This window comes from Oncorhynchus tshawytscha, linkage group LG07 (genome assembly GCF_018296145.1).
Source record: "Oncorhynchus tshawytscha isolate Ot180627B linkage group LG07, Otsh_v2.0, whole genome shotgun sequence".
Taxonomy (NCBI): domain Eukaryota; kingdom Metazoa; phylum Chordata; class Actinopteri; order Salmoniformes; family Salmonidae; genus Oncorhynchus; species Oncorhynchus tshawytscha.
Window position 1 is genome coordinate 70,219,407 of NC_056435.1, and position 144,179 is coordinate 70,363,585.

Sequence of the window (144,179 nt, forward strand, 5' to 3'; positions counted from 1 at the left end):
ATGGGGATCCATATTAAATCCCAGGAAGAGTAGTTGCTGCCTTGGCAGGAACTAATGGGGAACCATATTAAACCCCAGGAAGAGTAGCTGCTGCCTTGGCAGGAACTAATGGGGATCCATAATAAACCCCAGGAAGAGTAGCTGCTGCCTTGGCAGGAACTAATGGGGATCCATAATAAACCCCAGGAAGAGTAGCTGCTGCCTTGACATGAACTAATGGGGATCCATAATAAACCCCCAGGAAGAGTAGCTGCTGCCTTGACAGGAACTAATGGGGAACCATAATAAACCCCAGGAAGAGTAGCTGCTGCCTTGGCAGGAACTAATGGGGATCCATAATAAACCCCAGGAAGAGTAGCTACTGCCTTGGCAGGAACTAATGGGGATCCATAATAAACCCCAGGAAGAGTAGCTTCTGCCTTGGCAGGAACTAATGGGGATCCATATTAAACCCCAGGAAGAGTAGCTGCTGCCTTGGCAGGAACTAATGGGGATCCATATTAAACACAACATACAAATATAAATACACGTAGAAGATGAGTAAAGCAAGATATAAAAACATTATTCAAGTGTCATTATTAAAGTGGCATTATTAAGGTGACTAGTGATCATTTATTATAGTGGCCAATGATTTCAAGTCTGTATGTATGCAGCTGCCTCTCTGTGTCAGTGATGGCCTTGAGATAGAAGCTGTTTTTCAGTCTCTCGGTCCCAGCTTTGATGCACCTGTACTGACCTCGCCTTCTGGATGATAGCGGGGTGAACAGGCAGTGGCTCGGGTGGTTGATGTCCTTGATGATCTTTATGGCCTTCCTGTGACATCGGGTGGTGTAGGTGTCCTGGAGGGCAGGTAGTTTGCCTCCGGTGATGTGTTGTGCAGACCTCACTACCCTCTGGAGAGCCTTGCGGTTGTGGGCAGTGCAGTTGTCGTACCAGGCGGTGATACAGCCTGACAGGATGCTCTCAATTGTGCATCTCTCATCCTTTGTGTTGGCATGTGTTGGCATCTCTCATCCTTTGTGTTGGCATCTCTCATCCTTTGTGTTGGCATCTCTCATCCTTTTGTGTTGGCATGTGTTGGCATCTCTCATCCTTTGTTGGTCTTGTCAGAGCCCAATCAGTCTGGTCTGACTGGTTGTCAGTTCTTAGAAGTGTCGTCTCCCTCAGGTTGCGTATCTCTCTGTCTCTATGTCACCCTACTCATTATATACTGCATTGCGTTTGACTAGACAGAGAGACAAAGAGACAGAGAGACAGAGAGACAGACATAAATAATGGTGTTCCACAAAAGGTCCAGTTGCCAGGACCACAAATACAAATGACATCTAGACACCATTTCCCTAGAGCACACACAAAAACTATACATACCTCGGCCTAAACATCAGCGCCACAGGTAACTTCCACAAGGTAAGAAGTGCCATCAAAAGGAACATAAAATTTGACGTACCAATTAGGATCTGGTTAAAAGTACTTGAATCAGTTATAGAACCCATATATAGCTATAGCTCCCACTTTGGAACGTTGACGTACCTGTAGAGTATATCATCTTCAACAATATATTGAAAAATTTGCCAAATCCCAAAATGTTGTTTTTTGAGCTGCAGACTTTCTAGGTTGGGATCTGACTATTTCCTCTGCATCCGTTGGTACCAACCATTAGTCTGTTTGATTAACAGGTGCTGAGCTAGAGCGGTGTTTGTGAGACAAAGGCTGAACCGAAAGGGGACGGATATTTCTTTTACAATAACTTCTTTAGAATCAGAATGGTTTGAGCTACAAACTATTTTAAAAGCTATCTATGAGAAGTGGAGACTCTCGTGAACACGCACATGACATGTTTTGCTCCATGACACTCACAAGCTACGCAAGAGTCCTTAGAAGGTAAGGAGTTCTTCTACATAGAAGATTATAGGAAATCCCAGGACATAGTGTCCATGGTACTGTAATAAGCTCACATAGTTACTGTCACAAACTCCAAACTCCACACAGTTATCACTGACTAGTATATACTTTTATATATTTTACAATGAGGAAAACATTTCTGTACACATCTTTTTTTAAATCAGGTTCTTGATTTTGCTGACCTTTTTTATTATTATTGATATTTGTAAATAAAACTCATGAATGCAACTGTTTATGTCAAATTGTTTTGTGATATACTTGCAGCCCTGGTTTTTCTAAAAAAATAAAAAGGTAAAACACTTCATTGAAAAAGGATGGACATGATGGATAGCAGACGTTTTAAGGACCAAGGTTTCGTAGGTTTTTACTATGCTGTTTTCAACTTTATATCCTACAATGCAAATTGGCTTCTGGAGAGCAGAACAGGGATCACTAACCTCCATTTGGATAAAGATTTCTACTTCAACGATTCTGCAGCTCTGGGCGTTCTGTTTACTCTGGGGCTAATCCCCGGGTCTCGAAAGAAGACGTTCAAATCAATGGGACCTGAAGAAATGTAGTATTCTATGTTTATCAGAGTCTTGAATGAACAAGGACATGGGATAATATACACTGTACAAAACACCTTCTCTTCCATGACACAGACTGACTAGGTGAATCCAGGTGAAAGCTATGATCCCTTATTGATATCAGTTGTTAATAGATGAAGGGGGGGGCAGGTTAACCTCTACAGGATTGGTAGAACAACAATCATTCCCTCAACGTCAGCAAGACAAAGGAGCTGATCGTGGACTACAGGCCCCAAGCCATAAGTCTGCAAAATAGTTAGTTAAATAGTTCATCAATTAGCTTCCTGAACTTTCTGCATTGACCCTTTTTTGCACTAACTCTTTGAAAATCATCACATACATTACTGCTACTGTTTATTATATATCCATGTGCCTAGTCACTTACCTATATGTATATATCCATAAAAATCCATGTGTATGTGTGTGTAGTGTGTATGTTATCATGTGTTTGTATGCATGTGACTATGTTTGTGTTGCTTCGCAGTCCACACTCTTCCATAAGGTGTATATTTATCTTCTAAATAAAGTCTAATGTTACTGCTGGCATCAGTTACCTGATGTGGAATATAGTTCCTTGTAAACATGGCTCTATGTGGTACTGTGCGCCTCCCGTAGTCTGTTATCTTTGTATAATTTTTAAAATATTTCTCTCCGCAATTATTTGATTTGATTTGCAGATAAATGAAAAGTCGTTTTTTTTCCTCGGGTCTCCGGACTAACAGGATTTTGCAAAGAGTATTGAGTGAAGGAATAGGGAGAGTTAAGTTAATGCCCTGGGTTCAATGTATTATACAAATGGCCCACAAACAAAAAACAGATTGGTTTTTAGGTGTAGAGACAAACTTCTGTATTGATTAGACTTGATGTCGTTCATCAGGCTCGCTTCATCACGAGGAAAGAAAACAGGAATCAATGGTTTAATCACAGACACAGCTAATGCTGTCTTATTATCCTGCATGTAAATGTATCATTTGGAGTTTAATGCAGAATTATACCGAATGTGTTTTATCACACTGTAAATCTAGCTAAATAATATTTGCTCATATTTGCGTTATTTTTTTATTTATTTTTATTTTACTGTTATTTTACCAGGTAAGTTGACTGAGAATACATTCTCATTTACAGCAACGACCTGGGGAATAGTTACAGGGGAGAGGAGGGGGATGAATGAGCCAATTGTAAACTAGGGATGATTAGGTGACCATGATGGTTTGAGGGCCAGCTTGGGAATTTAGCTTGGGAATTTAGCCAGGACACCCGGGGGTTAACACCCCTACTCTTACGATAAGTGCCATGGGATCTTTAATGACCTCAAAGAGTCAGGACACCCGTTTCACGTCCCTTCCGAAAGACGGCAGCCTACACAGGGCAGTGTCCCCAATCACTGCCCTAGGGCATTGGGATATTTTTTTTAGACCAGAGGAAAGAGTGCCTACTACTGGCCCTCTGTTATGAGAATTTTGTTGTCAATGTTCATAAACTGAACTTCACTTAAATTACTCTGTCTATTACTTAATAATGTGTAAGGTTCTTACTGAAATGAAGTTTACAGAGGCCAGTCTACCGTAGTCAGTAAGGTTTATTTACGAGAGAGCTGCTGTACATATACAAATACATTCCTTTTATAACTTTCTCTTACCCTACACACATACAGTACATACACAACAACATAGGGATTTTCTCATGAGTCTCACCACAGTTTATTCCCACTCAGCAGACAGTTCTAGTCTCCCCCAGATACGAGAGCTCTGGAGGGGCTCCCCCTGTCCTATCTTATCTCTCCAGAGTTACAGCCAGGTCGGTTCAAACATAGGTTAATGACCCTCTTCGTTCTCTTTCGACACACATACATTCCTTTCTTCCTAGGTCTATGCGACATAACCCCTTCCTAATGAACAAACATTATTTATCATTATAGAAAGACAGGGTAGAATTATATTAGTTATAATTCTACGTTAAATGTATACATCATTTCGTCATTATTCATAATAATCATAACACCCTCCAACACCACTTCCAGCAGCATCTGGTCTCCCACCCAGGGACCAACCAGGACTGAGTAACGATTGTTTTGGTTTTTAAGTCTTGGAATCACTTGATGGGAGGCCATAAAGAAGTTCAGCCCAACTGCAAATCAAGTCAAATCAAATTTTATTTGTCACATACACATGGTTAGCAGATGTTAATGCGAGTGTAGCGAAATGCTTGTGCTTCTAGTTCCGACAATGCAGTAATAACCAACAAGTAATCTAACTAACAATTCCAAAACTACTGTCTTATACACAGTGTAAGGGGATAAAGAATATGTACATAAGGATATATGAATGAGTGATGGTACAGAGCAGCATAGGCAAGATACAGTAGCTGATATTGAGTACAGTATATACATATGAGATGAGTATGTAAACAAAGTGGCATAGTTAAAGTGGCTAGTGATACATGTATTACATAAGGATGCAGTCGATGATATAGAGTACAGTATATACGTATGCATATGAGATGAATAATGTAGGGTAAGTAATATTATATAAGGTAGCATTGTTTAAAGTGGCTAGTGATATATTTACATTTCCCATCAATTCCCATTATTAAAGTGGCTGGAGTTGAGTCAGTGTAAGTGTCAGTGTGTTGGCAGCAGCCACTCAATGTTAGTGGTGGCTGTTTAACAGTCTGATGGCCTTGAGATAGAAGCTGTTTTTCAGTCTCTCGGTCCCAGCTTTGATGCACCTGTACTGACCTCGCCTTCTGGATGATAGCGGGGTGAACAGGCAGTGGCTCGGGTGGTTGATGTCCTTGATGATCTTTATGGCCTTCCTGTAACATCGGGTGGTGTAGGTGTCCTGGAGGGCAGGTAGTTTGCCCCGGTGATGCGTTGTGCAGACCTCACTACCCTCTGTAGAGCCTTACGGTTGTGGGCGGAGCAGTTGCCGTACCAGGCGGTGATACAGCCCGCCAGGATGCTCTCGATTGTGCATCTGTAGAAGTTTGTGAGTGCTTTTGGTGACAAGCCGAATTTCTTCAGCCTCCTGAGGTTGAAGAGGCGCTGCTGCGCCTTCTTCACGATGCTGTCTGTGTGAGTGGACCAATTCAGTTTGTCTGTGATGTGTACGCCGAGGAACTTAAAACTTGTTACCCTCTCCACTACTGTTCCATCGATGTGGATAGGGGGGTGTTCCCTCTGCTGTTTCCTGAAGTCCACAATCATCTCCTTAGTTTTGTTGACGTTGAGTGTGAGGTTATTTTCCTGACACCACACTCCGAGGGCCCTCACCTCCTCCCTGTAGGCCGTCTCGACTCCGAGGGCCCTCACCTCCTCCCTGTAGGCCGTCTCGACTCCGAGGGCACTCACCTCCTCCCTGTAGGCCGTCTCGACTCCGAGGGCACTCACCTCCTCCCTGTAGGCCGTCTCGACTCCGAGGGACCTCACCTCCTCCCTGTAGGCCGTCTCGACTCCGAGGGACCTCACCTCCTCCCTGTAGGCCGTCTCGCCGTCTCGACTCCGAGGGACCTCACCTCCTCCCTGTAGGCCGACCTCACCTCCTCTCGACTCCGAGGGAGGGACCTCACCTCCTCCCTGTAGGCCGTCTCGACTCCGAGGGACCTCACCTCCTCCCTGTAGGCCGTCTCGACTCCGAGGGACCTCACCTCCTCCCTGTAGGCCGTCTCGACTCCGAGGGACCTCACCTCCTCCCTGTAGGCCGCCTCGACAGATATTTAGTAGATGTCTCTTTGTATTTATTTATTTGTATTTATTTACATATAAGGCTGTCAATAAGTGTGCTTCACTACTTCAAAACCTGTAACACATTAGGAATATTTATTAGCACACAAATCTATTGATACAAACATTTGGCTAGGTTAGCCTACTAGTTTACAAGGTAGGCCTGTCTAGGTCATCCTATTGCACGTTGGTAGCAGTCAATGTCTGTCTTTGACCCAAAGACCTGATTTCTCCTGCCCCAGATCATGTGCCAGGGGGAGCAGAGGGGTTCAGAGGAGAGGCAGGATGGCCATGTAGTAGTAGGGGGTCAGGGGATCAGGGGAGAGGCAGGATGGCCATGTAGTAATAGGGGGTCAGGATATCAGGGGAGGGGCAGCATGGCCATGTAGTAGTAGGGGTCAGGGGAGAGGCAGGATGGCCATGTAGTAGTAGGGGATCAGGGGAGAGGCAGGATGGCCATGTAGTAGGGATCAGGGGATCAGGGGAGGGGCAGGATGGGCCATGTAGTAGTAGGGGATCAGGGATCAGGGAGAGGCAGGATGGCCATTTAGTAGTAGAGGGTCAGGGGATCAGGGGAGGGGCAGGATGGCCATGTAGTAGTAATAGGGGGTCAGGGGATCAGGGGAGGCAGGATGGCCATTTAGTAGTAGGGGTCAGGGGATCAGGGGAGGGGCAGGATGGGCCATGTAGTAATAGGGGGTCAGGGGATCAGGGGAGAGGCAGGATGGCCATGTAGTAGTAGGGGGTCAGGGGATCAGGGGAGAGGCAGGATGGCCATGTAGTAGTAGTGGATCAGGGGATCAGGGGGAGGCAGGATGGCCATGTAGTAGTAGGGGTCAGGGGATCAGGGGAGAGGCAGGATGGCCATGTAGTAGTAGGGGTCAGGGGAGGGGATCATGGGAGAGGCAGGATGGCCATGTAGTAGTAGGGGGTCAGGGGAGAGGCAGGATGGCCATGTAGTAGTAGGGGGATCAGGGGAGAGGCAGGATGGCCATGTAGTAGTAGGGGATCAGGGGATCAGGGGAGGGGCAGGATGGCCATGTAGTAGTAGGGGGTCAGGGGATCAAGGGAGAGGCAGGATGGCCATTTAGTAGTAGAGGGTCAGGGGATCAGGGGAGGGGCAGGATGGCCAAGCCATGTAGTAAAAGGGGGTCAGGGGATCAGGGGAGGTGCAGGATGGCCATGTAGTAGTAGGGGATCAGGGGATCAGGGGAGAGGCAGGATGGCCATGTAGTAGTAGGGGTCAGGGGATCAGGGGAGAGGCAGGATGGCCATGTAGTAGTAGAGGGTCAGGGGATGAGGGGAGGGGCAGGATGGCCATGTAGTAGTAGAGGGTCAGGGGATCAGAGGAGGGGCAGGATGGCCCATGTAGTAATAGGGGGTCAGGGGATCAGGGGAGGGGCAGGATGGCCCTGCCATGTAGTAGTAGAGGGTCAGGGATGAGGGGGGCAGGATGGCCATGTAGTAGTAGAGGGTCAGGGGATCAGGGGAGGGGCAGGATGGCCATGTAGTAGTAGGGGTCAGGGGTCAGGGAGAGGCAGGATGGCCATGTAGTAGTAGGGGGTCAGGGGATCAGGGGAGAGGCAGGATGGCCATTTAGTAGTAGAGGGTCTGGGGATCAGGGAGGGCAGGATGGCCATGTAGTAGTAGGGATCAGGGGATCAGGGGAGGGGCAGGATGGCCATGTAGTAGTAGGGGGTCAGGGGATCAGGGAGAGGCAGGATGGCCATGTAGTAGTAGGGGTCAGGGGATCAGGGGAGAGGCAGGATGGCCATGTAGTAGTAGAGGGTCAGGGGATCAGGGGAGAGGCAGGATGCCCATGTAGTAGTAGGGGTCAGGGGAGAGGCAGGATGGCCATGTAGTAGTAGGGGTCAGGGGGAGGCAGGGGATGTAGCAGGATGGGCAGGATGGCCATGTAGTAGTAGGGGATCAAGGGAGAGGCAGGATGGCCATGTAGTAGAAGGGGGTCAGGGGAGGGGCAGGATGGCCATTTAGTAGTAGGGGTCAGGGGATCAGTGGAGAGGCAGGATGGCCAAGCCATGTAGTAGTAGGGATCAGGGGATCAGGGGAGGGGCAGGATGGCCAAGCCATGTAGTAGTAGGGGATCAGGGGATCAGGGGAGGGGCAGGATGGCCATGTAGTAGTAGAGGGCAGGGGATTCAGAGGAGGGGCAGGATGGCCAAGCCATGTAGTAGTAGGGGGTCAGGGGATCAGGGGAGAGGCAGGATGGCCATTTAGTAGTAGAGGGTCAGGGGATCAGGGGAGGGGCAGGATGGCCAAGCCATGTAGTAAAAGGGGGTCAGGGGATCAGGGAGGTGCAGGATGGCCATGTAGTAGTAGGGGGCAGGGGATTCAGGGGAGGGGCAGGATGGCCATGCCATGTAGTAATAGGGGTCAGGGGATCAGGGGAGGGGCAGGATGGCCCTGCCATGTAGTAGTATGGGGTCAGGGATCGGGGGGTGGCCATGTAGGAGGGGGTCAGGGGATCAGGGGAGGGGCAGGATGGCCATGTAGTAGATTTCAGTGGATCAGGGGTCAGGGAGGGCAGGATGGCCATGTAGTAGTAGGGGTCAGGGGATCAGGGTAGGGCAGGATGGCCATGCCATGTAGTAGATTTCAGTGGATCAGGGGAGGGGCAGGATGGCCATGTAGTAGTAGGGGATCAGGGGTCAGGGGATGGGCAGGATGGCCATGCCATGTAGTAGGATTTCAGTGGATCAGGGGGTCAGCGTAGGGGCAGGATGGCCATGCCATGTAGTAACAGTCAGAGACCCTGGGTGGACCAGAGAATGTGAACATTATGTGCATTACAGTTAATCAGGAATAAAAGTGAGGGAGAGAGGGAGGAGAAGTGGAGGAGAGACAGAGAAAGAGCCTGTGAGAGAGAAGAGGAGAGAGTGACTGAGGGAGAGAAAGAGAGAGACAGAGAAAGAGAGAAAGAGAGACAGACAGAACGATACCTACCTCGGCCTAAACATCAGCCCCACAGGTAACTTTCACAAAGCTGTGAACGATCTGAGAGACCAGTCAAGAAGGGTCATATACGCTATCAAAAGGAATATCAAATTTGACATACCAATTAGGAATTGGCAAAAAATACTTGAATTAGTTCTAGAACCCATTTCCCTTTTTGGTTGTGAGGTCTGGGGTCCGCTTAATTGAGACTCTGCATGCAGAACTCTGGAACAATATCCTCTTTGAACAACGTAAACACCAAATAATGCATGAAGAGTAGAATCAGGCCAATACCCGCTCATTATCAAAACACAGAAAAGAGCCGTTAAATTCTACAACCACCTAAAAGGAAGCGATTACCAAACCTTCCATAACAAATCCATTATCTACAGAGCAATGAACCTGGAGAAGAGTCCCCTAAGCAAGCTGGTCTGTTCACAAACACAATAAGACCTCACAGAGCCCCGGGACAGCAATACAATTAGACCCAACCAAATCATGAGAAAACAAAAAGATAATTATTACACATTGGAAAGAATTTACAAAAAAACAGAGCAAACTAGAATGCATTTTGTCCCTAAACAGAGAGTACATAGTGGCAGAATACCTGACCACTGTGACTGCCCCAAAACTAAGGAAAGCTTTGATTATGTACAAACTCAGTGAGCATAGCCTTGCTATTGAGAAAGGCCGCCGTAGGCAGACATGGCTCTCAAGAGAAGACAGGCTATGTGCTCACTGCCCACAAAATGAGGTGGAAACTGAGCTGCACTTCCTAACCCAATCCAAATGCCATATACATGACCATGTTAGACACAGATTTCCCTCAGATTACACAGACACACAAAGAATTCGAAAATAAAAACCAATTTGAATAAACTCCCATATATTTTGGGTGAAATACCAGCTATCGCAGCAGCAATATTTGCGACCTGTTGCCACAAGAAAATGGCATTTTCCCTTTTGTACTTTAACTATTTTGTCACGTTCTGACCATAGTTCTTTTGTGTTTTCTTTGTTTTAGTGTTGGTCAGGACGTGAGCTGAGTGGGCATTCTATGTTGTGTGTCTAGTTTTCCCGTTTCTATGTTTGGCCTGATATGGTTCTCAATCAGAGGCAGGTGTTAGTCATTGTCTCTGATTGGGAACCATATTTAGGTAGCCTGTTTTTGTGTTGGGTTTTTTGTGGGTGGTTGTCTTCTGTCTTCGTGTGTCTGCACCAGACAGAACTGTTTCAGTTTTTTCACATTTGTTGTTTTGTGTTTTGTAGTGTTCACGTTTATGGTCTTTATTAAACATGATGAACACGAACCAAAGACGAAGGACGTGGACGAAGGACGCTTTGGTCCCTCGTCCACAGAAGAAAGCCGTTACATATTTCCACATCGTTACAACACTATAGCCATAATATGACATTTGAAATGTCTTTATTTTTTTCAAACTTTTGTGAGTGTCATGTTTACTGTTCATTTTTATTGTTTATTTCACTTCTGTTTATTATCTATGTCACTTGCTTTGATAATGTAAACATATGTTTACCATGCTAATAAATCCCCTTGAATTGAATTGAAATTGAATTGAGAGAATGAAAGAGAGAAAGAGGGGTAGAGAAGAGAACACCAAGCAAAACTTGGTGAGAACACCAAGCAAAACTGAGAGATGTGGTGAGAGACAGAGAGAAGGAGGGAGAGAGAGGAGAGAGCAGAGGAGAGAGACAGAGAGAGGAAGAGAGAGAAGGAGAGAGGAGGGAGAGAGACAGAGAGAGGGGAAGAGAGAGAAGGAGAGAGGAGAGAGCGAAGGAGAGAGACAGAGAAAGAGGATTTGGAGAGGACACCATGCAAAACTGAGAGGTGGTGAGAGAGAGAGAGAGAGAGAGGGAGAGAGACAGAGAGAGAGAGGAAGAGAGAGAAGGAGAGAGGAGAGAGCAAAGGAGAGAGACAGAGAAAGAGGAATTGGAGAGGACACCATGCAAAACTGAGATGTGGTGAGAGATAGAGGGAGGGAGAGACAGAGAGAGAGAGAGGAAGAGAGAGAAGGAGAGAGGAGAGAGCAAAGGAGAGAGACAGAGAAAGAGGAATTGGAGAGGACACCAAGCAAAACTGAGAGATGTGGTGAGAGAGAGAGGGAGGGAGAGACAGACAGAGAGAGAGAGGAAGAGAGAGACGAGAGAGCGAAAGAGAGAACAGAGAAAGAGGAATTGGAGAGGACACCAAGCAAAACTGAGAGATGTGGTGAGAGAGAGAGAGGGAGAGAGATAGAGAGAGAGAGAGAGAGAGGAAGAGAGAGAAGGAGGAGAGAGAGCGAAGGAGAGAGACAGAGAAAGAGGAATTGGAGAGGACACCAAGCAAAACTGAGAGATGTGGTGAGAGAGAGAGAGAGGGAGAGAGACAGAGACAGAGAGAGAGAGAGAGAGAGAGGAAGAGAGAGAAGGAGAGAGGAGAGAGCGAAGGAGAGAGACAGAGAAAGAGGATTTGGAGAGGACACCATGCAAAACTGAGAGATGTGGTGAGAGAGAGAGAGAGAGAGAGAGGGAGAGAGACAGAGAGAGAGGAAGAGAGAGAAGGAGAGAGGAGAGAGCAAAGGAGAGAGACAGAGAAAGAGGAATTGGAGAGGACACCATGCAAAACTGAGAGATGTGGTGAGAGATAGAGAGGGAGAGAGACAGAGACAGAGAGAGAGAGAAGAGAGAGAAGGAGAGAGGAGAGAGCAAAGGAGAGAGACAGAGAAAGAGGAATTGGAGAGGACACCAAGCAAAACTGAGAGATGTGGTGAGAGAGAGAGGGAGGGAGGGAGAGAGACAGAGACAGAGACAGAGAGAGAGGGGAAGAGAGAGAAGGAGAGAGGAGAGAGCAAAGGAGAGAGACAGAGAAAGAGGAATTGGAGAGGACACCAAGCAAAACTGAGAGATGTGGTGAGAGAGAGAGGGAGGGAGAGACAGAGACAGAGAGAGAGAGGAAGAGAGAGACGAGAGAGCGAAGGAGAGAGACAGAGAAAGAGGAATTGGAGAGGACACCAAGCAAAACTGAGAGATGTGGTGAGAGAGAGAGAGGGAGAGAGATAGAGAGAGAGAGAGAGAGAGAGAAGAGAGAGAAGGAGAGAGGAGAGAGCGAAGGAGAGAGACAGAGAAAGAGGAATTGGAGAGGACACCAAGCAAAACTGAGAGATGTGGTGAGAGAGAGAGAGGGAGAGGACAGAGAGAGAGAGAGAGAGAGAGAGGAAGAGAGAGAAGGAGAGAGGAGAGAGCGAAGGAGAGAGACAGAGACAGAGGAATTGGAGAGGACACCAAGCAAAACTGTCGGCCGTTGACATAAAAACAAAATTGGGTGGGTTATTTCACTGTACAGAAATGCAATCTTCTTCCAAGAAATTTGATATACATATCAAAATAATTTTAGTGAAATGTAGTGCACTACATAGGGAATATGAGGCTTTTTGGGACACAAGGGTTGGCATTGCAGTGAGAAAACCAATCAATGATAGAGAGAAATCATCCATCAAACCCAATGCTAGCACAGAACTCATCAGTGATATTATTGAACCATATTGCAGTTTTACCTTGTCAAGACGAGAAGGTGGCCCTGCTAGTTAAGTTTACGGTCCCAAATGGCACCCTATTCCTTATTTAGTGCACTACTGTCGACCAGGGCCCACAGGGCACTATTTGGGACGCAGACCTGCGTAACATCATTCAATCTGTTTGACCTACAGTATATCGTTCCCTGTGTTCAGAAAGAGGGAACATGTACAAGATTTTCACAGGATGTCTAGAATTTTAACTTGATTGTTAATGTTCACTCTGTCTCTGTTTCTCCCTGTTAATGTTCACTCTGTCTCTGTTTCTCTGATTCTCCCTGTTAATGTTCACTCTGTCTCTCTGTTTCTCCCTGTTAATGTTCACTCTGTCTCTGTCTCTGTTTCTCCCTGTTAATGTTCACTCTGTTTCTCTGTTTCTCCCTGTTAATGTTCACTCTGTCTCTCTGTTTCTCCCTGTTAATGTTCACTCTGTTTCTCTGTTTCTCCCTGTTAATGTTCACTCTGTCTCTGTTTCTCCCTGTTAATGTTCACTCTGTCTCTGTTTCTCTGTTTCTCCCTGTTAATGTTCACTCTGTCTCTGTTTCTCCCTGTTAATGTTCACTCTGTTTCTCTGTTTCTCCCTGTTAATGTTCACTCTGTCTCTGTTTCTCCCTGTTAATGTTCACTCTGTCTCTGTTTCTCTGTTTCTCCCTGTTAATGTTCACTCTGTCTCTGTTTCTCCCTGTTAATGTTCACTCTGTCTCTGTCTCTCTGTTAATGTTCACTCTGTCTCTGTCTCTCTGTCTCTGTTTCTCCCTGTTAATGTTCACTCTGTCTCTGTTTCTCCCTGTTAATGTTCACTCTGTCTCTGTTTCTCTGTTTCTCCCTGTTAATGTTCACTCTGTCTCTGTTTCTCCCTGTTAATGTTCACTCTGTCTCTGTTTCTCCCTGTTAATGTTCACTCTGTCTCTCTGTTTCTCCCTGTTAATGTTCACTCTGTCTCTGTTTCTCCCTGTTAATGTTCACTCTGTCTCTGTCTCTGTTTCTCCCTGTTAATGTTCACTCTGTCTCTGTTTCTCCCTGTTAATGTTCACTCTGTCTCTGTTTCTCTGTTTCTCCCTGTTAATGTTCACTCTGTCTCTGTCTCTCTGTTAATGTTCTGTCTCTGTCTCTCTGTTTCTCCCTGTTAATGTTCACTCTGTCTCTGTTTCTCCCTGTTAATGTTCACTCTGTCTCTGTTTCTCCCTGTTAATGTTCACTCTGTCTCTGTCTCTCTGTTAATGTTCACTCTGTCTCTGTCTCTCTGTTAATGTTCACTCTGTCTCTCTGTTTCTCCCTGTTAATGTTCACTCTGTCTCTGTTTCTCCCTGTTAATGTTCACTCTGTTTCTGTCTCTGTTTCTCCCTGTTAATGTTCTCTCTGTCTGTTTCTCCCTGTTAATGTTCACTCTGTCTCTGTTTCTCTCTGTTAATGTTCACTCTGTCTCTGTTTCTCCCTGTTAATGTTCACTCTGTCTCTCTGTTTCTCCCTGTTAATGTTCACTCTGTCTCTGTTTCTCCCTGTTAATGTTCACTCTGTTTCTGTCTCTGTTTCTCCCTGTTAATGTTCACTCTGTCTCTGTTTCTCCTGTTAATGTTCACTCTGTTTCTGTCTCTGTTTCTCCCTGTTAATGTTCACTCTGTCTGTTTCTCCCTGTTAATGTTCACTCTGTCTCTGTTTCTCCCTGTTAATGTTCACTCTGTCTCTGTCTCTGTTTCTCCCTGTTAATGTTCACTCTGTCTCTGTTTCTCCCTGTTAATGTTCACTCTGTCTCTGTTTCTCCCTGTTAATGTTCACTCTGTCTCTGTTTCTCCCTGTTAATGTTCACTCTGTCTCTGTTTCTCCCTGTTAATGTTCACTCTGTCTCTGTTTCTCCCTGTTAATGTTCACTCTGTCTCTGTCTCTCTCTGTTTCTCCCTGTTAATGTTCACTCTGTCTCTGTTTCTCCCTGTTAATGTTCTGTCTCTCTGTTAATGTTCACTCTGTCTCTGTTTCTCTCTGTTAATGTTCACTCTGTCTCTGTCTCTGTTTCTCCCTGTTAATGTTCACTCTGTCTCTGTTTCTCCCTGTTAATGTTCACTCTGTCTCTCTGTTTCTCCCTGTTAATGTTCACTCTGTCTCTGTTTCTCCCTGTTAATGTTCACTCTGTCTCTGTTTCTCCCTGTTAATGTTCACTCTGTCTCTGTTTCTCCCTGTTAATGTTCACTCTGTCTCTCTGTTTCTCCCTGTTAATGTTCACTCTGTCTCTGTCTCTGTTTCTCCCTGTTAATGTTCACTCTGTCTCTGTTTCTCCCTGTTAATGTTCACTCTGTCTCTGTTTCTCCCTGTTAATGTTCACTCTGTCTCTGTTTCTCCCTGTTAATGTTCACTCTGTCTCTGTTTCTCCCTGTTAATGTTCACTCTGTCTCTGTTTCTCCCTGTTAATGTTCACTCTGTCTCTGTCTCTCTGTTTCTCCCTGTTAATGTTCACTCTGTCTCTCTGTTTCTCCCTGTTAATGTTCACTCTGTCTCTGTTTCTCCCTGTTAATGTTCACTCTGTCTCTGTTTCTCCCTGTTAATGTTCACTCTGTCTCTGTCTCTGTTTCTCCCTGTTAATGTTCACTCTGTCTCTGTTTCTCTGTTTCTCCCTGTTAATGTTCACTCTGTCTCTGTTTCTCCCTGTTAATGTTCACTCTGTTTCTCTGTTTCTCTGTTTCTCTGTTTCTCCCTGTTAATGTTCACTCTGTCTCTGTTTCTCCCTGTTAATGTTCACTCTGTTTCTCTGTTTCTCCCTGTTAATGTTCACTCTGTCTCTGTTTCTCCCTGTTAATGTTCACTCTGTTTCTCTGTTTCTCCCTGTTAATGTTCACTCTGTCTCTGTCTCTCTGTTAATGTTCACTCTGTCTCTGTCTCTCTGTCTCTGTTTCTCCCTGTTAATGTTCACTCTGTCTCTGTTTCTCCCTGTTAATGTTCACTCTGTCTCTGTTTCTCTGTTTCTCCCTGTTAATGTTCACTCTGTCTCTCTGTTTCTCCCTGTTAATGTTCACTCTGTCTCTGTTTCTCTGTTTCTCCCTGTTAATGTTCACTCTGTCTCTGTTTCTCTGTTTCTCCCTGTTAATGTTCACTCTGTCTCTCTGTTTCTCCCTGTTAATGTTCACTCTGTCTCTGTTTCTCCCTGTTAATGTTCACTCTGTCTCTGTTTCTCCCTGTTAATGTTCACTCTGTCTCTGTTTCTCCCTGTTAATGTTCACTCTGTCTCTGTCTCTGTTTCTCCCTGTTAATGTTCACTCTGTCTCTGTTTCTCTGTTTCTCCCTGTTAATGTTCACTCTGTCTCTGTTTCTCCCTGTTAATGTTCACTCTGTCTCTGTTTCTCTGTTTCTCCCTGTTAATGTTCACTCTGTCTCTGTCTCTGTTTCTCCCTGTTAATGTTCACTCTGTCTCTGTCTCTGTTTCTCCCTGTTAATGTTCACTCTGTCTCTGTTTCTCTGTTTCTCCCTGTTAATGTTCACTCTGTCTCTGTTTCTCCCTGTTAATCTCTGTCTCTGTTAATGTTCACTCTGTCTCTGTTTCTCCCTGTTAATGTTCACTCTGTCTCTGTTTCTCCCTGTTAATGTTCACTCTGTCTCTGTTTCTTCTGTCTCTCCCTGTTAATGTTCACTCTGTCTCTGTTTCTCCCTGTTAATGTTCACTCTGTCTCTGTTTCTCCCTGTTAATGTTCACTCTGTCTCTGTTTCTCCCTGTTAATGTTCACTCTGTCTCTGTTTCTCTGTCTCTGTTTCTCCCTGTTAATGTTCACTCTGTCTGTTTCTCTGTCTCTCTGTTTCTCCCTGTTAATGTTCACTCTGTCTCTGTTTCTCCCTGTTAATGTTCACTCTGTCTCTGTAATTCTCTGTCTCTCTGTTTCTCCCTGTTAATGTTCACTCTGTCTCTGTTTCTCTGTCTCTCTGTTTCTCCCTGTTAATGTTCACTCTGTCTCTGTTTCTCCTGTTAATGTTCACTCTGTCTCTGTCTCTCTGTCTCTCTGTTTCTCCCTGTTAATGTTCACTCTGTCTCTGTTTCTCCCTGTTAATGTTCACTCTGTCTCTGTTTCTCCCTGTTAATGTTCACTCTGTCTCTGTTTCTCCCTGTTAATGTTCACTCTGTCTCTGTTTCTCCCTGTTAATGTTCACTCTGTCTCTGTTTCTCTCTGTTAATGTTCACTCTGTCTCTGTTTCTCCCTGTTAATGTTCACTCTGTCTCTGTTTCTCTCTGTTAATGTTCACTCTGTCTCTGTTTCTCTGTTTCTCCCTGTTAATGTTCACTCTGTCTCTGTTTCTCCCTGTTAATGTTCACTCTGTTTCTCTGTTTCTCCCTGTTAATGTTCACTCTGTCTCTGTCTCTGTTTCTCCCTGTTAATGTTCACTCTGTCTCTGTTTCTCCCTGTTAATGTTCACTCTGTCTCTCTGTTTCTCTCTGTTAATGTTCACTCTGTCTCTGTTTCTCCCTGTTAATGTTCACTCTGTCTCTGTTTCTCCCTGTTAATGTTCACTCTGTCTCTGTTTCTCTGTTTCTCCCTGTTAATGTTCACTCTGTCTCTGTTTCTCCCTGTTAATGTTCACTCTGTCTCTGTTTCTCCCTGTTAATGTTCACTCTGTCTCTGTTTCTCCCTGTTAATGTTCACTCTGTCTCTGTTTCTCCCTGTTAATGTTCACTCTGTCTCTGTCTCTGTTTCTCCCTGTTAATGTTCACTCTGTCTCTGTTTCTCTGTTTCTCCTGTTAATGTTCACTCTGTCTCTCTGTTTCTCCCTGTTAATGTTCACTCTGTCTCTGTCTCTCTGTTTCTCCCTGTTAATGTTCACTCTGTCTCTGTCTCTCTGTTTCTCCCTGTTAATGTTCACTCTGTCTCTGTCTCTCTGTTTCTCCCTGTTAATGTTCACTCTGTCTCTGTTTCTCTGTTTCTCCCTGTTAATGTTCACTCTGTCTCTGTTTCTCTCCTGTTAATGTTCACTCTGTCTCTGTTTCTCCCTGTTAATGTTCACTCTGTCTCTGTTTCTCCCTGTTAATGTTCACTCTGTCTCTGTTTCTCCCTGTTAATGTTCACTCTGTCTCTGTTTCTCTGTTTCTCCCTGTTAATGTTCACTCTGTCTCTGTTTCTCCCTGTTAATGTTCACTGTCTGTCTCTGTTTCTCCCTGTTAATGTTCACTCTGTCTCTGTTTCTCCCTGTTAATGTTCACTCTGTCTCTGTTTCTCCCTGTTAATGTTCACTCTGTCTCTGTTTCTCTGTCTCTCTGTTTCTCCCTGTTAATGTTCACTCTGTCTCTGTTTCTCTGTCTCTCTGTTTCTCCCTGTTAATGTTCACTCTGTCTCTGTTTCTCCTGTTAATGTTCACTCTGTCTCTGTTTCTCTGTCTCTGTTTCTCCCTGTTAATGTTCACTCTGTCTCTGTTTCTCTGTCTCTGTTTCTCCCTGTTAATGTTCACTCTGTCTCTGTTTCTCCCTGTTAATGTTCACTGTCTGTCTCTGTCTCTGTTTCTCCTGTTAATGTTCACTCTGTCTCTGTTTCTCCCTGTTAATGTTCACTCTGTCTCTGTTTCTCCCTGTTAATGTTCACTCTGTCTCTGTTTCTCCCTGTTAATGTTCACTCTGTCTCTGTTTCTACCTGTTAATGTTCACTCTGTCTCTGTTTCTCCCTGTTAATGTTCACTCTGTCTCTGTTTCTCTGTTAATGTTCACTCTGTCTCTGTTTCTCCCTGTTAATGTTCACTCTGTCTCTGTCTCTGTTTCTCCCTGTTAATGTTCACTCTGTTTCTCTGTTTCTCCCTGTTAATGTTCACTCTGTCTCTGTCTCTGTTTCTCCCTGTTAATGTTCACTCTGTCTCTGTTTCTCCCTGTTAATGTTCACTCTGTCTCTGTCTCTGTTTCTCCCTGTTAATGTTCACTCTGTCTCTCTGTTTCTCCCTGTTAATGTTCACTCTGTCTCTGTTTCTGTTTCTCCCTGTTAATGTTCACTCTGTCTCTGTTTCTCCCTGTTAATGTTCACTCTGTCTCTGTTTCTCCCTGTTAATGTTCACTCTGTCTCTCTGTTTCTCCCTGTTAATGTTCACTCTGTCTCTGTTTCTCCCTGTTAATGTTCACTCTGTCTCTCTGTTTCTCCCTGTTAATGTTCACTCTGTCTCTGTTTCTCCCTGTTAATGTTCACTCTGTCTCTGTTTCTCCCTGTTAATGTTCACTCTGTCTCTGTTTCTCCCTGTTAATGTTCACTCTGTCTCTCTGTTTCTCCCTGTTAATGTTCACTCTGTCTCTGTTTCTCCCTGTTAATGTTCACTCTGTCTCTGTTTCTCCCTGTTAATGTTCACTCTGTCTCTGTCTCTGTTTCTCCCTGTTAATGTTCACTCTGTCTCTGTTTCTCCCTGTTAATGTTCACTCTGTCTCTGTCTCTGTTTCTCCCTGTTAATGTTCACTCTGTCTCTGTCTCTCTGTTTCTCCCTGTTAATGTTCACTCTGTCTCTGTTTCTCCCTGTTAATGTTCACTCTGTCTCTGTTTCTCCCTGTTAATGTTCACTCTGTCTCTCTGTTTCTCCCTGTTAATGTTCACTCTGTCTCTGTTTCTCCCTGTTAATGTTCACTCTGTCTCTGTCTCTGTTTCTCCCTGTTAATGTTCACTCTGTCTCTGTTTCTCCCTGTTAATGTTCACTCTGTCTCTGTTTCTCCCTGTTAATGTTCACTCTGTCTCTGTTTCTCCCTGTTAATGTTCACTCTGTCTCTGTTTCTCTGTTTCTCCCTGTTAATGTTCACTCTGTCTCTCTGTTTCTCCCTGTTAATGTTCACTCTGTCTCTGTTTCTCCCTGTTAATGTTCACTCTGTCTCTGTTTCTCCCTGTTAATGTTCACTCTGTCTCTGTTTCTCCTGTTAATGTTCACTCTGTCTCTGTTTCTCTGTCTCTCTGTTTCTCCCTGTTAATGTTCACTCTGTCTGTGTTTCTCTGTCTCTCTGTTTCTCCCTGTTAATGTTCACTCTGTCTCTGTTTCTCCCTGTTAATGTTCACTCTGTCTCTGTTTCTCTGTCTCTCTGTTTCTCCCTGTTAATGTTCACTCTGTCTCTGTTTCTCTGTCTCTCTGTTTCTCCCTGTTAATGTTCACTCTGTCTCTGTTTCTCCCTGTTAATGTTCACTCTGTCTCTGTCTCTCTGTCTCTCTGTTTCTCCCTGTTAATGTTCACTCTGTCTCTGTCTCTGTTTCTCTGTTTCCTGTTAATGTTCACTCTGTCTCTGTTTCTCCCTGTTAATGTTCACTCTGTCTCTGTTTCTTCCCTGTTAATGTTCACTCTGTCTCTGTTTCTCCCTGTTAATGTTCACTCTGTCTCTGTTTCTCTGTTAATGTTCACTCTGTCTCTGTCTCTGTTTCTCCCTGTTAATGTTCACTCTGTCTCTGTCTCTGTTTCTCCCTGTTAATGTTCACTCTGTCTCTGTTTCTCCCTGTTAATGTTCACTCTGTCTCTGTCTCTGTTTCTCCCTGTTAATGTTCACTCTGTCTCTGTTTCTCCCTGTTAATGTTCACTCTGTCTCTCTCTGTTTCTCCCTGTTAATGTTCACTCTGTCTCTGTCTCTGTTTCTCCCTGTTAATGTTCACTCTGTCTCTGTCTCTGTTTCTCCCTGTTAATGTTCACTCTGTCTCTGTTTCTCCCTGTTAATGTTCACTCTGTCTCTGTTTCTCCCTGTTAATGTTCACTCTGTCTCTGTTTCTCCCTGTTAATGTTCACTCTGTCTCTGTTTCTCCCTGTTAATGTTCACTCTGTCTCTGTTTCTCCCTGTTAATGTTCACTCTGTCTCTGTTTCTCCTGTTAATGTTCACTCTGTCTCTGTTTGTCTGTTTCTCCTGTTAATGTTCACTCTGTCTCTGTTTCTCCCTGTTAATGTTCACTCTGTCTCTGTTTCTCCCTGTTAATGTTCACTCTGTCTCTCTGTTTCTCCCTGTTAATGTTCACTCTGTCTCTGTTTCTCCCTGTTAATGTTCACTCTGTCTCTGTCTCTGTTTCTCCCTGTTAATGTTCACTCTGTCTCTGTTTCTCTGTTTCTCCCTGTTAATGTTCACTCTGTCTCTGTTTCTCCCTGTTAATGTTCACTCTGTCTCTGTCTCTGTTTCTCCCTGTTAATGTTCACTCTGTCTCTGTTTCTCTGTTTCTCCCTGTTAATGTTCACTCTGTCTCTGTTTCTCCCTGTTAATGTTCACTCTGTCTCTGTTTCTCCCTGTTAATGTTCACTCTGTCTCTGTTTCTCCCTGTTAATGTTCACTCTGTCTCTCTGTTTCTCCCTGTTAATGTTCACTCTGTCTCTGTCTCTCTGTTTCTCTGTTCTCCCTGTTAATGTTCACTCTGTCTCTCTGTTTCTCCCTGTTAATGTTCACTCTGTCTCTGTTTCTCCCTGTTAATGTTCACTCTGTCTCTGTTTCTCCCTGTTAATGTTCACTCTGTCTCTGTTTCTCTGTCTCTGTTTCTCCCTGTTAATGTTCACTCTGTCTGTGTTTCTCTGTCTCTGTTTCTCCCTGTTAATGTTCACTCTGTCTCTGTTTCTCCCTGTTAATGTTCACTCTGTCTCTGTTTCTCTGTCTCTGTTTCTCCCTGTTAATGTTCACTCTGTCTCTGTTTCTCTGTCTCTCTGTTTCTCCCTGTTAATGTTCACTCTGTCTCTGTTTCTCCCTGTTAATGTTCACTCTGTCTCTGTCTCTCTGTCTCTCTGTTTCTCCCTGTTAATGTTCACTCTGTCTCTGTTTCTCCCTGTTAATGTTCACTCTGTCTCTGTTTCTCCCTGTTAATGTTCACTCTGTCTCTCTCTGTCTGTCTCTGTTTCTCCCTGTTAATGTTCACTCTGTCTCTGTTTCTCCCTGTTAATGTTCACTCTGTCTCTGTTTCTCCCTGTTAATGTTCACTCTGTCTCTGTTTCTCCTGTTAATGTTCACTCTGTCTCTGTTTCTCCTGTTAATGTTCACTCTGTCTCTGTTTCTCCTGTTAATGTTCACTCTGTCTCTGTTTCTCCCTGTTAATGTTCACTCTGTCTCTCTGTCTCTGTTTCTCCTGTTAATGTTCACTCTGTCTCTGTTTCTCCCTGTTAATGTTCACTCTGTCTCTGTTTCTCTGTTTCTCCCTGTTAATGTTCACTCTGTCTCTCTGTTTCTCCCTGTTAATGTTCACTCTGTCTCTCTGTTTCTCCTGTTAATGTTCACTCTGTCTCTCTGTTTCTCCCTGTTAATGTTCACTCTGTCTCTGTTTCTCCCTGTTAATGTTCACTCTGTCTCTGTCTCTGTTTCTCCCTGTTAATGTTCACTCTGTCTCTGTTTCTCTCTGTTAATGTTCACTCTGTCTCTGTTTCTCCCTGTTAATGTTCACTCTGTCTCTGTCTCTGTTTCTCCCTGTTAATGTTCACTCTGTCTCTGTTTCTCTGTTTCTCCCTGTTAATGTTCACTCTGTCTCTGTTTCTCCCTGTTAATGTTCACTCTGTCTCTGTTTCTCTGTTTCTCCCTGTTAATGTTCACTCTGTCTCTGTCTCTGTTTCTCCCTGTTAATGTTCACTCTGTCTCTGTCTCTGTTTCTCCCTGTTAATGTTCACTCTGTCTCTGTTTCTCTGTTTCTCCCTGTTAATGTTCACTCTGTCTCTGTTTCTCCCTGTTAATGTTCACTCTGTCTCTGTTTCTCTCTGTTAATGTTCACTCTGTCTCTGTTTCTCCCTGTTAATGTTCACTCTGTCTCTCTGTTTCTCCCTGTTAATGTTCACTCTGTCTCTGTTTCTCTGTCTCTGTTTCTCCCTGTTAATGTTCACTCTGTCTCTGTTTCTCCCTGTTAATGTTCACTCTGTCTCTGTTTCTCCCTGTTAATGTTCACTCTGTCTCTGTTTCTCCCTGTTAATGTTCACTCTGTCTCTGTTTCTCCCTGTTAATGTTCACTCTGTCTCTGTCTCTGTTTCTCCCTGTTAATGTTCACTCTGTCTCTGTCTCTCTGTTTCTCCCTGTTAATGTTCACTCTGTCTCTGTTTCTCCCTGTTAATGTTCACTCTGTCTCTGTTTCTCCCTGTTAATGTTCACTCTGTCTCTGTTTCTCCCTGTTAATGTTCACTCTGTCTCTCTGTTTCTCCCTGTTAATGTTCACTCTGTCTCTGTTTCTCCCTGTTAATGTTCACTCTGTCTCTGTTTCTCCCTGTTAATGTTCACTCTGTCTCTCTGTTTCTCCCTGTTAATGTTCACTCTGTCTCTGTTTCTCCCTGTTAATGTTCACTCTGTCTCTGTTCTCTGTTTCTCCCTGTTAATGTTCACTCTGTCTCTGTCTCTGTTTCTCCTGTTAATGTTCACTCTGTCTCTGTTTCTCTCCTGTTAATGTTCACTCTGTCTCTGTTTCTCCCTGTTAATGTTCACTCTGTCTCTCTGTTTCTCCCTGTTAATGTTCACTCTGTCTCTGTTTCTCCCTGTTAATGTTCACTCTGTCTCTGTCTCTGTTTCTCCCTGTTAATGTTCACTCTGTCTCTCTGTTTCTCCCTGTTAATGTTCACTCTGTCTCTGTTTCTCCTGTTAATGTTCACTCTGTCTCTGTTTCTCCCTGTTAATGTTCACTCTGTCTCTGTTTCTCTGTTTCTCTGTTTCTCCCTGTTAATGTTCACTCTGTCTCTGTTTCTCCCTGTTAATGTTCACTCTGTCTCTGTTTCTCCCTGTTAATGTTCACTCTGTCTCTGTTTCTCCCTGTTAATGTTCACTCTGTCTCTGTTTCTCCCTGTTAATGTTCTCTCTGTCTCTGTTTCTCTGTCTCTCTGTTTCTCCTGTTAATGTTCACTCTGTGTGTTTCTCTGTCTCTCTGTTTCTCCTGTTAATGTTCACTCTGTCTCTGTTTCTCCCTGTTGTGTTCACTCTGTCTCTGTTTCTCTGTCTCTCTGTTTCTCCCTGTTAATGTTCACTCTGTCTCTGTTTCTCTGTCTCTCTGTTTCTCCCTGTTAATGTTCACTCTGTCTCTGTTTCTCCCTGTTAATGTTCACTCTGTCTCTGTCTCTGTCTCTCTGTTTCTCCCTGTTAATGTTCACTCTGTCTCTGTTTCTCCTGTTAATGTTCACTCTGTCTCTGTTTCTCCTGTTAATGTTCACTCTGTCTCTGTTTCCCTGTTAATGTTCACTCTGTCTCTGTTTCTCTCCTGTTAATGTTCACTCTGTCTCTGTTTCTCCCTGTTAATGTTCACTCTGTCTCTGTTTCTCTGTTAATGTTCACTCTGTCTCTGTTTCTCCTGTTAATGTTCTGTCTCTGTCTCTGTTTCTCCCTGTTAATGTTCACTCTGTCTCTGTTTCTCCCTGTTAATGTTCACTCTGTCTCTGTCTCTGTTTCTCCCTGTTAATGTTCACTCTGTCTCTGTTTCTCCCTGTTAATGTTCACTCTGTCTCTGTCTCTGTTTCTCCCTGTTAATGTTCACTCTGTTTCTCTGTTTCTCCTGTTAATGTTCACTCTGTCTCTGTCTCTGTTTCTCCCTGTTAATGTTCACTCTGTCTCTGTTTCTCCCTGTTAATGTTCACTCTGTCTCTGTTTCTCCTGTTAATGTTCACTCTGTCTCTCTGTTTCTCCCTGTTAATGTTCACTCTGTCTCTGTTTCTCCCTGTTAATGTTCACTCTGTCTCTGTTTCTCCCTGTTAATGTTCACTCTGTCTCTGTTTCTCCCTGTTAATGTTCACTCTGTCTCTGTTTCTCCCTGTTAATGTTCACTCTGTCTCTGTTTCTCCCTGTTAATGTTCACTCTGTCTCTGTCTCTGTTTCTCCCTGTTAATGTTCACTCTGTCTCTGTTTCTCCCTGTTAATGTTCACTCTGTCTCTGTTTCTCCCTGTTAATGTTCACTCTGTCTCTGTCTCTGTTTCTCCCTGTTAATGTTCACTCTGTCTCTGTTTCTCCCTGTTAATGTTCACTCTGTCTCTGTTTCTCTGTTTCTCCCTGTTAATGTTCACTCTGTCTCTGTCTCTCTGTTTCTCCCTGTTAATGTTCACTCTGTCTCTGTTTCTCCCTGTTAATGTTCACTCTGTCTCTGTTTCTCCCTGTTAATGTTCACTCTGTCTCTCTGTTTCTCCCTGTTAATGTTCACTCTGTCTCTGTTTCTCCCTGTTAATGTTCACTCTGTCTCTGTCTCTGTTTCTCCCTGTTAATGTTCACTCTGTCTCTCTGTTTCTCCCTGTTAATGTTCACTCTGTCTCTGTTTCTCCCTGTTAATGTTCACTCTGTCTCTCTGTTTCTCCCTGTTAATGTTCACTCTGTCTCTGTTTCTCTGTTTCTCTGTCTCCTGTTAATGTTCACTCTGTCTCTGTTTCTCCTGTTAATGTTCACTCTGTCTCTGTTTCTCCCTGTTAATGTTCACTCTGTCTCTGTTTCTCCCTGTTAATGTTCACTCTGTCTCTGTTTCTCCCTGTTAATGTTCACTCTGTCTCTGTTTCTCTGTCTCTCTGTTTCTCCCTGTTAATGTTCACTCTGTCTCTGTTTCTCTGTCTCTCTGTTTCTCCCTGTTAATGTTCACTCTCTGTCTCTGTTTCTCCCTGTTAATGTTCACTCTGTCTCTGTTTCTCTGTCTCTCTGTTTCCCTGTTAATGTTCACTCTGTCTCTCTCTGTTCACTCTGTCTCTCTGTTTCTCCCTGTTAATGTTCACTCTGTCTCTGTTTCTCTCTGTTTCTCCCTGTTAATGTTCACTCTGTCTCTGTTTCTCTGTTTCTCCTGTTAATGTTCACTCTGTCTCTGTCTCTGTTTCTCTGTCTCTCTGTTTCTCCTGTTAATGTTCACTCTGTCTCTGTCTCTCTGTTTCTCCCTGTTAATGTTCACTCTGTCTCTGTTTCTCCCTGTTAATGTTCACTCTGTCTCTGTTTCTCCCTGTTAATGTTCACTCTGTCTCTGTTTCTCCCTGTTAATGTTCACTCTGTCTCTGTCTCTCTGTCTCTCTGTTTCTCCCTGTTAATGTTCACTCTGTCTCTGTTTTCCCTGTTAATGTTCACTCTGTCTCTGTTTCTCCTGTTAATGTTCACTCTGTCTCTGTTTCTACCTGTTAATGTTCACTCTGTCTCTGTTTCTCCCTGTTAATGTTCACTCTGTCTCTGTTTCTCCTGTTAATGTTCACTCTGTCTCTGTTTCTCCCTGTTAATGTTCACTCTGTCTCTGTCTCTGTTTCTCCCTGTTAATGTTCACTCTGTCTCTGTTTCTCCCTGTTAATGTTCACTCTGTCTCTCTGTTTCTCTCTGTTAATGTTCACTCTGTCTCTGTTTCTCCCTGTTAATGTTCACTCTGTCTCTGTTTCTGTTTCTCTCTGTTAATGTTCACTCTGTCTCTGTTTCTCTGTTTCTCCCTGTTAATGTTCACTCTGTCTCTGTTTCTCTCTGTTAATGTTCACTCTGTCTCTGTCTCTCTCTGTTAATGTTCACTCTGTCTCTGTTTCTCTGTTTCTGTCTCTGTTTCTCCTGTTAATGTTCACTCTGTCTCTGTCTCTGTTTCTCCCTGTTAATGTTCACTCTGTCTCTGTTTCTCCCTGTTAATGTTCACTCTGTCTCTGTCTCTGTTTCTCCCTGTTAATGTTCACTCTGTCTCTGTTTCTCCCTGTTAATGTTCACTCTGTCTCTGTCTCTGTTTCTCCCTGTTAATGTTCACTCTGTCTCTGTTTCTCCCTGTTAATGTTCACTCTGTCTCTGTCTCTGTTTCTCCCTGTTAATGTTCACTCTGTCTCTGTTTCTCCCTGTTAATGTTCACTCTGTCTCTGTTTCTCCCTGTTAATGTTCACTCTGTCTCTCTGTTTCTCCCTGTTAATGTTCACTCTGTCTCTGTTTCTCCCTGTTAATGTTCACTCTGTCTCTGTTTCTCCCTGTTAATGTTCACTCTGTCTCTGTTTCTCCCTGTTAATGTTCACTCTGTCTCTGTTTCTCCCTGTTAATGTTCACTCTGTCTCTGTTTCTCCCTGTTAATGTTCACTCTGTCTCTCTGTTTCTCCCTGTTAATGTTCACTCTGTCTCTGTTTCTCCCTGTTAATGTTCACTCTGTCTCTGTTTCTCCTGTTAATGTTCACTCTGTCTCTGTTTCTGTTTCTCCCTGTTAATGTTCACTCTGTCTCTGTTTCTCCCTGTTAATGTTCACTCTGTCTCTGTTTCTGTTTCTCCCTGTTAATGTTCACTCTGTCTCTGTCTCTGTTTCTCCTGTTAATGTTCACTCTGTCTCTGTTTCTCCCTGTTAATGTTCACTCTGTCTCTGTTTCTCCTGTTAATGTTCACTCTGTCTCTGTTTCTCCCTGTTAATGTTCACTCTGTCTCTGTTTCTCCCTGTTAATGTTCACTCTGTCTCTCTGTTTCTCTCTGTTAATGTTCACTCTGTCTCTGTTTCTCCCTGTTAATGTTCACTCTGTCTCTGTTTCTCCCTGTTAATGTTCACTCTGTCTCTGTTTCTGTTTCTCTCTGTTAATGTTCACTCTGTCTCTGTTTCTCTGTTTCTCCCTGTTAATGTTCACTCTGTCTCTCTGTTTCTCCCTGTTAATGTTCACTCTGTCTCTGTTTCTCCCTGTTAATGTTCACTCTGTCTCTGTTTCTCCCTGTTAATGTTCACTCTGTCTCTGTTTCTCCCTGTTAATGTTCACTCTGTCTCTGTTTCTCTGTCTCTCTGTTTCTCCCTGTTAATGTTCACTCTGTCTGTGTTTCTCTGTCTCTCTGTTTCTCCCTGTTAATGTTCACTCTGTCTCTGTTTCTCCCTGTTAATGTTCACTCTGTCTCTGTTTCTCTGTCTCTCTGTTTCTCCCTGTTAATGTTCACTCTGTTTCTCTCTGTTTCTCCTGTTAATGTTCACTCTGTCTCTGTTTCTCCCTGTTAATGTTCACTCTGTCTCTGTCTCTCTGTCTCTCTGTTTCTCCCTGTTAATGTTCACTCTGTCTCTGTTTCTCCCTGTTAATGTTCACTCTGTCTCTGTTTCTCCCTGTTAATGTTCACTCTGTCTCTGTTTCTACCTGTTAATGTTCACTCTGTCTCTGTTTCTCCCTGTTAATGTTCACTCTGTCTCTGTTTCTCCCTGTTAATGTTCACTCTGTCTCTGTTTCTCCCTGTTAATGTTCACTCTGTCTCTGTCTCTGTTTCTCCTGTTAATGTTCACTCTGTCTCTGTTTCTCCCTGTTAATGTTCACTCTGTTTCTCTGTTTCTGTTTCTCCCTGTTAATGTTCACTCTGTCTCTGTTTCTCCCTGTTAATGTTCACTCTGTCTCTGTCTCTGTTTCTCCCTGTTAATGTTCACTCTGTCTCTGTCTCTCTGTTTCTCCCTGTTAATGTTCACTCTGTCTCTGTTTCTCCCTGTTAATGTTCACTCTGTCTCTGTTTCTCCCTGTTAATGTTCACTCTGTCTCTGTTTCTCCCTGTTAATGTTCACTCTGTCTCTGTTTCTCCCTGTTAATGTTCACTCTGTCTCTGTTTCTCCCTGTTAATGTTCACTCTGTCTCTGTTTCTCCCTGTTAATGTTCACTCTGTCTCTCTGTTTCTCCCTGTTAATGTTCACTCTGTCTCTGTTTCTCCCTGTTAATGTTCACTCTGTCTCTGTTTCTCCCTGTTAATGTTCACTCTGTCTCTCTGTTTCTCCCTGTTAATGTTCACTCTGTCTCTCTGTCTCTGTTTCTCCTGTTAATGTTCACTCTGTCTCTGTTTCTCCCTGTTAATGTTCACTCTGTCTCTGTTTCTACCTGTTAATGTTCACTCTGTCTCTCTGTTTCTCCTGTTAATGTTCACTCTGTCTCTGTTTCTCCCTGTTAATGTTCACTCTGTCTCTCTGTTTCTCCCTGTTAATGTTCACTCTGTCTCTGTCTCTGTTTCTCCCTGTTAATGTTCACTCTGTCTCTGTTTCTCCCTGTTAATGTTCACTCTGTCTCTGTTTCTCCCTGTTAATGTTCACTCTGTCTCTGTCTCTCCCTGTTAATGTTCACTCTGTCTCTGTCTCTCCCTGTTAATGTTCACTCTGTCTCTGTTTCTCCCTGTTAATGTTCACTCTGTCTCTGTTTCTCCCTGTTAATGTTCACTCTGTCTCTCTGTTTCTCCCTGTTAATGTTCACTCTGTCTCTCTGTTTCTCCCTGTTAATGTTCACTCTGTCTCTGTTCTCCCTGTTAATGTTCACTCTGTCTCTGTCTCTCCCTGTTAATGTTCACTCTGTCTCTGTTTCTCCCTGTTAATGTTCACTCTGTCTCTGTTTCTCCCTGTTAATGTTCACTCTGTCTCTGTTTCTCCCTGTTAATGTTCACTCTGTCTCTGTCTCTGTCTCTGTTTCTCCCTGTTAATGTTCACTCTGTCTCTGTTTCTCCCTGTTAATGTTCACTCTGTCTCTGTTTCTCCTGTTAATGTTCACTCTGTCTCTCTGTTTCTCCCTGTTAATGTTCACTCTGTCTCTCTGTCTCTGTTTCTCCCTGTTAATGTTCACTCTGTCTCTGTTTCTCCCTGTTAATGTTCACTCTGTCTCTCTGTTTCTCCCTGTTAATGTTCACTCTGTCTCTGTTTCTCCCTGTTAATGTTCACTCTGTCTCTCTGTTTCTCCCTGTTAATGTTCACTCTGTCTCTGTTTCTCCTGTTAATGTTCACTCTGTCTCTCTGTCTCTGTTTCTCTGTCTCTCCCTGTTAATGTTCACTCTGTCTCTGTTTCTCCCTGTTAATGTTCACTCTGTCTCTGTTTCTCCCTGTTAATGTTCACTCTGTCTCTGTTTCTCCCTGTTAATGTTCACTCTGTCTCTGTTTCTCCCTGTTAATGTTCACTCTGTCTCTGTTTCTCCCTGTTAATGTTCACTCTGTCTCTGTTTCTCCCTGTTAATGTTCACTCTGTCTCTGTCTCTCCCTGTTAATGTTCACTTGTCTCTGTCTCTCCCTGTTAATGTTCACTCTGTCTCTGTCTCTGTTTCTCCCTGTTAATGTTCACTCTGTCTCTGTTTCTCCCTGTTAATGTTCACTCTGTCTCTGTTTCTCCCTGTTAATGTTCACTCTGTCTCTGTTCTCCCTGTTAATGTTCACTCTGTCTCTGTCTCTCCCTGTTAATGTTCACTCTGTCTCTGTTTCTCCCTGTTAATGTTCACTCTGTCTCTGTTTCTCCCTGTTAATGTTCACTCTGTCTCTGTTTCTCCCTGTTAATGTTCACTCTGTCTCTGTCTCTCTGTTTCTCCCTGTTAATGTTCACTCTGACTCTGTTTCTCCCTGTTAATGTTCACTCTGTCTCTGTTTCTCCCTGTTAATGTTCACTCTGTCTCTGTTTCTCCCTGTTAATGTTCACTCTGTTTCTCTGTTTCTGTTTCTCCCTGTTAATGTTCACTCTGTCTCTGTTTCTCCCTGTTAATGTTCACTCTGTCTCTCTGTTTCTCCCTGTTAATGTTCACTCTGTCTCTGTTTCTCCCTGTTAATGTTCACTCTGTCTCTGTTTCTCCCTGTTAATGTTCACTCTGTCTCTGTTTCTCCCTGTTAATGTTCACTCTGTTTCTCTGTTTCTCCCTGTTAATGTTCACTCTGTTTCTCTGTTTCTCTGTTTCTCTGTTTCTCCCTGTTAATGTTCACTCTGTCTCTGTTTCTCCCTGTTAATGTTCACTCTGTTTCTCTGTTTCTCCCTGTTAATGTTCACTCTGTCTCTGTTTCTCCCTGTTAATGTTCACTCTGTCTCTGTTTCTCCCTGTTAATGTTCACTCTGTCTCTGTTTCTCCTGTTAATGTTCACTCTGTCTCTGTTCTCCCTGTTAATGTTCACTCTGTCTCTGTCTCTCCCTGTTAATGTTCACTCTGTCTCTGTTTCTCCTGTTAATGTTCACTCTGTCTCTGTTTCTCCCTGTTAATGTTCACTCTGTCTCTGTTTCTCCCTGTTAATGTTCACTCTGTCTCTGTTTCTCCCTGTTAATGTTCACTCTGTCTCTGTTTCTCCCTGTTAATGTTCACTCTGTCTCTCTGTTTCTCTGTCTCTCTGTTTCTCCCTGTTAATGTTCACTCTGTCTCTCTGTTTCTCCCTGTTAATGTTCACTCTGTCTCTCTGTTTCTCCCTGTTAATGTTCACTCTGTCTCTGTCTCTGTTTCTCCCTGTTAATGTTCACTCTGTCTCTGTTTCTCCCTGTTAATGTTCACTCTGTCTCTGTTTCTCCCTGTTAATGTTCACTCTGTCTCTGTCTCTGTTTCTCCCTGTTAATGTTCACTCTGTCTCTGTTTCTCCCTGTTAATGTTCACTCTGTCTCTGTTTCTCCCTGTTAATGTTCACTCTGTCTCTGATTCTCCTGTTAATGTTCACTCTGTCTCTGTTTCTCCCTGTTAATGTTCACTCTGTCTCTGTTTCTCCCTGTTAATGTTCACTCTGTCTCTGTTTCTCCCTGTTAATGTTCACTCTGTCTCTCTGTTTCTCCCTGTTAATGTTCACTCTGTCTCTCTGTCTCTGTTTCTCCCTGTTAATGTTCACTCTGTCTCTGTTTCTCCCTGTTAATGTTCACTCTGTCTCTGTTTCTCCCTGTTAATGTTCACTCTGTCTCTGTTTCTCTCTGTTAATGTTCACTCTGTCTCTGTTTCTCCCTGTTAATGTTCACTCTGTCTCTCTGTTTCTCCCTGTTAATGTTCACTCTGTCTCTGTCTCTGTTTCTCTGTCTCTCCCTGTTAATGTTCACTCTGTCTCTGTTTCTCCCTGTTAATGTTCACTCTGTCTCTGTTTCTCCCTGTTAATGTTCACTCTGTCTCTGTTTCTCCCTGTTAATGTTCACTCTGTCTCTGTTTCTCCCTGTTAATGTTCACTCTGTCTCTGTTTCTCCCTGTTAATGTTCACTCTGTCTCTGTCTCTCCCTGTTAATGTTCACTCTGTCTCTGTTTCTCCCTGTTAATGTTCACTCTGTCTCTGTCTCTCCCTGTTAATGTTCACTCTGTCTCTGTTTCTCCCTGTTAATGTTCACTCTGTCTCTGTTTCTCCCTGTTAATGTTCACTCTGTCTCTCTGTTTCTCCCTGTTAATGTTCACTCTGTCTCTGTTTCTACCTGTTAATGTTCACTCTGTCTCTCTGTTTCTCCCTGTTAATGTTCACTCTGTCTCTCTGTTTCTCCCTGTTAATGTTCACTCTGTCTCTCTGTTTCTCCCTGTTAATGTTCACTCTCTGTCTCTGTTTCTCCCTGTTAATGTTCACTCTGTCTCTCTGTTTCTCCCTGTTAATGTTCACTCTGTCTCTGTTTCTCCCTGTTAATGTTCACTCTGTCTCTGTTTCTCCCTGTTAATGTTCACTCTGTCTCTGTCTCTGTCTCTCCCTGTTAATGTTCACTCTGTCTCTGTTTCTCCCTGTTAATGTTCACTCTGTCTCTGTTTCTCTCTGTTAATGTTCACTCTGTCTCTCTGTTTCTCCCTGTTAATGTTCACTCTGTCTCTGTTTCTCCCTGTTAATGTTCACTCTGTCTCTGTTTCTCCCTGTTAATGTTCACTCTGTCTCTGTTTCTCCCTGTTAATGTTCACTCTGTCTCTCTGTTTCTCCCTGTTAATGTTCACTCTGTCTCTGTCTCTGTTTCTCCCTGTTAATGTTCACTCTGTCTCTGTTTCTCCCTGTTAATGTTCACTCTGTCTCTGTTTCTACCTGTTAATGTTCACTCTGTCTCTCTGTTTCTCTCTGTTAATGTTCACTCTGTCTCTGTTTCTCCCTGTTAATGTTCACTCTGTCTCTCTGTTTCTCCCTGTTAATGTTCACTATGTCTCTCTGTCTCTGTTTCTCCCTGTTAATGTTCACTCTGTCTCTGTTTCTCCCTGTTAATGTTCACTCTGTCTCTGTTTCTCCCTGTTAATGTTCACTCTGTCTCTGTTTCTCCCTGTTAATGTTCACTCTGTCTCTGTCTCTCCCTGTTAATGTTCACTCTGTCTCTGTTTCTCCCTGTTAATGTTCACTCTGTCTCTGTTTCTCCCTGTTAATGTTCACTCTGTCTCTCTGTTTCTCCCTGTTAATGTTCACTCTGTCTCTGTTTCTCCCTGTTAATGTTCACTCTGTCTCTGTCTCTCCCTGTTAATGTTCACTCTGTCTCTGTTCTCCCTGTTAATGTTCACTCTGTCTCTGTTTCTCCCTGTTAATGTTCACTCTGTCTCTGTTTCTCCCTGTTAATGTTCACTCTGTCTCTGTTTCTCCCTGTTAATGTTCACTCTGTCTCTGTTTCTCTGTTTCTCCCTGTTAATGTTCACTCTGTCTCTGTTTCTCCCTGTTAATGTTCACTCTGTCTCTGTTTCTCCCTGTTAATGTTCACTCTGTCTCTCTGTTTCTCCCTGTTAATGTTCACTCTGTCTCTGTCTCTGTTTCTCCCTGTTAATGTTCACTCTGTCTCTGTTTCTCCCTGTTAATGTTCACTCTGTCTCTCTGTTTCTCCCTGTTAATGTTCACTCTGTCTCTGTTTCTCCCTGTTAATGTTCACTCTGTCTCTGTTTCTCCCTGTTAATGTTCACTCTGTCTCTGTTTCTCTCTGTTAATGTTCACTCTGTCTCTCTGTCTCTGTTTCTCTTCTCTCCCTGTTAATGTTCACTCTGTCTCTGTTTCTCCCTGTTAATGTTCACTCTGTCTCTGTTTCTCCCTGTTAATGTTCACTCTGTCTCTGTTTCTCCCTGTTAATGTTCACTCTGTCTCTGTTTCTCCCTGTTAATGTTCACTCTGTCTCTGTTTCTCCCTGTTAATGTTCACTCTGTCTCTGTCTCTCCCTGTTAATGTTCACTCTGTCTCTGTCTCTCCCTGTTAATGTTCACTCTGTCTCTGTCTCTCCCTGTTAATGTTCACTCTGTCTCTGTTTCTCCCTGTTAATGTTCACTCTGTCTCTGTTTCTCCCTGTTAATGTTCACTCTGTCTCTGTTTCTCCCTGTTAATGTTCACTCTGTCTCTCTGTCTCTCCCTGTTAATGTTCACTCTGTCTCTGTTTCTCCCTGATAATGTTCACTCTGTCTCTGTTTCTCCCTGTTAATGTTCACTCTGTCTCTGTTTCTCCCTGTTAATGTTCACTCTGTCTCTGTTTCTCCCTGTTAATGTTCACTCTGTCTCTGTGTCTCTGTTTCTCCCTGTTAATGTTCACTCTGTCTCTGTTTCTCCCTGTTAATGTTCACTCTGTCTCTGTTTCTCCCTGTTAATGTTCACTCTGTCTCTCTGTTTCTCCCTGTTAATGTTCACTCTGTCTCTGTTTCTCTGTTTCTCCCTGTTAATGTTCACTCTGTCTCTGTTTCTCCCTGTTAATGTTCACTCTGTCTCTCTGTTTCTCCCTGTTAATGTTCACTCTGTTTCTCTGTTTCTCCCTGTTAATGTTCACTCTGTCTCTCTGTTTCTCCCTGTTAATGTTCACTCTGTCTCTGTTTCTCCCTGTTAATGTTCACTCTGTCTCTGTTTCTCCCTGTTAATGTTCACTCTGTCTCTGTCTGTTTCTCTGTCTCTCCCTGTTAATGTTCACTCTGTCTCTGTTTCTCCCTGTTAATGTTCACTCTGTCTCTGTTTCTCCCTGTTAATGTTCACTCTGTCTCTGTTTCTCCCTGTTAATGTTCACTCTGTCTCTGTTTCTCCCTGTTAATGTTCACTCTGTCTCTGTTTCTCCCTGTTAATGTTCACTCTGTCTCTGTTTCTCCCTGTTAATGTTCACTCTGTCTCTGTCTCTCCCTGTTAATGTTCACTCTGTCTCTGTCTCTCCCTGTTAATGTTCACTCTGTCTCTGTTTCTCCCTGTTAATGTTCACTCTGTCTCTGTTTCTCCCTGTTAATGTTCACTCTGTCTCTCTGTTTCTCCTGTTAATGTTCACTCTGTCTCTGTTTCTCCCTGTTAATGTTCACTCTGTCTCTCTGTTTCTCCCTGTTAATGTTCACTCTGTCTCTCTGTTTCTCCCTGTTAATGTTCACTCTGTCTCTCTGTTTCTCCCTGTTAATGTTCACTCTGTCTCTCTGTTTCTCCCTGTTAATGTTCACTCTGTCTCTCTGTTTCTCCCTGTTAATGTTCACTCTGTCTCTCTGTTTCTCCCTGTTAATGTTCACTCTGTCTCTGTTTCTCCCTGTTAATGTTCACTCTGTCTCTGTCTCTGTTCTCCCTGTTAATGTTCACTCTGTCTCTGTTTCTCCCTGTTAATGTTCACTCTGTCTCTGTTTCTCCCTGTTAATGTTCACTCTGTCTCTCTGTTTCTCCCTGTTAATGTTCACTCTGTCTCTGTTTCTCCCTGTTAATGTTCACTCTGTCTCTGTTTCTCCCTGTTAATGTTCACTCTGTCTCTGTCTCTGTCTCTCCCTGTTAATGTTCACTCTGTCTCTGTTTCTCCCTGTTAATGTTCACTCTGTCTCTGTTTCTCCCTGTTAATGTTCACTCTGTCTCTGTCTCTGTTTCTCCCTGTTAATGTTCACTCTGTCTCTGTTTCTCCCTGTTAATGTTCACTCTGTCTCTGTTTCTCCCTGTTAATGTTCACTCTGTCTCTGTTTCTCCCTGTTAATGTTCTCTGTCTCTGTTTCTCCCTGTTAATGTTCACTCTGTCTCTGTCTCTGTTTCTCCCTGTTAATGTTCACTCTGTCTCTGTTTCTCCCTGTTAATGTTCACTCTGTCTCTGTTTCTACCTGTTAATGTTCACTCTGTCTCTGTTTCTCCCTGTTAATGTTCACTCTGTCTCTGTCTCTGTTTCTCCCTGTTAATGTTCACTCTGTCTCTGTTTCTCCCTGTTAATGTTCACTCTGTCTCTGTTTCTCCCTGTTAATGTTCACTCTGTCTCTGTTTCTCCCTGTTAATGTTCACTCTGTCTCTGTTTCTCTCTGTTAATGTTCACTCTGTCTCTGTTTCTCTGTTTCTCCCTGTTAATGTTCACTCTGTCTCTGTTTCTCTCTGTTAATGTTCACTCTGTCTCTGTTTCTCCCTGTTAATGTTCACTCTGTCTCTGTTTCTCCCTGTTAATGTTCACTCTGTCTCTGTTTCTCCCTGTTAATGTTCACTCTGTCTCTGTTTCTCCCTGTTAATGTTCACTCTGTCTCTGTTTCTCCCTGTTAATGTTCTCTGTCTCTTCTCCCTGTTAATGTTCACTCTGTCTCTGTCTCTCCCTGTTAATGTTCACTCTGTCTCTGTCTCTCCCTGTTAATGTTCACTCTGTCTCTGTTGTTTCTCCCTGTTAATGTTCACTCTGTCTCTGTTTCTCCCTGTTAATGTTCACTCTGTCTCTCTGTTTCTCCCTGTTAATGTTCACTCTGTCTCTGTTTCTCCCTGTTAATGTTCACTCTGTCTCTCTGTTTCTCCTGTTAATGTTCACTCTGTCTCTGTTTCTCCCTGTTAATGTTCACTCTGTCTCTGTCTCTGTCTCTCCCTGTTAATGTTCACTCTGTCTCTGTTTCTACCTGTTAATGTTCACTCTGTCTCTGTTTCTCCCTGTTAATGTTCACTCTGTCTCTCTGTTTCTCCCTGTTAATGTTCACTCTGTCTCTCTGTTTCTCCCTGTTAATGTTCACTCTGTCTCTGTTTCTCCCTGTTAATGTTCACTCTGTCTCTGTCTCTGTCTCTCCCTGTTAATGTTCTCTCTGTCTCTGTTTCTCCCTGTTAATGTTCACTCTGTCTCTGTTTCTCCCTGTTAATGTTCACTCTGTCTCTCTGTTTCTCCCTGTTAATGTTCACTCTGTCTCTGTTTCTCCCTGTTAATGTTCACTCTGTCTCTGTTTCTCCCTGTTAATGTTCACTCTGTCTCTGTTTCTCCCTGTTAATGTTCACTCTGTCTCTGTTTCTCCCTGTTAATGTTCACTCTGTCTCTGTCTCTGTTTCTCCCTGTTAATGTTCACTCTGTCTCTGTTTCTCCCTGTTAATGTTCACTCTGTCTCTGTTTCTCCCTGTTAATGTTCACTCTGTCTCTCTGTTTCTCCCTGTTAATGTTCACTCTGTCTCTGTTTCTGTTTCTCCCTGTTAATGTTCACTCTGTCTCTGTTTCTCCCTGTTAATGTTCACTCTGTCTCTGTTTCTCCCTGTTAATGTTCACTCTGTCTCTGTTTCTCTGTTTCTCTCTGTTAATGTTCACTCTGTCTCTGTTTCTCCCTGTTAATGTTCACTCTGTCTCTGTCTCTGTTTCTCCCTGTTAATGTTCACTCTGTCTCTGTTTCTCTCTGTTTCTCTGTTTCTCCCTGTTAATGTTCACTCTGTCTCTGTTTCTCCCTGTTAATGTTCACTCTGTCTCTGTTTCTCCCTGTTCTGTCTCTGTTTCTCCCTGTTAATGTTCACTCTGTCTCTGTTTCTCCCTGTTAATGTTCACTCTGTCTCTGTCTCTCCCTGTTAATGTTCACTCTGTTTCTCTGTTTCTCCCTGTTAATGTTCACTCTGTCTCTGTTTCTCCCTGTTAATGTTCACTCTGTCTCTGTTTCTCTGTTTCTCCCTGTTAATGTTCACTCTGTCTCTGTTTCTCCCTGTTAATGTTCACTCTGTCTCTCTGTTTCTCCCTGTTAATGTTCACTCTGTCTCTCTGTTTCTCCCTGTTAATGTTCACTCTGTCTCTGTTTCTCCCTGTTAATGTTCACTCTGTCTCTGTCTCTGTCTCTCTGTCTCTCTGTCTCTGTTTCTCCCTGTTAATGTTCACTCTGTCTCTGTCTCTGTCTCTCTGTCTCTCTGTCTCTGTTTCTCCCTGTTAATGTTCACTCTGTCTCTGTCTCTGTCTCTGTCTCTCTGTCTCTCTGTCTCTGTTTCTCCCTGTTAATGTTCACTCTGTCTCTGTTTCTCTCTGTTAATGTTCACTCTGTCTCTGTCTCTCTGTTTCTCCCTGTTAATGTTCACTCTGTCTCTGTTTCTCCCTGTTAATGTTCACTCTGTCTCTGTTTCTCCCTGTTAATGTTCACTCTGTCTCTCTGTTTCTCCCTGTTAATGTTCACTCTGTCTCTGTTTCTCCTGTTAATGTTCACTCTGTCTCTGTTTCTCCCTGTTAATGTTCACTCTGTCTCTGTTTCTCCTGTTAATGTTCACTCTGTCTCTCTGTCTCTGTTTCTCCCTGTTAATGTTCACTCTGTCTCTGTTTCTCCCTGTTAATGTTCACTCTGTCTCTGTTTCTCCCTGTTAATGTTCACTCTGTCTCTGTTTCTCCCTGTTAATGTTCACTCTGTCTCTGTTTCTCCCTGTTAATGTTCACTCTGTCTCTGTTTCTCCCTGTTAATGTTCACTCTGTCTCTGTCTCTCCCTGTTAATGTTCACTCTGTCTCTGTCTCTCCCTGTTAATGTTCACTCTGTCTCTGTTTCTCCCTGTTAATGTTCACTCTGTCTCTGTTTCTCCCTGTTAATGTTCACTCTGTCTCTGTTTCTCCCTGTTAATGTTCACTCTGTCTCTGTTTCTCCCTGTTAATGTTCACTCTGTCTCTGTTTCTCCCTGTTAATGTTCACTCTGTCTCTCTGTTTCTCCCTGTTAATGTTCACTCTGTCTCTGTCTCTCCGTTAATGTTCTCTGTCTTTCTCCCTGTTAATGTTCACTCTGTCTCTGTTTCTCCCTGTTAATGTTCACTCTGTCTCTGTTTCTCCCTGTTAATGTTCACTCTGTCTCTGTTTCTCCCTGTTAATGTTCACTCTGTCTCTGTCTCTGTCTCTGTTTCTACCTGTTAATGTTCACTCTGTCTCTGTTTCTCCCTGTTAATGTTCACTCTGTCTCTGTTTCTCCCTGTTAATGTTCACTCTGTCTCTCTGTTTCTCCCTGTTAATGTTCACTCTGTCTCTGTTTCTCCCTGTTAATGTTCACTCTGTCTCTGTTTCTCCCTGTTAATGTTCACTCTGTCTCTGTTTCTCCCTGTTAATGTTCACTCTGTCTCTGTTTCTCCCTGTTAATGTTCACTCTGTCTCTGTTTCTCCCTGTTAATGTTCACTCTGTCTCTGTTTCTCCCTGTTAATGTTCACTCTGTCTCTCTGTCTCTGTCTCTCTGTTTCTCCCTGTTAATGTTCACTCTGTCTCTGTTTCTCCCTGTTAATGTTCACTCTGTCTCTGTTTCTCCCTGTTAATGTTCACTCTGTCTCTGTTTCTCCCTGTTAATGTTCACTCTGTCTCTGTTTCTCCCTGTTAATGTTCACTCTGTCTCTGTTTCTCCCTGTTAATGTTCACTCTGTCTCTGTTCTCCCTGTTAATGTTCACTCTGTCACTGTCTCTCCCTGTTAATGTTCACTCTGTCTCTGTCTCTCCCTGTTAATGTTCACTCTGTCTCTGTTTCTCCCTGTTAATGTTCACTCTGTTTCTCTGTTTCTCCCTGTTAATGTTCACTCTGTCTCTCTGTTTCTCCCTGTTAATGTTCACTCTGTCTCTCTGTTTCTCCCTGTTAATGTTCACTCTGTCTCTCTGTTTCTCCCTGTTAATGTTCACTCTGTCTCTGTCTCTCTGTTTCTCCCTGTTAATGTTCACTCTGTCTCTCTGTTTCTCCCTGTTAATGTTCACTCTGTCTCTGTTTCTCCCTGTTAATGTTCACTCTGTCTCTGTTTCTCTGTTTCTCCCTGTTAATGTTCACTCTGTCTCTGTTTCTCCCTGTTAATGTTCACTCTGTTTCTCTGTTTCTCCCTGTTAATGTTCACTCTGTCTCTCTGTTTCTCCCTGTTAATGTTCACTCTGTTTCTCTGTTTCTCCCTGTTAATGTTCACTCTGTCTCTCTGTTTCTCCCTGTTAATGTTCACTCTGTCTCTCTGTTTCTCTGTTTCTCCCTGTTAATGTTCACTCTGTCTCTGTTTCTCCCTGTTAATGTTCACTCTGTCTCTGTTTCTCCCTGTTAATGTTCACTCTGTCTCTGTTTCTCCCTGTTAATGTTCACTCTGTCTCTCTGTTTCTCCCTGTTAATGTTCACTCTGTCTCTGTTTCTCTCTGTTAATGTTCACTCTGTCTCTGTCTCTGTTTCTCTCTGTTAATGTTCACTCTGTCTCTGTTTCTCCCTGTTAATGTTCACTCTGTCTCTCTGTTTCTCCCTGTTAATGTTCACTCTGTCTCTGTTTCTCCCTGTTAATGTTCACTCTGTCTCTGTTTCTCCCTGTTAATGTTCACTCTGTCTCTGTTTCTCCCTGTTAATGTTCACTCTGTCTCTGTTTCTCCCTGTTAATGTTCACTCTGTCTCTGTTTCTCCCTGTTAATGTTCACTCTGTCTCTGTCTCTCCCTGTTAATGTTCACTCTGTCTCTGTTTCTCCCTGTTAATGTTCACTCTGTCTCTGTTTCTCCCTGTTAATGTTCACTCTGTCTCTGTTTCTCCCTGTTAATGTTCACTCTGTCTCTGTTTCTCCCTGTTAATGTTCACTCTGTCTCTGTTTCTCCCTGTTAATGTTCACTCTGTCTCTGTTTCTCCCTGTTAATGTTCACTCTGTCTCTGTTTCTCTGTTTCTCCCTGTTAATGTTCACTCTGTCTCTGTCTCTGTTTCTCCCTGTTAATGTTCACTCTGTCTCTGTTTCTCCCTGTTAATGTTCACTCTGTCTCTGTTTCTCCCTGTTAATGTTCACTCTGTCTCTGTTTCTCCCTGTTAATGTTCACTCTGTCTCTGTTTCTCCCTGTTAATGTTCACTCTGTCTCTGTCTCTGTTTCTCCCTGTTAATGTTCACTCTGTCTCTGTTTCTCCCTGTTAATGTTCACTCTGTCTCTGTCTCTGTTTCTCCCTGTTAATGTTCACTCTGTCTCTGTTTCTCCCTGTTAATGTTCACTCTGTCTCTGTTTCTCCCTGTTAATGTTCACTCTGTCTCTGTCTCTGTTTCTCCCTGTTAATGTTCACTCTGTCTCTGTTTCTCCCTGTTAATGTTCACTCTGTCTCTGTTTCTCCCTGTTAATGTTCACTCTGTCTCTGTCTCTGTTTCTCCCTGTTAATGTTCACTCTGTCTCTGTTTCTCCCTGTTAATGTTCACTCTGTCTCTGTCTCTGTTTCTCCCTGTTAATGTTCACTCTGTCTCTGTCTCTGTTTCTCCCTGTTAATGTTCACTCTGTCTCTGTTTCTCCCTGTTAATGTTCACTCTGTCTCTGTCTCTGTTTCTCCCTGTTAATGTTCACTCTGTCTCTGTCTCTGTTTCTCCCTGTTAATGTTCACTCTGTCTCTGTCTCTGTTTCTCCCTGTTAATGTTCACTCTGTCTCTGTTTCTCCCTGTTAATGTTCACTCTGTCTCTGTTTCTCCCTGTTAATGTTCACTCTGTCTCTCTGTCTCTGTTTCTCTGTTTCTCCCTGTTAATGTTCACTCTGTCTCTGTTTCTCCCTGTTAATGTTCACTCTGTCTCTGTCTCTGTTTCTCCCTGTTAATGTTCACTCTGTCTCTGTCTCTGTTTCTCCCTGTTAATGTTCACTCTGTCTCTGTTTCTCCCTGTTAATGTTCACTCTGTCTCTGTCTCTGTTTCTCCCTGTTAATGTTCACTCTGTCTCTGTCTCTGTTTCTCCCTGTTAATGTTCACTCTGTCTCTGTTTCTCCCTGTTAATGTTCACTCTGTCTCTGTTTCTCCCTGTTAATGTTCACTCTGTCTCTGTCTCTCTGTTTCTCCCTGTTAATGTTCACTCTGTCTCTCTGTTTCTCCCTGTTAATGTTCACTCTGTCTCTGTCTCTGTTTCTCCCTGTTAATGTTCACTCTGTCTCTCTGTTTCTCCCTGTTAATGTTCACTCTGTCTCTGTTTCTCTGTTCACTCTGTCTCTGTTTCTCCCTGTTAATGTTCACTCTGTCTCTGTTTCTCCCTGTTAATGTTCACTCTGTCTCTGTCTCTGTTTCTCCCTGTTAATGTTCACTCTGTCTCTGTTTCTCCCTGTTAATGTTCACTCTGTCTCTGTTTCTCCCTGTTAATGTTCACTCTGTCTCTGTTTCTCCCTGTTAATGTTCACTCTGTCTCTGTTTCTCCCTGTTAATGTTCAGTCTCTGTCTCTGTTTCTCTGTCTCTGTCTCTGTTTCTCCCTGTTAATGTTCACTCTGTCTCTGTTTCTCCCTGTTAATGTTCACTCTGTCTCTGTTTCTCCCTGTTAATGTTCACTCTGTCTCTGTCTCTGTTTCTCCCTGTTAATGTTCACTCTGTCTCTGTTTCTCTGTTTCTCCCTGTTAATGTTCACTCTGTCTCTGTCTCTGTTTCTCCCTGTTAATGTTCACTCTGTCTCTGTTTCTCCCTGTTAATGTTCACTCTGTCTCACTTTGAGATATCAGCTGATGTACGAAAGGCTATATAAATAAATTTGATTTTATTTGATTTGATGCTATAAAGAGTAGAGAGACTATATACAGTAGAGGCGATAACAGTAGAGAGGCTATATACAGTAGAGAGGCTATATACAGAAGAGAGGCTATATACAGTAGAGAGGCTATATACAGTAGGGAGGCTATATAGAGTAGAGAGGCCATATACAGTAGATAGGTTATATACAGTAGAGGCTATATACAGTAGAGGGGCTATATACAGTAGAGGGGCTATATACAGTAGAGGGGCTATATACAGTAGAGGGGCTATATACAGTAGAGGGGCTATATAGAGTAGAGGGGCTATATAGAGTAGAGGGGCTATATAGAGTAGAGGGGCTATATAGAGTAGAGGGGCTATATAGAGTAGAGGGGCTATATAGAGTAGAGGGGCTATATACAGTAGAGGGGCTATATAGAGTAGAGGGGCTATATACAGTAGAGGGGCTATATAGAGTAGAGGGGCTATATAGAGTAGAGGGGCTATATAGAGTAGAGGGGCTATATAGAGTAGAGGGGCTATATAGAGTAGAGGGGCTATATAGAGTAGAGGGGCTACATACAGTAGAGAGGCTACATACAGTAGAGAGGCTATATACAGTAGCAAGGTTATATACAGTAGAGAGGCTATATTCAGTAGAGAGGCTATATACAGTAGAGAGGTTATATACAGTATCGAGGCTATATACAGTAGCGAGGTTATATACAGTAGAGAGGCTATATACAGTAGCGAGGTTATATACACTAGAGGCTATATACAGTAGAGAGGCTATATATATTAGAGAGGCTATATACAGTAGAGAGGCTATATACAGTAGAGAGGCTATATACAGTAGCAAGGCTTTATACAGTAGCGAGGCTATATACAGTAGCGAGACTATATACAGTAGCGTGGCTATATACAGTAGCGAGGCTATATACAGTAGAGAGGCTATATACAGTAGAGAGGCTATATACAGTAGAGAGGCTATATACAGTAGAGAGGCTATATACAGTAGCGAGGCTATATACAGTAGAGAGGCTATATACAGTAGAGAGGCTGTATACAGTAGAGAGGCTGTATACACTAGCGAGGCTATAGACAGTAGAGGGGCTATATACAGTAGAGAGGTTATATACAGTAGAGAGGCTATAACAGTAGCGAGGCTATATACAGTAGAGAGGCTATAACAGTAGCGAGGTTATATACAGTAGAGAGGCTATATACAGTAGCGATGCTATATACAGTAGCGAGGCTATATACAGTAGAGAGGCTATATACAGTAGAGAGGTTATATACAGTAGAGAGGTTAAATACAGTAGAGAGGTTATATACAGTAGAGAGGTTATATACAGTAGAGAGGCTATTTTTTTTTTTTTTTTCACCTTTATTTAACCAGGTAGGCTAGTTGAGAACAAGTTCTCATTTGCAACTGCGACCTGGCCAAGATAAAGCATAGCAGTGTGAGCAGACAACACAGAGTTACACATGGAATAAACAATTAACAAGTCAATAACACAGTAGAAAACAAAGGGGGGAGTCTATATACAATGTGTGCAAAAGGCATGAGGAGGTAGGCGAATAATTACAATTTTGCAGATTAACACTGGAGTGATAAATGATCAGATGGTCATGTACAGGTAGAGATATTGGTGTGCAAAAGAGCAGAAAAGTAAATAAATAAAAACAGTATGGGGATGAGGTAGGTGAAAATGGGTGGGCTATTTACCAATAGACTATGTACAGCAGCAGCGATCGGTTAGCTGCTCAGATAGCTGATGTTTGAAGTTGGTGAGGGAGATAAAAGTCTCCAACTTCAGCGATTTTTGCAATTCGTTCCAGTCACAGGCAGCAGAGTACTGGAACGAAAGGCGGCCAAATGAGGTGTTGGCTTTAGGGATGATCAGTGAGATACACCTGCTGGAGCGCGTGCTACGGATGGGTGTTGCCATCGTGACCAGTGAACTGAGATAAGGCAGAGCTTTACCTAGCATGGACTTGTAGATGACCTGGAGCCAGTGGGTCTGGCGACGAATATGTATACAGTAGAGAGGCTATATACAGTAGAGAGGCTATATACAGTAGAGAGGCTACATGCAGTAGAGAGGCTATATACAGTAGAGAGGTTATATACAGTAGAGAGGCTACATGCAGTAGAGAGGCTACATACAGACACTGGTTAGTCAGGCTGATTGAGGTAGTATGTACATGTAGATATGGTTAAAGTGACTATGCATATATGATGAACAGAGAGTAGCAGTAGTGTAAAAGAGGGGTATTACAATTCGTGGGGAGGCAGAGGCACAATGTGTGGGGAAACACAGAAACTCACATCCATACCTTTGTCAGATGACACTGTTAAACTCAGAATTTATGCTCAGACTAAATGACTCAAACTCCCCAGTTGATGCTCTCCAAATGGCTGTTAGCTCTGAGGGCCGAGTGCATTACATTTGTTCACTACACATGTCGGGGGATGCTATTCACAAGGACATATTGTTCTGTCTCACGATTCCTGAGCATGAAACGGAATAGGGAATGTTCAGTGTGCTATATTGACGAAAAACCGATTCTATGGGATCGAATGGTTGGCTTCTGCACAGATGGGGCTTCATCTATGTCGGGACGGCCTCTGCACTCCAGTTATGAAGGTCTCTCCCTCTAACATATCGGCATATTGTATGTTGCACGGGCGGAAAATAAGCTGAGCACAGATCTCAGAGACACACTGCAGCAGGTAAGTTCAATTGTTAACTCCATCAAACCACATCCACTGTGAGCACGCCTGTTCACAAAACCACGTGGAGATGTGGAATATATACGATGCTCGATTTCACACCGGTGCTTGGTGGGTACTGGAAAGATTTTTCGCATTGAGAGAGGAACGGTTGTCGTTCACAATCGATGTAAAAACATACAAATAAAAAAACAGACTTGGTTTACTTTCTGTGAAAAGAAAATAACAGAAAACTGCCTGGCCTTTACGACCAGGTCCAATTCCACCATGAAGAACGTCACCCTCATTCGCCCCCAGCCCTCACACAGGAGCAACAGAGCAACGGACACCCCACCTAGATCTGCGAGACACCCTCCCAGACCTGCAAGACCCCCCTCCTGAAGGACCTGCACCAAGAGAACCCACGCCAAGAGGACCTACACCCAGGCCAGTGAGACACCCTCCCAGACCTGCAAGACCCCCCTCCTGAAGGACCTGCACCAAGAAAACACACACCAAGAAGACTTACATTCAGAGCTTAGCATCGCCAGCCACACCCCAACCAGCTAAGACCGCCCTGAGCAAACACTGGCCACACCCTATATAGACCCCCCTATATCAATTGCTACGATTGTCAAATTGTAGGGTCTGTTGTCCGGGCCTCTGGCAGTTTCTATGGGGGTGCCACAGGGTTCAATTCTTGGACCGACTCCCTTCTCTGTATACATCAATGATGTCGCTCTTGCTGCTGGTGAGTCTCTGATCCACCTCTACGCAGACCACACCATTCTGTATACTTCTGGCCCTTCTTTGGACACTGTGTTAACAACCCTCCAGGCGAGCTTCAATGCCATACAACTCTCCTTCAGTGGCCTCCAATTGCTCTTAAATACAAGTAAAACTTAATGCAGGCTCTTCAACCGATCCAACCGCCCGTCCAACATCACTGCTCTGGACGGCTCTGACTTAGAATATGTGGACAACTACAAATACCTGGGTGTCTGGTTAGACTGTAAACTCTCCTTCCAGACTCACATTAAGCATCTCCAATCCAAAGTTAAATCTAGAATTGGCTTCCTATTTCGTAACAAAGCATCCTTCACTCGTGCTGCCAAACATACCCTTGTAAAACTGACCATCCTACCAATCCTCGACTTCGGCGATGTCATTTACAAAATAGCCTCCAATACCCTACTCAATAAATTGGATGCAGTCTATCACAGTGCCATCCATTTTGTCACCAAAGCCCCATATACTACCCACAACTGCGACCTGTACTCTCTCGTTGGCTGGCCCTCACTTCATATTCGTCGCCAAACCCACTGGCTCCAGGTCATCTACAAGACCCTGCTAGGTAAAGTTCCCCCTTATCTCAGCTCGCTGGTCACCATAGCAACACCCACCTGTAGCACGCGCTCCAGCAGGTATATCTGGATATATCTCTCTGTTCACCCCCAAAACCAATTCTTCCTTTGGCCGCCTCTCCTTCCAGTTCTCTGCTGCCAATGACTGGAACGAACTACAAAAATCTCTGAAACTGGAAACACTTATCTCCCTCACTAGCTTTAAGCACCAGCTGTCAGAGCAACTCACAGATTACTGCACCTGTACATAGCCCATCTATAATTTAGCCCAAACAACTACCTCTTTCCCTACTGTATTTATTTATTTTGCTCCTTTGTACCCCATTATTTCTATCTCTACTTTGTACATTCTTCCACTGCAAATCTACCATTCCAGTGTTTTACTTGCTATATTGTATTTACTTCGCCACCATGGCCTTTTTTTGCCTTTACCTCCCTTATCTCACCTCACTTGCTCACATTGTATAAAAACTTTTTTTTATTCTGTGTTATTGACTGTATGTTTGTTTTACTCCATGTGTAACTCTGTGTTTATGTGTAACTCTGTGTTGTTGTTTTTGTTGCACTGCTTTGCTTTATCTTGGCCAGGTCGCAATTGTAAATGAGAACTTGTTCTCAACTTGCCTACCTGGTTAAATAAAGGTGAAATAAAATATATCAGACCTATGGCCCTTCTGCCCACCCCATGACCCCCACCCCATGACCCCGACCTCAACATGACAGCAGGACATAATCCCAGGCTGTGAGCCTGGGATTCAACAGGCCTAAACCCCACTATTATACCAACCCAAGCCCCATCCTGCGACCTAAGAGGTATGTATGAGATACTCAAAATGCTCCACTCACACCTACTGTGATGGTCTGGGGCCTAAACCACACAGAAGACAACACTAGATACTATGGAACACAAATCTTGTACTATCTCATCCTGGAATATCCGAGGCCTGAGGTCATCTGCCTTTGGCCTATATGACAGGAACCTGGACTCAAAGAAATCGTAAATACAGACATTGATATCCTACAAGAAACATGGTATAGAGGAGACGGACCCACTGGTTGCCCTCTAGGTTACAGAGAGCTGGTAGTCCCATCTACCAAACTACCAGGTGTGAAACAGGGAAGGAACTCAGGGGGTATGCTAATTTGATATAGAGCAGACCTAACTCACTCCATTAAATTAATCAAAAGAGGAACATTTTACATTTGCAGAGGAAATGATCTTAACAGAGGAAAATGTCCTCCTGTGTGCTACCTATATCGCCCCACTAAAACCCCCATACTTTAATGAAGACAGCTTCTTCATCCTGGAGGGGGAAATCAATCATTTCCAGGCCCAGGGACATGTACTAGTTTGTGGCGACCTAAATGCCAGACCGGACAAGAACCTGACACTCTCAACACACAGGGGGACAAACACCTGCCTGGAGGTGACAGTATTCCCTCCCCCATATGCCCCCTTAGACACAACTACAGTATGACAACACAACCAACAAAAACAGGTCACAACTCCTGCAGCTCTGTCGCACGCTGGGTATGTACATAGTCAATGGTAGGCTTCGAGGGGACTCCTATGGTAGGTACACTTATAGCTTATCACTGATCTCAACCCAGTCTTTCAGAGCGTTCACAGTCAGCCCACTGACACTCTTATCAGATCACAGAAAAATCACAGTCTACTTGAACAGAGCAATACTCAATTGAGGCATCAAAGCCGAAGGAACTGAGTAACGTTAAGAAATGCTATAAATGGAAGGAATGTAACGTGGAAACCTACCAAAAAACAGTTAGGCAACAACAAATATCAATCCCTCTTAGACAACTTCCTGGACAAAACATTCCACTGCAATAGTAAAGGTGTAAACTTGACAGTAGAAAATCTTAACAGTATATTTGACCTCTCAGCTTCCCTATCAAATCTACAAATTTCAAACAGAAAACCGAAGAAAATGAAAAATAATGACAAATGGTTTGATAAAGAATGCAAAAACTTAAGAAAGAAGTTGAGAAACTTGTCCAACCAAAAACATAGAGACCCGGAAAACCTGAGTCTACGCCTTCACTATGGTGGATCACTAAAACAATACAGAAATACACTACGGAAAAAATTATGAACAGCACATCAGACATCAGCTTAATTTAATTGAAGAATCCATAGACTCTAACCACTTCCGGGAAAATTGGAAAACACTAAACAAACAACAACACAAATAATGATCTACCCAAATGGAGATGTATGGGTAAACCACTTCTCCAATCTTTTTGGCTCTATAACAAAGAACAAACAGCAAAAACATATACATGATCAAATACAAATCTTAGAATAAACTATGAAAGACTACCAGAACCCACTGGATTCTCCAATTACCTTGAATGAGTTACAGGACAAAATAAAAACCGTCTAACCCCAAAAGGCCTGTGGTGTTGATGATATCCTCAATGAAATTATAAAATATACAGACATCAAATTCCAATTGGCTATACTAAAACTTTTTAACATAATCCTTAGCTCTGGCATCTTCCCCAATATTTGGAACCAAGGACTGACCACCCCAATCCACAAAAGTGGAGACAAATTTGACCCCAATAACTACCATGGGATATGCGTCAACAGTGGGAAAAATCCTCTGCATTATCATTAACAGCAGACTTGTACATTTCCTCAGTGAAAACAATGTACTGAGCAAATGTCAAATTGTCTTTTTACCAAATTATCGTACGACAGACCACGTATTCACCCTGCGCACCCTAATTGACAAACAAACAAACCAAAACAAAGGCAAAGTCTTCTCATGCCTTGTTGATTTAAAAAAAGCCTTTGACTAAATTTGTCATGAGGGTCTGCTATACAAACTGATGGAAAGTGGTGTTGGGGGAAAAACACAAGACATTATAAAATCCATGTACACAAACAAAAAGTGGGCAGTTAAAATTGGCAAAAAAAACACACACATTTCTTCCCACAGGTCCGTGGGGTGAGACAGGGATGCAACTTAAGCCCCACCCTCTTCAACATATATACCAACAAATTGGTGAGAGCACTAGAACAGTCTGCAGCACCCGGCCTCACCCTACTAGAATCTGAAGTCAAATGTCTACTGTTTGCTGATGATCTGGTGCTTCTGTCCCCAACAAAGGAGGGCCTACAGCAGGACCTAGATCTTCTGCACAGATTCTGCCAGACTTGGGCCCTGACAGTAGATATCAGTAAGACAAAAATAATGGTGTTTCAAAAAAAGTTCCAGTCACCAGGACCACAAATACAAATTCCATCTAGACACGGTTGCCATAGAGCACACAAAAAACTATACATACCTTGGCCTAAACATCAGCGCCACAGGTAATTTCCACAAAGGTGTGAATGATCTAAGAGACAAGGCAATAAGGGCATTCTATGCCACCAAAAGGAACATAAAATTCAACATACCAATTAGGATCTGGCTAAAAATCCTTGAATCAGTTGCAGAATCCATAGCCCTTTATGGTTGTGAGGTCTGGGGTCCACTCACCAACCAAGAATTCAGAAAATAGGACAAACACCAAATTGAGACTGCATGCAAATTGAGAATATCCTCCATGTACAACGTCAAACACCAAATAATGCATGCAGAGCAGAATTAGGCTGATAACCGCTAATTATCAAAATACAGAGAAGAGCCATTAAATTCTACAGCCACCTAAAAGGAAGTGATTTCCAAACCTTCCATAACAAATCCATCAACTACAGAGAGATGAAACCCTTAAGCAAGCTGGTCCTGGGGCTCTGTTCACCATCACAAACAGACCCCACAGAGCCCCAGGACAGCAACACCTTTATTACAACAACACAATTAGACAAACCAAATCCTTCACTCTGCGGGCCAACTCATCCCAAACCATCTCAATTTGGTTGAGTTCGGGTGATTGTGGAGGGCAGATCATCTGATGCAGCACTCCATCACTCTCCTTATTGGTCAAATAGCCCTTACACAGCCTGGAGGTGTGTTTTGGGTCATTGTCCTCTTGAAAAACAAGTGATAGTCGCACTAAGCACAAACCAGATGGGATGGCGTTTCGCTGTAGAATACTGTGGTAGCCATGCTGGTTAAGTGTGCCTTGAACTATAAATAAATCACAGACAGTGTCACCGGCAAAGCACCCTCACACCATCACACCACCTCCTCCATGCTTCATGGTGGGAACCACACATGCAGAGATAATCTGTTCACCTACTCTGTTTCTCACAAAGACACGCCGGTTGGGACCAAATATCTCAGATTTGGACTCATCAACACAAAGGACAGATTTCCACCGGTCTAATGTCCATCGCTCGTGTTTCTTGGCCCAAGCAAGTCTCTTCTTCTTATTGATGTCCTTTAGTAGTGGTTTCTTTGCAGCAATTCGACCATGAAGTTCTGATTTACGCAGTCTGATATTGAGATGTGTCTGTTACTTGAACTCTGTGAAGCATTTATTTGGGCTGCAATTTGAGGTGCAGTTAAACTCTAATGAACTTATCCTCTGCAGCAGAGGTAACTCTGGGTCTTCCTTTCCTGTGGCAGGTCGTCATGAGAGCCAGTTTTATCATAGCGCTTGAATGTTTTTGCGACGGCACTTGAAGAAATATGTATTGAATGACCTTCATGTTTTAAAGGAATGATGGACCGTCGTTTCTCTTTGCTAATTTCAGCTGTTCCTGCATTAATATGTATTTTTCCAAATTGGGTTATCTACTGTATACCCCCCCACCTAGTCACAACACAACTGATTGGCTTAAAGACACAACTGTTTTATTGAAATGCATTCCAGGTGACTACCTCGTGAAGCTGGTTGAGAGAATGCCAAGAGTGTGCAAAGCTGTCATCAAGGCAAAGGGTGGCTACTTTGAAGAATCTCAAATATAAAATATATTTTGATTTGTTCAACACTTGTTTAGTTACTACTTGATTTCATGTGTTATTTCATAGTATTGATGTGTCCACTGTTATTCTAGAAAATAGTACAAAATAAAAGCTCTGGAATGAATAGGTTTGTCCAAACGTTTGACTGGTACATTATATGGGGTTCAGAGGGAGACCCTTTTTCTGTAATTACCAGGGGAAGGATCACCTGAGATGAGCAGATTGCAAAAACCAACTAATGTGTGTTTTATAGACAAAATCAAAACATCACAGCCAGGCTTCCTCCCATATGGCATCCTATTCCTTACAAGGGCACTTAGGTCTCTGGTCAAAAATAGTGCACTATGTAGGAAATATGGTGCCATTTGGGATGCAGGCCCAGCCAATACAATCATATCAACGGGTAATGGCTCTATCAAGAATCCGGAAACAGTTTTGTATGAGTCATAGATCACTGTAAAAAAACACTGTAAAAAAATGTATCAGCATAACAACATAACATACTGCTATCGAAAAGAAGAAACAAATCCAATGACAATCTCAAATCCTGTTACAGTAAAATGGTGGGGGTATTGGGGGGTTATTCCAGGTAATACCCTCATATCTAACACGTATAATATGGTGATGTTCCAGAACATCCCTCTGAAGCCAACAAAAGTTTAGAACGATTTCTGTAATCTATCCATAAAATGCACTTAACAGTCTTATACATGTTGCTAGCATACAACATACATAAAGTACAACGTTTAATACATTTTCCATAATATAATTCATATTAAGATGAATATTTATAGACTTTTAAACACAAGAATTCTGAGGCGATACATTCTAACTCATTCTTCCACTAATTAGTAAGAGTCACCACTTTAAAGCATTGGGGTGAGGCCATGACAACAGTATCTAATGAGACCATAAATAACAGGTAGGTTGTTATGACAACAGTATATAATGAGACCATAAATAACAGCTAGGTTGTTATAACAACAGTATATAATGAGACCATAAATAACAGGTAGGTTGTTATAACAACAGTATCTAATGAGACCATAAATAACAGGTAGGTTGCTATAACAACAGTATATAAAGACCATAAATAACAGGTAGGTTGTTATAACAACAGTATATAATGAGACCATAAATAACAGCTAGGTTGTTATAACAACAGTATCTAATGAGACCATAAATAACAGCTAGGTTGTTATAACAACAGTATCTAATGAGACCATAAATAACAGCTAGGTTGTTATAACAACAGTATCTAATGAGACCATAAATAACAGGTAGGTTGTTATAACAACAGTATCTAACGACACCATAAATAACTCACCAATGAAGCAACCAAACACATAATTTTTGCTTTTGGGGCAGAGCTGCTTCCAGAACAAGATCCATGACTAAAATCTCTTACATGCTCAGGCCTGCCTGCTACTGCCGAAGACATATTTACATGTCCCTTTCAACTTCAGTTTTGGATGTCTGCTGTTTTCCTTTGGATGTGGTAGAAGTAATTCATAATGGTTGACTCACCAAAAATGGAAAACATTTGTGTTCAATCTGAGGAAGAAGTATTGGAATGAATGAATAACCTTAGAGGGGGTAATGAATCAATCTGAGGAAGAAGTATTGGAATGAATGAATAACCTTAGAGGGGGTAATGAATCAATCTGAGGAAGAAGTATTGGAATGAATGAATAACCTTAGAGGGGGTAATGAATCAATCTGAGAAAGAAGTATTGGAATGAATGAATAACCTTAGAGGGGGTAATGAATCAATCTGAGGAATAAGTATTGGAATGAATGAATAACCTTAGAGGGGGTAATGAATCAATCTGAGGAAGAAGTATTGGAATGAATGAATAACCTTAGAGGGGGTAATGAATCAATCTGAGGAAGAAGTATTGGAATGAATGAATAACCTTAGAGGGGGTAATGAATCAATCTGAGGAAGAAGTATTGGAATGAATGAATAGTGTAATATGCCTGAAACTTAAAGACTCCTAAAATCAAAAGCTGTTGCCATCCTTTTTCCTCTCAAAATGCCACATAGAAAATGTCACCCAGAATAAAAACACAGAGTATAAGAATGAAATAGAAATGTCTGCTTCTAAAACAAGAGAAACTGTTCCCATTCAGTAGGGTCACTAGTTTTGTCTCTACACAGCAAAGTTTTTGAAAAATTTGGGGAATAACTTTAGAGGGGGTAATGAATCTTGAGAGATTCAGAGAATAACCTTAGAGGGGGTAATGAATCTTTGAGAGATTCAGGTAATAACCTTAGAGGGGGTTATGAATCTTTTAGAGATTCAGAGAATACCCTTAGAGGGGGTAAAGAATCTTTGAGAGATTCAGAGAATACCCTTAGAGGGGGTAAAGAATCTTTGAGAGATTCAGAGAATAACCTTAGAGGGGGTAATGAATCTTTGAGAGATTCAGAGAATAACCTTAGAGGGGGTAATGAATCTTGAGAGATTCAGAGAATAACCTTAGAGGGGGTAATGAATCTTTCAGAGATTCAGGGAATAACCTTAGAGGGGGTAATTAATCTTTCAGAGATTCAGAGAATAACCTTAGAGGGGGTAATGAATCTTGAGAGATTCAGAGAATAACCTTAGAGGTGGTAATGAATCTTTCAGAGATTCAGGGAATAACCTTAGAGGGGGTAATTAATCTTTCAGAGATTCAGAGAATAACCTTAGAGGGGGTAATGAATCTTTCAGAGATTCAGGGAATAACCTTAGAGCTGGTAATTTTACATCTCCGGCAACCTTTTTCACAGATGAAAAAGCTAGAAAACCCTTTAAACTCCTAGTCCAAAAATGGCACCCTATTCCTTACATAGTGAATTACTTTTAACAAGAGCCATGTGGGCCCTGGTCAAATGTTGTTCACTATATGGAGAATAAGGTGCCATTTGGGACGCAGACTCTACTGTGACATTACTAACTCAGTCTGGCTGCCCGGGAAGAAAGGAGACAAAGGACAGGGAGAGAGGAGATGAGTATCTCAGAGTATTGAACGAGTGAAATTCTTCAGCTTCTATTACACGGTCCAGAGATGAAGCTCCACCCCCACCCCCCTCCAACACCTTTTAAATAAAACCCTCAGAGATACAGGATCAATCAGGTTTTCAGTCCCCAGAAACACTGGATTGAATGCCTCCCAAATGGTAATCTATTCACTCTACAGTGCCCTACTTTGGACCAGAACCCTACGGGTTTCCTTTTGGGTTTCCCTATGGGCACTGGTCCGAAGTAGTTGGCTATAGAGGGAACAGGATGCTGTTTGAGACGCAGAAAGGATTGCCAATAGCGGCTTGGTAGCACAGAACTGATACCCTTTGTGGTCGGCTCTAAAGTTAAAGCCTGGAGATTGGCACTGTCATTAGAACTGAACTTAGATGTGGTAAACTTAGCTTTTTCCTTCCTTTTCCAGTGAGGTGTTTTTCTACGGTTGTCAAAAGAGAGGGGGATATACATTTCAAGAACATGGAAATTCTCAGGAAGAGAGTGATTCACAAGGCGAGAGTGTTTGAACTCTTAAAATGGAGAACACACACACACACAGTGAGTAAACCAAGGTGTTAAAAGTAGATAAGTGGTATATTTGTTTACCTATTTCTTGATGTCCTCAGAATCACCTACACACACACACACACACGTAAACACACACACACGTAAACAAACATGAAATACTCCTCTCCATCACCCTATATTAGTTCTCTCAGACAGAGTCCTGACATGGCAGTCATCCCCACCAATAACGACGTGTTTATAAAACATAGAGCAGGGGGTATTCTAATCAGGTCAGGAGCACCACTGTTTTTCTGTGTCAGGAGGCCCGGGTGTCATAGCGGGAGGGCCGAGTGTCTGGAGGGGGAGGGCCGAGTGTCATAGTGGGAGGGCCAAGTGTCTGGAGGGGGAGGGTCGAGTGTCATAGTGGGAGGGCCGAGTGTCTGGAGGGGGAGGGCCGAGTGTCATAGTGGGAGGGCCAAGTGTCTGGAGGGGGAGGGCCGAGTGTCATAGCGGGAGGGCCGAGTGTCTGCACGTGGAGGCCCGAGTGTCATAGCGGGAGGGCCGAGTGTCTGCATGTGGAGGGCCGAGTGTCACAGGTGGAGGGCCGAGTGTCATAGCGGGAGGGCTGAGTGTCATAGCAGGAGGGCCAAGTGTCATAGCGGGAGGGCCAAGTGTCTGCATGTGGAGGTCCGAGTGTCTGGAGGTGGAGGGCCATGTGTCTGCAGGTGGAGGGCCGATTGTCTGCAGGTGGAGGGCCGATTGTCTGGAGGTGGAGGGCTGATTGTCTGCAGGTGGAGGGCCGAGTGTCTGCAGGTGGAGGGCCGAGTGTCTGCAGGTGGAGGGTCGAGTGTCTGCATGTGGAGGGCCGATTGTCTGCATGTGGAGGGCCGAAGGCCTGGAGGTGGAGGGCCGATTGTCCGGAGGTGGGGGCGATTGTCTGGAGGTGGGGCCGATTGTCTGCGGGTTGCGGGCCGATTGTCTGCAGGTGGAGGGCCGATTGTCTGCAGGTGGAGGGCTGATTCTCTGCATGTAGAGGGCCGAGTATCACAGGTTGAGGGCCGAGTGTCTGCATGTGGAGGGCCGGAGGTGGGGGCCGATTGTCCGGAGGTGGAGGTCCGATTGTCTGGAGGTGGAGGTCCGATTGTCTGGAGGTGGAGGGCCGATTGTCTGGAGGTGGAGGTCCGATTGTCTGGAGGTGGAGGGCCGATTGTCTGGAGGTGGAGGTCCGATTGTCTGGAGGTGGAGGTCCGATTGTCTGGAGGTGGAGGGCCGATTGTCTGGAGGTGGAGGTCCGATTGTCTGGAGGTGGAGGGCCGATTGTCCGGAGGTGGAGGTCCGATTGTCTGGAGGTGGAGGTCCGATTGTCTGGAGGTGGAGGGACGATTGTCTGGAGGTGGAGGGCCGATTGTACTACTTGATTGATGAATTAATGCCACTGATCAGTTAGGAACTCCCCTCACCTAGTTGTCTAGTTTTTATTTGGACACAACTTCAAAGGAAATAACAATAGGCAGAAAAATCGTCCCTCCATGGAATGACTTTGAAACTCCTGTCCTCTGTCTTCTACATTGTAACTTGGCTTGTTGAATCTGGCATCTTCTTTGTGTTTTGAAAGCCTATCATAGTCTTTTGTGGCAATTGTGCCCTTTCGATTTTATAGTTATGTGTTAGCAAGGGCACTTCCCTTCCCTGATTTGAAAGGAAATTACTTTTATATGAAATATTAATGGTAGAATCTCCCGCTAGCCCAGGGTTCCCCAAACTCAGTCTTGGACATAGGACTACACAGCTGATTCAAATAACCAACTCATCATCAAGATTTGATTATTTAATAACTCTATGAAGTGCTAGGGTAAGAAACCAGACAGCCAGGGGGACTTTGTTAGGAAACCCTGCTCTACCCTCCAATGTTTTTAAGATTAGTTGGAAGTAGTGTGCAAGTGTACACTTCAAGGAAAAGGAGTGATAATTGGGATGCACCCAGGGTATCTTCTTCATTGTAGCCCGCATGTGTTAATGACTTTGCTCATGATCATGCACAATGCAAATGACAAGTATAAGTTCCTTGAATTTTATTTTGTCTGTGCCTTTTCATTATGTGGATAGACACTTGTGTTTTCTAGCTAAAGTTACATCAAAGTAGTAGAGCTTGTAGTGAAACTTTAGTGGTCAACACCATTCATCTTTGGGGCGACGGGGGGAGTGAGTTTGCAATGTTCTATCATGTCACGCAATTATACCATTTATAATATAAATATATATATATATACGGAGGGCTGAGTGTCTGTATATACATATACAGTATATATATATATATATATATATACTATAATAATAAATATAATAATAATAATAATAATAATAATAATAATAATATAATAATAAATATATATATATATATACAGACTATCTAGAAAATAAGTGAAAATTTACAAACAATCCAGTAGATTATGATGCTTTTCTGTCAAAAGTAAGTGGAGGTGTAAAAAGACCCCCCGTCTATTTGAATTAGCTCCATGGCTCAGGAGGCCAAGTGGACACAAGGCTGTTTGGCTCATCTCAGTCACAAAGAGGAAGAACATCGCAACCGTTTCTGAATCTTTTATATGTGCCTAAATGTAATTGACTTAATCCCCAAAAGTTTGTTTTTATCATGAGAGGACCATAAACAGTAACTAGTAATGCTGTATATTCCAAGAAAGGTTAAAATCTCACCATTTAGTTCATGTTTTTATCAATTGCTGAGGACAGAACACGGTGAAATATTTCATGTTTATTGTATTTATAAAAATTCTATTGAACCTTTAACTAGGCAAGTATGATGTATTTCCTACTCAAAAAACTGTATGAAAAAGGCTTGAACATTACATTACAAAACGACTATCTATAAGATTTCACCTTCCTTATTACTGTCAAATACATATTTGTATATTTAGTTTTAGAGACAATATGCATATTTTCTAAAGGTCTCTCTTGATCAAAACGTCAGCCCCCATCGCTATGAATGTCTCACAGAGCTCTAGCTTGGCTTCCTGAACTCATTAGGAACTCACCTTTCATCTCATGTTAATTGTGTCCAGCTAAGACAAACAGAAAGTGTTTTTGTAAAAAATCTATGAATACATTTTATATTTGTGGCTATAAACCGATCTCTGAATGTGCTACAGTGACGAAACCACTCTTTCAGCTACGGTGTAAGGATTCCAGGCATATGTGTTGGTAGTGGCTGTGTCATAGTTTTCAGCCTGGAGTTGATGGACAGTCGGAAGAGCGAATGAAATGGTAGGAGGGACATCCCAGCTTCAAGTGTCATAGTGTTCAGCCTGGAGTTGATGGACAGTCGGAAGAGCAAATTAAATGGTAGGAGGGACATCCCAGCTTCAAGTGTCATAGTGTTCAGCCTGGAGTTGATGGACAGTCGGAAGAGCAAATGAAATGGTAGGAGGGACATCCCAGCTTCAAGTGGTGTCGGACTTCACATCCTGCTTCCTGCTTCACACAGGCAAGCAAGACATACTCCTGTGTCCATGACGATCAGGGTTACTGCTCAATGCATTGAGCCTTTTCGATTTACGTTGTCCACAGATCGATTTATAGGCAACAATGTCGGTCGGAACTGGTACCAGAACTACGCAGGTCCCCTACCAATGCCATGCTGGTACATGTAGGTGGTAACACTCTTCTGCATTGTCGTTTTGTTGCTACTTGACTACCTGCCAAACGTTCTGTCCTTTTACTTTCAATAACTTTTTCAATAAAACTCTGTATTTATAAACAAGTTTACTATTGTCTTAGTTTCATAAAACTTTTTCACCCCATACGTTTTATCTGGCATGGATCTGCAGGACCTCCTGCAGCTGGAAAAGCGAAGTAACATAATGCCTTCTCTTGTCAGTCGCTGTACTCGTAATATACAGGAGAACTATTGCCTTAAGGTGAGGATAGCCGAGTTGCAAGCCCGGCTTCAGATGCAATCGTAAAGCAAGGTCAATGTAAGGAAAGGTTTAAAAAGTGGGTCACCAGTAAATACACATTTCTTATTAATTCCCCGGTGTTTTTTTTAAAAGTAATACATTGCTGTTGATTACAAGTAATGCATTGTTATTGATTACAAGTAATACATTGTTATTGATTACAAGTAATACATTGTTATTGATTACAAGTAATACATTGTTATTGATTACTGCTGTCACGCCCTGACCTTAGAGATCCTTTTTATGTCTCTAGTTGATTTGGTCAGGGTGTGATTTGGGTGGGCATTCTATGTGTTGTATTTCTTTGTGTTTGGCCGAGTGTGGTTCCCAATCAGAGGCAGCTGTCTATCGTTGTCTCTGATTGGGAATCATACTTAGGTAGCCTTTTTCCCCACCTAAGTTGTGAGATATTGTCCTTGTATTGTTGCTGTTGAGCCCTACAAGGCTGTACGTTTCGTTGGTTCTCGCGTTCTTGTTTTTCTAGTTTTCATTAAAGAATATGATTAACCTACCCCACGATGCATCTTGGTCTAATTCCACCAACGACGAATGTTACAGCTGCATTGTGGGGTTTTGAGTTTGCAAGAAAGGCATTTCACTGTACTTCACTGTACTGCATGTGACGTTAAAAATGTGAACTTGAAACCCGTAGTGTTAATCCCCCAGCAAGCTGGACAATTTTCTCATGGCTTCTGGGAAGAAACACAGTAGGCATATTCAACCGGTGTCGCTCAATCAGTCGGTAGAAACATTCAACTGGTTTTCTCCACTAAGTTGTAGTCATGTCTCAAGCCTGATTAATTTAATACTTTAAATGAGGCCTCTCCTGGTTACACTAGTGACCATATCCCCCAAGCATCACGTAAAGGTGGAGGTGTTACTAACATTTATGACAGCAAATTTTAATTCACGGAGGAGAAAAAAATGGACTGTTTTCCTCTTTTGAGGTTCTAGTCATGAAATCTATGCAGCCTAATCAATCACTTTTTACAGCTATTGTTTAGAGACAACCTGGGCCATGTACAGTGTTCCTCACTGAGATCCCTGAATTCCTATCGGACTCCAACCAAGGGTTATCAAGAGGTGCGTTATAAATTATTGGACAACGCAAAGATTCTAAGATGCCCTTCCAGACTCCTTCCAATTACCCAAGAAGTCGGAGTATCAGGGTCTAAACTTAACTTTGCGTAATACCCTAAATGCAGTCACACTGCTAAAAACATTTGTCACAAGAAACAAGATGCCAGCTATACAGAAAATATACAGCCCTGAAACAAGCCTAATACCAGAGCCCTGAAACAAGCCTACAGAAAATACCAGAGCCCTGAAACAAGCCTAATACCAGAGCCCTGAAACAAGCCTAATACCAGAGCCCTGAAACAAGCCTAATACCAGAGCCCTGAAACAAGCCTAATACCAGAGCCCTGAAACAAGCCTAATACCAGAGCCCTGAAACAAGCCTAATACCAGAGCCCTGAAACAAGCCTAATACCAGAGCCCTGAAACAAGCCTAATACCAGAGCCCTGAAACAAGCCTAATACCAGAGCCCTGAAACAAGCCTAATACCAGAGCCCTGAAACAAGCCTAATACCAGAGCCCTGAAACAAGCCTAATACCAGAGCCCTGAAACAAGCCTAATACCAGAGCCCTGAAACAACTAATACGAGAGCCCTGAAACAAGCCTACAGAAAATGCCAGAGCCCTGAAACAAGCCTAATACCAGAGCCCTGAAACAAGCCTAATACCAGAGCCCTGAAACAAGCCTAATACCAGAGCCCTGAAACAAGCCTACAGAAAATGCCAGAGCCCTGAAACAAGCCTAAGACCAGAGCCCTGAAACAAGCCTAATACCAGAGCCCTGAAACAAGCCTACAGAAAATGCCAGAGCCCTGAAACAAGCCTAATACCAGAGCCCTGAAACAAGCCTAATACCAGAGCCCTGAAACAAGCCTAATACCAGAGCCCTGAAACAAGCCTACAGAAAATGCCAGAGCCCTGAAACAAGCCTAATACCAGAGCCCTGAAACAAGCCTAATACCAGAGCCCTGAAACAAGCCTAATACCAGAGCCCTCCTACAGAAAATACCAGAGCCCTGAAACAAGCCTAATACCAGAGCCCTGAAACAAGCCTAATACCAGAGCCCTGAAACAAGCCTACAGAAAATACCAGAGCCCTGAAACAAGCCTACAGAAACCTGGAACAGAAACGGCGCTCCACCAAACTGGAAGTCTTCCCGACTAGCTTGGAAAGACAATAATGTGCAATATCGAAAAGCACTCATTGCTATTTGATCAGCCTACTTTTCCATTCTGATTGAGGAGAATAAAAATAATCCAAAATGCATTTTCGATACTGTCGCAAAGCTAAGTAAAAAGCAGCATTCCCCAAGTGAGGATGACCTTCACTTCAGCAGTGATGAATTCCATGAACTTCTTCGAAGATGAGATCATGATAATTAGAAAGCAGAATACACTCCTCTTTTGAACATGCGTACTTCTCCCAAACTCAGTTGTCCTGAGTTTTTTAACCCTGTATAATCACCCATTGGGCTCGTGTGGTGGTGGAGATCTTTGTGGGCTATACTCCGACGTTAGTGGTCTGTTGATATCCCTCTAGTGGTGGGATACCCCAGTCTGTGCTTTGGAAAAATGGATGGGGTTATGTCCTGCCTGGTTGGCTCAGTCCCCAGTATCTCTGCTGGAGTAGTCTATGTGCCGGGGGGCTAGGGTCAGTCTGTCATATCTGGTGTAATTCTCCTGTCTTATCTGGTGTCCTGTGTGATCGTAGTTATGCTCTCTCTCTCCAGTTTCTGCTGTTCTGCCTGCGGCCATGGAACTCTGACCTGTTCACCGGATGTGTTACCTTATCCCAGACCTGCTTTTTCGACACTCCCCCCTCTCTCTCCCTTCACCCCTCTCTCCTCTCTCTCTCTCTCTCTCACACACACAAACACACACACCACACCTGCTGTCTCGACCTCTGAATGCTCGGCTATGAACACCATCTGACATTCACTCGTGAGGTTTTGACCTGTTGCACCCTCTACAACCAAATGTGATTATTATTTGACCCTGCTGGTCATCTATCAACATTTGTAAGACTAATCTGGCCTTAATAACCTTAAGTACTCTTGTAATCTTTATCCATCACAGCCAGAAGAGGACATGCCACTCCTCAGAGCCTGGTTCATCTCTAGGTTTCTGAAATGAAATGTAGGCTGAAAATAATTTGTATGTCATATCATGGGAAAATAAAGCGCATTCACAATGGATTTGCTCAAAGTGGGCAGCTCAGATTTGTCACTTTGTCAGCCCAAATATATCGTACTTTGACTAAAACGATGACTTATTGACTTAAATCGTTTTGCAACATTGGGGATGAATCAAATGGCATATTCATCAAAAAATAATTTGATGTTGCCAACTATTTTAATGAGTACTTCATTGGCAAAATGGTCAAATTTAGGCAGGAAATGCCAACAACAAACAGTGAGACATCGAATGTATGCATAAAAAACACGAATGATGATTTTTTTTAAAAACATTTTGTAAAATCAGTGTGGGAGAGAATTATTGTTTTCGATCAATAATGACAAACCTCCTGGCATTGACAAGTTAGATGGAAAGCTACTGAGGGTGTTAGCTGACTCTATAGCCACTCCTGTCTGTCATATCTTTAATCTGAGCCTAGAGGAAAGTGTTTGTCCTCAGGCCTGGAGGGAAGCCAAAGTCATTCCACTACCCGATAGTGGTAAAGTGGCCTTTACTGGTTCTAACAGCAGACCTATCAGCTTGCTGCCAGCTCTTAGCAAACTGTTGGGAAAAATTGGTGTTTGACCAAATACAATGTGTTATTTCTCTGTAAACAAATTAACAACAGACTTTCAGCATGCATATAGAGATGGGCACTCAACATGTACTGCACTGACACAAATGACTGATGATTGGTTGAAAGAAATTGATAATATGAAGATTGTGGGAGCTGTACTGTTAGATTTCAGTGCAGCCTTTGATATTACTGACCATAGCCTGTTGTTTGAGGAAACATACAGAGACTGTGGTCTCAATAAATAAATAGGTCTGTATGGAGGAGTGGGCCAAGATCCCTGCTGCAGTGTGTGCAAACCTGGTCAAGAACTACAGGAAACGTATGATCTCTGTAATTGCAAACAAAGGTTTCTGTACCAAATATTAAGTTCTGCTTTTCTGATGTATCAAATACTTATGTCATGCAATAAAATGCTAATTAATTACTTAAGAATCATACAATGTGATTTTCTGGATTTTTGTTTTAGATTCCGTCTCTCGCAGTTGAAGTGTACCTATGATAAAAATTACAGACCTCTACATGCTTTGTAAGTAGGAAAACCTGCAAAATCGGCAGTGTATCAAATACTTGTTCTCCCCACTGTATGTATTATGGCTCTTCAACCTCTGCCATATCGTGGATTCAGAGATTCTATCTAAAGGATCTCAAAGGCTTTTCTTTAACGGAAGCTTCTCTATTGTCAAACATCTCTTCATTTTCTATTTTTACTAATGACCTTCCACTGGCATTAAACAAAGTGTCCATGTACGCTGATGATTCAATACGCAACCACAGCTAATGAAGTCTTAACAAAGACTTGCAGTCTGTTTTGGAATGGTTGGCCAGTAATAAACTGGTCCTGAACATCTCTAAAACTGAGAGCATTGAATTTGGTACCAGTCATTCTCTAAATTCTAGACGTCAGCTGAATCTGGTAATGAAGGGTTTGTCTGTTGAATAAGTTGAAGAGACTCAATGACTTGGTGTTACCTTACATGCTGACCACCATTGCAAGCATGTTGATTTTTGTCCACCCACACCAGACGCGATCAGGACACACAGGTTGAAATATCAAAGCAAACTCTGAACCAACTATATTCATTTTTGGACAAGTTGAAAAGCATTAAACATTTATGTCAATTTAGCTATATAGCTTGATGTTGCTAACTAATTTCTGCTGGGATAGAGCCTGGCTACGCAGACACTCGTTGACGTGCCTGAGCAGTGTTGGTGAAATGATTGAATAACGTGTGTGTACATTTATTTTTGCAACGCTCATGGCAGTGTGGTCAGCATGTCAGATTGTAAACTTTCATGGTCAAAACATATATGGGAGTCCTTTCCTCCCCCAGTCTCTTCCCTATGTGCTGTCCTTCTGGCAGCATTATGGGACTTGTACAGCTGGTGAGCAATCAGCCCTTGATTACTCCTCAATCCCCAATCAGCCCCAATTAGACCTGGCCCGGAGAGCCTGTCGAGACCTGGCACGTCCAGCAGATGGAGCCATCGCCTCGTGATGTTTACTCCGTCTGTCGCCAGGCCTCGACGAGTCTCCCCCTGGTGGCTGACCTGACAATGTACATACAAATATATATTAATCAAAGAAAATATTTCAAAAATCTCACAAATGAATACTATTCAACCATTGAAACAACTGCATTAGCTCGGATATAAAATAATATAACTATAAAGACTGGTATTTCACTTACCAGTCTAATGTAGTGTCCTCTCCTTTAGCTGTTGTCTATGACACTTTCCGGGTAGATTTCTGCTAGAATATCGTCCAAAATCTGTATACCTGGACTTTGATTTAGATTTTCCAGTATTAGTAGCTGTATTGTAAGTTCAAAATTTGCAAAACAGTTTTCGTAACTCACGGATATGCGTAACACGCTTCGACATGCGTAAATGTCAAAACGCTACTTGACTCATACGCGCAAGATTAGCTGAAAGAGTTGTCTTCCACCTACTCTCGTAAAGCACAGCTCATTGGTTATCTAGCTAGTTAGGTTTCAAAATGATAGGTGTTCATTTGACAAAGATACCGTCAATCAGGTGAACACCGCCCGTGTCATCGGCTCACAATGATGTCGTACCTTCCTGGCTAAAATGGGTTTTCCAGTGGATATACTAAATGCAGAATGACATAGCAAAGGCTGGATCATTTTTAGAGGGTCTGAGTAATAACTTCTAATGCATTTTGATTGGTTCAAACAACGTCAAACAAGTTGAACGAGTGGAAATACCAAATCGATCGTGCTTACTATATGTGTCACACCCTGATCTGTTTCACCTGTCTTTGTGATTGTCTCCACCTCCTTCCAGGTGTTGCCCATCTTCCCCATTATCCCCTGTGTATGTATACCTGTGTTCTCTGTTTGTCTGTTATCAGTTCGTCTTTTTTGTCAAGCCAACCAGCGTTTGTGTCTGTGAGTATAACAGAACTGATATTGCAGGTGAAACCCTGAGAAAAATCAAACCAGGAAGTGGCTTCTATTTTGAAAACTCCATGTTCCATAGCCTCCCATTGCTCCATTTAAAGGGATATCAACCAGATTCCTTTTCCTTTCACTTCATCAAGGTGTCAACAGTCTTCAGACATAGTTTCAGGCTTTTATTTTGAAAAATGAGCCAGAAAGATAACATCGTGTCAGGTGGTCCATGAGTTTTGCTCGCGCAACAGAATTTGGACAGCTATTGTTTTTCCCTCTCCTACTGATAAAGACATTTGTGGTTGATATACAGTGCCTTGCGAAAGTATTTCGGCCCCCTTGAACTTTGCGACCTTTTGCCACATTTCAGGCTTCAAATATAAAGATATAAAACTGTATTTTTTTGTGAAGAATCAACAACAAGTGGGACACAATCATGAAGTGGAACGACATTTATTGGATATTTCAAACTTTTTTAACAAATCAAAAACTGAAAAATTGGGCGTGCAAAATTATTCAGCCCCCTTAAGTTAATACTTTGTAGCGCCACCTTTTGCTGCGATTACAGCTGTAAGTCACTTGGGGTATGTCTCTATCAGTTTTGCACATCGAGAGACTGAAATTTTTTCCCATTCCTCCTTGCAAAACAGCTCGAGCTCAGTGAGGTTGGATGGAGAGCATTTGTGAACAGCAGTTTTCAGTTCTTTCCACAGATTCTCGATTGGATTCAGGTCTGGACTTTGACTTGGCCATTCTAACACCTGGATATGTTTATTTTTGAACCATTCCATTGTAGATTTTGCTTTATGTTTTGGATCATTGTCTTGTTGGAAGACACATCTCCGTCCCAGTCTCAGGTCTTTTGCAGACTCCATCAGGTTTTCTTCCAGAATGGTCCTGTATTTGGCTCCATCCATCTTCCCATCAATTTGAACCATCTTCCCTGTCCCTGCTGAAGAAAAGCAGGCCCAAACCATGATGCTGCCACCACCATGTTTGACAGTGGGGATGGTGTGTTCAGGGTGATGAGCTGTGTTGCTTTTACGCCAAACATAACGTTTTGCATTGTTGCCAAAAAGTTCAATTTTGGTTTCATCTGACCAGAGCACCTTCTTCCACATGTTTGGTGTGTCTCCCAGGTGGCTTGTGGCAAAAATATTCAGTTTTTGATTTGTTAATAAATGTCGTTCCACTTCATGATTGTGTTCCACTTGTTGTTGATTCTTCACAAAAAAATACAGTTTTATATCTTTATGTTTGAAGCCTGAAAAGCCTGAAATGTCGCAAAGTTCAAGGGGGCCGAATACTTTTGCAAGGCACTGTATTATCGATTATATATTTTAAAAACAACCTGAGGAATGATTATAAAAACGTTTGACATGTTTCTGTGGACATTACGGATATTATTTGGAATTTGTCTGCGTTGTCGTGAATGCTCTTTCCTGTGGATTTCTGAACATAATGCGCCAAACAAACGGAGGTATTTTGGATATAAAAATAATCTTTATGGAACAAAAGGAACATTTGTTGTGTAACTGGGAGTCTCGTGAGTGAAAACATCCGAAGATCATCAAAGGTAATTTCATTGCTTTTATGATTTTCGTGACCAAGCTACCTGATGCTAAGTGTACTTCATGTTTTGTCATGCGATCGATAAACTTACACAAACGCTTGGATTGCTTTCGCTGTAAAGCATCATTTCAAAATCTGAGTCAACAGGTGGATTAACAAAAGGCTAAACCGTGTTTTGCAATATTGCACTTGTGATTTCAATATTATTTGACTGAGGCGCTATGCTATTCAGCGGTTGCTGATGACAATTATCCCGCTTAAGGGATGGGTAGCGTCAAGATTAAAACCTTCCCTAAGCAGAAACCTGTGGATTGATGGCAGCATTCACACAAAACTGAAAGCACTCACCACCGTAATTAATCATGGCAAGGCGACTGGAAACATGACAGAAGACAAACAGTGTAATTATTCACTCCGTAAGGCAATCGAACAAGAAAAGCGTCAGTATAGAGACAAAGTGGAGTCACAATTCAACGGCTCAAACACGAGATGTATGTGGCAGGGTCTACAGACAATCACGGATTACAAAAATAAAACCAGCCCTTTCGCGGACATCGACATCCTTGCTTCCAGACCAATTAAACAACTTCTCTGTGCTCTTTGAGGACAATACAGTGCCACCGACACGTCTCGCTACCAAAGACTGTGAGCTCTCCATCGCCGTGGTTGATGTGAGTAAAACATTTAAACGTGTTAACCCTCGCAAGGCTGTCAGCCCAGACGGTATCCCTAGCTGCGACCTCAGAGCATACGCAGACCAGCTGGCTGAGGTGTCCCAGTCTGCTGTCCCCACAAGCTTCAAGAGGACTACTGTTGTTCCTGTTCCCAAGAAAGCTAAGATAACTGAAATAAATGTCTATAGCCCCATAATACTCTCTTCTATCATCATGAAGTACTTTGAGAGACTAGTCAAGGATCATACCACCTCCACACCACCTGATACTCTAGACCCCATTCCAATTTGCTTACCGCCCCAATAGGTCCACAGACGGTGCAATCGCCAACACACTACACACTGCCCTATCCCGTCTGGACAAGAGGAATACCTTTGTAAGAATGCTGTTCATTGACTACAGTCAGCATTTAACACCATAGTATCCTCCAAACTTATCAAACTCACCCTGGGTCTCGACCTCACCCCACCCTGTGCAACTGGGTCCTGGACTTTCTGAAGGGCCGCCCCCAGGTGGTGAAGGTAGGAAACAACATCTCCACCCCGCTGATCCTCTACACTGGTTCCCCACAAGGGTGCGTTCTCAGCCCCTCCTGTACTCCCTGTTCACCTATGACTGCGTGGCCACGCACGCCTCCAACTCAATCATCAGGTTTGCAGACGACACTACAGTGGTAGGCTTAATTACCAACAACGACGAGACAGCCTACGTAGAGGAGGTGAGGGACCTCAGAGTGTGGTGTCAGGAAAATAACCTCTCACTCAATGTCATCAGCAAAACAAAAGAGATGATTGTGGACTTCAGAAAACAGCAATGGGAGCACCCCCCCCCCTATCCACATCGATGGGACAGCAGTGGAGAAGGTGGAAAGTGTTAAGTTCCTCTGTGTTCATATCACCGACAAACTGAAATGGTCCACGCACACAGACAGTGTGGTGAAGAAGGCGCAACTGCGCCTCTTCAACCTCAGGTGGCTGAAAAAATGTGGCTTGTCACCAAAAAACCTCACTAACTTTTACAGATGCACAATTGAGAGCATCTTGTCGGGGTGTATCACCGCGTGGTATGGCAACCAGGACACCTACAACACCCGATGTTACAGGAAGGCAAAAAATACCCAATCCACTACCTGTTCATCCCGCTTCTATCCAGAAGGTGAGGACAAAAACAGCGTCTATCTGAAGGCCATCAGATTGTTAAACAGCCACCACTGGCACAGAGAGGTGGCTGCCTACCTACAGACTTGATATCAATGACCGCTTTAATAAATGGAACAAGAATGTTTACATATCTCGCATTACTCATCTCATATGTATATACTGTATACAGTATCCTTCACTATCTATTCTTTGCTATCTATTGCATCATAGCTTCTCTGTCACTGCTAATCCATATATTTCATACTTGGAAAGGGAAGAGAATTTATTTTACTAGATTGTGTATATTAGGTTTTGTTTTTGGAATTTGTTAGATATTACCTGTTGGATACTGCTGCACTGTCGGATCTAGAAGCATAAGCATTTCGCTACACATTGCAATAACATCTGCTAACCACGTGTACCAATAAAATTTGATTTGACATATCAATACATACACGCAATATCTAGGTAAAATATGTGAGAGGAGTTGGGCTGTGAGGTGTTGCTTTATCTGGGGTTTTTTAAACTAGGTTTGCTGTTATTTGAAACAATATGAGATGGAAGATAGGTCCATACAATAATGTCTCTGTATAATACTGTATGCTTTCTTGAATTTGTTCTGGATTTGGGGGGACAGTGAAAATACTTCTGGTGTCTGGTGGGGTAAGTGTGTGTGTCAAAGCTGTGTGTAAGTTGACGATGCAAACTATTTGGAATTTCCAACACATTAATGTGTCTTATAAGAAGAAGTGATGCAGTCAGTCTCTCCTCAGCTTTTATCCAAGAGAGACTGGTATGCATAGTATTTATATTATTCCTATTATTATTATTATTATATTATTACATTATATGATTACAATGAAGAGACAGACGCGCCGCTGCAGCTTAAAAACTTCTTATGGATCAGTGTCCCGTCAAATGTTAGTGCTCAATATGCAGAATGTGATCAAAATGTCGTTTTAAACAACAACAAATCAATCGGTACATGTAAGTGTCTTATATGTGCAGAAAGCTTAAATTCTTGTTAATCTAACCGCAGTGTCCAATTTACAGTAGCTATTACAGTGAAATAATACCATGCTATTGTTTGAGAATAGTGCACAACAACAAAACACTTTTTTCACCTTCGACAGGTTTGATACATTCACCTCTGAATGTGAATAACTTACTTACATTCTGAAATCGTGTTCTGATTTGTCATCCTAAGGGTCCCAGAGATAAAATGTAGCATAGTTTTGTTTGATAAAATCCTATAAAGGTCCGTATTATCAGGTACCAAGGCATTCAGCCAATGTTTGGACTCTCTATAACCAGGCCACGAAGCAATTCCTTGTGCAAACTGATGGTATCTCCCTGGGTGGAGATGGCGTTGCACAGCTGACCCGGCTCTGCTATCAGGTATCAAGGTAAGACCCAGATGCAGACCATGTCAAAGTAATAATGTTGATTACAGCAACAGGGGCGAAGGTACAGGACGGCAGGCAGGCTCAAGGTCAGGCAGAGGTCGATAATCCAGAGGTGGGGCAAAGGTACAGACAGCAGGTTCAGGGTCAGGACAGGCAAGGGTCAAAACCAGGAGGATGAGAAAAGAGAGACTGGGGAAGAGCAGGAGTTTAAAGTTTTGGAAACTTTAGAGTGTTTTCTATTCTAATCTGTCAATTATATGCATATTCTAGCATCTGGTCCTGAGAAATAGGCTGTTTACTTTGGGAACGTTATTTTTCCAAACATTAAAAATAGTGCCCCCCTAGCTTCAAGAGGTTAATAGTCACAGTGGGTACAACATCTCCTATACACTTCCATATAAACTCCCTGGAGTTCCATATAAACTCACTGGAGCCGCCAGAGCTGCCAGTCTGTAAGAAGCCGCCAGAGCTGTCAGCCTATATGGAGCAGCCAGAGCTGCCAGTCAGCGTGGAGCAGCCAGAGCCGCCAGTCAGCATGGAGCAGCCAGATCCGTCAGTCTACCAGGATCCGCCAGTCAGCCAGGCTCTTCCAGATCTGCCAGTCAGCCAGACTCTTCCAGATTTGCCAGTCATCCAGACTCTTCCAGATCTGCCAGTCAGCCAGACTCTTCCAGATCTGCCAGTCAACCAGACTCTTCCAGATCTGCTAGTCAACCAGACTCTTCCAGATCCGCCAGTCAACCAGACTCTTCCAGATCCGCCAGTCAACCAGACTCTTCCAGATCCGCCAGTCAACCAGACTCTTCCAGATCCGCCAGTCGGCCAGGATCTGCCAGTCGGCCAGGAACTGCCAGTCGGCCAGGATCCGCCAGTCAGCCAGGATCCGCCAGTCAGGATCTGGTAGATCCATCAACCTGCCTGAGCTTCCTCTCACTCCTGAGCTTCCTCTCACTCCTGAGCTTCCTCTCACTCCTGAGCTTCCTCTCACTCCTGAGCTTCCTCTCAGTCCCGAGCTTCCCCTCAGTCTCGAGCTTCCCCTCAGTCCCGAGCTGCCTCAGTCCCGAGCTGCCCCTCAGTCCCGATCTGCTCCTCAGTCCAGTGGGGTTCTGGGTGAGGACTACTAGGCCATGGTCGGCGGCGAGGGTGGACTATCCAGGGACGCGAGGGTGGGGGACTAAGACTACGGTGAAGTGGGGGCCACGTCCAGCACCAGAGCCGCCACCGCGGACAGATGCCCAACCAGACCCTCCCCTATAGGTTCAGGTTTTGCGGCCGGAGTCCGCACCTTTGGGGGGGTACTGTCACACCCTGACCATAGTTTGCTTTGTATGTTTCTATGTTTTGGTTGGTCAGGGTGTGAGCTGAGTGGGCATTCTATGTTGGAAGTCTTGTTTGTCTGTTTCTATGTCTGGCCTGATATGGTTCTCAATCAGAGGCAGGTGTTAGTCATTGTCTCTGATTGGGAACCATATTTAGGTAGCCTGGGTTTCACTGTGTTTGTTGGGTGATTGTTCCTGTCTTTGTGTTTTGCACCAGATAGGGCTGTTTTGAGTTCTCACGTTTATTGTTTTCGTTAGTTTATTCATGTATAGCGTCTTCATTAAAGAAACATGAATAACCACCACGCTGCGTTTTGGTCCTCCTCTCCTTCACCACAAGAGAACCGTTACATGTACGGACTTCGACAGCCTGTCCCAAGATATTCTGTTTCAAGGAAACATGGCTGTGTTACAATCCCGGATATTTCTTTGGAAAGTAAATCTTGCCCTAAGAAGCAGTGCATGGTGTGTGTGCCTCACTAGAAGACCGCTCCAGGACACCTCTCCTCGAAGATGTTGTTTTGGGTTGGCCTCTGGATCAGTTCAAATTCCCTGGGAGGTGCAGACAAAGAATCTGCTATGGGAAAGTTGGATTCCTGATCATAGTGCTGGTTGTGCTGATAAGTTGACATCTCTCTGATATCCAATAGTTCTTCCCGCCTGTATTTAATAACACTTAAGGTTTTCTGGGATAACAATGTAAGAAATAATACATTAAAAAAACTACACCGTTTCCTAAGGACTTGAATCGTCTCTATCGGCGCCATCTTGCTATGTGTACCATTTTTAAATGTAGTTGTTCTGTCCTTGAGCTGTTCTTGTCTATTAATGTTCTGTATTATGTCACGTTTTATGTTTTGTGTTGGACCCCAGGAAGAGTAAGCAGCTTCTTTTGCAACAGCTAATGAAGATCCTAATAAAATACCAAATGGGTTTTGGCCATCGTCTTTTAGCTCAAAAAAGTGGATTTTTACTTGTGTTGACGTTTAAGACCGTCTCGAAGGTACCACCAAGTATTTTACCTGCCAAGCTCTGACTGTCCCGCTGAGAAATGTAAGTTGCCCTTAACCACACAGACATTCTAGGGATATAAAGTGATGTAATGGTGGGGGTGGGGGGGCCTAGTGTAATTGGCCTAGTGTTGTCCAGGTTAGGGGAGGGTTTGGCCGGCCCGGGATGTCCTTGTCCTATCGCGCTCTAGCGACTCCTTTGGCAAGTCGGTCGCAATGCATGCTGACTTCGGTCACCAGTTGTACGGTGTTTCCTCAGACACATTGGTACGGCTGGCTTCCGGGTTAAGCGAGCAGTTTGTCAAGAAGCAGTGCGGCTTGGCAGAGCTGTGTTTCGGAAGATGCATGGCTCTCGATCTTCGCCTCTCCCGAGTCCGTACTGGAGTTGCAGCGACGGGACAAGACTGTAACTACCAATTGGATATCACAAAATTGGGGAGAAAAGTTAAGAATAAACTCTCATTTTCAATGATGGCCTAGGAATAGTGGGTTAACTGCCTTGTCAGGGGAAGAACAACAGATTGTTACCTAGTCAGCGCAGGGATTTTATCTAGCAAACTTTTGGTTACTGGCCAAAACCCTCTAACCACTAGGCTACCTGCCGCCCCAGGTAGCCTCCATCTTGTACACAGGTCACACAGTGTACTGTATAATCTTACAGGTTTCATAGAGGGGTTGGATTTATTCTGAGGCCAACAAAGACAGAAGAATCTATTCACTTTGAAGCTTTGAAGACACCACTGAACTTTATTGAATTGAACCATCCATTTTTAATAATAGAAAGAAGGAAGGGGAAGAGGAGAAGGGGAAGGAAGAAGAGAAGAGAAAGAAGAGGAGAAAGAGAAGGAAGAGGAGAAGAAGGAAGAAGAGAAGAAAAATATTTTTCGATATTTTTTAAAGATAGCCATATCAAATATGCTATATTTTCACTATTCATATTAATGTTTTTCAATATTTATAAATTAATGTAAACATATTTCAATTGGTCACTATCATTCCATGCCCCAGGATATGTTAACTGGTTGCTATCATTCCTTACCACATGATACTTTAGCTGGTGACTATCATTCCTTACCACATGATACTTTAGCTGGTGACTATCATTCCTTACCACATGATACTTCACCTGGTGACTATCATTCCTTACCACATGATACTTCAGCTGGTGACTATCATTCCTTACCACATGATACTTCAGCTGGTGACTATCATTCCTTACCACATGATACTTTAGCTGGTGACTATCATTCCTTACCACATGATACTTTAGCTGGTGACTATCATTCCTTACCACATGATACTTTAGCTGGTGACTATCATTCCTTACCACATGATACTTTAGCTGGTGACTATCATTCCTTACCACATGATACTTTAGCTGGTGACTATCATTCCTTACCACATGATACTTTAGCTGGTGACTATCATTCCTTACCACATGATACTTTAGCTGGTGACTATCATTCCTTACCATATGATACTTTAGCTGGTGACTATCATTCCTTACCACATGATACTTTAACAGGTGACTATCCGGGAGCACTCTGTTGCTGCATGAATCTGGGACAAGTAAACAATGATTCACCTTCAGAGGGTTTTGAAGTCAGCAGATTTCTATTGTATTCATTGTTTTTTTCAGTTTATCGAACAACATCACCAAATTGAAAGGAGCTTGAAGCGAGACATGCTGACTTAAATACAGAAATAATAACAGATGTTGGGTGCAGTTCTCTGAATACCTCAGGGAACGCACCCTCAGAGACTTCAGTATACGGCAAAAAAATTAAATACTGTCACTAAAATACGGAGACTAAAAAAATCAGAAAGGGAATTTTTGGAAATACTTGCAGACCCATTTTACAACTCACTAGACTCCTGTGTAACGGCTGTCGGTTGAAGAAGGTGCGTGGCTGAGCGTGGCTGCACCTATGAGGTGCACCTCGGAAACCAGATTGCATAGTGGAGAAGGTACGGTAGGATTCGAAGTGGTCAGTGATCTGTTTGTTAACTTGGCTTTTGAATATTTTAGAACGGCAGGGCAGGATTAATATAGGTCTATAACAGTGTGGGTCTAGAGTGTCTCCCCCTTGATGAGGGGGATGACCACAGCAGCTTTCCAATCTTTGGGGATCTCAGAGAGGTTGAACAGGCTAGTAATAGGGGTTGCAACAATTTCAGCGGATAATTTTAGAAAGAGAGGGTCCAGATTGTCTAGCCCAGCTGATTTGTAGGGATCCAGATTTTGCAGCTCTTTCAGAACATCAGCTGTCTGGATTTGGGTGAAGGAGAAGCCGGGGGGGGTGGCTTAGGCAAGTTGCTGCTGGGGGTGCAGAGCTGTTGACTGGGATAGGGGTAGCCAGGTGGAAAGCATGCCCAGCCGGGAAAAAAAAGCTTATTAAAGTGACCGATTATCGTAGATTTATCGGTGGTGACAGTGTTTCTTAGCCTCAGTGCAGTGGGCAGCTGGAAGGAGGTGCTCTTATTCTCCATGGACTTTACAGTGTCTTTTTGGAATTAGTGCTACAGGATGCAAATTTCTGTTTGAAAAGCTTGCAATATCCTTCCAGGATACCCAGGCCAGGTCAATTAGAAAGGCCTGCTCGCAGCATTGTTTTAGGGAGCGTTTGACAGTGATGAGGGGTGGTCGTTTGACGGCGGACCCATTCTGGCCGCAGGCAATGAGGCTGTGATCACTGAGATCCTGGTTGAAGACAGCAGATGTGTATTTAGAGGGCAAATTGGTCAGGATGATATCTTGGAGTGTGCCCATGGTTACGGATTTAGGGTTGTACCTGGTAGGTTCCTTGAAAATTTGTGTGAGATTGAGGGCATCTATCTTAGATTGTAGGACGGCTGGGGTGTTAAGCATATCCCAGTTTAGGTCACCTAACAGTATGAACTCTGAGGATAGATGGGGGCCAATCAATTCACATATGGTGTCCAGGGCACAGCTGGGGGCTGAGAGGGGTCTGTAACAAGCGGCAACGGTGGGAGACTTGTTTCTGGAAAGGTGGATTTTTAAAAGTAGAAGCTTGAATTGTTTGGGTACAGACCTGGATAGTATGACAGAACTCTGCAGGCTATCTCTGCAGTAGATTGCAACTCCGCCCCCTTTGGCAGTTCTATCTTGTTGGAAAATGTTGTAGTTGGGGATGGAAATTTCAGAATTTGTGGTGGCCTTCCTAAGCGGGGATTCAGACACGGCTAGGACATCAGGGTTGAGGGAGTGTGCTAAAGCATTGAATAAAACAAGCTTAGGAAGGAGGCTTCTGATGTGTTAACATGCATGAAACCAAGGCTTTTATGGTTACAGAAGTCAACAAATGAGAGCACCTGGGGAATAGGAGTGGTGCTGGGTGCTGCAGGGTTAACCTCTACATCAGCAGAGGAACAGAGGAGGAGTAGGATAAGGGTATGGCTAAAGGCTAAAGGCTATAAGAACTGGTTGTCTAGTGCGTTCGGAACAGAACGTAAAAGGAGCAGATTTCTTGGTGTGGAAGAATAAATTCAAGGCATAATGCATAGACAATGGTATGGTAAGTTGTGAGTACAGTGGCGGTAAACCTAGGCATCGAGTGACGATGAGAGAGGTTTTGTCTCTAGAGGCACCAGTTAAGCCAGGTGAAGTCAAAATGGCTATCTAAGGCATGTCGGGCAGGGCAGGAGAATCTACAGTGAAATAAGACAATAATAACTAATTAAAACAGCAATATACAAGGCATACTGACATTAGGGAGATGCAACAAGAGTGTGTTTGCTCACTGAGCTAAAGGCATACTGACATTAAAGGGCATCCTGATGACAGCAAGAGTGTGTTTGCTCACTGAGCTGGAAAGGCATACTGACAGCAGCACAGATGCAACAAGAGTGTGTTTGCCAGACCTGACAGCACAGAAAGGCATTTACTGAGCCAGGCAGCCAGACCTGCAGCACAGACTGGGTTTGCTCAGGCAGCCAGCTAAAGACACAGGGGTTTAAGTCAGGGCAGGCCTGGCCTGACAGCCCAGAGACCAGGTGAGCCAGAGCTGGAGCCAGACAGCCATACCTGACAGCACAGACACCAGGGGATTTAGAGTCAGAGCCAGGCAGCCAGACCTGACAGCACAGACACCAGGGGATTTACAGTCAGAGCCAGGCAGCCAGACCTGACAGCACAGACACCAGGGGATTTACAGTCAGAGCCAGGCAGCCAGACCTGACAGCACAGACACCAGGGGAGTTAGAGTCAGAGCCAGGCAGCCAAACCTGACAGCCCAGACACCAGGGGATTTAGAGTCAGAGCCAGGCAGCCATACCTGACAGCACAGACACCAGTGGATTTAGAGTTGGCTCCCAGCCTTCCCTCCCTTCTTCCCACCCTCCCGTCCTCCCTTTCTGCCACCCTCCGTCCCAATCTCCCTGTTTCACTCCCTCCCTGTTTCCCTCCCTCACACCCTCCCTTCCTCCCTCCCTGTTTCCCTCCCTCACACCCTCCCTTCCTCCCTCCCTGTTTCCCTCCCTCACACCCTCCCTTCCTCTCTCCCTGTTACCCTTCCTCCCTTCCCCCTCAGAAAGCCCCAGCCTCCCTCCCTAGGCCTGGTCAGAATGCCCCAGCCAAAGCCCTGGGCCTAGTCAGAAAGCCCCAGCCAAAGCTGAAAGCCTGGGTCAGACCCAGATTATGATTAGTAATACAGTATGAGTAGTATTTTTGATTTCACCCTCTGCTGGTAAAGGGGTGGCAGGTAGCCTAGTGGTTAGAGGGGAGGGGCGGCAGGTAGCCTAGTGGTTAGAGGGGAGGGGCGGCAGGTAGCCTAGTGGTTAGAGGAGGCAGGTAGCCTAGTGGTTAGAGGGGATGGCAGGTAGCCTAGTGGCGGCAGGTAGCCTAGTGGTTAGAGGGTTGGCAGGTAGCCTAGTGGTTAGAGGGGAGGCAGGTAGCCTAGTGGTTAGAGGGGTGGCAGGTAGCCTAGTGGTTAGAGGGGAGGCAGGTAGCCTAGTGGTTAGAGGGGATGGCAGGTAGCCTAGTGGTTAGAGAGGGTGGCAGGTAGCCTAGTGGTTAGAGGGGAGGCAGGTAGCCTAGTGGTTAGAGGGGATGGCAGGTAGCCTAGTGGTTAGAGGGAGGCAGGTAGCCTAGTGGTTAGAGGGGAGGCAGGTAGCCTAGTGGTTAGAGGGGAGGCAGGTAGCCTAGTGGTTAGAGGAGTGGCAGGTAGCCTAGTGGTTAGAGGGGAGGCAGGTAGCCTAGTGGTTAGAGGGGAGGCAGGTAGCCTAGTGGTTAGAGGGGAGGCAGGTAGCCTAGTGGTTAGAGGGGCGCCAGGTAGCCTAGTGGTTAGAGGGGAGGCAGGTAGCCTAGTGGTTAGAGGGGTTGGCAGGTAGCCTAGTGGTTAGAGGGGAGGCAGGTAGCCTAGTGGTTAGAGGGGAGGCAGGTAGCCTAGTGGTTAGAGGGGAGGCAGGTAGCCTAGTGGTTAGAGGGGATGGCAGGTAGCCTAGTGGTTAGAGGGGAGGCAGGTAGCCTAGTGGTTAGAGGGGAGGCAGGTAGCCTAGTGGTTAGGGGGGGGGGCAGGTAGCCTAGTGGTTAGAGGGGAGGCAGGTAGCCTAGTGGTTAGAGGGGAGGCAGGTAGCCTAGTGGTTAGAGGGGCACCAGGTAGCCTAGTGGTTAGAGGGGAGGCAGGTAGCCTAGTGGTTAGAGGGGCGCCAGGTAGCCTAGTGGTTAGAGGGGAGGCAGGTAGCCTAGTGGTTAGAGGGGAGGCAGGTAGCCTAGTGGTTACAGGAGGCAGGTAGCCTAGTGGTTAGAGGGGAGGCAGGTAGCCTAGTGGTTAGAGGAGTGGTTAGGGGAGGCAGGTAGCCTAGTGGTTAGAGGGGTGGCAGGTAGCCTAGTGGTTAGAGGGGAGGCAGGTAGCCTAGTGGTTAGAGGGGAGGCAGGTAGCCTAGTGGTTAGAGGGGAGGCAGGTAGCCTAGTGGTTAGAGGGCGGCAGGTAGCCTAGTGGTTAGAGGGGAGGCAGGTAGCCTAGTGGTTAGAGGGGAGGCAGGTAGCCTAGTGGTTAGAGGGGAGGCAGGTAGCCTAGTGGTTAGAGGGGAGGCAGGGGGCGCCAGGTAGCCTAGTGGTTAGAGGGGCACCAGGTAGCCTAGTGGTTAGAGGGGAGGCAGGTAGCCTAGTGGTTAGAGGGGAGGCAGGTAGCCTAGTGGTTAGAGGGGGGTGGCAGGTAGCCTAGTGGATTAGAGGGGAGGCAGGTAGCCTAGTGGTTAGAGGGGCGGCAGGTAGCCTAGTGGTTAGAGGGGAGGCAGGTAGCCTAGTGGTTAGAGGGGAGGCAGGTAGCCTAGTGGTTAGAGGGGAGGCAGGTAGCCTAGTGGTTAGAGGGTAGGGGCGGCAGGTAGCCTAGTGGTTAGAGGGGGCAGGTAACCTAGTGGTTAGAGTGTAGGGGCGGCAGGTAGCCTAGTGGTTAGAGGGGAGGCAGGTAGCCTAGTGGTTAGAGTGTAGGGGCGGCAGGTAGCCTAGTGGTTAGAGGGGAGGCAGGTAGCCTAGTGGTTAGAGGGGAGGCAGGTAGCCTAGTGGTTAGAGGGAGGCAGGTAGCCTAGTGGTTAGAGTGTAGGGGCGGCAGTTAGCCTAGTGGTTAGAGCAGGGGAGGCAGGTAGCCTAGTGGTTAGAGTGTAGGGGCGGCAGGTAGCCTAGTGGTTAGAGGGGAGGCAGGTAGCCTAGTGGTTAGAGGGGAGGCAGGTAGCCTAGTGGTTAGAGTGTAGGGGCGGCAGGTAGCCTAGTGGTTAGAGGGGAGGCAGGTAGCCTAGTGGTTAGAGTGTAGGGGAGGCAGGTAGTCTAGTGGTTAGAGTGTAGAGGCAGCAGGGTAGCCTAGTGGTTAGAGGGGAGGCAGGTAGCCTAGTAGTTAGAGGGGAGGCAGGTAGCCTAGTGGTTAGAGTGTAGAGGCAGCAGGGTAGCCTAGTGGTTAGAGGGGAGGCAGGTAGCCTAGTGGTTAGAGTGTAGGGGCAGCAGGGTAGCCTAGTGGTTAGAGTGTAGGGGCGGCAGGTAGCCTAGTGGTTAGAGGGGAGGCAGGTAGCCTAGTGGTTAGAGGGGTGGAATAGTAACCGAAAGGTTACAAGATCAAATCCCTGATGTTGAAAATTGTTTTAAATCAAAGATGGTATATTTTCAATATACATGTAAATGTTTTTCAATATTAATAAATGAATGTAAAAAAAAATAACATGTGTAATCGAATTCTAAATACTGTACGTTACAGAGCAAGTGGCTTCATTTGACACCAATGTTTGATTAGCAACACTTCCTGATGAAACATTATGACATCTTAAAGGGGGCTTGGGTAAGGCCAAAATGTCACAGATATGCTATTATTATTAACTATTAACATGAATAACTATCATTATTAATAACTATTGTTATTTCTTAATAATTTCTCAATTATGCTTTTAGATACAAAACTGCTCATTTTAGAGTGGCCTTTTTACTGTCCCCAGCACAAGTAGCTCCTGTGTAATGATTATGCTGTTTAATCAGCTTATTGATATGCCACACCTGTCAGGTGTCTTTCACACATACACACACACACACACACATACACACACACACATACACACACATGCAAACACGCAAACACACGCACACACACATGCAAACACGCAAACACACGCACACACACAAACCTACATACATACACACACAAACATACATACATACACACACACACAAACTCACACACACACACAAACACACGCTCACACACAAACATACATAAATACACACACACAAACACACACACATACACACACACATGCAAACACGCAAACACACGCACACAAACATACATACATACACACACACACAAACTCACACACACACACCCACAAAAAACACACACATACAGGTCTGGGACCAGACTATTGTAGAACCCCACAACCACTGACAGTGGCTCCCCACAGGCTTGAGTTAATGTCCTTAATGAGTTCTAACCAACCTGTTGTAACTTGGTATCACACGTTTGGAGCCCAGTGGAACAGCTTCACCAAAGGGAAGAACTAGAGGGAGCTGCTGAATTAGGAAATGAGACTGCAGGAACCCATGGAGAAGCAACACTAATTAAACATTAGGAAATGAGACTGCAGGAACCCATGGAGAAGCAACACTAATTAAACATTAGGAAATGAGACTGCAGGAACCCATGGAGAAGCAACACTAATTAAACATTAGGAAATGAGACTGCAGGAACCAACTGAGAAGCAACACTAATTAAACATTAGGAAATGAGACTGCAGGAACCCATGGAGAAGCAACACTAATTAAACATTCTTAGCCCTAACATACCATCATTAGAACATGCCCCCTTGCCTCTGTTAGCTGACTGTTTCGTTTAAACCGCCAATCAGCATTCAAATTGCCATCAATAAATACAATTGTGTTCATTGTCCGTAGTTGAAACAATAACCAAGTGTTTATCGCGCCCCTGTTTTGTTTAGCATCTGAGGAATGAGGCTGGAGACATTTTGACACTCTCAAATGTATAGACAGAGCTATGGATGCAAGGACTGACCGTCCATGATATCAACATTATGTAGGAACACAGTCTGATACACAGTCTGATACAACACTATGTAGGAACACAGTCTGATACACAGTCTGATACAACACCATGTAGGAACACAGTCTGATACACAGTCTGATACAACACCATGTAGGAACACAGTCTGATACACAGTCTGATACAACACTATGTAGGAACACAGTCTGATACACAGTCTGATACAACACTATGTAGGAACACAGTCTGATACACAGTCTGATACACAGTCTGATACAACATTATGTAGGAACACAGTCTGATACAACACCATGTAGGAACACAGTCAGATACACAGTCTGATACAACACTATGTAGGAACAGTCTGATACAACACCATGTAGGAACACAGTCAGATACACAGTCTGATACACAGTCTGATACAACACTATGTAGGAACACAGTCTGATACACAGTCTGATACACAGTCTGATACACAGTCTGATGCAACACCATGTGGGAACACAGTCTGATACACAGTCTGATGCAACACTATGTGGGAACACAGTCTGATACACAGTCTGATACAACACTATGTAGGAACACAGTCTGATACACAGTCTGATACACAGTCTGATACAACACCATGTAGGAACACAGTCTGATACACAGTCTGATACAACACTATGTAGGAACACAGTCTGATACACAGTCTGATACACAGTCTGATACAACACTATGTAGGAACACAGTCTGATACACAGTCTGATACAACACTATGTAGGAACACAGTCTGATACACAGTCTGATACACAGTCTGATACAACACCATGTGGGAACACAGTCTGATACAACACCATGTGGGAACACAGTCTGATACAACACCATGTGGGAACACAGTCTGATACAACACCATGTGGGAACACAGTCTGATACAACACCATGTAGGAACACAGTCTGATACACAGTCTGATGCAACACTATGTAGGAACACAGTCTGATACAACACCATGTAGGAACACAGTCTGATACACAGTCTGATACACAGTCTGATACAACACCATGTAGGAACACAGTCTGATACACAGTCTGATATAACACTATGTAGGAACACAGTCTGATACACAGTCTGATGCAACACCATGTAGGAACACAGTCTGATACACAGTCTGATGCAACACCATGTGGGAACACAGTCTGATACACAGTCTGATACAACACTATGTAGGAACACAGTCTGATACACAGTCTGATACAACACCATGTAGGAACACAGTCTGATACACAGTCTGATACACAGTCTGATACAACATTATGTGGGAACACAGTCTGATGCAACACTATGTGTCACGCGTACTCCCGCTCTTTCCCCCCCGGTTCTCGAGGGCGCCAGGCTTGCCTGCATTACGCACTCCTGCAACCATCATTTACGCACACCTGCATTTCCCTCGTCAAACGCTTCAGCGAAATTGGACTCACCTGTTCTCACTCAATCAGCTGTTTATTACTCCCTCTATATTTGTCAGTTCCCCAGTACTGTTCCCACTGCTGCAGTGATTGTTATTTGTCTGTGTTTTACCCGCATGTTGGCGCTGTTCCTGTCTCCTTCCGTGTTCGTTCCATATTACATGTTTGACTCCCTGTACCTGCTTCGCCTCTCCAGCGTCATCCCTGTGACAGAATGCAGAAGCCACCACACGAAGCATCGGGGAGTACTGGCGTTCCGGTTGGTGGTGACGTCGGTCCTGGGTTGCCGTCGATGGAAACGGGGGTACCACGCCCTAACTGGCTCGAGAGGTTTCCTTGCACCAGTTGGCTCGGAAGGCGCACATCCCACGTCGGGCCTCAGCCGGATCGTCAGGCCTTATTCGCCCAGCCAGCCCAGGAGTTTTTAGTTTTGGTGATGACATTTGGGTGAATTCTGCCGGGGGTGCCTAAGCCAGCCTGTCAGGTTTCCACGCCCTGGCTGGCTTGAGAGGTTTCCTTGCCTTGGTTGGCTCGGCAGGTTTCCATCATACGTCATGCTCCACCGGATCATCGGGCTCCCTCGCCACAGCGGGATCGACAGGCGTCCTTGCCTTAGCTGGGGTGTTTACCCCCAGCCAACACTATGTTTACCCCCAGCCAAGTTTACCCCCAGCCAACACTATAGGAACACAGTCTGATACACAGTCTGATGCAACACTATGTAGGAACACAGTCTGATACACAGTCTGATGCAACACTATTGTGTTGAGAGCTGGGAGCTGGGATGGATTTTTGGGCAGAAAACATAAAACACAATGTTGAAATTTAGAGTTTGACACCTCAGGGATCTTGGCAGATGCGGTGTTGTTTTTTTAAAGAGAGATCCCTTCATGGCATTGTGATGGGCTCTTATTGGTCTATGGACAAGGAATGGAAAGATGGGAAATGAACACTGAAAGCTGTCATATTAACCGTGAAAGCCCAGAGAGTGCTGAGACCTTCTGATCAACATAATAATATGTTCATTCAACCCTAATCTCGCTAGCTCGGCTGACACTGATGTACATGAGAAGTACCCCCACCCCCCCTTCTCCATTCAGATTAATTTCCTGAGTTTCAGCAGTCATAACAAATCAGATTCATTAACTTTCTCTCCTTATTATTTTTAAGTTGTCACCGAGACACGTTTGTATTGGCCGTAGACCTCAAACTTCAGAATTACTTTCAATAATTGAATCATTGATTTATAAAATGTCGCCGAACTAACTAGGTCTAATGAAGAGGTTTATGGGGACTTAAATATATGCCTTAATGATCATCATGTTTTTTTTGTTGTTCATACTTCCTATTTGCCTAAAGGCTGCATGATGTTGCAATGAAACCATACAGCACATTAACATTCACAGTAACTCCCCTAACACTGTTACATTCAAGATGATCTAATTAATAGTTTATTACAACAACAACAACAACAAAAAGCCTGAAAACTAAAGAAACTTCAGATTTCTATTGTGACAATGTAACGGTTTTCTAGTGGTGATGAAAGAGAGTCGGACCAAACTGCAGCGTGTCGATTGCGATCCATGTTTAATATAACAAAGAAAACACGAACTTACAAAAAACAATAAACGAAACCGAAACAGCCTATCTGGTGCAAACTAACAACGAGTACACATAGGACACTAAGGACAATCACCCACGACCAACTCAAAGAATATGGCTGCCTAAATATGGTTCCCAATCAGAGACAACGATAAGCACCTGCCTCTGATTGAGAACCACTCCAGACAGCCATAGACCTTGCTAGACAACCCACTAAGCTACAATCCCAATACCACCACCAAAACCCCAAGACAAACACACCACAATTACAAAAACCCCATGCCACACCCTGGCCTGACCAAATACATAAAGATAAACACAAAATACTTTGACCAGGGCGTGACAGAACCCCCTAAGGTGCGGACTCCCGAACGCACCTCAAAACAATAGGGAGGGTCCGGGTGGGCGTCTGTCCATGGTGGCGGCTCCGGCGCGGGACGTGGACCCCACTCCTTTAATGTCTTAGTCCCCTCTCCCTTCGTCCCTGGATAGTCCACCCTCGCCGCCGACCATGGCCTAGTAGTCCTCACCCAGAAACCCACTGGACTGAGGAACAGATCGGGACTGAAGGACAGCTCGGGACCGAGGCAGCTCGGGACTGAGGGGAAGCTCGGGAGTGAGAGAAAGCTCAGGAGTGAGAGAAAGCTCAGGAGCTGAGAGAAAGCTCAGGAGTGAGAGAAAGCTCAGGAGTGAGAGAAAGCTCAGGAGTGAGAGGAAGCTCAGGCAGGTAGATAGATCTACCAGCTCCTGGCTGGCTGGTGGTTTCAGCAGATCCTGGCTGACTGGCAGATCCTGGCTGACTGGCAGATCTGGAAGAGTCTGGTTGACTGGCAGATCTGGAAGAGTCTGGTTGACTGGCAGATCTGGAAGAGTCTGGTTGACTGGCAGATCTGGAAGAGTCTGGTTGACTGGCAGATCTGGAAGAGTCTGGTTGACTGGCAGATCTGGAAGAGTCTGGTTGACTGGCAGATCTGGAAGAGTCTGGCTGACTGGCAGATCTGGAAGAGTCTGGCAGACTGGCGATGCTGGGCAGACCGGCGGCGCCGGGCAGACTGGCGGCGCCGGGCAGACTGGCGGCGCCGGGCAGACTGGCGACGCTGGGCAGACTGGCGACGCTGGGCAGACTGGCGGTGCTGGGCAGACTGACGACGCTGGGCAGACTGACGACGCTGGGCAGACTGGCGGTGCTGGGCAGACTGGCGATGCTGGGCAGACTGGCGATGCTGGGCAGACTGGCGATGCTGGGCAGACTGGCGATGCTGGGCAGACTGATGGCGCTGGGCAGACTGGCGTGCTGGGCAGATGGGGGCACTGGCGGCGCTGGGCAGACTGGCGGCACTAGCTGCTCCATATAGGCTGACAGCTCTGGCGGCTTCTTACAGACTGACAGCTCCGTGCAGACTGACAGCTCCGTGCAGACTGACAGCTCCGTGCAGACTGGCTGCTCCATGCAGACAAACAGACTGACAGCTCTGGCTGCTTCATGCAGACTGACAGCTCTGGCTGCTCCAAAAACTGGCTGCTTCATGCAGACTGGCAAAACGGGCTTTCATGTAGACTGACAGCTCTGGCTGCTCCATGGTGACTGACAGCTCTGGCTGCTCCATGTAGACTGACTGCTTCATGCAGACTGGCAGCTCGGGCTGCTTCATGCAGACTGGCAGCTCGGGCTGCTTCATGTAGACTGACAGATGCGGACTGACAGCTCTGGCTGCTCCATGCGGACTGACAGCTCTGGCTGCTCCATGTAGACTGGCTGCTTCATGCAGTAATACACATAAATTTACTCAAGACTTTCAAATACAAGTCGATAATACCGAGCCCACAATACAGACCGTAAATACAACAAACAAACACGCACAAAAACCATGGGAAAACAGAGGGTTAAATAATGAACATGTAATTGGGGAAATGAAACCAGGTGTGGCATCCCAGGTCTCCTCTGAGCGCTTAAACCATTCGCCCACCACAGGAGCCTCGATCTGGCTCTGATGCCAAGGTGCCAGAACTGCGGCTGATACCCCAGTACACACTGGAAGGGAGAGAGGTTAGTGGAAGAGTGGCAGAGTGAGTTTTGGGCCATCTCTGCCCAGGGGAACGCCGCCCACTCCCCCGGCCGGTCCTGGCAATAAGACTGCAGAAACCTACCCACATCCTGGTTTACTCTCTCCACCTGCCCGTTATTCTTGGGGTGAAAACCCGAGGTGAGGCTGACAGAGATCCCTAGACGTTCCATGAACGCCCTCCAGACCCTTGACGTGAACTGGGGACCTCGATCAGACACTATATCCTCAGGCACCCCGTAGTGCTGGAAGACGTGTGTAAACAGGGCCTCCGCCGTCTGTAGGGCCGTAGGGAGACCGGGCAAAGGAAGAAGACGGCAGGACTTAGAGAACTGAGAACGACCAGGATCGTGGTGTTGCCCCGTGCGGGAGGAAGATCCGTGAGGAAATCCACCGATAGGTGTGACCGCGGCCGTTGTGGAACGGGTAAGGGCTGTAACTTCCCCCTGGGCAGGTGCCTAGGAGCCTTGCACTGGGCGCACACCGAGCAGGAGGAAGCATAAACCCTCACGTTCTTGGCCAAGGTGGACCACCAGTACTTCCCACTGAGACATCTCACTGTCCTACCGATGCCCGGATGACCAGAGGAGGGTGACATGTGGACCCAATAGATCAAACGGCCGCGGACAGCAACAGGAACGTACGTAATGCCCGCTCGATGTCTGCGTCCAGCTCCCACACCACCGGTGCCACCAGGCAAGAGGCCAGAAGTATGGGAGTGTGATCCATGGACCGCTCCTCTGTGTCATACATCCGGGACAGTGCATCTGCCTTAGCGTTCTGGGAACCTGGTCTGTAGGACAGAGTGAAAACAAAACGGGTAAAGAACACGGCCCACCTTGCCTGGCGAGGGTTCAGTCTCCTCGCCGCCCGGATGTCCTCCCGATTGCGGTGGTCAGTCCAGATGAGAAAAGGGTGTTTAGCCCCCTCAAGCCAATGTCTCCACGCCTTCAGAGCCTTGACAACAGCCAACAGCTCCCGGTCCCCCACATCATGGTTTCGCTCTGCCGGGCTGAGCTTCATTGAGAAGAAGCCACAGGGGCTTTGGTGGCGTACCCGAGCACTGAGAGAGCACGGCTCCTATCCCAGCCTCGGACGGATCCACCTCCACTATGAACGCCAAAGAGGAATCCGGATGGGCCAGCACGGGAGCCGAGGTAAACATAGGCTTCAGGTGACCAAAAGCCCCTGTCCACCTCAGCCGCCCACTGCAGTCGCACCGGTCCTCCCTTCAGCAGTGAGGTAATGGGAGCCGCTAGTTGACCAAAACCCCGGATAAACCTCCGGTAGTAGTTGACAAACCCTAGAAACCGCTGCACCTCCTTTACTATGGTGGGAGTCAGCCAATTACACACGGCTAAAATGCGGTCACTCTTCATCTCTACCCCTGAAGTGGAAATGCGGTACCCTGGAAGGAGACAGACTTTTGGAAGAACAAACATTTCTCAGCCAACAAACAAACACGCATAAAAACCATGGAGAAAACAGAGGGTTAAATAAAGAACATGTATTTGGGGAATTGAAACCAGGTGTGTAAAACAAAAACAAAACAAATTGAAAATGAATACTGGATCGTCGATGCCTAGAAGGCCGGTGACGTCAACCGCCAAACGCCGCCCGAACAAGGAGAGGGACCGACTTCGGTGGAATTCGTGACAAAGTTCACTACGTAATTACCTGCCCAAGTTCACTACTTAATTACCTGCCCAAGTTCACTACTTAATTACCTACCCAAGTTCACTACTTAACTACATGCCCAAGTTCCCTACTTAACTACCTGCCCTAGTTCACTACTTAACTACCTGCCCTAGTTCACTACTTAATTACCTGCCCAAGTTCACTACTTAATTAACTGCCCAAGTTCACTACTTAATTAACTGCCCAAGTTCACTACTTAATTAACTGCCCAAGTTCACTACTTAATTACCTGCCCAAGTTCACTACTTAATTACCTGCCCTAGTTCACTACTTAATTAACTGCCCAAGTTCACTACTTAATTACCTGCCCTAGTTCACTACTTAATTACCAAGCTGATCTTCACCTTCCCTTTACATTGCTCTCTCTTTTTCTCTCTCTCCCCCCCTCTCTCTCTCTCTCTCTCTCTCTCTGACTCTCTCTCTCTCTGCCTCTTTCTGTTTCTCTCTGCATCTCTCTCTCTTTCTCTCTCCTCCCCTCTCGCTCTCTCTGACTCTCTCTCTGCCTCTTTCTGTCTCTCTCTGCATCTCCCTCTCTCTCTGCCTCTCTCTGCATCTCTCTCTCCCTCTCCCTCTCCCTCTCTCTGCCTCTCTCTGCATCTCTCTCTCTCTTTCTCTCTCCCCCCCTCTTGCTCTCTCTCTCTCTGACTCTCTCTCTCTCTGCATCTCTCTCTCTTTCTCTCTCCTCCCCTCTCGCTCTCTCTCTCTGACTCTCTCTCTCTGCCTCTTTCTGTCTCTCTCTGCATCTCCCTCTCTCTCTGCCTCTCTCTGCATCTCTCTCTCCCTCTCCCTCTCTCTGCCTCTCTCTGCATCTCTCTCTCCCTCTCCCTCTCTCTGCCTCTCTCTGCATCTCTCTTTCTTTCTCTCTCTCCCCCTCTCGCTCTCTCTCTGACTCTCTCTCTCTCTGCATCTCTCTCTCCCTCTCTCCCTCTCTCTCTCTCTCTCTCTCCCCCCTCTCGCTCTCTCTCTGACTCTCTCTCTCTGCATCTCTCTCTCTCTCTCCCTCTCCCCTCTCTGCCTCTCTCTGCATCTCTCTTTCTTTCTCTCTCTCCCCCTCTCGCTCTCTCTCTCTGACTCTCTCTCTCTCTGCATCTCTCTCTCCCTCTCCCTCTCTCTGCCTCTCTCTTTCTCTCTCTCCCCCTCTCTCTCTTTCTCTCTCTGACTCTCTCTCTCTGCATCTCCCTCTCCCTCTCCTCCCCTCTCTCTCCCTCTCTCTCTCTGCCTCTTTCTGTCTCTCTCTCCCTCTCCCTCTCCCTCTCTCCATCTCTCTCTCTCTCTCTCTCCCTCTCCCTCCATGTCTCTCTCTCCCTCTCTCTCTCTCTCTCCCTCTCCCTCCCTCTCCCTCTCTCTTTCTCTCTCTCTCTCTCTTTCTTTTTCTCTCTCCCTCTCTCTCTCTCTCTCTCTCCCTCTCCCTCTCTCCCGTTCACATGTTGCTATGGCTAATTGGTTCTACAGCAAAGGTTTCTGTTCAGAAGACTGCCTTCCAAACAGCCAGCTGCCTGGCTAAATGAGCTGTGTCCACATAATGACGCCAATAAACTGCTGAACTAGGAACCGAAGCTGAAGCTACAAAACCAAACACATAAAATCACACAAATGGGGGGGTGAAAAGTCTACTGCAACTAACCTAAGATGCGTATTAGATTTTTATGTCATCTTTATTTAACGAGGTTGTTCCATTGAGGACAGAAAACCTCTCTCCCAAGGGAGAGCTGGGTGAGATGTTACGTGATCTCCACAGAAGAATATAAGTTGTATTTTAATTAATCGGCTGATGTTCCCATTGATTCTACCATTTTTTTTTGTATGTTTGGTGACGCATCATTCAACATTCTGCATCATTTAACAGGACTTCAAGACACAAATCCCCAATGCCTTATTTCTGTGTACCGGGGGGGGGAGGGGTTACGTATTAGCGCTGCACAGCATCCTTTGGCTCAATCAAGAGGAGTAGTCGGGTTTTGCCGCTTTCTTCACTATATGCCTATTGGGCCTACTTGCCTTAGCCAATCAGAGGTTGCTAGGCGACTGCTTGCGAGAGGAACTATTTTCCTGGGCCCGAAGGCGAGTCAACTGGTTGATTAAATTAGTCCCATTAGATGCAGTGGGCAGCGTAATGATCCACCTCACAGGCACCACATCGCCTCCCTCCATCCACATCACACAGTATTAAAGCCACAGTCCTGTGTTTGTCCTCCACATCACACAGTATTAAAGCCACAGTCCTGTGTTTTGTCCTCCACATCACACAGTATTAAAGCCACAGTCCTGTGTTTTGTCTGTGTGTCAACCCCACCACTTGGTTTGGTAGCGTAACGATCAGCCTCACCAGCTCCAGCTCACCCACCTCCTCACTGCCAGCACATCACATCACACTGTTATCTGCCTAGCAGTATTACCTACAGGCACAACCTTGTGTGTGTCTGTGTTTCAGCCCAAACGACAGCCCAGCCCTGCCATGCACTTGTCTTGATAATGATTACCCTGCATGACACGGACACCTGATACACCACCTCACTTACCTACCCATTCTGCAACACAGTGAGTCAGCCTACCCAGAGCTAACAACCTGCCTGACAAACAACTACCTGGCTGAAAAAATGAACTGCCTAAAACAATGACCTGCCTGGCACACAATGACCTGGCTGGACAGGCTGACTGACTGACTGACAACGACCTGCTTGGCACACAATGACCTGGCTGGCTTGGCTGACTGACTGACAACGACCTGCCTGGTGAACAATGATCTGGGCCTGACAAACAACAACCTGTCTGAAACAAGCCACTAATATGTACATGCCTCTCTGATGGTGTCAAAGATGCCATCTCACTTCTGACACCAATCAAAAGTTCCAGTTTAAATGGCAACCTATCACGGTGTAGATTAGTGTTGTACTCCACATCGATGCTATTGACCCCACTCACTCAGCCAGGCTCCTGTAAGGCACATTATTGTTCAGGCAGGTGGTTGTTTCAGACAGGTCGTTGTTTGTCAGACCCAGGTCGTTGTCAATCAGCATGGCCAGGCAGGCACATCATTGCTCGGGCAGGTGGTTATAAAGAAGTGTGGGGACGTGCTCTCCTGAAAGAATGGGGTCGTGTAACGACCTAAAACCAACACCTACAGATGACATATCTTAATTTGATCATCCTGTTGTTGCAGGAATTTTCCTGTATAGCTGGAAATGCTAACTTATCATTGTATCAACCCCACATAATAAAACAACATAATAACACATAATAATACAACATAATAATACATAATAATACAACATAATAATACAACATAATAATACATAATAATACAACATAATACAACATAATAATACAACATAATAATACAACATAATAATACATAATAATACAACATGATACAACATAATAATACAACATAATAATACAACATAATAATACAACATAATAATTCAACATAATACAACATAATAATACAACACAATAATACCACACAATAATTCAACATAATACAACATAATAATGCAACATAATAATACAACATAATAATACAACATAATACAACATGATACAACATAATAATACAACATAATAATACAACATAATAATACAACATAATAATTCAACATAATACAACATAATAATACAACACAATAATACCACACAATAATTCAACATAATACAACATAATAATGCAACATAATAATACAACATAATAATACAACATAATACAACATAATAATACAACATAATAATACAGCATAACACAGCACTCTAAGCATCTCAACCTTGGCCTCGACCGTCACATGGTTATTTGGCTGGGAGAGCGAGGCATGAGGTGGCACACAAACTGCTCAGTGTTCTGAGCCAGCAGAGGGCCTGCACTGATGCTCATCCACCTCAGTGGAAGTTACTTGGGAGCCATCTAATAAATTATACTAAGCACACACCGTGCGTGCATTTGTGTGCCGGTGTGTGTCCAGACTGGGAGGGAGTGTCAAAAATATGAATGGTCAATATTTCTAATCAAAGACACGAACCCACTATCTTCTGATTTCTGGGCGATAACGAAAAAACCAATACGCTACAATCTCTCCATACAGCTAATGTTACAGCCTCTCATTGGCTTGTAGCTAGCTATGTTAGCTGCTGGCTAATGTTGGCTAGTTGGCTAGATAACTGGCAGTAGCAGCCAATGACATTTGCTAGATTGTTTGTGCTTCTTTGTTTGTGCTCTGATTACAAGCAAGTGTCAAGGTCAACAGTTTTCACAGATGACATCAGCCATATGAAAAACCTTCCATAGCTTCCTTTGAATGTAGCTTGCCTCTCATCCAACTGGTGTTAGCAAATGTTAGCTACTAGCACTGTTGTTGCTGAGCAACTGAGTTGCTGGGCCAACTTTGAGATCGGCTGAAAAAATATGTTAGCATTGTCAGATATGGTATAAAAAGGTAGCACCTCATTTGGTTCTTATTTGCAAAAAAATAGGCACGTAAGAGTGATAAATTATACATTGTATAAAAACTGTTTTACCTACAAATGTAGTCAATCTGACGATTGTTAAGGTCAAAGGTCACCACATGGACGTCTTGTTTTAACCCGACGTCTAGAATTTGAGCTAATGTTAGGTTTGGGCAAGACTACCCTAACGCTAACAACCCTGTAAAAAAAAAAATCTGGTATAGTGGTCCTCGGTAACGGTCGGGCGGATCATGAGGAGAGGATTGGGAAGTGCCAAGTTGATTTGCGTATTTTCGTCGACATTGCTGTGATATTTTCGTAGATATGATAATAAGGAGATACATTTTACACTGAGCTTCAACCAAGGGCCATAATGTTGTCACACCGACGAATAATGCAACTTTCAACAATATTAAAACATTTTCAATATTTCAATATTTCAATAAAATAATGCATTAAAACTGTTAATGAAATCAAAATACTATATATTGCAGTGCAAGCGTTAAAGCTTTATGTGACACCAATGGTTTGCTTTGCAACATTTCTAGATTACAAATGATCGAGTCTTAAAGGAGGCCTGGGGGAAATCCAAAATATTGAAAAATATTTCTTAATAATGCTTTTTGGATACAAACGTCCATTATATGTCAACAATCCTTCCTCCAAATGATCATTTTCTGCGTTAAATTACATGAAAATCTAAATTTGTTGGTCTGGGGTTCATATGGAATAATTCTGAAATAACAACCTGTCTGACCCCAATAATCTGGCTGAAAGGCTCTTGGCTGAGTGAGTGGGGTCGATGTCATCGATGCAGAGAACAATATTAATCTACACCGTGAAAGGTTGCCATTTAGACTGGAAGACACTAGTCAAAAGCCTATAGCTGGTCAATTTATTATCAACCCTTCCTGTCTCTGGCTGGAGTCAAACACAATAATCACAATCAATCACCATCAATAATTCTACTGCCTGAGCTATTAACAATGACAGGTACTGTTTCCAAACAAAGAAAAGGAAGTCTGTGTGAGTTTAAAACTCCCAGAGAGATGCTGGTTCCCATGTATTTAAAGACTGAGGCAAGGAAAATAAATCTGTCCAATTTAAATTTGACTGTGAATAACATAGAGAAATGAATTTGAATATGATTGTTGCGTTTAAAAAATGTAAAAAAAACGTTTACTATGTTAGAAGCCGCAAACAGATGGTTGATTTATTAAAAAGAGGCTTCCTCTAACTAAATATGAATCTAATGGATACTGGATGCAGAGCAGAAGAGAAGTGTGCTTGGTCAATGTCAGAGCACCAAGATCTGCACTTAGAATTTACAAGTATGTCCCTTAGGAAACGATTGAGATAAGATCTCTAAGGCGGAGTACCAGAATTCCTCGAGCAACATTTCCCGAAACTGTTTTCATTCTACCCTCAGCTACCATTCTACTGTCATTCCACTCTCAATACTATCAAGACTGCACATTAACACAGCATGTAGAACCTTTGTTGAATGATATCTAATCAATGGGAGGACCACAAACTACATCATTTATGTTCCACTCCCAAAATTCATATTCTCTTATTGGTTTCTTAAAAAGTAATGTACTTACCTTGAAATTGTTTTATATGCATTTCATGTTTCTGATCGTGCCCAGTGGACAATGATATTGTATTTTAGCCTCTGTTGTGTTTGTTTACTCTGGCTATCCAAACTCCTTGACGGGGAACTTTGGGTGAAAGCAAAGGTCAGTCAAATATTTGCTTGTATAATACAGCAGCTCCTCCTCCCACTAGAGAGGGACTCAGCAGCTCCTCCTTCCACTAGAGAGGGACTCAGCAGCTCCCATCCCACTAGAGAGGGACTCAGCAGCTCTGCCTCCCACTAGAGAGGGACTCAGCAGCTCCTCCTCCCACTAGAGAAGGACTCAGCAGCTCCTCCTTCCACTAGAGAGGGACTCAGCAGCTCCTCATCCCACTAGAGAGGGACTCAGCAGCTCCCATCCCACTAGAGAGGGACTCAGCAGCTCTGCCTCCCACTAGAGAGGGACTCAGCAGCTCCTCCTCCCACTAGAGAAGGACTCAGCAGCTCCTCCTCCCACTAGAGAGGGACTCAGCAGCTCCTCATCCCACTAGAGAGGGACTCAGCAGCTCCTCCTCCCACTAGAGAGGGACTCAGCAGCTCCTCCTTCCACTAGAGAGGGACTCAGCAGCTCCTCATCCCACTAGAGAGGGACTCAGCAGCTCCCATCCCACTAGAGAGGGACTCAGCAGCTCTGCCTCCCACTAGAGAGGGACTCAGCAGCTCCTCCTCCCACTAGAGAAGGACTCAGCAGCTCCTCCTCCCACTAGAGAGGGACTCAGCAGCTCCTCATCCCACTAGAGAGGGACTCAGCAGCTCCTCCTCCCACTAGAGAGGGACTCAGCAGCTCCGCCTCCCACTAGAGAGGGACTCAGCAGCTCCTCCTCCCACTAGAGAAGGACTCAGCAGCTCCTCCTCCCACTAGAGAGGGACTCAGCAGCTCCTCCTCCCACTAGAGAGGGACTCAGCAGTTCCGCCTCCCACTAGGGAGGGACTCAGCAGCTCCGCCTCCCACTACAGAAGGCGTCAACAGCTCCTCCTCCCACTAGAGAGGGACTCAGCAGCTCCTCCTCCCACTAGAGAGGGACTCAGCAGCTCCTCCTCCCACTAGAGAGGGACTCAGCAGCTCCTCCTCCCACTAGAGAGGGACTCAGCAGCTCCTCATCCCACTACAGAAGGACTCAGCAGCTCCTCCTCCCACTAGAGAGGGACTCAGCAGCTCCTCCTCCCACTAGAGAGGGACTCAGCAGCTCCTCCTCCCACTAGAGAGGGACTCAGCAGCTCCTCCTCCCACTAGATAGGGACTCAGCAGCTTCTCCTCCCACTAGAGAGGGACTCAGCAGCTCCTCCTCCCACTAGAGAGGGACTCAGCAACCCCTTTCCATGGAGCCCTTGATCAATTCTTGGCTGCTGAGGCTGATCTGGCACACACACACACACACAGAGCCACACACACACACACACACACACACACAGAGCCACACACACAAACACACACACACAGAGCCACAAACACAAACACACAAAAGAGCACACATGCATGCACTCACACCTACACCACACACACATACACACACACACACACACACACACTGCAAGCCTACCCCAGACGAGAAAGCGGCCAGCTAAATGATTCACAGCCAACACAAAGCAACACCAAGGCCCTTCGTAAATAAAACTGCCATCATTTTACAACGATTTCTCACATTGTCTACCTGCTGAATGAGTACCAAGGAGGTACCCATGACAGATTTTTGGGCCAGAAAATCCCAGTGATGCAGCACTGACTGTATAAAAATGACACTTTGCACTCAGTAGAAATAATAACCTAATTGTTTCAGTGATGCATGAGGTGTCTGTGTGTGATTGATCGGTCCGTGTGGGTAACACTAGTTTTTATCAACATTATTTCTGAGGGTCACATTTAATTCAGTTTAGTTCTTGTGAATACACAACACTAAATGTACACAGGCTGGGACAGTAATTCCATTTTATGTTTTGTCATTCATCAACAAAAACAAAAAAAAGATTTCTGGAGTTCTATTTATTTATTTATTTTTATTTGCAAATCACCCTTGTTTTTCTTGTCATTAATCTGCCAATCATTGTTCCTCTGTATCTGTTCCTCTCTGTATCTGTTCCTCTGTATCTGTTCCTCTGTATCTGTTCCTCTGTGTATCTGTTCCTCTCTGTATCTGTTCCTCTCTGTATCTGTTCCTCTCTGTATCTGTTCTCTCTGTATCTGTTCCTCTCTGTATCTGTTCCTCTCTGTATCTGTTCCTCTCTGTATCTATTCCTCTCTGTGTCTATTCCTCTGTATCTATTCCTCTCTGTATCTGTTCCTCTCTGTATCTGTTCCTCTCTGTATCTGTTCCTCTCTGTATCTGTTCCTCTCTGTATCTGTTCCTCTCTGTGTCTATTCCTCTCTGTGTCTATTCCTCTCTGTATCTGTTCCTTTGTGTATCTGTTCCTCTGTGTACTTGTTCCTCTCTGTATCTGTTCCTCTCTGTATCTATTACTCTCTGTACCTATTACTCTCTGTATCTATTCCTCTCTGTGTCTATTCCTCTGTATCTGTTCCTCTGTATCTATTCCTCTCTGTATCTGTTCCTCTCTGTATCTGTTCCTCTGTATCTGTTCCTCTCTGTATCTATTCCTCTCTGTATCTGTTCCTCTCTGTATCTGTTCCTCTCTGTATCTGTTCCTCTCTGTATCTGTTCCTCTCTGTATCTGTTCCTCTGTATCTGTTCCTCTCTGTATCTATTCCTCTCTGTATCTGTTCCTCTCTGTATCTGTTCCTCTCTGTATCTGTTCCTCTCTGTATCTGTTCCTCTGTATCTGTTCTCTCTGTATCTGTTCCTCTGTATCTGTTCCTCTCTGTATCTGTTCCTCTCTGTATCTGTTCCTCTCTGTATCTGTTCCTCTCTGTATCTGTTCCTCTCTGTATCTGTTCCTCTCTGTATCTGTTCCTCTCTGTGTCTATTCCTCTGTATCTATTCCTCTCTGTGTCTATTCCTCTGTATCTATTCCTCTGTGTATCTGTTCCTCTCTGTATCTATTCCTCTCTGTGTCTATTCCTCTGTATCTATTCCTCTGTATCTATTCCTCTCTGTATCTATTCCTCTCTGTGTCTATTCCTCTGTATCTATTCCTCTGTATCTATTCCTCTCTGTACTCTGTTCTGTTCCTCTCTGTATCTGTTCCTCTCTGTATCTGTTCCTCTCTGTATCTGTTCCTCTCTGTATCTGTATCTGTTCCTCTCTGTATCTGTTCCTCTCTGTATCTATTCTCTCTGTATCTATTCCTCTGTATCTGTTCCTCTCTGTATCTGTTCCTCTCTGTATCTATTCCTCTCGGTATCTATTCCTCTCGGTATCTATTCCTCTCTGTATCTGTTCCTCTCTGTATCTGTTCCTCTCTGTATCTGTTCCTCTGTATCTGTTCCTCTGTATCTGTTCCTCTGTATCTGTTCCTCTCTGTATCTATTCCTCTCTGTGTCTATTCCTCTCTGTGTCTATTCCTCTCTGTATCTGTTCCTTTGTGTATCTGTTCCTCTGTGTACTTGTTCCTCTCTGTATCTGTTCCTCTCTGTATCTGTTCCTCTCTGTATCTATTCCTCTCTGTACCTATTACTCTCTGTATCTGTTCCTCTCTGCATCTGTTCCTCTCTGTATCTGTTCCTCTCTGTATCTGTTCCTCTGTATCTGTTCCTCTGTATCTATTCCTCTCTATATCTGTTCCTCTCTGTATCTGTTCCTCTGTATCTATTCCTCTCTGTATCTTTCCTCTCTGTATCTGTTCCTCTCTGTATCTGTTCCTCTCTGTATCTGTTCCTCTCTGTATCTGTTCCTCTCTGTATCTGTTTCCTCTGTATCTGTTCCTCTGTGTATCTGTTCCTCTCTGTATCTGTTCCCTCTGTATCTGTTCCTCTGTATCTGTTCCTCTCTGTATCTGTTCCTCTGTATCTGTTCCTCTCTGTATCTGTTCCTCTGTATCTGTTCCTCTCTGTATCTGTTCCTCTCTGTATCTGTTCCTCTCTGTATCTGTTCCTCTCTGTATCTGTTCCTCTGTATCTGTTCCTCTCTGTATCTGTTCCTCTGTATCTGTTCCTCTCTGTATCTGTTCCTCTCTGTATCTATTCCTCTCTGTATCTATTCCTCTGTATCTATTCCTCTCTGTATCTGTTCCTCTCTGTATCTGTTCCTCTCTGTATCTGTTCCTCTCTGTATCTGTTCCTCTCTGTATCTGTTCCTCTGTGTATCTGTTCCTCTCTGTATCTGTTCCTCTCTGTATCTATTCCTCTCTGTGTCTATTCCTCTGTATCTATTCCTCTCTGTATCTGTTCCTTTGTATCTGTGCTTTAATAAATAGAATGAAAGGCACTTATTGATTCAGTTTGTTTTGTTCCATACCAGCCACCACCACTACTCTTAACAGTGTTTCAGTATGACTGTAATTCTCTCAGTATGTCCTGTCACGGCAGTCATTTGGCATTGGAACCCACTGCTGCACATCTCACATGTAACTTTCTTAATGCGACGGGTACTGAATGATCTCTACACAGCCCTCACGGCACTCAGGGTCAGGGCAGGCAGAGTCACAGGCACTTGGGGCACGGCACTCACGGCACTCACGGCCCTCAGTGGGGCAAACTCGGGATGGCAGGCAGGCTCAGGGTCAGGGCACTCAGAGTATTGGGGCAAACAGGATGGGCACTCAGGGTCAGGGCACGGCACTCAGGGTCAGGGCAGGCTCCATTGGGGCACTCACGGCACTCACAGGGCACTCGGTGATCCAGGCATTGGGGCAAGGCAGGACTCACGGCAGGCTCAGGGTCAGGGCAGGCTCACAGGCACTCATGGGCACTCACAGGGCACTCGGTGACAGCACTCACAGCCCTCACAGCACTCACAGCACTCAGGATGGCAGCAGGCTCAGGGTCAGGGCAGCCTCAACTCTCTGTCATCCTCCAGCCTTCTCTCGGTATTATGTAGCTCTTCTGTCGTTATTTTACCACTTAAGATCCCTCCTGCCAGAAGCTTCTGTCTCGCTGAAGGATTTTTCTTTTTTATTGTAAACTCTTTAATTGATTCTTTCTTTTCGTATAAGTAGTGTCCGACTTATAACTTATAGCATGAGTATGAAAACGTATCACGTTTGAAGGTAAAAACCCAGGTGCAGACAGTGTCGAAGTAACAAAAGTTTATTAAATCGAACACGGGCAGGCAAAGGTACAGGATGGCAGGCAGGCTCAGGGTCAGGGCAGGCAGAGGTCGGTGATCCAGAGTATTGGGGCAAAGGTACAGGATGGCAGGCAGGCTCAGGGTCAGGGCAGGCAGAGGTCGGTGATCCAGAGTATTGGGGCAAAGGTACAGGATGGTAGGCAGGCTCAGGGTCAGGGCAGGCAGAGGTCGGTAATCCAGAGTAGTGGGGCAAAGGTACAGGATGGCAGGCAGGCTCAGGGTCAGGGCAGGCAGAGGTCGGTAATCCAGAGTAGTGGGGCAAAGGTACAGGATGGCAGGCATGCTCAGGGTCAGGGCAGGCAGAGGTCGGTAATCCAGAGTAGTGGGGCAAAGGTACAGGATGGCAGGCATGCTCAGGGTCAGGGCAGGCAAGAAGGAAGGACAAAACCGGGAAAACTAGAGAACAGGAATTTAGACAAGACAGGAGCAAGGAGGAAAAGGCTGGTAGGTTTGAGGAGCAAAACGAACTGGCAAAAGACAAACAGAGAACACAGGTATATAGTGTGGTACAATGCAGATATGCATGTATGTATGTATGTATGCACAGTTGAAGTCAGAAGTTTACATACACTTAGGTTGGAATTATTAAAACTCGTTTTCAAACACTCCACAAATTTCTTGTTAACAAACTAAAGATTTGGCAAGTCAGTTAGGACATCTACTTTGTGCATGACACAAGTAATTTTTCCAACAATTGTTTACAGACACCTTATTTAACTTATAATTCACTGTATCACAATTCCAGTGGGTCAGAAGTTTACATACACTAAGTTGACTGTGCCTTTTCACCGCTTGGAAAATTCCAGAAAATTATGTCATGCTTTAGAAGCTTCTTGACATAATTTGAGTCAATTGGAGGTGCACCTGTGGATGTATTTCAAGGCCTACCTTCAAAGTCAGTGCCTCTTTGATTGACATCATGGGAAAATCAAAAGAAATCAGCCAAGACCTCAGAAATACATTGTAGACCTCCACAAGTCTGGTTCATCCTTGGGAGCAATTTCCAAACGCCTGAAAGTACCATGTTCATCTGTACAAACAATAGTACGCAAGTATAAACACCATGGGACCATGCAGCGGTCATACCGCTCAGGAAGGAGACACGTTCTGTCTCCTAGAGATTAACGTACTTTGGTGTGAAAAATGAAAATCAATCACAGAACAACAGCAAAGGACCTTGTGAAGATGCTGGAGGAAACAGGTGCAAAAGTATCTATATCCACAGTAAAACGTGTCCTAAATCGTCATCACCTGAAAGACCGCGCTGCAAGGAAGAAGCCACTGCTCCAAAACCGCCATGAAAAAGCCAGACTACGGTTTGCAACTGCACATGGGGACAAAGATCATACTTTTTGGAGAAATGTCCACTGTTCTGTTGAAACTAAAATAGAACTGTTTGGCCATAATGACCATCATTATGTTTAGAGGAAAAAGGGGGACTCTTGCAAGCTGAAGAACACCATCCCAACCGTGAAGCATGGGGGTGGCAGCATCATGTTGTGGGGTTGCTTTGCTGCAGGAGGGACTGGTGCACTTCACAAAATAGATGGCATCATGTGGAGGTGAAATGATGTGGATATATTGAAGCAACATCTCAAGACATCAGTTAAAGCTTGGTCGCAAATGAGACTTCCAAATAGACAATGACCCCAAGCATACTTCCAAAGTTGTGGCAAAATGGCTTAAGGACAACAAAGTCAAGGTATTGGAGTGGCCATCGCAAAGCCCTGACCTCAATCCTACAGAAAATTTGTGGCCTGAACTGAAAAAGTGTGTGCGAGCAAGGAGGCCTACAAACCTAACTGAGTTACACCAGCTCTGTCAGGAGGAATGGGCCAAAATTCACCCCACTTATTGTGGGAAGCTTGAGGGAGGATACCAGAAACGTTTGACCCAAGTTAAACAATTTAAAGGCATTGCTATCAAATACTAGTTGAGTGTATGTAAACTTCTGACCCACTGGGAATGTGATGAAAGAAATAATAGCTGAAATAAATCATCCTCCCTACTATTATTCTGAAATGTCACATTCTTAAAATAAAGTGGTGATCCTAACTGACCTAAGACAGGGAATTTTTACTAGGATTAAATGTCAGGAAGATTGTGAAAAACTGAGTTTAAATGTATTTGGCTAAGGTGTATGTAAACTTCCGACTTCAACTGTATTTTTGTATGTGTGTGTGTATATATATATATGTATATGTATGATTATATATTTATATTTGTGTATGTATGTATGTATGTATGTATGTATGTATGTATGTATGTATGTATGTATGTATGTATGTATGTATGTATGTATGTATGTATGTATGTATGTATGTATGTACAGTGATTGAAACAAGTTTTTGATCCCCTGCTGATTTTGTACGTTTTTCCACTGACAAAGAAATGATCTGTCTATAATTTTCATGGTAGGTTTATTTGAACAGTGAGAGACAGAATAACATCAAAAAAATCCAGAAAAACTCATGTCAAAAATGTTATAAATTGATTTGCATTTTAATGAGGGAAATAAGTAGTTGACCCCTTTGCAAAACATGACTTAGTAAAAAATGAAAAACATAAAAAAATGACATAGTACTTGGTGGCAAAACCCTTGTTGGCAATCACAGATGTCAGACGTTTCTTGTAGTTGGCCACCAGGTTTGCACACATCTCAGGAGGGATTTTGTCCCACTCCTCTTTGCAGATCTTCTCCAAGTCATTAAGTTGTCGTGGCTGAATTTGAAGCAGACTTTGACAAGTTATTAACAGACCAGGTTACTGAACTGCTTCTCAAGTCTAGGAGCACTTTACGATGAACAAGGAGATGAATCCAGTAAATTATTAGCTCGCAAGTTCCGTCAACTATCATCATCACACCAGATTCCTAAAATTCGTACATGGTCTGGGATATCATTAGACCCTAGGGACATCAATGATGAGTTCAGGAGATTGTACCAGTCTCTATATACTTCTGAAAGTAAAGCGGAAGTGGAATTGGATGATTTCTTGCTGTGCCTTTTGTCAGCCAGGGTCTGTTTAAAAAATTAGAGCAGCCAATCACTGTTGAAGAACTGTCTAATGCTGTCAAATCCCTTCAATCTGGGAGAAGCTCAGGGCCTGACGGCTACTCGGCAGAGTTGTGTAAAAAGTTTCTCTCCAAAATAGCCCCTATTCTAATTGAAATGTACAATGAAGCATTTGTAAATGGTGCTCTCCCACAGACTCTCAGTCAGGCAACCATTTGTCTTATTCTTAAAAAACAAAACAAAGACCCTCTTAACTGTGTATCATACCGTCCAATTAGCCTGATAAATGTTGACTATAAAATTCTAGCCAAACTTCTGGCAACGCGTCTGGAAACAGTCCTCCCATTATTATTATTATTATCTCTCCGGATCAAACAGGTTTTATTAAAAATAGACACTCCTTCTTCAGTCTTCAACGATTATTTAATATTATATATAATCCCTCTGTCACCTTTGAAGCCATTATATCTCTGGATGCGGAGAAAGTGCTTGAACGGGTGGAATGGAAATACCTTTTTTACACTCTAAATCAATTCGGGCTTTAGCTCCAAATTCATGACTTGAATAAGACTTCTGTATTCCTCCACTCAAGCCTCTGTAAGGACTAATAACACTCAATCGGATTGCTTCCCTTTGCAACGATTGACACTCCAGGGTTGGCCTTTAAGTCCCTTACTGTTTGCCCTCGCCATAGAACCCCTTGCAATAGGACTTTGCTCCAACCCCCTCATCAAAGGTATAGTCAGATACGGACACGAACACAAACGGTCTTCATGTGCAGATGATGTATCACTATTAAACACATCCTTTCTGTTTCTGTTCCTGCTGCCAACTTTCACATCCTTCAGTCACTTATCAGGGTATGAACTGAATCTCAGTAAAAGTGAATTGATGCCTCTTAAACCACTCGAGTGTTGCTTTAGCAGTATGCTTAGGGTCATTGTCCTGCTGGAAGGTGAACCTCCGTGCCAGTCTCAAATCTCTTGAAGACTGAAACAGGTTTCCATCAAGATTTTCCCTGTATTTAGCGGTATCCATCATTCCTTCAATTCTGATCAATTTCTCAGTCCCTGCCCGATGAAAAATCCCCACAGCATAATGCTGCCACCACCATGTTTCACTGTGGGGAGGGTACTCACGGGGTGATGCAAAGTTTTGGGTTTGCACCAGACATAGTGTTTCCCTTGATGGCCAAAAAGCTCAATTTTAGTCTCATCTGACCAGAGTCCATTCTTCCATATGTTTGGGGAGTCTCCCAAATGCCTTTTGGTGAACAGCAAACTTGTTTGCTTATTTTTTTCTTTAAGCAATGGCTTTTATCTGGACACTCTTCAGTAAAGCCAAGCTCTGTGGAGTGTTACTTTTTTTCATTTCACTTCACCAATTTTGTGACTATTTTGTGTATGTCCATTACATGAAATCCAAATAAAAATCCCTTTAAATTACAGGTTGTAATGCAACAAAATAGGAAAAATGCTGTCACGTGTGCTCCCTCTCCGGCCTCTAGGTTACCAGGCTGATCATCATGGCGCACACCTGTCACCAGCGTTACGCGCATAATGACACTCACCTGGACTCCATAACCTCCTTGATTACCTGCCCTTTATAAGTCTCTCCCTTTGGTTTCTTCCCCAGTCGTCATTGTTGCTGTTTCACGTCGGTGCTCTGTTTGTATTTCTTGTTTTGTTCATTTTTCTTTTATGTATTCACCCCCTTCACTTCCTGTCTCTCAGCGTACATCTTACAGAATGATGATCACCCCCTTCACTTCCTGTCTCTCAGCGTACATCTTACAGAATGATGATCACCCCCTTCACTTCCCGACTCTCAGCGTACATCTTACAGAATGATGATCACCCCCTTCACTTCCTGTCTCTCAGCGTACATCTTACAGAATGATGATCACCCCCTTCACTTCCTGTCTCTCAGCGTACATCTTACAGAATGATGATCACCCCCTTCACTTCCCGACTCTCAGCGTACATCTTACAGAATGATGATCACCCCTTCACTTCCCGACTCTCAGCGTACATCTTACAGAATGATGATCACCCCTTCACTTCCCGACTCTCAGCGTACATCTTACAGAATGATGATCACCCCCTTCCCCCTTCACTTCCTGACTCTCAGCGTACATCTTACAGAATGATGATCACCCCTTCACTTCCCGACTCTCAGCGTACATCTTACAGAATGATGATCACCCCCTTCACTTCCTGACTCTCAGCGTACATCTTACAGAATGATGATCACCCCTTCCTTCCTGTCTCTCAGCGTACATCTTACAGAATGATGATCACCCCCTTCACTTCCCGACTCTCAGCGTACATCTTACAGAATGATGATCACCCCCTTCACTTCCTGACTCTCAGCGTACATCTTACAGAATGATGATCACCCCTTCCTTCCTGACTCTCAGCGTACATCTTACAGAATGATGATCACCCCTTCACTTCCTGACTCTCAGCGTACATCTTACAGAATGATGATCACCCCTTCACTTCCTGTCTCTCAGCGTACATCTTACAGAATGATGATCACCACCTTCACTTCCCGACTCTCAGCGTACATCTTACAGAATGATGATCACCCCTTCACTTCCCGACTCTCAGCGTACATCTTACAGAATGATGATCACCCCCTTCACTTCCCGACTCTCAGCGTACATCTTACAGAATGATGATCACCCCCTTCACTTCCCGACTCTCAGCGTACATCTTACAGAATGATGATCACCCCTTCACTTCCCGACTCTCAGCGTACATCTTACAGAATGATGATCACCCCTTCACTTCCCGACTCTCAGCGTACATCTTACAGAATGATGATCACCCCCTTCACTTCCCGACTCTCAGCGTACATCTTACAGAATGATGATCACCCCTTCACTTCCCGACTCTCAGCGTACATCTTACAGAATGATGATCACTCCCTTCACTTCCCGACTCTCAGCGTACATCTTACAGAATGATGATCACCCCCTTCACTTCCCGACTCTCAGCGTACATCTTACAGAATGATGATCACTCCCTTCACTTCCCGACTCTCAGCGTACATCTTACAGAATGATGATCACCCCTTCACTTCCCGACTCTCAGCGTACATCTTACAGAATGATGATCACCCCCTTCACTTCCCGACTCTCAGCGTACATCTTACAGAATGATGATCACCCCTTCACTTCCCGACTCTCAGCGTACATCTTACAGAATGATGATCACCCCCTTCACTTCCCGACTCTCAGCGTACATCTTACAGAATGATGATCACCCCTTCACTTCCCGACTCTCAGCGTACATCTTACAGAATGATGATCACCCCTTCACTTCCCGACTCTCAGCGTACATCTTACAGAATGATGATCACCCCTTCACTTCCCGACTCTCAGCGTACATCTTACAGAATGATGATCACCCCCTTCACTTCCCGACTCTCAGCGTACATCTTACAGAATGATGATCACCCCCTTCACTTCCCGACTCTCAGCGTACATCTTACAGAATGATGATCACCCCCTTCACTTCCCGACTCTCAGCGTACATCTTACAGAATGATGATCACCCCTTCACTTCCCGACTCTCAGCGTACATCTTACAGAATGATGATCACCCCTTCACTTCCCGACTCTCAGCGTACATCTTACAGAATGATGATCACCCCTTCACTTCCCGACTCTCAGCGTACATCTTACAGAATGATGATCACCCCCTTCACTTCCCGACTCTCAGCGTACATCTTACAGAATGATGATCACCCCTTCACTTCCCGACTCTCAGCGTACATCTTACAGAATGATGATCACCCCTTCACTTCCCGACTCTCAGCGTACATCTTACAGAATGATGATCACCCCTTCACTTCCCGACTCTCAGCGTACATCTTACAGAATGATGATCACCCCTTCACTTCCCGACTCTCAGCGTACATCTTACAGAATGATGATCACTCCCTTCCCTTCCTGACTCTCAGCGTACATCTTATAGAATGATGATCACTCCCTTCACTTCCTGACTCTCAGCGTACATCATTACAGAATGATGATCACTCCCTTCACTTCCCTGACTCTCAGCGTACATCTTACAGAATGATGATCACTTCCCGACTCTCCTTCACTTCACCCCCGACTCTCAGCGTACATCTTACAGAATGATGATCACCCCCTTCACTTCCCGACTCTCAGCGTACATCTTACAGAATGATGATCACCCCTTCACTTCCCGACTCTCAGCGTACATCTTACAGAATGATGATCACCCCCTTCACTTCCCGACTCTCAGCGTACATCTTACAGAATGATGATCACCCCTTCACTTCCCGACTCTCAGCGTACATCTTACAGAATGATGATCACTCCCTTCACTTCCCGACTCTCAGCGTACATCTTACAGAATGATGATCACTCCCTTCACTTCCCGACTCTCAGCGTACATCTTACAGAATGATGATCACTCCCTTCACTTCCTGACTCTCAGCGTACATCGTTACAGAATGATGATCACTCCCTTCACTTCCCGACTCTCAGCCTACATCTTACAGAATGATGATCACTCCCTTCCCTTCCTGACTCTCAGCGTAGATCGTTACAGAATGATGATCACTCCCTTCCCTTCACTTCCCGACTCTCAGCGTACATCGTTACAGAATGATGATCACTCCCTTCCCTTCCTGACTCTCAGCGTACATCGTTACAGAATGACGATCACTCCCTTCCCTTCCTGACTCTCAGCGTACATCGTTACAGAATGACGATCACTCCCTTCACTTCCCACTCTCAGCGTACATCGTTACAGAATGATGATCACTCCCTTCCCTTAATGACTCTCAGCGTACATCGTTACAGAATGACGATCACTCCCTTCACTTCCCGACTCTCAGCCTACATCGTTACAGAATGACGATCACTCCCTTCCCTTCCTGACTCTCAGCGTAGATCGTTACAGAATGACGATCACTCCCTTCACTTCCCGACTCTCAGCGTACATCGTTACAGAATGATGATCACTCCCTTCCCTTCCTGACTCTCAGCGTACATCGTTACAGAATGACGATCCTCCCTGTCACCACATCAGGCCTCTCCTTCCTGACTCTCAGCGTACATCGTTACAGAATGACGATCACTCCCTTCACTTCCCACTCTCAGCGTACATCGTTACAGAATGATGATCACTCCCTTCCCTTCCTGACTCTCAGCGTACATCGTTATAGAATGACGATCACTCACCCTTCACTTCCTGACTCTCAGCGTACATCATTACAGAATGACGATCACTCCCTTCACTTCCTGACTCTCAGCGTACATCGTTACAGAATGACGATCACTCCCTTCACTTCCCGACTCTCAGCGTACATCGTAACATCAGAATGACGATCACTTCCTTCCCTTCCTGTCTCTCAGCGTACATCGTTACAGAATAACGATCACTCCCTTCCCTTCCTGACTCTCAGCGTACATCGTTACAGAATGACGATCACTCCCTTCACTTCCCGACTCTCAGCGTACATCGTTACAGAATGACGATCACTCCCTTCACTTCCTGACTCTCAGCGCACATCGTTACAGAATGACGATCACTCCCTTCACTTCCTGACTCTCAGCGCACATCGTTACAGAATGACGATCACTCCCTTCACTTCCTGACTCTCAGCGGACATCGTTACTATGACGACTCCACAAAGGGAAGCATCAGGGTTTTTTGTTTTGGTGTTGGAGGTGAAGTCGGTCAGGCCGAGTGTCCGAACCAGAGCTTCCTGGGAGGCCTCAGCCGATTCGTCTGTTCCCCTGCCTCAGCTGGCCCCACAGGTTTCCATACCTCAGCGGGATCGATAGGCTCCCATGCCTAGGCTGGTGAACAGGTTCCCGTGCCTCATCCGAGGCAACCGGGGAGGTCTCAACCGGCTTATCAGGCTCTTACGCCTCAGCCAGTTCGTCAGGTTTTTGCGCCTCAGTCGTCGGGCATCCTGCGGCAGAAGCCGCACGTCGGGGAGGTACTGTCACGTGTGCTCCCTCTCGGGCCTCTAGGTCACCAGGCTGCTCGTTAGGGCGCACACCTGTCACCAGCATTACGAGCGTAATGACACTCACCTGGACTCCATCACCTCCTTGAGTTATTTGGTAGTAGTATAAAACAACACATCAAAGACAACAATACAGCAAAACAAAGAGAGAGAAATGGAACTGCAGGGTAACACAGTCCTTAACATCTGGGATGTCACGTATACACATACCAGGCCTCTGACATCACCAATATAAATATACATCACTCTGGAACTGCAGGGTAACACAGTCCTTAACATCTGGGATGTCACGTATACACATACCAGGCCTCTTACATCACCAATATAAATATACATCACTCTGGAACTGCAGGGTAACACAGTCCTTAACATCTGAGATGTCACGTATACACATACCAGGCCTCTTACATCACCAATATAAATATACATCACTCTGGAACTGCAGGGTAACACAGTCCTAACATCTGAGATGTCACGTATACACATACCAGGCCTCTGACATCACCAATATAAATATACATCACTCTGGAACTGCAGGGTAACACAGTCCTTAACATCTGAGATGTCACGTATACACATACCAGGCCTCTGACATCACCAATATAAATATACATCACTCTGGAACTGCAGGGTAACACAGTCCTTAACATCTGAGATGTCACGTATACACATACCAGGCCTCTTACATCACCAATATAAATATACATCACTCTGGAACTGCAGGGTAACACAGTCCTTAACATCTGAGATGTCACGTATACACATACCAGGCCTCTGACATCACCAATATAAATATACATCACTCTGGAACTGCAGGGTAACACAGTCCTTAACATCTGAGATGTCACGTATACACATACCAGGCCTCTTACATCACCAATATAAATATACATCACTCTGGAACTGCAGGGTAACACAGTCCTTAACATCTGAGATGTCACGTATACACATACCAGGCCTCTGACATCACCAATATAAATATACATCACTCTGGAACTGCAGGGTAACACAGTCCTTAACATCTGAGATGTCACGTATACACATACCAGGCCTCTGACATCACCAATATAAATATACATCACTCTGGAACTGCAGGGAAATGTAGACGTTTAACATAAAGAAGGAAAAAGGAGCCCACGTTGCGTAGAATTAGTCTACAGTTCTCATTGAGTGTGTGTTTCTTTATTTACAACTTTATGCAATTCAAAACAGCTTTAATCTAAAGAGCATGAGAAGGGGGTGCAAAGGATTTCCATCTAAGTTCATTTAATTGTCTTGCTAAAAAAGGGACAAAGGCAATTACATCCTTATTCATTTTGGTCAGCTGTATTGTGGGTAAGGAAACCCCAAATAGTGCAATAAAAGGGTCTGGTTCGATCTGTGTGCCCCTTAATTCTGAGAGTGTGTTAAAGATGTCTTTCCAGAAACCAACAAGAGATGGGCAACACTAAAACATGTGTACATGATTAGCAGGAGACGGGTTACATCGCACACAATTAGGGTTCACATCCTTGTACATTTTGCATTGAATGAGACCGCTTCGAGCGCAAAAAGAAGAGGTATGTACCCTTTTGAGAGACCCTTTCCGTTGTTCGTCAGATATATCCTCACCCAGTTCCTCCTCCCATGAGGATTTAATATTGTTTAATGAGGTGGTTTGTAGTGAGCAAATTTCAGTATAGATTATTGACAAGGTGCCTTTCAGAGTAGGTAGTGGGATAAGAAATGTGTCAAACTGTGTTTCACCAGGAAGGGTGGGGAATCGAGGATCTATGCTGTGGACGTAACTCCGGACTTATAAGAACCTAAAGAAATGAGACCAAATTTAGCTGATAATTGTTCAAACGTACTAAATGTATCGTTAATATAGAGACCTCTGAATCTTTTAATAGTGAGACTAGACCATGTTGAGAAAGCACTATCAACCATAGATGGTGGAAAAGCTGGGTTTGAGGCTACCAGACCCAAAGAATAGGTTGTCTGAAACCCAAAGTGGTGCCGAAATTGATTCCAGATCTTCAATGCTGTTTTGACACATATCTTTTTGGTGAAAGAGGAGTAAGGGCCTGTAAACAGAGGAGTGAGCGATGATGCCGGTATAGACGAGGCGGCCTCCATCTCCAGCCAAATTGGGGGTGGGAATATCTCTCTGCTCTGCAACCAGTACTGAATGATCCTAAGGTTAGTGGCCCAATAAAATTATCTGAAATTCAGTAGAGATAAACCACCGTCTGGTTTGGGACTCTGCAAAAGCTGTTTTCGTATCCCAGGGGGCTTTTTAATCCCATATAAAAGGTAGAATTAGGCCGTCGATCTTTTTGTAAAATGTATTGGGAAGAAAAATCTGTAGGCACTGAATAGAGATATAAGAATTTATTGAGAGTATTCATTTTAATAGAATTAATCATTGCGACTAGGGAGAGGCCAGCATTCCAAATTGTCCTTAGTACGGGTTAAAAGAGGAGCAAAGTTGTCTTGAAAAATGTTTTCAAATCTGATTGTGACACGTACCCCGAGATAAATAAACCTACTGTGAGCAATTTTAAATGGCAAGTTATGTAAGGGGGATTTTTGCGGCCATATTAAGGGGAAATATTTAAATGTCTTGGAATGGCCTAGTCAAAGCCCAGACTGCAATCCAATTGAGAATCTGTGGTGTGACTTAAAATTGCTGTACATCAGCGGAACCCATCCAACTTGAAGGAGCTGGAGCAGTTTAGCCTTGAAGAATGGGCAAAAGTCCCAGTGGCTAGATGTGCCAAGCTTATAGAGACATACCCCAAGAGACTTGCAGCTGTAATTGCAACAAAAGGTGGCTCCACAAAGTATTGACTTTGGGGGAGTGAATAGTTATACACGTTCAAGTTTTCTGTTTTTTTGTCTTATTTCTTGTTTGTTTCACAATAAAAAAATATATTTCGTATTTTCAACGTGGTATGTATGTTGTGTACATCAAATGATACAAACCCACAAATAATCATTTTTAAGTCCAGGTTGTAAGGCAACTAAATAGGAAAAATGCCAAGCGGAGTGAATACTTTGGCAAGCCACTCTACACAGAGGATAATGGGTAAGATGGGCGACTCCTGGAGGAGCGTGGAGACAATCACAAAGACAGGTGAAACAGATCAGGATGTGACAAAATACGGGATATTTTATTATATTTTATTTATAGCAAAGGGATATATTCATTAAATCTGTATTTAATGTAGCACGAAATCCAATTTGCTCTAGGACGGTCATCCTCTGCTCTGCCATTTAACAACATGGAAACAGCTAAAGACTGTTTTTTAAAATCTGGATGAAATGTGTACATCTATCAACAGATGCCACCCATATGGAACCATATTCCATATTTTATTTAACTAGGCAAGTCAGTTAAGAACAAATTCTTATTTTCAATGGCGGCCTAGGAACAGTGGGTTAACTGCCTGTTCAGGGGGCAGAACGACAGATTTGTTCCTTGTCAGCTCGGGGATTTGAACTTGCAACCTTCCGGTTAGGCTCTAACCACTAGGCTACCCTGCCACCCCATATACAGCACACTGCTTTGGACCAAGGCCCATAGGGAATTATAGAAGGCAATAGGGTGGTATTTTAGGATCTCATAGAATCCATCAGAGAGGGTTGTTGTTAGACTTTTATTAAAGAACACCACTGGACCGCATCCCAAATGGCACCCTGTTAACATAAGGCTCTGGTTAAAAGGAGTTCACTATATAGGGCATAGAGTGTGATTTGGAACACACAGGCTAACCATGTTCGCTGATTAAAGGAAGTCCCTGGTCTCTCGGCGGACACTGGCTGACACTCACGTTCCAAGTGGAACCCTATTCACAATATAAGGCACTAAAGACCTATGGGCCTTTGGTTCAAAAGTAGTGCACCAAATTACACCCTATTCCCTATATAGTGCACTACAGCCCTATGGGCCCTATGGACCTTGGTTCGAAAGTAGTGCAACAAATTAGGGAATAAGGTGCCCTTTTGGACTCATGTACCACAACACTGACTGACACTCACATTACAGTGTAATGAAGACTCCAGTCATAATTGAAAGTAGCCTACAGACAGACTGGGTCCCCTAATCCCACACCGTATTTCATTATAAACCAGAAGCTAAGGAGGTCAGTGGAGGTGAACAGAGTTTATTGCTGAAGCTTCGCACTGATGACACACAGACCTGGGTTCAAATACTATTTAAAACTTTTTTAAATGTTCTTTCGTCTGCCTGGACTGCCAGTGGACAAGGTGTGCAATTTGTGGGACTGGTTTAGTGGTTCCGGTTTTGTGGTTCCATGGCAACGGGAAAGCTCAATCAAGCATCGCTAAAGTATTTGAAATGGTTGGAATAGTATTTTAACCCCGGTGTGATGACTCAGCCTAAACTGCTCTGAAATGACAAGAGAGGCAGTCACCTCTAATAATGTCCTGGTACGGTGTTGGACAGACAGACACCTGCGTCAGACAAACGGTCACTCTTCTTTCTCTGACACCAGAACAACTGGTTCTCCATGGGAACAGTATTGTTAAACCCACTGGTTCTCCATGGGAACAGTATTGTTAAACCCACTGGTTCTCCATGGGAACAGTATTGTTAAACCCACTGGTTCTCCATGGGAACAGTATTGTGGTTCTCCATGGGAACAGTAATGTGGTTCTCCATGGGAACAGTAATGTTAAACCCACTGGTTCTCCATGGGAACAGTATTGTTAAACCCACTGGTTGGTTCTCCATGGGAACAGTAATGTTAAACCCACTGGTTCTCCATGGGAACAGTATTGTGGTTCTCCATGGGAACAGTAATGTGGTTCTCCATGGGAACAGTATTGTTAAACCCACTGGTTCTCCATGGGAACAGTAATGTGGTTCTCCATGGGAACAGTAATGTGGTTCTCCATGGGAACAGTATTGTGGTTCTCCATGGGAACAGTATTGTGGTTCTCCATGGGAACAGTAATGTTAGAATTTTCCAGACTCCTCATCTGAGTAAACATTGTGTTGTAAGTATTGGTCCTTTTTGCTTAAGTAATATAATTTATATATTTAATTTCAAACAATATCAACAAGCTGGCCCTTTGGCATTTTGTATTTTAACTCTCAGCCTGTAGAATGGCTGCTTACTAAATATAAGTGCATGTTTGATTGATCACACTATAAGCAGCCTTGCTCTTCCGTTATAGCAGGGGTGTCAAACTCATTCCATGGAGGGCCTAGTGTGTGCTGTATTTTATTTTTTACGTTTCAATTAAGACCTAGACAACCAGGTGAGGGTTAATTAGTGACCTTAATTCATCAATTAAATACAAGGGAAGAGTGAAAACCTGCTGACACTTGGTCCTCTGTGCAATGAGTTTGACACGTGCCCTATATCCTCCACGATGCATCAATGATTTATATATACACTAGATGACTCCTCAAGGGGGCACTTTTTTGAAGCCACCGTGCCTCCATCTTGGCTTTCCCATACATTTAAAAAAATATATTTAACCATAGAAATGAATGTATTAATGTCTACAGTTGGTTATGCCACATGTATTCTAATTCAGACACCTTAATGCACACTGTTAAATCATGTGAACTAAACATAAAATTAAACAAATATATAAAACGATTCTCCTATAATTTTTTGAAAGTATTAATGTTACTGTCCCCACTAAAACAAAATTCCATTTAGGCATTAAAACATTTCATTGAAATACTGTAGATTTCCATTCATTCCAATGGAGTGAATGAGGAGTGACAATATGGCCGACCGACCGGAAGCTTCAAAGTCTCTCCTTGGGGCAAAACATAGCATCAGCAATCCAGGGTTTATGGACATCGTTGTGCTGCATGTTGTGATGTTCTAATTAAAGACGACTGGTCTTCATGTTTATGCATGTGCACACCTACACATGCCCCCCCCTCCACACACACACTCCTGATTCAACCTCTCTCTCTCACCCACACACACACACACACTCCTGATTCACACACTCCTGATTTAACCTCTCTCTCTCTCTCTCTCTCTCTCACCCACACACACACACACGTCTTCCGGGGAGCCTTATGCATGTAACACATCAACAATGAAAGGCATTTTGTTTACGAATGTGTATGAATGCATTAAATCCAGGGAGAGGACAATGCAAATGATTTCTATTTTCCTTTATGGTACTCTGAAGGGCATACAAACCATCATCTCACTGTGGATGGGGTAGGAGCTGGAGGAGCTCCACACTTCTGAACACACCACACACAAGTTCACTGTGCTTTAATACCATCAAGTACTGCTTTGCTGAACACAAGAGGAAGTCTGTAGTTGCAGAAGAGGCTGTCACTTTAAATGTGTTTTTATCATTAGCTATTTTGTGTCCACTGCACCTTAAATTGGGGAGAACGGGCTCGTGGTAATGTCTGGAGTGGAATCAGTGGAACGGTATCAAATACATCAAACACATGGTTTCCAGGTGTTTACCCTGTGTCCACTGCACCTTAAATTGGGGAGAACAGGCTCGTGGTAATGTCTGGAGTGGAATCAGTGGAACGGTATCAGAAACATCAAACAAATGTTTTCCAGGTGTTCTCCCCTCACCTCCACTGGTCCAGTGGTATTCTGCTAAAGGATGTATTCTACAGGATGAGGTCAAACTGGAACAACAAGCAGCTGTAATTATTAATTTTAAAAAAAAATCTAAGCTGGCATATAGAATTGTTTTAAAATGGTCAACCTATTAGCTATTTTGAATTTAAGGACCCCCCTTTAGGTATTAAAACCATATAAAATATGAAATTTAGACTTTACTACTGTAGCCCAAAGAAACACATTGAATAACACATTCCTAACTGGCAACAAAAAAAGAAACAAGGTTTTGAAGTGTTCTATATCTAAGAAATATATGAAAGCCCAGGAAAAAAAATATATATATATATATAGTTTTTCTTACACACATATGTAACTCCTTTGAGTTGTCACAAAACTACCTTCGAACTTCCATATATATCTTTTTTAAACCGGTCCCGATTACCTTCAGACGGGGGTGCCTTTACACTTGATGAGGGTCATGGAAAAACATAGAACACCGTCGTGTTCATGGGAGTCTCCCCTTTCCAATGAGTGGTCACAATAGTTTCTAGTTTGAACTGTTTGGAAGCTACAGACGTTTTTATGAGAAGAAAATAGATATCTCTAGCTTAAACAGATGGATTGTGATGGGGATTTCTTTATTATGTTACATAGATACATCGACTCTAGTGGGTTATGAACTTCTAACAAAACAACCTCTGGAGAAGAGAAGATTCTCCCAGCAGATGTATCTAATAGGAAAACAGTATACACACATGTAGTCAAACGTTTGGACACACCTACTCATTAATTTTTTTTTTTACTATTTTCTACATTGTATCATAATAGTGAAGACACCAAAACTATGAAATGACACATATGGAATCAAGTAGTTACCAATAAAGTGTTAAACAAATCTAAATATATTTTGTATTTAAGATTCTTCAAATAAGCCACCCTTCGCCTTGATGACAGCTTTGCACACTCTTGGCATTCTCTCAACCAGCTTCATGAGGTAGTCACCTGGAATGCATTTCAATTAACATGTGTGCCTTGTTAAAAGTTCATTTGTGGAATGTATTTACTTCTTAATGCATTTGAACCAATCAGTTGTGTTGTGACAAGATAAGGTGGTATACAGAAGATAGCGCTATTTGGAAAAGTCCAAGTCCCCACACAGACAGACAGACAGACATCCATCCATCCAAGCTGTGTGGACTCTTCCCTCCTCAACTAGTAATCACATCCTAGTTAATCGAATATGCAAACACTTTCTGTTCTGCCTGTATTGAGCCAGCCTGCATTCCCAAATGGCACCCTGTTTCCTACATAGTGCCCTACTTTTTGACCAGAGAATTATGGGCCATTTGGGAATCATCCCCAGTCTGTTTTGCTGACTAATCTCCCAGAGGCAGCAGCTCTTGCTGTGAACGTCACAAGTGCTTGAAGTAATTATAGAAAGATAATCATCAACTAACTACGATGATAAGACGTTTAAACAACAACAACACTGTTTAACTTCAAAGCACTAAAGCACATTAAATGGAAGGATATTATGGACTGAACAGCAAAACACTGAATAATGGAAACCCCCCAAAAAAAAAAAAGTCCTTCATCTATGTGCTGAGTTCAGTTTCAGGTTTATGGAAATATCATAAAACTGTATCATTAGTCATTATACTGGTAGTATAGTTCAGTTTCTTAGAATAGAAACAATTTTAGTAAGACCTGAATATAAGAAGTAATGGATTTCGAGTTTGATAAGAGTCTATAAGCACGATTAGCTTCTTCTTACTGCAAAAGTGGCATCTCTGGAGAATGACCTCTGGAGAATGACCTCTGGAGAATGATTACAAAGGTTCCTTAGAAACAGAGAGCTAAAGAGACTATGTTGATCAAAAGGAGATATCTCTTGAAGACCATATGAAGGGTTGTCCTCAATGATCTTGAAAATGCTGCAGTAATTAGTTTCTTAAGCAGTGATGAGAAGTGGAAAGCTCAGATGAGTAAAATGCCAGAGTCACTATGTGGGCCAGCTGCTGTTTTAATATTTTATTTTAACTAGTGAGTTAAGAACAAATTACTATTTACAATGTCGGCCTACTCGGGTCAAACCCAGATGACGCTGGCCAATTTTGCAGCCCTATTGGACTCCCAATTACAGCCGGTTGTGAAATGGCCTGGAATTGAACCAGGTTCTGTAGTGACGCCTCTAGCACTGAGCTGCAGTGTCTTAGACCACTGTGCCAATCGGGAGCCCAGTGGCTCTTTAAGACTCTTCACGACTGTCTTGGTGTGTTTGGACTATGATAGTTTGTTGGTGATATGGACACCAAGGAACTTGAAGCTCTCGACCTACTCCACTACAGCCCTGTCGATCAGAATGGGGGTGTGTTCGGCCCTCATTTTCCCGTAGTCCCTGATCATCTTGATCACGTTGAGGGAGAGGTTGTTGTCCTGGCACCACACTGCCAGATCTCTGACCTCCTCCCTACAGGCTGTCTCATCATGGTCTGTGATCACGTCTATCACTGTTGTGTCATCAGCAAACTTAATGATGGTGTTGTAGTCGTGCTTGGCCACGCGGTCATGGGTGAACAGTGAGTACAGGAGGGGACGGAGCACGCACCCCTGAGGGGTCCCGTTTTGAGGATCAGGGTGGCATATGTGTTGTCGCCTACCCTTGCAACCTGGGGGCGGCCCGTCAGGAAGTCGAGGACCCAGGTGCAGCTTAGTGATGAGCTTTGAAGGTAATATGGTGTTGAACGCTGAGCTGTAGTCAATAAACAGCATTATCACGTAGGTGTTACTCTTATCCAAGTGGGGAGTGCAATAGAGTTTACGTCATCTGTGGATCTGCTTGGGCAGTATGCGAATTCTGGGATGATGGTGTAGATGTGAGCAATGAACAGCCTTTTTAACCAGTTGCGACGAGCAAACCCGTATCCGGGATCGTAAAATGTTTTCCTATTCATGAAAATCACTAATGAAATGAAATAAATATATTCAAACACAAGCTTAGCTTTTGTTAACAACACTGTCATCTCAGATTTTCAAAATATGCGTTACAGCCAACGCTAGACAAGCATTTGTGTAAGTTTATCATGGCATAATGCTATGCTAGGCTCTGCTGGCAGCAGGCAACATTTTCACAAAAATAAGAAAAGCAACCAAATTAAATAATTTACCTTTGAAGAACTTTGGATGCTTTCACTCAGGAGACTCCCAGTTAGATTTCAAATGTTCCTTTTTTCCAAAAATATTATTTTTGTAGGCGAAATAGCTCCCGTTTGTTCATCATGCTTGCCTGAGAAATCGACCGAAAAATGCTACAACTACAACGCCAAACGTTTTTCCAAATTAGCTACATAATATCGACAGAAACACGGCAAACATTGTTTAGGATGCATCCTCAAGGTGTTTTTAACAAATATATTCGATAATATATCCGTCGAGGCAGTTGGTTTCTCATAAGAAGTTATTGGTAAAATGGCTACCTCAGTATTTTACGCAAGGTTTTCTGCGGGATACACCATGTGACCACATGCCATATATGGTCCCTTACAGCCATTCTTCAACGGAAATGCCTGAAAAGACGTCACAATGCTGTAGACACCTTGGGGAAAATGTGGAAAATGTAAGCTCATTCATAGCTCATTCACAGCCATATAAGGAGTCATTGGCATGAGGCGGTTTCAAAAAATGTGGCACTTCCTGGTTGGATTTTTATCTGGGTTTCGCCTGTAACATCAGTTCTGTGGCACTCACAGACAATATCTTTGCAGTTTTGGAAACGTCAGAGTGTCGTCTTTCCAAAGCTGTCAATTATATGCATAGTCGAGCATCTTTTCGTGATAAAATATCTTGTTTAAAATGGGAACGTTTTTCATCCAAGAATTAAAATAGCGCCCCCTAAATCCAACTGGTTAAAGCACTTCATGGCTACAGACGTGAGTGCTATGTGTCGCTATGTGTCGGTAGTCATTTAGGCAAGTTACCTTTGTGTTCTTGGGCACACGGACTATGGTGGTCTGCTTGAAACCTGTTGGTATTACAGACTTACTCTAACTTCCGCGACGCATATAAGGCCCTGCCCCGCCCCCCTTTCGGAAAAGCTGACCACGACTCCATTTTGTTGATCCCTGCCTACAGACAGAAACTAAAACAAGAAGCTCCCACGCTGAGGTCTGTCCAACGCTGGTCTGACCAAGCTGACTCCACACTCCAAGACTGCTTCCATCACGTGGACTGGGAGATGTTTCGTATTGCGTCAGACAACAACATTGACGAATACGCTGATTCGGTGTGCGAGTTCATTAGAACGTGCGTTGAAGATGTCGTTCCCATAGCAACGATTAAAACATTCCCTAACCAGAAACCGTGGATTGATGGCAGCATTCGTGTGAAACTGAAGGCGCGAACCACTGCTTTTAATCAGGGCAAGGTGTCTGGTAACATGACTGAATACAAACAGTGCAGCTATTCCCTCCACAAGGCTATCAAACAAGCTAAGCGCCAGTACAGAGACAAAGTAGAATCTCAATTCAACGGCTCAGACACAAGAGGCATGTGGCAGGGTCTACAGTCAATCACGGACTACAGGAAGAAACCCAGCCCAGTCACGGACCAGGATGTCTTGCTCCCAGGCAGACTAAATAACTTTTTGCCCGCTTTGAGGACAATACAGTGCCACTGACACGGCCTGCAATGAAAACATGCGGTCTCTCCTTCACTGCAGCCGAAGTGAGTAAGACATTTAAACGTGTTAACCCTCGCAAGGCTGCAGGCCCAGACGGCATCCCCAGCCGCGCCCTCAGATCATGCGCAGACCAGCTGGCCGGTGTGTTTACGGACATATTCAATCAATCCCTATACCAGTCTGCTGCTCCCACATGCTTCAAGAGGGCCACCATTGTTCCTGTTCCCAAGAAAGCTAAGGTAACTGAGCTAAACAACTACCGCCCCGTAGCACTCACATCCGTCATCATGAAGTGCTTTGAGAGACTAGTCAAGGACCATATCACCTCCACCCTACCTGACACCCTAGACCCACTCCAATTTGCTTACCGCCCAAATAGGTCCACAGACGATGCAATCTCAACCACACTGCACACTGCCCTAACCCACCTGGACAAGAGGAATACCTATGTGAGAATGCTGTTCATCGACTACAGCTCGGCATTCAACACCATAGTACCCTCCAAGCTCGTCATCAAGCTCGAGACCCTGGGTCTCGACCCCGCCCTGTGCAACTGGGTACTGGACTTCCTGACGGGCCGCCCCCAGGTGGTGAGGGTAGGCAACAACATCTCCTCCCCGCTGATCCTCAACACTGGGGCCCCACAAGGGTGCGTTCTGAGCCCTCTCCTGTACTCCCTGTTCACCCACGACTGCGTGGCCACGCACGCCTCCAACTCAATCATCAAGTTTGCGGACGACACAACAGTGGTAGGCTTGATTACCAACAACGATGAGACGGCCTACAGGGAGGAGGTGAGGGCCCTCGGAGTGTGGTGTCAGGAAAATAACCTCACACTCAACGTCAACAAAACTAAGGAGATGATTGTGGACTTCAGGAAACAGCAGAGGGAACACCCCCATCCACATCGATGGAACAGTAGTGGAGAGGGTAGCAAGTTTTAAGTTCCTCGGCATACACATCACAGACAAACTGAATTGGTCCACTCACACAGACAGCATCGTGAGGAAGGCGCAGCAGCGCCTCTTCAACCTCAGGAGGCTGAAGAAATTCGGCTTGTCACCAAAAGCACTCAAACTTCTACAGATGCACAATCGAGAGCATCCTGGCAGGCTGTATCACCGCCTGGTATGGCAACTGCACCGCCCTCAACCGTAAGGCTCTCCAGAGGGTAGTGAGGTCTGCACAACGCATCACCGGGGGCAAACTACCTGCCCTCCAGGACACCTACACCACCCGATGCTACAGGAAGGCCATAAAGATCATCAAGGACATCAACCACCCGAGCCACTGCCTGTTCACCCTGCTGTCATCCAGAAGGCGAGGTCAGTACAGGTGCATCAAAGCTGGGACCGAGAGACTGAAAAACAGCTTCTATCTCAAGGCCATCAGACTGTTAAACAGCCACCACTAACATTGAGTGGCTACTGCCAACACACTGTCAATGACACTGACTCTACTCCAGCCACTTTAATAATGGGAATTGATGGGAAATGATGTAAATATATCACTAGCCACTTTAAACAATGCTACCTTATATAATGTTACTTACCCTACATTATTCATCTCATATGCATACGTAGATACTGTACTCTATATCATCGACTGCATCCTTATGTAATACATGTATCACTAGCCACTTTAACTATGCCACTTGGTTTACATACTCATCTCATGTGTATATACTGTACTCGATATCATCTACTGTATCTTGCCTATGCTGCTCTGTACCATCACTCATTCATATATCCTTATGTACATATTCTTTATCCCCTTACACTGTGTATAAGACAGTAGTTTTTTGGAATTGTTAGTTAGATTACTTGTTGGTTATTACTGCATTGTCGTAACTAGAAGCACAAGCATTTCACTACACTCGCATTAACATCTGCTAACCATGTGTATGTGACAAATAAATTTGATTTGATTTGATTTGATTTGATTTGACTTAAATCAGGACAGGTTGAACATTTCAGTGAAGATACTTGCCAGTTGGTCAGCGCATGCTCGGATTACACGTCCTGGTAATCCGTCTGGCCCCACAGCATTGTGAATGTTGACCTGTTTAAAGGTCACATCAAACATGGCATGCTTTTGCTGTAATAGCCACTGTAACTTGGACAGTGCAGTTAGATTAACAAGAATTTAAGATTTCAACCCATATAAGACACTTGTATGTACGTAAATGTTTAATATCCATAATTTTTATGATTATTTATTTGAATTGCGCGCCCTCCAGGATCACCGGAGGTTGTCCCGCTAGCGGGACGCCTAGCCCTAAGAGGTTCGATTTCGTGCAACAGCTGTCATTGACAAATATATACAGACCACCACCCCTTGCCTCATTTCCCCAAATGGATTTTGATGCCCTCTGCTGGCCAGACACTGATTTTATGGATCACTCACAGATCCAGGCCAAAAGCCAAGTTTCGAATTCAGTGGAAGCCACACCTACTGCTCAGAACAAACCATTAAACCGGGAAACAAGTATCTCTTTCTTGGTGGCTGTGCTGTCTTGCCGAATCCGTATATTATTCAGCCATGACTCTGTGGAATATTACAGTTTTTAAAGTCCCTTTGGTAGTCTCGAAAGGAGCTCATCCATTTTATTCTCCAATGATTGCACGTTGGCCAATAGGACGGATGGTAGAGGCGGGTTACCCGCTCGCCAAATAATTCTCACAAGGCACCCGAATCTGCTTCGCCTGTGTAGGCGGCTTTTCTTCATCAGAATGACGGGGATTTGGGCCTGGTCCGGTATCAGCAGTAAATCCTTCGCATAAAGAAAGAATCTTCATTCAGTTCGAGATGAATAATCGCTGTTCATATTTCCAGAAGCTCTTTTCGATTATAAAATAATAGCACAATTGGTCATGAGCCCCGTAAAACGGCAGCCATCCCCTCCGGCGCCATTCCTATTACCCATGTGGCCAAAGAGGACGCTTTTGGTAATTGACTGCAGGAAATTATTAATTATTCCCTGACAACCAAAAGTACTCGAATGCTTAGCAGGACATGTTTTTTTTCTTCCAATTCACGCACTTATCAAGAAAACATCCCTGGTCATCCATACTGCCTCTGATCTGGCGGACTAACTAAACAGAGAACATCCCTGGTCATCCATACTGCCTCTGATCTGGCGGACTAACTAAACAGAAAACATCCCTGGTCATCCATACTGCCTCTGATCTGGCGGACTAACTAAACAGAGAACATCCCTGGTCATCCATACTGCCTCTGATCTGGCGGACTAACTAAACAGAAAACATCCCTGGTCATCCATACTGCCTCTGATCTGGCGGACTAACTAAACAGAGAACATCCCTGGTCATCCATACTGCCTCTGATCTGGCGGACTAACTAAACAGAAAACATCCCTGGTCATCCATACTGCCTCTGATCTGGCGGACTAACTAAACAGAGAACATCCCTGGTCATCCATACTGCCTCTGATCTGGCGGACTAACTAAACAGAGAACATCCCTGGTCATCCATACTGCCTCTGATCTGGCGGACTAACTAAACAGAAAACATCCCTGGTCATCCATACTGCCTCTGATCTGGCGGACTAACTAAACAGAGAACATCCCTGGTCATCCATACTGCCTCTGATCTGGCAGACTAACTAAACAGAGAACATCCCTGGTCATCCATACTGCCTCTGATCTGGCGGACTAACTAAACAGAGAACATCCCTGGTCATCCATACTGCCTCTGATCTGGCGGACTAACTAAACAGAGAACATCCCTGGTCATCCATACTGCCTCTGATCTGGCGGACTAACTAAACAGAAAACATCCCTGGTCATCCATACTGCCTCTGATCTGGCGGACTAACTAAACAGAGAACATCCCTGGTCATCCATACTGCCTCTGATCTGGCGGACTAACTAAACAGAAAACATCCCTGGTCATCCATTCTGCCTCTGATCTGGCGGACTAACTAAACAGAAAACATCCCTGGTCATCCATACTGCCTCTGATCTGGCAGACTAACTAAACAGAAAACATCCCTGGTCATCCATACTGCCTCTGATCTGGCGGACTAACTAAACAGAGAACATCCCTGGTCATCCATACTGCCTCTGATCTGGCGGACTAACTAAACAGAAAACATCCCTGGTCATCCATACTGCCTCTGATCTGGCTGACTCACTAAACAGAAAACCTCCCTGGTCATCCATACTGCCTCTGATCTGGCGGACTAACTAAATACACATGCTTCATTTGTAGATGATGTCCGAATGTTGGGGTGTGCCCCTGGTCATCCATACTGCCTCTGATCTGGCGGACTAACTAAATACACATGCTTCATTTGTAGATGATGTCCGAATGTTGGGGTGTGCCCCTGGTCATCCATACTGCCTCTGATCTGGCCGACTAACTAAATACACATGCTTCATTTGTAGATGATGTCCGAATGTTGGGGTGTGCCCCTGGTCATCCATACTGCCTCTGATCTGGCCGACTAACTAAATACACATGCTTCATTTGTAGATGATGTCCGAATGTTGGGGTGTGCCCCTGGTCATCCATACTGCCTCTGATCTGGCGGACTAACTAAATACACATGCTTCATTTGTAGATGATGTCCGAATGTTGGGGTGTGCCCCTGGCTATCAGTACATTTAAAAAATAAACAATAAAATGGTGCCATCTGATTTGCTTAATGTAAGGAATTTGAAATGATGTATACTTTTACTGTTGATACTTACAGTAAGTATATTTTAGCAATTACATTTACTTTGGATAATTGAGTTTATTGAAAACCAAATACTTTTAGACTTTTACTCAAGTTGTATTTTACTGGGTGACTTGAACATATACTAGAGTCATTTTCCGATGAGGTATTTGTACCGTTTACTCTGTTTACTCCAGTATGACATTTGGGTACTGATTCCATCACTGCATAGTGCACCTTTATTTCTTGCAAGTCAACAAATCTTTATTTGGCGCCATTGTCACAGCCAAATTGGGGCGGCAGGGTACCCTAGTGGTTAGAGCGTTGGACTAGTAACCGGAAGGTTGCAGGTTCAAACCCCTGAGCTGACAAGGTACATATCTGTTGTTCTGCCCCTGAACAGACAGTTAACCCACTGTTCCTAAGGCGCCATTGAAAATAAGAATTTGTTCTTAACTGACTTGCCTAGTTAAATAAAGGTAAAATTTAAAAAATTCCAGTATACAGGAAGTATTCTAAAACTATGATCTTGATTGGATTGGATTGGATTAGATCATTAAAAGTTGTAGGCTGCTCCAGCGGGACAAAACATTACAGCCATACAAAATTATTGAGGATAAAAAAATAAAGTCTGAAAGCTTATTTCTGTTGTGGTCCTCTGACAGCTGGAAGGCAGGTGGGCAAGACTTACAGACTATACTCAATGCAATTAAAAACAACAACAGTATCATCAATTACAAACATACACATCTTGCCCTTTCATATCTGCTATGGCTGTTAGTGTAATTGGGAGGGACGGACACAGAGGGATGCTGAAACTTTTTTTTGCGAGTTTGAAGTTCCCTTTTGGCTAGAGAAAGATGATGAGTTGAATAGAATACAGAGCTCAGGGCACTGCCACTGCTCCTACTGAGACAAACCCATCCGAATAAAAGAAGACTGAGTCACTGCTTAGCGCTCAGGGCCCTTACTCTCCTGTTATCACTCTGCAGGGGCTAGAGAAATCTGCCATAGAATAAGGATGGAGGGACGGACACAGAGGGCCGATACTGAACCCAACTTATCAGATCACACGAAGACACAGTTACATCTCAAGGCCCCACTATCACCTGCTGGGCCAGAGAGAGGAAACTCACACAGAAGGACGAATCTCTCAGCTCCCAGACAGAGAAAAAGGCAATTGAGAGATGCGGGAAGGAGAGAGACAGAGAGAGGGGGGAGAGAAACAGAAAGAGGCAGAGAGAGGGGGGAGAGAAACAGAAAGAGGCAGGGAGAGGGGGAGACAAACAGAAAGAGGCAGAGAGAGAGAGAAAGAGAGAGAAGGGGAGAGAAACAGAAAGAGGCAGAGAGAGGGGGAGAGAAACAGAAAGTGGCAGGGAGAGGGGGAGAGAAACAGAAAGAGGCAGAGAGAGGGGGAGACAAACAGAAAGAGGCAGAGAGAGAGAGAAAGAGAGAGAAGGGGGAGAGAAACCGAAAGAGGCAGAGAGAGGGGGAGAGAAACAGAAAGAGGCAGAGAGAGGGGTAGAGAAACAGAAAGAGGCAGGGAGAGGGGGGAGAGAAACAGAAAGAGGCAGGGAGAGGGGGGAGAGAAACAGAAAGAGGCAGAGAGAGAGAAAGAGAGAGGGGAAGAGTGAGAGAGATGCTCCCTTATAATAAAATAAATACTTTTGTGAATTAACAGTGACCCTAGACTCTTTTCCCCTTACTAGCTCTGACTTTAATGAGAGAACAATTCCTTACTATGACTGTGATCTGTGGTTGTCCCACCTAAGTATCTTCAGATGAATGCACTAACTGTAAGTCACTCTGTTGATAAGAGCCTATGCTCAATGACTAAAATGTGTCAAATGTAAAGTCCCATCCGTTCCAGTGTCTCTGGACGAAAGTACCATCAAATCACCCGGTCATCCCATCATGCTCTAGGTCATTACTACAGGTCAACAAATTAAAAACCATATGTACACAGTCAGGGGGCTGGCGAGGGACTAGGTCAAATGAAAGAACGAATCCTGAGTGGAAGACATCGCCAAAAATGAGTCTCTATAATATGGTTATATGAGAGAGAGATTCCTTGTAAAGTTTATTATCCACATTTGTGCAGAAATTCCTTTTGGTATTTTGCTATGATAAGAGCACAAATGAAAGAGACATTGTCAACTGTCAAGAGAGCAGGAGTTAACAGAGGACTGCTATGGTAACAGTACTGCTACGGTAAACAGTGCTGCTACTACTGCTATGGTAACAGTACTACTACTACTACTACTACTACTGCTATGGTAACAGTACTACTACTACTACTACTACTGCTATGGTAACAGTACTGCTACTACGGTAACAGTACTACTACTACTGCTACGGTAACAGTACTCCTACGGTAACAGTACTACTACTACTACGCTAACAGTACTACTACTACTACTACTACTACTATGGTAACAGTACTACTACTACTATGGTACATGTTAACAAATTAATAAATCATCAAATCAAATTTTATTGTTCACATACAGATGGTTAACAGATGTTATTGTTAGTGTGTTGAAGTGCTTGTGCTTCTAGATCCGACAGTGCAGCGGTGTCTAACAGGTAATATCTAACAATTACACAACAACCTAATACACACAATCTAGTAAAGAAAACGGATGAGAATATACATATAAGTATAAAATACATGGATGAGCAGTGAGAGAGCGACTAAGATGCAATAGATAGCAAATAATAGATTGTGAAGGATACAGTATACACATATGAGATGTATAAAGTGGCATTATTAAAGTGACTAGTGTTCCATTTATTAAAGTGGTCAATGATATCAAGTCTGTAGGTAGGCAGCTGCCTCTCTGTGCCAGTGGTGGCTGTTAAACAATCTGATGGCTTTGAAATAGAAGCTGACGACGAGACGGCCTACAGGGAGGAGGTGAGGGCCCTCGGAGTGTGGTGTCAGGAAAACAACCTCACACTCAACGTCAACAAATCTAAGGAGATGATTGTGGACTTCAGGAAACAGCAGAGGGAACACCCCCCTATCCACATCGATGGAACAGTAGTGGAGAGGATAGTAAGTTAAGTTCCTCGGCGTACACATCACAGACAAACTGAATTGGTCCACCCACACAGACAGCATCGTGAAGAAGGCGCAGCAGCGCCTCTTCAACCTCAGGAGGCTGAAGAAATACGGCTTGTCACCAAAAACAGTCACAAACCTCTACAGATGCACAATCGAGAGCATCCTGGCGGGCTGCATCACCGCCTGGTACGGCAACTGCTCCGCCCACAACCGTAAAGCTCTCCAGAGGGTAGTGAGGTCTGCACAACGCATCACCGGGGGCAAACTACCTGCCCTCCAGGACACCTACACCACCCGATGTTACAGGAAGGCCATAAAGATCATCAAGGACAACAACCACCCGAGCCACTGCCTGTTCACCCCGCTATCATCCAGAAGGCGAGGTCAGTACAGGTGCATCAAAGCTGGGACCGAGAGACTGAAAAACAGCTTCTATCTCAAGGCCATCAGACTGTTAAACAGCCACCACTAACATTGAGTGGCTGCTGCCAACACAATGACTCAACTCCAGCCACTTTAATAATGGGAATGACCCAGCCTGGTGACCTAGTATCTGTAAAAGTCATTGAGGTTTTTTGGTGACAAGCCACATTTTTTCAGCCACCTGAGGTTGAAGAGGCGCAGTTGCGCCTTCTTCACCACACTGTCTGTGTGCGTGGACCATTTCAGTTTGTCGTTGCTATGATCACAGAGGAACTTAAAACGTTCTACCTTCTCCACTGCTGTCCCATCTATGTGGATAGGGGGGGTGCTCCCATTGCTGTTTTCTGAAGTCCACAATCGCTCACCGAGTCACTGTTATTGTCTGAAGCTACTCGGAACATATCCCAGTCCACGTGATCGAAGCAATCTTGAAGCGTGAGATCCGATTGGTCAGACCAGCATTGGATAGACCTAAGCACGGGCGCTTCCTATTTTAGTTTCTGCCTATAGGAGGGGAGAAACAAGATGGAGTCATGGTCAGATTTACCAAAAGGAGGGCGGGGGAGGGCCTTGTATGCATCGCGGAAGTTAGAGTAGCAGTGGTTGAGTTTGTCAAGTGTGTTACTTGCTCGTGTACTGCAGTCAATATGCTGATAGAATTTATGTAGCCTTGTTCTCAGATTAGCTTTGTTAAAATCCCCAGCTACAATAAATGCAGCCTCAGGATATATGGTTTCCAGTTCGCATAAAGTCCAGTGAAGTTCCTTGATGGCCATTTTGGTTTCCGCTTGCAGAGATATATACACGGCTGTGACGATAACCGAGGAGACTTCTCTTGGGAGATAATACGGTCGGCATTTGATTGTGAGGAATTCTAGGTCAGGTGAACAAAAGGACTTGAGTTCTTGTATGTTGTTACAATTACACCATGAGTCGTTACCAGAGAGATGTCTGTTCCTGCTGGCGCTATGCACTGAAACTAACGTTGGCTGTACGGACTCCGACAGCATGTTCCCAGCTAGCCATGTCTCCTTGAAACAGAGTATGTTACAAATCCAGGTATCTCTTTAGAAAGCAATTCTTGCCCTAATTTCGTTGACTTTGTTAACTAGGGGCTGGACATTAGCGAGTAATATACTCGGAAGCGATGGGTGGTGTGCGCGCATCCGAAGCCTCACTAGAAGACTGCTCCGGCACCCTCTCTTCCGGCAGCGTTGCTTTGGGTCGGCCTCTGGAGTCAGCTCAAATTGGAGCTGGGAAAGTCGTATTCCCGGTCTTAGTGCTGATAAGTTGCCGTCTTTTTTTAATGTTTTATTTTACCTTTATTTAACCAGGCAAGTCAGTTAAGAACAAATTCTTATTTTCAATGACGGTCTAGGAACAGTGGAACAGTGGGTTAACTGGTCTAGGAACAGTGGGTTAACTGGTCTAGGAACAGTGGGTTAACTGGTCTAGGAACAGTGGGTTAACTGGTCTAGGAACAGTGGGTTAACTGGTCTAGGAACAGTGGGTTAACTGCCTGTTCAGGGGCAGAACGACAGATGTGTACCGTGTCAGCTCAGGGGTTTGAACTCGCAACCTTCCGGTTACTAGTCCAACGCTCTAACCACTAGGCTACCCTGCCGCCCCGCTCTGATATCCAATCGTTCCTCCCGCCTGTATGTAACAACACTTAAGGTTTTCTGGGCTAACAATGTAAGAAGTAACAATACATTAAAAAACAAAACACTGCACAGTTTCCTAAGGACTTGAAGCGAAGCTGCCATCTCCATCGGCGCCATCTGCTACTACTGCTGTGGTAACAGTACTGCTATTACTGCTAAGAGGAATGGGCCTGATTTTTGTGCGTCCACCACACTGAGGTAGTGGCTACAGTGTATGTTCTGGAAGGAGCGTGGCGGATAGTTTGGGTGACCCTGAACCTTTAGCTCCTACTTCAGTATTGTGGGATGGTTGTTTGTATGGTATTGCATGAGGAAATAAATACCCCCCTCCCCCTTCGCTTAATACAAAAAAAATGAAGAAAAATCCCTGATTTCATGTAACATATTGTGGTTAATAGAAAATAAAATAAATGTGAGTCTTTGTGAGACTTTTTTTCCAAGTTTACAGCTGTTTTCCTCAATCTGTTTCCTTGCCATGGTACTTCAGAGTATCGCCATACTAGTGCCAACCTGTCCAGACTGAACCAATCAAAAGGAGTCTGACTGGACAGCTTAACTCTATCAGAGGCATGTAGGCTAATAAGTCCACCCTGATAGAGTAGTGTTGTCAGGTAAAGAGTCAGGACAATAAGCCTTTCTTCTAGTACAGTACCACCTGAGCCGGGACAAGTACCCACCTGAACTGAAGCACTCTGTCACACAGAACAGAACCGTGTTATTATTAGATGAACAACTACAGGCACCATCTCTCTCAGACATGTCTTGTGCCTGGGCTAGAGGAATTTCATGCACTGGGGGGGAAATAAGAGTTTTGATCTCATACAAGTGTGTGAGTGATTGAGTGTTATATAGTGACATTCAACTTGTCATTAGGGACTGTACGTTATTGATAATGAGGCATACCTGGAAAAAAAATCTGATTTCTCTGAAATGAAAATTGATGGCCCTCCCTTCAGTAAAATATATTTTTACCTCCATGAATGAGTGAAAAAAAAACAAGTGGCCCTTCCCTATAACCCAAATAACAATGAAAACAGAAAGTGGAGAGCAGAGAACATGCCTACCGTTTACCCTCACTCCTAAGACAGACCATAGTCTTGGATATATAGTTTTTTTTTAACTGTTCTTAGTTTTATAAACATTACGTGGCAAAGTAGACAGAAGGTTGTAGATTCACAGACCACCAGGGGTACAGTACGTTATAATAAAAGCACTGCGTTCTGAGAAAAAATGGCCACATTTCTAAATCATTTTACATGACTGGGGTGTCACGTTCTGACCTTTATTTCCTTTGTTTTGTCTTTATTTAGTATGGTCAGGGCGTGAGTTGGGGTGGGCTGTCTATGTTTGTTTTTCTATGATTTGGGTATTTCTATGTTTCGGCCTAGTATGGTTCTCAAACAGAGGCAGGTGTCATTAGTTGTCCCTGATTGAGAATCATACTTGGGTAGCCTGGGTTTCACTGTGTGTTTGTGGGTGATTGTTCCTGTCTCTGTGTTTGCACCAGATAGGACTGTTTAGGTTTTCATGTTTCTTGTTTTGTTAGTTTGTTCATGTGTAGTTGCTTTATAAAAGAACCATGAATAGAAACCACGCTGCGTTTTGGTCCGCCTCTCCTTCACCACAAGAAAACCGTTACATGGGGAAGCAGAACCTTCTTTTAATACGACAACAGTGAATGAGCGCATGCAGCAGCCCCAGAGACGTTTTTGTCTATTTTTTTTTATTTTTAAAGAGGATAGTCTAAGTACTAAGTTGTCTATCAAATATTAAAATTGAGTGCGACAGACCCAGTTACAACTGAAGTATCTGATCATCAATGAGCCATTTGTTATTTAAAAAGCCATTTGTTGTTTATAAAGCCATTCGTTGTCTAAAAAGCCATTTGGTGTTTATAAAGCCATTCGATTTCTAAAAAGCCATTCGTTGTCTAAAAAGCCATTTGTTGTTTATAAAGCCATTCGTTGCCTAAAAAGCCATTCGTTGTTTATAAAGCCATTCGTTATATAAAAAGCAATTTGTTGTTAAATAAGGATTGTCCCCTTTTCTTACATTTTTGGCTAAAATTACATACACAAATCAAACTGAAGCATGGATATGTATTTTCTTAGTGACATTTGAAAGGAAACACTTTGACGTTTGTGGAAATGTGAAAGGAATATAGGAGAATATAACACATTAGATCTGGTAAAAGATAACACAGGTGGCAGCAGTGTACGTGCAAAGTTGTAGACTGATCCAATGAACCATTGCATTTCTGTTCAAAATGTTGTATCAAGACTGCCCAAATGTGCCTCATTTGTTTATTAATAACTTGTCATGTTCATAACTGTGCCACTCTCCTCAAACAATAGCATGGTATTTTTTCACTGTAATAGCTACTGTAAATTGGACAGTGCAGTTAGATTAACAAGAATTTACACTTTCTGCCAATATCAGATATGTCTATGTCCTGGGAGATGTTCTTGTTTACTTACAACCTCATGCTAATCGCATTAGCCTACGTTAGCTCAACCGTGCTGCAGGGGGACCGATCCTGAAAAAGTTTTTAACAAAGCAGCCTCATATCATCAGGTATGCACTTGTAACTTTTTTATATTTGGGAAACTTTCCTAATTTATTCAATTTTATTCTGTGACATTGTTCTTACAAAATAGATTTGTGTTGACTGTGATTAGGGTATTGGCATGTAAGAGCATCTGCTAGGCTAAATTAACAAACTAGGCATAGCTCAACTCAAACCAAAGACTGGTCAAACCTGTGATTCTAAAAGTGAATTCAAAGACATTTTTCATTTAATTATTATTTAATTCTAATAATTTTAAAAACATTTAATTTTATACAGCCTAAATGATCAAATATATAGGCATGTTGTTGATGTGTTTTTGTTGATGTGCTGTTGAAATGCTGCTGTTGAAATGCTGCTGTTGAAATGCTGTTGAAATGCTGTTGTTGATGTGCTGTTGAAATGCTGTTGTTGATGTGCTGTTGTTGATGTGTTGTTGAAATGCTGTTGTTGATGTGCTGTTGTTGATGTGCTGTTGTTGATGTGCTGTTGTTGAAATGCTGCTGTTGATGTGCTGTTGTTGATGTGCTGTTTTTGATGTGCTGTTTTTGATGTGCTGTTGAAATGCTGTTGTTGATGTGTTGTTGAAATGCTGTTGTTGATGTGTTGTGGAAATGCTGTTGTTGATATGCTGTTGAAATGCTGTTGTTGATGTGCTGTTTTTGAAATGCTGTTGTTGATGTGCTGTTGAAGATATGTTGTCGATGTGCTGTTGTTGATGCGCTCCTGCCAGCCTGTTGCGTGTCTCAAATGCTTCACAATTGATTGTGAAGTTGGAAGGCCATAGCCTTTAAATAATAATATAGCCTAAATCATTTTTTTCTTCTTAGGCTACCTTCTGACTGATTTAGAATGTTGTTTAGTGTGGTTTTATTTAACTAGGCAACTCAGTTAAGAACAAATTACTATTTACAATGACTATATACATTGGGGAGAACAAGTATTTGATAACCTGCAAAATCAGCAGTGTTTCTTACCTACAAAGTATGTCTGTAATTTTTATCATAGGTACACCTCAACTGTGAGAGACGAAATCTAAAACAAAAATCCAGAAAATCACATTGTATGACTTTTAAGTAATTAATTTGCATTTTATTGCATTAAATTAGTATTTGATCACCTACCAACCAGTAAGAATTCCGGCTCTCACAGACCTGTTAGTTTTTCTTTAAGAAGCCCTCCTGTTCTCCACTCAGTACCTGTATTAACTACACCTGTTTGAACTCGTTACCTGTATAAAAGACACCTGTCCACACACTCAATCAAATAGACTCCAACCTCTCCACAATGGCCAAGACCAGAGAGCTGTGTAAGGACATCAGGGATAAAATTGTAGACCGACACAAGGCTGGGATGGGCTACAGGACAATAGGCAAGCAGCTTGGTGAGAAGGCAACAACTGTTGGCGCAATTATTAGAAAATGGAAGAAGTTCAAGATGACGGTCAATCACCCTCGGTCTGGGGCTCCATGCAAGATCTCACCTCGTGGGGCATCAATGATCATGAGGAAGGTGAGGGATCAGCCCAGAACTACACGGCAGGACCTGGTCAATGACCTGAAGAGAGCTGGGACCACAGTCTCAAAGAAAACCATTAGTAAAACAGTACGCCATCATGGATTAAAATCCTGCAGCGCACGCAAGGTCCCCCTGCTCAAGCCAGCACATGTCCAGGCCCGTCTAAAGTTTGCCAATGACCATCTGGATGATCCAGAGGAGGAATGGGAGAAGGTCATGTGGTCTGATGAGACAAAAATAGAGCTTTTTGGTCTAAACTCCACTCGCAGTGTTTGGAGGAAGAAGAAGAATGAGTACAACCCCAAGAACACCATCCCAACCGTGAAGCATGGAGGTGGAAACATCATTCTTTGGAGAAGCTTTTCTGCAAAGGGGACAGGACGACTGCACCGTATTGAGGGGAGGATGGATGGGGCCATGTATCGCGAGATCTTGGCCAACAACCTCCTTCCCTCAGTAAGAGCATTGAAGATGGGTCGTGGCTGGGTCTTCCAGCATAACAACGACCCGAAACACACAGCCAGGGCAACTAAGGAGTGGCTCCGTAAGAAGCATCTCAAGGTCCTGGAGTGGCCTTGCTAGTCTCCAGACCTGAACCCAATAGAAAATCTTTGGAGGGAGCTGAAAGTCCATATTGCCCACCAACTGCCCCGAAACCTGAAGGATCTGGAGAAGGTCTGTATGGAGGAGTGGGCCAAAATCCCTGCTGCAGTGTGTGCAAACCTGGTCAAGAACTACAGGAAACGTATGATCTCTGTAATTGCAAACAAAGGTTTCTGTACCAAATATTAAGTTCTGCTTTTCTGATGTATCAAATACTTATGTCATGCAATAAAATGCAAATTAATTACTTAAAAATCATACAATGTGATTTTTCTGGATTTTTGTTTTAGATTCCGTCTCTCACAGTTGAAGTGTAAATATGATAAAAATGACAGACCTCTACATGCTTTATAAGTAGGAAACACTGCTGATTTTGCAGGTTATCAAATACTTGTTCTCCCCACTGTATATCGGAGCCTTTCCAAGTTATTTTACAGATTGTTTCAATAAGCATTGGGGAGAAAAGTGTTGTTATAGATCACTTTACATAATCAGGTTAGTAATCATAATAATATATAATAAGATAATCATGCTTTTAGCTATTTTCTTTAACAAAAGCCACAAATTCCCCTTAAATTAGAGCTCTGGTTTTAACTTAACACATCAAGCTCTTCACTGACACTGAGATACGTAAGGGGTTCATGGTGACTGAAGAGATTGGCTGACAAAATCTATACAGATAAGACTAAAATTTTATTTGTCAATCAGGTAGGTTTACCTCTTTTTTTTGATCAGACCCCATACTGCACATACTGTATATAGATGTGTTCTACTGTATTATTGACTGTTTGTTTAATGTGTAACTCTGTTGTGTCGAACTGCTTTGCTTTATCTTCACCAGGTCGCAGTTGCAAATGAGAACTTGTTCTCAACTAGCCTACCTCGTTAAATAAAGGTGAAATATATATTTATTTTTAAGTTTTAAAAAAAGGAAGAAATAGGCTCCAACACAAAGCCCTCTTGATAGTCGTCTAAAGTCAAATAAAAATGAAGACTGTTGAAATTAATTAGGTCTTCTTGAATTAGCCTACTTTCAGCAGCCATGCGCTGTCTGTCTCCGCGGCTCCTGCTTCACAGTAATGTATGTAAATGACTAGAATATGGCTTATTGTCAGGTCAATAACTGATAAATAGCTTCATTACGCGCAACAAAATATATTGTTTTTATTCAAAATCAATTATGGCAATAGCAAACTTACCTCCTCCTCTTTACGCTCTCACCTTCTAGCAGAACAGGAGTAGGTCTAGTGCGCGTGCACAGATATTAGCATTTTTTGCCTCCTGAAGTGTCACCGGACACAGCACAGTCATTGGTTAGGCAGCATCAAAGAGTTTATTTCATCAAGAGCATGGCAAGCCTGGGCTCATGATTGGAAACACCTATCCATTGTAGTGTGTAATGCAGTTGGTTTTATATACACCATCCCAGCAGCACAAAAACAACTCAGGAAGTACATTTTCTATAGAAATGTAACTTTGCCCTGCGCTTCTCCGAGCAAGCTCTTCATATAGCCTAGGCCTATAGTATAGTCCAGTCTTTCTCAAACGTTTTGGTGCCAGAGACACCCCAAGAGGGCCCAAGGTGTTTTTAAAAGCCATATTTTGATTTTTGTTGCAGTAAGAGAGGAGAAGCTGGTCTCACATACTCTAAGTAGGTAAAACGAAAGGGGGATTAATGTCTTCACTGTCATCTCCCAGCCAGAGTTGCTGGTATTCTGGGCTGCTGAGCAGACAGAATGTGGACGGGCGCATCTCATTAACACAAGTGCTTAGGCCTTGATCACAGGACAGCTCCAATAGTTTATCACCAAGAGTTGGTGACATGGTTTGTCTCTTCAGTGCAGGTGAACGGATTACGCATCCACTGATTTCCCGGGTTTGGATCAGATTGTGAGGGGAAGTAATCCTCAAACTGGAGCAGAGTTTTTCTCAGATGTGACCTCTTTACACATGTGATACATGTCTACATCAACCTCGTCAGCCAGAGCTGAGAATAGGGGGAATATATAAAAAAAATGCCTCTATCCACTTGGTCTCTCCAGACGCCCATCTTTTTCTTGAAATCGATCAAAAATCATCTGGTTTATCCTTGAAATGTGGATGTTTTGATTCTAAATGTCTGCACATTTTTGGTTGGCTTCATAGCACCTGATCTAAATCTGACATATCACACAGGACAGTGTTGGTGGACAGCTGTTATTTGAAACTCTATCTTTCCAGACACCCAGCTTTTTCTTGAAATCTGCAATTTTAGCATTTTCTTGGAAAAGGATAGGTTGAGCAGAAGTCTCATTGGCCTACAGATACAACGGTCCAATCATAATCCATGTCCCATTATGTACTTGTTCAGAACACGGAATATTTCACCTGCAGTTGTCAGCGGCAACCTTTTGCAACAAAGAAATGCTTCTCCTGTCTCCAGATTACATCTTCAAACGATTATTCGTATCTCAGACCAATTGGCTTGGCTAGTCATAGCCAGATGTTAGCTGGCTAACATTGAACCTGGTTCATGCAGTATAGTAACGTCATGAGTTGGGATTACGGTTGTTGTTTAGCTAGCTAGCTACATGTCTTAGCAAAAGACTCAACTATGCAAGTAAACATATCGGGAGCGTTCGTAAATTCAGTCTGGTCATCTACTATGATTTCAGTGTGCCAGAGCACAGAATAACTGATACACTTACCGACGCTCAATTTCTCACATGGAATGGCCTTCATTTCTTAGAACAAGAATAGATCGACGAGTTTCAGAAGAAAGGTCTTTGTTTCTGGCCATTTGGAGCCTGTAATTGAACCCACAAATGCGGATGATCATCTAGTCTAAAGAAGGCCAGTTTTATTGCTTCTTTAATCAGAACAACAGTTTTCAGCTGTGCTAACATAATTGCAAAAGGGGTTTCTAATGATCAATTAGCCTTTTAAAATGATAAACTTGGAACAAAGGAGAACACAACGTGCCATTGGAACAAAGGAGTGATGGTTGCTGATAATGGGCCTCTGTATGCCAAAGGTATGTAGATATTCCATTAAAAATCAGTTGTTTCCAGTTACAAAAGTCATTTACAACATCTACACTGTATTTCAGATCAATTTGATGTTATTTTAATTGACCCAAAAACAGATTTTCTTTCAACAAAAAAAGGACATGTCTAAGTGACCCCAAACTTTTGAACAGTAATGTATACAAGAAGCGACATTTGAAATGTCGGTCGTCTCATCTAATTGGATTGGATTGAAAGCTCTGTATAAAACCTCCATGTGATTCAATATATGCCATATCCTAGATTCTATGTGTGACAGTGTAATAGGAATGTGGGATTTCACTGATCTTTGTAACAGCAGCCTGAAACCTCTCAGCAAGCGTTCCCAACTGAGGGCATGACCAGCTTTCGAACTATAGTGAAAGGTACTTGGAAATGTTATGAGAGTAAGTATGAAGCCTTCAGTAAACTCTTGTTGTCTGGGAAAGTATTCTGCAAAATGTTTTGTTTGTCACGCCCTGACCTTAGAGCTTTTTATGTCTCTATTTTGGTTTGGTCAGGGTGTGATTTGGGTGCGCATTCTATGTTCAGTTTTCTATGTTTTTATATTTCTTTGTTTTGGCTGTCTATCGTTGTCTCTGATTGGGTACCATACTTAGGTAGCTTTTTCCCACAGGTTTTTGTGCGTAGTTAATTTCTGTTTAGTGTGTTGCACCTTACAGGACTGTTTCGGTTGTTCTCATTGTTATTTTTGTTATTAGTGTTCAGTTTTAATAAAGAAAGCATGAACACTTACCACGCTGCGCTTTGGTCCAAGTATTCCTCATCTTCCGACGACGAATACCGTTACAGTTAGTATTCTATTTTTTGGGTGAAAAAATAAATAAATAAACAATATTTTGTATAATATGTTTAAAAAATTTTTTACAATTTTTTAAAATTTTTTACCAAAACAATATGACATTTAATTGATTACAAATTACATGACCCTCCCATATTTCCTGACTGAAAAAAATTGTTATAAATTCTTAAACTCTTTCCATATTTACTTATTCATTTATGAAAAAGCATCCAATATTCAATCCCTCCGGGATGAACTAGTCAACAATGTGTATAAAGGCAATGTTCCTGCGTTTGAGAAGGTCTCATTCACAGTGAACACTACATGTACATGCTCAACCGAACATTGCCTTTAAAAGCCACATTGCAGATGGTCGCCGTTGTGTGTCATGGTCCTGACAAATCCAAACATTGTGAGTCAGAAGGTTTTAATATATTAAAATATATAATTGTCACAAACTGATCTGTTTCACCTGTAATTGTCTCAACCCCCTCCAGGTGTGACCACTCTGCCTGCCCCTGAGCCTGCCTGCCGTCCTGTACCTTTGCCCCTGTTGCTGTAATAAACATTGTTACTCCGACACAGTCTGCATCTGGGTCTTACTTTATACTGATAATAATAATATATGACATTTTACAGACTCTTTTATCCAAAGGTCTCATTCACAAGTGCAACACTTCATGTGGTTGTACACCCCATCTTTTATATGGTTAAAACATTCACCCCATCTTTTATATGGTTAAAAGCCACATTGGTTAAAAGATTATCACCCCATCTTTTATATGGTTAAAAGGTATTATCACCCCATCATGGTTAAAAGGTATTATCACCCCATCTTTTATATGGTTAAAAGGTATTATCACCCCATCTTTTATATGGTTAAAAGGTATTATCACCCCATCTTTTATATGGTTAAAAGGTATTATCACCCCATCTTTTATATGGTTAAAATTGTCACAAACTGATCTATTATCACCCCATCTTTATATGGTTAAAAGGTATTATCACCCCATCTTTTCCATGGTTGTATTATCACCCCATCTTTTATATGCCTGTATTATCACCCCCTTTTTATATGGTTAAAAGCCTGGTTAAAAGGTATTATCACCCCATCCTGGTTAAAAGGTATTTGCCCCTTTTATATGGTTGTATTATCACCCCATCTTTTATTGTTGTATTATAATCTTTTATTGGTTAAAAGGTATTATCACCCCAGTCTTTTATATGGTTGCATCTGGGGTCTTACTTTATATGGTTAAAAGGTATTATCACCCCATCTTTTATATGGTTAAAAGGTATTATCACCCCATCTTTTTATGGTTAAAAGGTATTATCACCCCATCTTTTATATGGTTAAAAGGTATTATCACCCCATCTTTTATATGGTTAAAAGGTATTATCACCCCATCTTTTATATGGTTAAAAGGTATTATCACCCCATCTTTTATATGGTTAAAAGGTATTATCACCCCATCTTTCATGTGGTTAAAAGGTATTATCACCCCATCTTTTATATGGTTAAAAGGTATTATCACCCCATCTTTTATATGGTTAAAAGGTATTATCACCCCATCTTTTATATGGTTAAAAGGTATTATCACCCCATCTTTTATATGGTTAAAAGGTATTATCACCCCATCTTTTATATGGTTAAAACCATCTTTTATATGGTTAAAAGGTATCCCATTTTATATGGTTAAAAGGTATTATCACCCCATCTTTTATATGGTTAAAAGGTATTATCACCCCATCTTTTATATGGTTAAAAGGTATTATCACCCCATCTTTTATATGGTTAAAAGGTATTATCACCCCATCTTTTATATGGTTAAAAGGTATTATCACCCCATCTTTTATATGGTTAAAAGGTATTATCACCCCATCTTTTATATGGTTAAAAGGTATTATCACCCCATCTTTTATATGGTTAAAAGGTATTATCACCCCATCTTTTATATGGTTAAAAGGTTTTTATCCATCTTCCATTCCTTTTATTTCTCTCCCACCTTGCCTACATTTCCTCCAATGTATTTTTCACATTACAGCACATTTTATCCGTCACGCTGACCTTTTGACCCCTCTATCCTGCAGACTCCCAAAGCCAGTATAGCTGTGTTACTCTACTGCGTCCAAAATGGCACCCTATATAGTGCACTACAGTGCATTCGGAAAGTATTCAGACCCCTTCACTTTTTCCACATGTTGTTACGTTACAGCCTTATTCTAAAATGGATTAAATAGGTTTTTTTCTCCTCATCAATCTACACAAAATACCCATAATGGCTATTTTCACATTTTTGCTTTCTTCACATTTGATTTATTAAAAATAAATCACTGAAATATCACATTTGCAAAAGTATTTAGACCCTTTACTCAGAACTTTGATGAAACACCTTTGGCAGTGATTAGAGTCTTCTTGGGTAGGACGCTACAAGCTTGGCACATCTGTGTTTGGCAAATTTCTCCCATTCATCTCTGCAGATCCCCTCAAGCTCTGTCAGGTTGGATGAGGAGTGTTGCTACACAGCTATTTTCAGGTCTCTCCAGAGATCGGGTTCATGTCCGGGCTCTGGCTGGGATACTCAAGGACGTTCAGAGACGTGTACTGTTTTGTTTTGTTTAAGTGTATTTGGCAGCGATTACAGCCTTGTCTTCTTGGGTACGATGCTACAAGCTTGGCACATCTATATTTGAGGAGTTTCTCACATTCTTCTCTGCAGATCCTCTCAAGCTCTGTCAGGTTGGATGGGGAGAGTTGCTACACAGATATTTTCAGGTCTCTCCAGAGATGTTTGATCGGGTTCAAGCCGTGCTCTGGCTGGGCCACTCAAGGACATTAAGAGACTTGTTTCGAAGCCACTCCTGCGTTGTTTTGTCTGTGAGCTTAGGGTTGTTGTCCTATTGGAAGATGAGTCTTCACTCCAGTCTGAGGTCCTGAGCGCTCTGGAGTAAGTTTTCATCAAGGATCTCTCTGTACTTTGCTTTGTTCATCTTTCCCTCAATTCTGGCTAGTCTCCCACCCACAGCATGATGCTGCAAACACCAGGCTTCACCTTAGGGATGATGCCAGTTTTCCTCCAGACGTGACACTTGGCATTCAGGCCAAATAGCTCAATCTTGGCAAACTCCAAGTGGGCTGTGCCTTTTACTGAGGCTCTGAAAACTGGCCTTCTTTACTGGCTCTACCATAAAGGCATGATTTGTGGAGTGCCGCAGAGATGGTTGACCTTCTGGAAGGTTCTCCCATCTCCACAGAGGAGCTCTCTCAAAGTGACCATCGGATTCTCGGTCACCTCCCTGACCAAGGCCCTTTTCCCCCGATGGCTCAGTTTGGCCAGGCAGCCAGCTTTAGGAGGAGTCTTGGTGGTTCCAACTTTGACACAATTACTGTCCCAGAACTCTACGGACAATTCCTTGGACCTCACGGCTTGGTTTTTCCTCTGACATGCACTTTCAACGGTGGGACCTTATATAGACAGGTGTGTTCGATCAATTGAATATGCCACAAGTGGACTCCAATGAAGTTGTAAAAAAATATAGAGGATGATCAATGGAAACAGGATGCACCTGAGTTCAATTTCGAGTCTAACAACATAGAGTCTGAATACTTACGTAAATAAGGTATTTCTGTTTTATATTTGCTAACATTTTTAAAAACCTTATTTTGCTTTGTAATTATGGAGTATTTTGTGTATATTTATGAAGAAAAAATGTAATTGAATCCATTTTAGAATAAGGCTGTAACGTAACAAAATGTGGAAAAAGGGAAGGGGGTCTGAATTCTTTCCGAATGCACTGTATGTAGGGAATAGTTGAGACTCTTTGTTCCTACTGTCTTGCGCTAGTCATGTCTAGCACCTCTCTTTCTCTGCCTCTCTCTCTCTCTCTGTCTGTCTGTCTCTCTCTCTCTCTCTCTCTCTCTCTCTCAAGGGCTTTATTGGCATGGGACACATATATTAACATTTCCAAAGCAAGTGAAGTAGATAGTAAACAAAGTGAAATAAACAATAAAAATGAACAGTAAACAAAACACTCACAGAAGTGTCCAAAAAAATAAAGATATTTCAAATGTCATATTATGTCTGTATACAGTGTTGTAACGATGTGTAACGATGTGCAAATAGTTCAAGTACAAAAGGGAAAATAAATAAAATATAAATATGAATATGGGTTGTTCTCGCTCACTCACTGGTCTGCCCTCTATCTGTTTAGAGCTCAGGTGTGACTCAGTCGGTACAGCAAAAGCTTGAATAGGTTTTTTGAATGTGATTTCACAGCGTCTGTTCAGAACATTTACAGAACATTTACAGTCTCAACATGCACAATCATCTGGGATATAATGGTGTGGTTTCACCAGTGAGTGGGTCTGAGCTGGAGAGAGGAAGAGAAAGACGGACAGAGATAAAGTGAAAGCGAGAGGGGAGAGAGAGGTGGGGAGAGAAAGAGAGAATAATGGAGGGGGAAAAAAAGAATGATACAACATCAAACAGTGATGTCTCTCTGATTAATAGTAGTAATAAAAACAAGGACCACAGCTGTCCTGTCCTCCCACCCATGCATGCACACACAACTTCTACATAGTAAAGCAATTTAGGAATTAAAATGGGAATTTAGGAATTAAAATGACACAACATTTAAGCATTTACCAGCCTTTGTGTGAGGATGTATTAGCAGTCTTGACAACAGGCTTTGTGGGAAAGCCTCATTTGCCAGCTAGCTAGCTCGTTCTAGAAGAAAGTAAAACAGCCTCTAAATCTGACAGTCGGTGTCCCCAGCTAAAGGCTGTGGTGGACAGAGGACCAATTCCGCAAGGCAACAGCCCACAGTCTCACAGCGGTGGTTGTGGAAGCTATATGGATGGGTACATATGACCTTGTCCTCGGACATCCGGAGAGCTGGTTGTCCTCAGTCCTATAAAGCTCCAAAATCGTCAGAATTGTTGTGGATGAGGATACATGTAATGGCTGAATGGATATTATAGTGATAACACACCAGTGAATGACTGATTGAAAGTTCTGTATTTGTACAAAGTTAATGAGTATGAAGTGTTTGTTTGCATGAAATGTTTGCATGATAGGCCTATATGCCACAGTAGCAATTTTGGAATGGCAGTGTCAGCCAATCAGCTCCTTCGTTGTTTAATGCGACAGGCCATTCAATAATGGCTGCTATGGCTACAGATAGCTAGTGTCGTGTCTTTGGCTATGCCGATTAAGTGATATGACATGCTATTCTATAAAATCATTTTTCTGTAATTAATATTACCTGATTAAGCTAGTCATGTAAATGTAACTAGAAAGTTGGGGCACCACGAAATAACGTTTATAGAGCTGTTATCTTTCGAATAAACTCTTAAAGACCTGGTAATCTTTTACCTCAATAGCAGTCAATATTTAATCGTCACCTTAATTCAGTCTCATCTGAAAGTTGTAAATTCTTGGTTATCTTCACGAACCCTGGCTAACAAGTTGAATCAGCAATAGTAAATAAATAATTAAACCAAATTTTCTATCTACCTAAATAATCACACAGAATTACATCTACACAAAATGGATCATACATTGATTGCAAATTATGTCATAAAGGAAAACGTCCCTAGTGGACGGAACAGATATGACGGCTGGTTGCACAAAGAGAGGTGGTTGGGTTTGAGTGAAAGAGCGGGAAGACTGAGGAGCAAAAAGATTTTGTGTCTCTATCGGGGCGTAGGCAGCTATGCTATCGTAAATACAGTATCTTATGCATTCTAAATATGGATACTATGTTCGTCCTCACCTAGCCCACGTTTAGCGGGTGGACAGGGTATCACTTCTTTAGTGAATAAGAGTTCAAAGTTCACATTAAGTTGCCATACTTTAAGCTCATGCTATATTCTGGCTGGTATAGTCGAAATTCATCCTTTCGACGTGTTGATCGTCATCTTCACGTTGAAATTCGATGCTAATTTCGTTAGGTTCTTGTTGTTCAACCAAAGCTCACGCTGAGGTTGGCTTAGTTCTGTAAGTGGTGTTTTAACGCCACAAGTCTGCACGTCCTTGGAACAGGAAGTTGAATTTTCATCAAGGGGTTTATATAGTGGTGAAAGAAGGGCGTGTTTCATAGTTTACAACCCATGTTTGTTCACTTGGGCCTCTGAGTGAGCAGAGTGGTCTTTTTATGACAAGCCGTTCTCTCATTAAGAAGCTAAAATTACATTTAATCTTTTCACAAATATTTTCGCATTTAAACATTTAAATTGCACAACAATTCAAATCACATCAAATTTATTTATACAGCCCTTCGTACATCAGCTGATATCTCAAAGTGCTGTACAGAAACCCAGCCTAAAACCCCAAAAAGCAAGCAATGCAGGTGTAGAAGCACGGTGGCTAGAAAAAACTCCCTAGAAAGGCCAAAACCTAGGAAGAAACCTAGAGAGGATCCAGGCTATGTGGGGTGGCCAGTCCTCTTCTGGCTGTGCCAGGTGGAGATTATAACAGAACATGGCTAAGATGTTCAAATGTTCATAAATGACCAGCATGGTCAAATAATAATAAGGCAGAACAGTTGAAACTGGAGCAGCAGCACGGCCAGGTGGACTGGGGACAGCAAGGAGTCATAATGTCAGGTAGTCCTGAGGCATGGTCCTAGGGCTCAGGTCCTCCGAGAGAGAGAAAGAAAGAGAGAAAGAGAGAATTAGAGAGAGGACACTTAAATTCACACAGGACACCGAATAGGACAGGAGAAGTACTCCAGATATAACAAACTGACCCTAGCCCCCCGACACAAACTACTGCAGCATAAATACTGGAGGCTGAGACAGGAGGGGTCAGGAGACACTGTGGCCCCATCCGAGGACACCCCCAGACAGGGCCAAACAGGAAGGATATAACCCCACCCACTTTGCCAAAGCACAGCCCCCACACCACTAGAGGGAAATCTTCAACCACCAACTTACCATCCTGAGACAAGGCCGAGTATAGCCCACAGATTAACAATTCCATGTGAATCTGATAACTAGAATGTGTTGACTTTCCAAGATACAGTTTATGTCATCCTGTCATTAGTAGTAATGTCTCAGACGCCAACTGATCTGACATCATATTCATTAAGTACCAACGCATATTTTCAACTGGTTGGATTACCGAAATAAGGTTCCGTTTTCCAAAGGGATTTTCAATAGTCACACCGGTAGAGTAGAGAGAGGAAAAAGGGGAAAGGTATTTATGGGGGTCATAAACCTCCCCCAACAAGCCAACGTCATGACACTAGCATGAGGATGGAAACGTCAGTTTACTTAAACACGAGCAGTCGTTCAATCTTCTCGGTGTAACAGTTGGGGTAATGGGACAATTCAGAGTGCAACGAATTTCTCATCTCTGGATTGAGGTAGGTTTTCTGAGCAATAACTCCGGCTCTGTAGTGGCTTGGTTTACACAGGAAGCCTGTCGGACCCTAGTGTAGCTGTAAGCAAGCGGGTTGGATCTGCTGGCTAATCATTGT